This window comes from Oryx dammah, unplaced genomic scaffold (assembly GCF_014754425.2).
Source record: "Oryx dammah isolate SB20612 unplaced genomic scaffold, SCBI_Odam_1.1 HiC_scaffold_16, whole genome shotgun sequence".
Lineage (NCBI taxonomy): Eukaryota > Metazoa > Chordata > Mammalia > Artiodactyla > Bovidae > Oryx > Oryx dammah.
This window is the reverse complement of record NW_024070200.1, coordinates 34,666,450-34,780,148: the sequence shown is the minus strand read 5'-3', so window position 1 is coordinate 34,780,148 and position 113,699 is coordinate 34,666,450. Positions and strand designations below refer to the sequence as shown.

Genomic DNA, 113,699 nt, shown 5'->3' with positions numbered 1-113,699 from the left:
TTTTTTTTTTTTACTGTGGTCAAATATATATACAACCTAAAATTTCAACCATTTTAAAGTGTACAACTCAGTGACATAAGTTCATTCATACTTTCATGCAACTATCACCACTACCCATCTCCAGAAGTTTTTTCATAATCCTATAACGGAACACAGACTTTTTATAAGAACAAAAGCATGACATAGAAAACTTATGGAATCAAGGAAATCAAGTAAATTCAAGGAATTTACTCAAAAGCAAAATTTTTTCAGAAAAATAAGCCCAAGGAAAGTAGAAAAATTGGTAAAGATAAAAATCAGATGGCAACCCACTCCAGTATTCTTGCCTGGAGAATCCCACGGACAGAGGAGCCTGGTGGGCTACAGTCCACGGGGTCCCAAAGAGTTGGACACAACTGAGCGACTTAACTTAATTTTAATTAGCTTAAATTGAAGTAATCACATGTGGCTAGTAGCTACCATGGTAGACACCTTAACTTACACCATTGAAATAAAGACTAGTTTATACTAAAAAAAAAAAAAGTCAGAAAATAATGAATTAAAGAAAAAAAAATAGTAAAGTTGATTAACAAAAAAAAAGCTGTTTGCACTTTTTAAAAGTCCACAATTTGGGAATCAAGTAAAAAGAAGAGACATAAATAAACAACATTAGGAGCGATAATGAGGACTTGATCATGTGGATAAATAAATATAAGACTTGGCTATCAAAATAACATTAAAATATCTACCTATTAAATTCCAAGGAATCTTAAAAAAAGTTCTTAGTGAGCTCAACAGGGTTGCAGAGTATAAGGCTGACATACACAAATTAAAAATAATTTAAGTAATTAATTTATTTTTGTTGTGCTGGGTCTTTGTTGCACACACGGGCTTTCTCTACTGTGCAAGTGGAGACTGATCTCCAGCTGCAGTGCTCAGGCTTCTTACTGTGGCGGCTTCTCTTGCCGTGGAGCACGGGCTCTAGGGTGCATGGGCTTCAGCTGTTGTGGGGAATGGACTTATTTGCCCCTCAGCGTGTGGGATCCTTGAAGACCAGGGATCAAGTCTGTGTCTCCTGCCTTGGCAGGTCGATTCTTTGTCACTGGGCCACCAGCAAAGTCCTATCACATTTTTATATCCTGATAATGAACATGTGCAAGCCAAAATTAAAAACACAGCACCTTTAACAGAAACCCCAAAGAAAATGAAATACTTCTGTATACATTTATTAATGTATGTACAGAATCCCCAATCTGAAAATTACACAATGTTCATGAAAGAAATCAAACACAGCCTACACAAATGGAGAGACATATCATGTTCATGGATTCAAAGACTTGATATAGTAAAGATGTCCATAAGTTTAATACAATTCCTATAAAAATCTCAGAGAGGTTTTTGTTTTCTTTTAATAACATAGACAAGCATATTCTAAAAATTTCATGGAAAGGAACATTTCCTAGAATAACTAAAACAATCGTGACAAGGAAAAGTAAAATGGAAGGAATCATTCTACATGATATTCGGTCAATAATCCATACATTATGGTATCAGTTTGTGGAGGGATAGACACATAGATCAATGGAAGACAACAGAGAACCCAGAAATAGACCCATTCCAATACACCCAACTGATTTTTTAACAAATATGCAAAAGCAGTTTGCTGGAGGAAGGATACCTGTTTTAACTGATGGTGTTGGAGAAATTCACAGGCAATCTGCCTAAACCTCACACTTTATACAAAAATTAACTTAAAACAGATCATAGATATAAATATAAAACCTATAACTGTAAAACTTTGGAGAAAAATATGAAAGAAAATCTTCTTTTAGGTTTGGCAGGGTTCTTCAACTTGACAGCAAAATCACAATTCACAAAAGCAAAGATTGTTAAATTTGACCTCATCCGAATTAAAAATATTTGCTATATGAAAACTCTTAAGAGAACAATAAGAAAAACTACAGTGTGGGAGAAAATACTTGCAAACCACATATCCAACAGAGGACTAGTATCTGGAAAATACAAAGAACTTTCAAAATTCCATAGCAAAAAATTCCAATCTAATTAGGAAATCAGCAAAAGGTATGAACAGACATTTTGCTGAGAAGGATGTGTAGATGGCATGTAAACACATGAAAACATATTCAACATCATTCCCCACTGCTGCTGCTGCTGCTAAGTCACTTCAGTCGTGTCCAACTCTATGCAACCCCATAGACGGCAACCCACCAGGCTCCCTCGGTCCCTAGGATTCTCCAGGCAAGAACAGTGGAGTGGGTTGCCATTTCCTTCTCCAATGCCTGAAAGTGAAAAGTGAAAGTGAACACGATCAGTCGTGTCCGACTCTTCGCAACCCCATGGACTGCAGCCCACCAGGCTCCTCCGTCCATGGGATTTTCCAGGCAAGAGGACTGGAGTGGGGGGCCATTGCCCAGTAGGGAACTGCAAATTAAAACCACACAATGAGGTATCACCATACACATACCAGAATGACTAAAATAAAAAATAGTGAAAACACCAAATGTTTGTGAGGATGCAGAAAAACTGAATCACTCATTCCAGTAGGAAGAATAATGGACCTCCAAAGATACATTCATTGGAAGGACAGTTGCTGAAGCAGAAGCTCTGATACTTTGGCCACCTGATGCAAAGAGCTGACCCACTGGAAAAGACCCTGAAGCTGGGAAAGACATGAGTATGAGCAAACTCTGGGAGACGGTGAGCGATAGGGAAGCTTGGCGTGCTGCAGTTCATGGGGCTGCAAAGAGTTAGACATGACTTAGCTTCTGAATGACAACAAAGATGTGCATATCCTAATCCCTAGAGCCTCTGAGTATTTCAGGTTTGGTGGCAAAGGAGAATTAAGGTTGCACAAGGAATTAAAATAGCTAATCAGCTGATTTAAAATGAGGAGATTATCCTGGATTATCTGGGTGGACTCAACATGATCACAAAGATCCTTAAAAATAGAAGAAAGACATAGAAAAGAGACACAAAAAGAGATATGATGACCAAAGTAGTATCAGAGAGTCCAGGAAAAAAAAATGCACACATATATGGTCTCCTGCTGCTGCTAAGTCGCTTCAGTCGTGTCCGACTCTGTGCGACCCCAGAGATGGCAGCCCACCAGGCTCCCCCATCCCTGGGATTCTCCAGGCAAGAACACTGGAGTGGGTTGCCATTTCCTTCTCCAATGCCTGAAAGTGAAAAGTGAAAGTGAAGTCGCTCAGTCGTGTCCGACTCTTAGCGACCCCATGGACTGCAACCTACCAGGCTCCTCTGTCCATGGGATTTTCCAGGCGAGAGTACTGGAGTGGGGTTGCCATTACCTTCTCCGATATGGTCTCCTAACCAATGATAAAGGTGCCAAAGCCTTAAACTGGGAGCTGAGGGGGTGGGGGAAGAACATCTTTTCAATAAAAAATGTGCAATCACCTGGTTATCCACCTAGAAGAACATGAATCTTGACCTCACCTTACTCCATACACAAAAATAACTTCCAGATGGCTCGTAGATCTAAATGTAAAAGGCAAAAAAAAAAAAAAAAAAAAGCTTTTAGAAGAAAACATAAGAGAATATTTTACCTTGGGATAGGCAAAGAGTTCTTAAACTCCAAAAAAGTTCTAACCATAGAGAAAAAAATAAATAAACTGGAATACACTAAAATTAAGAATTGATAAAGAATTCACCTGCCAAGCAGGAAACGTGGGTTCAGTCCCTGGGTTGGGAAGATCACCTGGAGGAAGAAATGGTAAAATGGCAACCCATTCCAATATTCTTGCCTGGGAAATCCCATGGACAGAGGAGCCAGGCTACAGTACATGGGGTTGCAATAGAGTCAGACACAACTTAGCAACTAAATAAGAACAACAAAAATTAAGAACAACTTTTCATTAAAGCACAGACTCCCCCATCCATCCCCCCCAACACACAAAGAATGGAAATAGAAGACATAAACAGGGAGAGGACATTTTAAATACAGGGGAGTCCTACCCAGAATATATTAAAAACTCTAGGAATCAGAAAGAAAAGGCTGGACAACCCAATAGAAGAATGAGTAAAAGACATTTTACTTAAGAGGATATTCAGGACTTCCCTCGTAGTTCAGTGGCTAAGACTCCATGTTCCCAATACAGGGGACTCCACTTCTATCCATGGTCAGGGTATTATTAGATCCTATATGCTTCAACTAAGAGTTCATGTGCTGCAACTAAGACTCAGTGAAGCCAAATACATACATATATATATATCCAAATGGACAGTAAACAACAATGTTCATCTTATGAGCGAAATGCCAGTTATAACCACAGTGCAATGCTGTTACATACCTAAAAGAATGTCTAAAACCAAAGCAGACAGTGCTGAGTGCTGATGAAGACTCATTACTGGTGCAAGCGTGAATTGGTACATATTGAAAACCTGTTTGGAGGTATCTACCAATGCTGTGTATGCACACTGTATTGTCTTGCAATTCTGCTGTTGCTGCTGCTAAGTCGCTTCAGTCGTGTCCGACCCTGTGCGACCCCATAGACAGCAGTCCACCAGGCTCCGCCGTCCCTGGGATTCTCCAGGCAAGAACACTGGGGTGGGTTGCCATTTCCTTCTCCAGTGCATGAAAGTGAAAAGTGAAAGTGAAGTTGCTCAGTCGTGTCTGACTCTTAGCGACCCCATGGACTGCAGCCTACCAGGCTCCTCCATCCATGGGAAATTGCCTTCTCCGTCTTGCAATTCTACTCCTACAAAAATGTATCAATTCCCCAAAGACATATACAGGAATGTATATAACAGGATTATTTCTAATAGTCCCACACTGGAAACAGCATAAAAGTCCATCAGCAGTAGTATGAATAAATGAATTATGGTATATTTACATGCTGGAACACTATACAACAGTGAGAATGAATGAACTATATGCAATGACCTGGATGAATTGCTCTCAGAGACAGACTGTACATAGAGGCAAAACTAGTCTGTGATGTTACAAGTTCGGATAGTGGGGGCAGGGGAGTGACTGGAAGAGAGTACGGGGAGGCTGTGGATGCTGATAATTTTCTTTTTGTTGATGTGAATGATGGTATACATGATTTCTGTTTGTGAAAATATTTTTCTGTATGTATGTTATACTTTGATAAAAATCTAACTGAAAAAGAATGAATCTTATGACATTGCCTCAAAAATACACAATGCAAAATACAAAAAAAATGGATAAATCCACAATCATAGAAGGAGATTTTAATACATCTTTCTCAGAAATTAATAGAGCAAGCAGACCAAAAAATTGGTGAAGAAATAGAAGATGTAAATAATAAAATTAACAAATTGATCTAATGAACATATCATATAAACATGAACCCAACAATTCAATAATAAACATTGTTTTAAATATATATAAACATTTACCTGAATTTATTACATACTATTCTTCAGAGCAAGTTTTAATAATCAATTAACCAACATTGTACCGTCCTTATTCTTTGAATACAACTATTAGTATTAAACACAAAAGTGGCAGGGGAAAATGGATACATTTGGAAATTTAAAAGTATATGTCTAAATAATTCACTAGTCAAAGAACAAATCTCATGGAAATAAAATATTTAAAACTAAGTGACAATGCAAACACTTTATCAAAACTTGGGAGATGTTGTTAAAGTGTTACTTAGGGGGACATTAATAGCTATAGATGCATATATTAAAATCAAGAAAATTTAAAATTTAATGAATTAAGAACAGAACTCAAAAGGTAAACACCGAGAGTTGCATTGGTCTGAGTCAGAGGGAGGCTGTGCCACAATCCTTGCAGTGCAGCTCGGAAAGAAAATTATTATGTTGGTACTAATGCGATCCTGGGCAGCCTCACAAAAGAATTCCATGCTCCATCACAGTGTGAGAGTAGCAAAAGACCTTTGTGTGAGGCCCCGCAGTGGGAGCAGAGTCCTACCTGCAGACCTCCCAGGCTTTACCCTAGCAAGCACCACCATCAATCAGGCTGGCCTTGGGCCACAGGCTAGCTCTCCGTACAGTCAGTATGGAGTAACACTGCCTGATTTATCGCCAGCTCTTTGTACTGGGAGCATCCAATAGGAGAAGCACCTCTGGGCTGAGACCGTGCTTGGGCCCTTGTCTGACTTGCCCCGTGACATTTGTTTTTACGAAACCTCAGGATCACAGTAGCTCAAGAGGAAGGGGAGTGGAGCCCTTGACCCCTGGTGGGGTGTGGATGGTGGAGATAACATCCTTTACGTGCACTGGAAGAGACTGAACTGAACCAGGTGGAAGCTCCCTGAGCTGGGGTGGTGTTAATGACACTGCTTATATTTCCACACAGATACAAGCATGTGTGCCTGCTGCTTCAATTGTGTCTGACTCTTTGCGACCCCATGGACTATAGACCACAAGGCTCCTCTGACCATGGGGTTCTTCAGGCAAGAATACTGGAGTGGAGTGGGTTGCCATGCCTTCCTCCAGGGGATCTTCCTCACCCAGAGATGGAACCTGAGTCTCATGTCTCCTGCATTGGCAAGTGGGTTCGTTACCACTCGCGCCCATACAGATACATACATGTTTACAAGAGCATGCAAAAAAGGTGTGAAAAGCTACATGCTACCCCAATAAGAGTGATTATCACTGGAGAGAACGCTGGGATTGCAGCTAGTAGTCAAGGGGAGTTTCAATTAATCAGCATTGAATTATTTTAGGATGAGAATGCATTCATACATCACTCATGTAATTTCAAAAAGTTTCATGTAAGTTTCATAAAAACTTCTTTTAGAGCAAGCCTGAAAGGCATATAAAATGTTAACTATGGTTTTTGTTGGATGTGGTACTATGAATACTGTTATTTTTCTATATACTTTTAAAAAATATTTGTTTATTTGGCTGTCTCAGGTCTCCATTGCAGCACATGGGATCTTTCCCTTTGGTGAGGTGCGTGGGCTCAATAGTTGTGGTGCAGGGGCTTAGCTGCCCTGGGGTATGTGGGATCTTAGTTCTCTGACTAGGGATCAAACCTGCATCCCCTGAATTGCAAGGCTGATTCTTAACCACTAGATCACCAGGGAAGTTTCTATATATTTCAGCATTTTTCAGTTTTCTATTGAAACCCTACCAACAGAATTTTCCATGAGGATGGAAATGTTCTCTCTCTCTGCTAACCGATATACGGAAATCGCCAGGCAACTGTGGCTATTGGGCACTTGAAATGTGGTTAGGAACTATGAAATTCGATGGAGGACTGAATTTTCCATTTCATTTTAATTAATTAAAATTAAATCTAAATAACCACATGCGGCTAGTGGCTGCTGCATTGGTCAGGGCAGTTCTAACATAATGAGTACATATTATTTTGTTGCTTTGTTTCCAAGGGTTATTTTTCCATTTTTAAAAAGCAGAGTATAACAAATACAATAAAGTGCACAAATTTCAAGTTTATAGCTTGATGAATTTTGACATATGCACTGCTGCTGCTGCTGCTGCTAAGTCGCTTCAGTCGTGTCCGACTCTGTGCGACCCCATAGACGGCAGCCCACCAGGCTTCCCTGTCCCTGGGATTCTCCAGGCAAGAACACTGGAGTGGGTTGCCATTTCCTTCTCCAATGCATGAAAGTGAAAAGTGAAAGTGAACCCGCTCAGTCGTGTCCGACTTTTAGTGACCCCATGGACTGCAGCCCACCATGGGATTTTCCAGGCAAGAGGACTGGAGTGGGGGGCCATTGACATATGCTCAGACCCATGAAACTACCACCTATCTCCAGATATGAAGCCACCACCAGGGGAATTCCCTCACAGTCCAGTGATTAGGACTCCAGGCTCTCACTGCTGAGGGCCCAGGTTTGATCCCTGGTCAGGGAACTAAGATCCTACAAGCCTCACGGAGCGGCCAAAATAAAGAAAAAGAACACCACCGCCTGGATCCAGATGTGAAAGACTTTCTCACAATTCAGAATACTCCTTTGACCGCTTCCATTCCTAGTCAGTCCCTTTCAACACTATTCTGACTTCTTTCACCAAAAACTAGTTTGACCCATGTTTGAACTTCATGTAAATGAAATCACACATTACATATTGTTCTTTCACTCAACGTTATGACATCCATACTGTTGTGTTTAATTGTATCTTTGTTCTTTTTCGTGGTTGTGTGGTATCCCATTGTATGAATATACTGCAGTCCTGGCACCCCCCATTCTACTGTTGGTGAGCATTTGGGTTATTTCTAATTTGGGGCTATTACAAATAAAGCCAGTATGAACATCCTTGTGCTTGTGTCTATCAAAAGTCTCGCTTGCCTTTTGATGGACAGAAGTGTTCGTTTCTATCGGGGATTTGCCCGAGAGTGAAATCGCTGTATCATAAAGTCTTTGTATCTTTACCTTTAGAATACTGTCAAAGATTTGTCCCAGTGTGGCTATAACCATATGTATTAAATCATGCCTATCTTTAATTGTGGCGCGGGTTGGGGGGGGCGGCAATGCTAGTTTGAGAAATAAGAGAGACAGCAAGAGAAATCCTTTTTCTAGACAAATTCCATAATTAGAAGCAACTTTGGCAACACTATGTAAAATGCATTACCCTTTGCTTAAACTGATTTATATAGGTATTGGGAGGAGGTTTGGCTTGGTGTCTTAGAGTTCTGATGTTGGAGTCAGATAACCAAAGAACAAACCTCACTCAACTCTGCAAGTAACAGCTATGTGACCTTCAGCAAATGACTAACGCTCTCTGCACTTTGGTCTCTGTCTATAAATGGAAATAATATCATCTCACAGGATTATTGTAAGGATTAATACAATAAGGCTTACAAGTTCTATAGCATGTGCCTTAAATATGGTGGTTCCATAAACCTTAGCCAGTATTGGTATTATTAATATTTTTATTAACGTTTTCTGACCAGTAGCATCTCCAGCCAGTTTTAATACATGACAGTCCACTTTTATTACAAAGCATTGGGAATTAATTCTCCATTCCCATTCTTTTCTCCATTTCAACACTGATCAATTCTTATGACGTTTCTCTCTGATCTCTATGATTGTGGCAGTTTTTCTCACAAATGGTTGAATGCTTTGAATGGCTTTTAGACTCAATTTAAGGACCAGTTTGCTAGCGTGTTGCTAAGAGAAAATGCGTCTAATTTGCCAAAACCAAATTAACTCATAATACACAAGGGGAAATGTTTAAGCAGCAAACAGTTGATAAAAATATAAACACTTTCATTCTCCTTATTCCATGTGGACTTGAACTTAATTATTGAACTTACATTCACATGTCCAGACAAAGCATATGCAATTAGCACAATTTAAAAAATCATACCATCTCCAAATTACCTAAATTGCTTATTCAACCAACAGATGATACAAAATCTTTCCAACTAATTTAAACCAACAAGTCTACCCATCATGGGGTCTTTGGATGGCTTTTTTTTTTTAATCCATATCAAGTCTCATTAGGAACACTGGCCATATTTTGAAATAAATGCTAATATTGTAAGACATTTTATAATTCAATCTCTTTTGTATGCCAGTCACAGCAGATCTTTCATTTTCAATGTAATGTTATTTTCTACTGAGTCCTAAGGCAAAAGCTTGTCATTGAGCACATATGCGTGGGTGGGTGTGTTGTAAATACAATCAATTAATTGACACATTACAACTGAAGTGGCTTTGGTTGCTCCATCTTCAATTTTCCAGAATTGCTCTTGTCATTGTCTTTATGTTGGAGATTTACAAGGTAAAGGTATTTGTTAGGTCAAACCTGGCAATTTATGGCCTCTACCTGGGGCCTTTCTTATATCCTAGTATCTGAGCTTGCCTTTTCAGCAGAGAACACATATAATCCCTAGGACAAGGTCCCCCAGTTTCTTTTGCTCATGCTCTTGCAGTCATGGTTCTTTCTTTATAGATGATGCCTTCTTTTGTCAGACAGAAGGTCCCTCTTTCCCTGTGAAGTGCCCTGCAATGCAGGGGATGTGGGTTTGACTCCTGGGCAGGAACTAAGATCCCATGTGCCATGGAGCAACTAAGCCCCTCGTCATGACTAAGACCTGACAGTTAAATTAAAAAAAAAAGAAAAAATACTCCTTCAGAAAAATCCTCAAAAAGAAAAGTAGAGTTTAGAGAACTTATGTTAAAAAAAAAAAAAAATCTGGGGCAAGACAGCCATAGCAAGATGCCATCCATCCCCTTCCCTTTATGTACCAAAATGCATCACCCTGATACCCCAGAAGGAAATCCAAGGTTACCATCACCACCAGGGAATGGCAATTCAAACATTTACTGACTCAGGTAATCTTCAGAGATGTTAGCTTTAGTTGTGGATGTTATTCAGGTGTCATGGCAGTGGTGGGGGTTGCATTCCAGACAGGAGATCAGGACGTTGAGGACCCTGCATCAGCTGCTACTTCCTCAAAGAAGCCCTGCCTCCTTTTGTCCTTTTGTATTAATGGACTTTCTCTAATGATCTTCAAGATGGTTCTCATTCCAGCTGATCTTTAGGAGATGCTGGGCGGTGGGGAGGGGGGCACTCCTTTCAAATCACCTTTCTGCAGACAGTTTTCCGATCTGATTCAAGGCCACATCCTGGGCATCTGGTTTCTGTAGCTCAGAGAATTACTGCTCCTGATAAATTGTTCCGAGTTCCAAGGCTACTGCTGTCATCCTGCATTCTCTGACCATTTTCCAGGTCCCCTCATACACACTTTGATTCTCTCTCTCTGTCTGTCTCTTCAACCCATTACACACCACTCCCACCCAAACAAGCTTTATGACAAAATGCACTGGAGCTAGCTAGCTAGCACAGCACCCAAAGCATTCAGTAGAGGCTCACAAATGTGCTTTGCATGAGAAGCTATGGAGCCCTGAAGTGAGGGATGGAGGCAGGGCTCTCACCTCCACACATCTGTAGTTCTCACAGAGCACGTGTCAAAGCAGTGTCAGGCCTGGGGGCTGGAAATGTGGAGCACAGACATTTTAAACTGCTCAACACCGGTTCTTCAGCGAGAGGGAGTGAACAGTGAGTTCCCATATAGAGTGAGCACAACTACCTAATAGAGACAGTGTAGAAAAGAATCGGATCTCAGAGGGGGTAGTTGAATTAGTAAGTCTTCAGGGTCCCTTCCCATCCTGGGATTTTATGACATTCCTTGTGGAAGAAAAAGCGGAAAGGCAGGAAAAAAAAAAATCAGAAGAGAGAGGGGGAGAAAATGAAAGAATAAAATATAAAAAGAGACAGGAAGGAAGGCTGGAGGCTGGGGACCATTCTATGCATGGGCCAAATATTCGAATAGAAAGTTCGGAGTTCCTGAGAGGCTGGTGTCTCAATAGGCAGTGGGCAGAGTGTCACAGCACCCTTCAGCACCCACCCATTCCTGTCCTGTGGGCCAAGCCTTTGGGCCTGGCCCCACCAAGAGGGCATGAGGCCCACCTGAGCAGTGTGTGTTCATTAGGAAGCTTGGCCTGGGACAAAGAAGGGCAGAACTCTCAGCAACTCTGCACAGTCTCTTAGGGGCACACAGGATCTTAGGAGTTCTCCAGGAGGGTTCTCAGTCCTTAGAACAGAGGGGACATGAAGGAGCCCTTCTCCCTCCGAGCCTGCCCTCCCACAGTGAGAGGATTGTGTGGGATTGACATCGATAAGCACGCATCAGCCGGGCCTGTGTCCAAACGCAATCGTGTGGTTGGATTCATGAGCCATAGAAATCGGGCCAGTCCCTGCCCCCTGCTCAAAAGCAGCATTTGCAGGTAGAACAAAGCAGCCCGCTTCCTAAAAGATTATACTTCTGAGCTATGTCCCTGACAGTGGTGTGGACTACAGTGGCTGGGCTTAGGGTTGTGGCCCTCAGAGGGGAATCTTTCTCAGAGACAGCTTTGCTGGCCTGGGAAGGGAAACTGGGCTCTGGCCCTGGGAAGTGTCCCAGCTGGGACAGGATGCTGGATGTCTGGACCTGGGCCTGGTCTCCAGACCGGCCTGATCCAGTCAGGAAGACCTGATGATACCCACAGAGAGGGTGAGGGATGAGATAGACTGGAAGCGAGAAGCAGGGAGCGCAGGGATGGACTCTTCACCTGCCCCACTCTTTTCTATTCCTTTCCTCTTCCATCCCTCTTCCTGCCCTGCGATCCCCCACCCCACCACCACCTGAGGAGGTGGGAGGACATTCAGCTGAAACACACCAGCCCAATCCCAGCACTGTAAGCTGGACAGGAGTGTCACTTTTCATCCCTCTTCTCTCCTGTTTCCCACCCAAGAAGCCCTGTTTCTAGGACTAAAATCAGTATGCTTCCAATCCTGAGGGTACATACCTCAGCCCACACCAACATCACTTGCTCTCCAGGTGTGCATGCATCACTTCACTGAGCATCATCACTGCCACCACCAAAACACACACACACACACACAGAGACACACACACACACACACAGGGCTCCTGGGGCAAAGGTGCCAGCTTGTTCTTTGCAGTTTTCCCCCTTTGCTGCTCTCCATCATTTGCCCGCTCTGTCCTTTGCATGGCTTGTGCCAACTTTTGTGCACAAGTCTTGCCCCTCTACCTCCTCACACAACCTAAGCTGGTGCTGAGACACAGAAACTAGGCAGTCCTCACACACAAAGCCACAGCCCATCATAGTGACAGGGTCAAACCAGGGAGGACTCTGCACGATCTCATACTCACACACACACTCTGGAGCTCCCCAAGAGTTCAGTCTGCAGAAAACCAGCCCTCCCTCCCCGACAACCCTCCTCACTCACTTGCAGCCTCCCCCATCCCACTTGATCTCCCGGCTCCATCCCGGAGTTGGAGGCGCCCAGAGCAGGCACCGGGATGTAAACACCTAGAAAAAAATCACAAAGCAGTCAAACAAACAAACAAACAAAAATCACACAAAAGACCCCAAAGGGAGGATCCCAGGGGTTCCTTCCTTCTAAGGTTTCCTCTTGCATCCCCTCCCTCTGTCCCCCCCACCCCGCCCACCCCGACAAAGAGTCACCAAGCCAGTTCAAATCGATTGTTTTATTGACTGTTTACATCATACAGACGCCTTTAGAAAAGGGCGCGGGCTCCAGGGGGCTATTCCGCCCCGAGGCCTCACTTGTGCTGCGCTTCACCGACAGGTCTGGTCCCCGATGCCCCTAACCCCCCCACCCCAACCCCTAGGCTTTTCCGCAAGAAGAACGAAAAAAAAAAGACCACCGCCCCAGTTGCCGCGCCGCGTCCCCTCTCCCCGCCCTCCCTCCCGCCCGCCTCCCAACACTATACTTGACACACTTTTTTACGGGACACAGACTTTTCTCCTACAGAGCACGCTCGTCTAGGACTACAGCCGGGCAAACACTATTCTCGAAGAAGGAGGGGCGGGGCGGGGAGGCGCGAGCATCCGTGGCTTTTCTTCATCCGGACCTCGCCGCAGTCACGCGCAGGCTTTGTGCGAACTGGAGCACTAGTTCCTCACTGGAGACCTGATCCAGGAAGCCAGAGCAGGTTTCCTGGGCCCCCTGGCCCTTCTCGAGCTGAGGTCCAGGCCGCGAGCAGCAGCGGAAGCGGAGCTGTCGAGTCTCCGGAAACCCCAAGTCCCCCACAACGAAACTGGCCCGGGACCAAGGCCGCACCCTCCGCGCAAAAGGGGTGCGTGGTTCTCCGGCACTTTAAGTTAGGGGAGAAGGCGAAAGAAGACGGATTCCCCCCAACCCAAGACACACACACACACACACACACACACAGAGAGACACACACACACACGGTTTTCCCCAGAGGCAAAGCAGGGAGTGTTAGCACCAGACCCGGAGAGTCGCTGTCTTAGAACACAACGAAAATATGAAAATCGGAGTGCGGCGCTGAAATGCGTCCCAGGCACCCGGCTCGGCTCCAGCCGGTCCGAAGCTGAGAAGCGATGAAAGTACAGTAGAGTTTGGTTTCCAGTCAGGAGGGGGCTTTGAAACTAGAAACGGGATTGCCGCCGAATCCTGGCTGCTGGGATGCGCAGCCCCGGAAAGGGCAGAGTAGGGGGTTGAGGCGGGAGGCCATAGCGCTCCACGCCAGGGACGTCTGCTGGGGGTCCCGAGCTGACCGCGAGCCACAGCATGACCATCAGATATTTCCAACGTCTTCTTCCATTTCCTTCGGCTTCCGAGCCCACAGTGAAGTGGGCTCCAGGGCGGGATTGCGCAGATAATTGGAGTGGGAATGGAGAGGCTTGGAGTTCGCCTCACGGTCAGCGGATGGTGTTTCACACAGGGCGGGTGGAGACTGGGGGGGGCGGGAACTGTGCTTGCATGGAGGGGAACTCAGCCCACAGGGACAACGACCGTCGTGGGTGGGACTGGTGAAATCGTCCCACTCCCCACTGGACGCTCCCAGTAGTCAGGGTAAGGGGGTGGAGTAAGTGAAGGTTGGGGTTGGGGCATAAATCCTAACAGCCCTACGCCTCTGCTCCCAGATACCCGAGGTCGGGGACGGGGATGGGCTGCCAGGGAGGCTGGGGGTTCAGCCCGCCGTCTGCCTGTAGTTGCCGTTAATCTCCTGGGCGATGTCGACCGCTTCGGCACCCAGGGGCAGCCGGTCACTGTACTCGGAGCCTGCCTCGAACTCCTCTTGGTTGGCCTTGGACTGGGACTCCACCAGCGAGCAAGCCGCCAGGCTCTCCTCTCTCTGCAGGTCCCCACTGGGGTCCCCCTGCTCCGCGTCTTCATCCAGGCCCTCCCCGGGGGCCTCTTCCGGCTCCTCCCCGCCCGCCTCGCCGCCCGCTGGGTAGCTTTTCTCGGACTCGAGGTAGGAGGCGCGCGGGTCGAAGTCGGCGGCGATGCGCTTCTCCATGGGGTCGGGGGCCTGCGGCCTCAGGATAAGGCGGTAGGGCTTGCCCGGGTGTTTGGCCAGCAGGTGGCAGCAGGCGGCGCCCAGCAGGGGCACGGTGGCCAGCACCAGGAGGAACACGCTCACCGCCACGATCACCAGCAGCGAGGGCAGCTCTTTCTTGGTGGCGAACACCACTTGCACGTGGCAGGCCTCGCCTGCCAGCGCCAGGCACACGGAGTAGTTGGTGCCGGGCCGCAGGCCACGGAACCAGTAGGCGTTGACGCCCTCCTCGACACGCGACCACTGCACTGCTGCGCCGCCCCCCGCCGGGCACAGATAGAGCAGGCGCAGTGGCCGCCGCCCGGGTCGCCCTCCTCCCGCAGAGCCCCCGGGCCCCGGGCCCCAGCGAGCTGCCAGGGGCGTCAGCTGCACCCGCGCCTCCCGCTCCGCCACGTCCAGCGCGATGACGCCCAGCTCGAAAACGTGAGGCTTGAGCTCGGCGCTCTGGTTGAAGGCGTGGTTGGACACGTACCGCGAGAGGTCCCCGTGGCCACAGCGCTGCTCCTCCATTGGGTCGGCGGGGACCTGGGCTTCCACTTCTTCACCCTCACCTGCCTCCTCCGCCTCCTCTTGCTCCGGCCCCATCTCTGAATCCCCGAGTACGCTAACCCGGCCCATGCCTTGGCCTTTGATTTTGCCTTCGGGCTTGGACGTTAGGACGCTGTTGCCCCGGGTTTTAGCTGTGGACTTACGCTCAGAGGTTGGAGCCTGCCCATCAGGGTCCCCCCCTGCGCCAGAAGCGTGCTTTGGGGAGCCGGCAGCTGCCACTGCCACGCGTACCGACGTGGAGTTGGCACCCAGCTCGTTGTGGGCACGGCAGGTGTAGACGCCTGCCTCCTTGGCACTCAGGAAGGGCACCAACAGGGAGCCATTGGTGAGGGCCACGAAGCGCGGGGTGGCTGGGGGAGCCGGCCAGGCGTGTACTGGAGTCGGGGTTGGGGCCTCTGTCTGCGTTGGCCCGTCCCCATCTCCTTCTCCCTCCCCGTCTTCCGCCCCGTCCCCGCCGTCCTCCCCGCTCAGGACCAGCGGGGCTAGGATTACGGTGCCACCTGGGATCTGAAGTTGCCATTGCAGACGGGGCGTGGGGTGTCCTTCGGCGACGCAGTGTATCATGAGCGTCAGGCCGGAGGGCAGGGGGCTGCCCGGCGCGTCGGGCGGCGGCTCCATACTCAGATGCACACTGGGCGGTACACAGGACAGGGCGGGCAGGCGGTGCACCGGCACACCCTGCAGCGCAGGAGGCGAGGCGCACGCGATGGAGTCGGGCTCGGGTAAGGAGACCCGGGTGCTCGCGGCCCAGGCCTGCAGCCACACAAGACTGCAACTGCAGTGGAAGGGGTTGTGGTAGAGTTGCAGATGCGACAGCGCGCTTAGCGTGTCGAAGGTGCCAGGAGCCAGTGTGCGAAGCCGGTTGTTGTTGATGCGCAGGGAGCGCAGATCAGGCAGCGCACCGAGTGCGTCCCGGGGCAACGAGCCCAGGCGGTTGTGGTTCATCTTGAGCAGCTGTAGCGCGCTCAGGTTACGCAGGTCGCTCCATGGGAAGCTGGATATGAGGTTGTGGCTCAGGTCGAGGTTCTTGAGCTGGCTCAGCACGGCCAGCGAGCCGGGTTCCACCGTGCGCACCTCATTGTGCGCCAACCACAGAGAGGTGACCTGCGTGACATCGGCGAAAGCCCCGCGCCGCAGTACGGTGATCTTGTTCGCCGACAGACTGAGCGTGGTCACGTTGGCCGGCAGTCCTTCTGGCACCTCGCGCAGCTCCTTGTAGGCGCAGTCGGCGAACTGGTGCGCGTACTTGTCCACGCAGGCGCACGGCTCTGGGCACGCTGCGGCCGCTCCTAGCAGCGCCCAAGCCAGACACAGGGCCCTTAAGGGTACCATCGCTGATCCTGCAGGTGGAAACAGGGGGTGAGGGGGTGGTAGGCGTGGGGTGGGGGTAGAAGGATAGGCATGGGAGAGAGAGGGGGGAGGCGTGGGACCGGGAGGGGTAGGGGGATAATGTGACTCACCGAACTCCAGCTTCCCTCCCCGGCCAAGCTCTGCCTCCTGTAAACCTGTCTAGGGCAGATCCCAGGGCTCTGGTAACTTCCTGCTCTGGGCCCAGAGTCTCTCTTAGGCACGAGTTGGAGCTCAATAAGTCTCGGGATTCAATGCGTGCTCCCTCTCAGGACTTTCTTTTCTAGCAGCCTCCAACCTCGCTCTTTTCTCTCTTCCTACCCTGTCAGCCTCCACAGCTAGACCCTCCAAACCCTGGGCCGATACCCGGTCTGCCCTGAGCTTTGCATTGATCCCTGACTCTGTTTCTAACCCTAGGTTTAACTCAGTGAAAGGGATACATAGGCTATTTTTGTCCATGACCGTCTGTCCTCCCCTGAACTCTTTGTCGAACTGCACAGAACTCGCCCACACACGCCCATAGAGACGCTGGACAATACAACACAAGCCCAGGCACCTGCCATCAAACAGGGACTTCTGTTTAGGGGTTTAGGGGGTCCCAACACATTTCATAGACAGACAAACACAAAGACACCCAGACACAGGCACCATCTACTCTGGAGACCTCATTGTTCTCTGAACTGAACACAGCCTTTGTACAGCGTTCTCCAGCATCGGGCAAGGCACTTTCCTGTTCATTGTTGGAACTGACAGACATCAGGGCACAGGTCCTCACATGGGCGGGCCTACATGCCGGGACACAGGCGGGCACTTGCGTCTGTAGACAGCCCTCTGGGACTGAAATCCCAGCGGCTCAGCAAGAGGTGTGAACTTGCTGCAGGTGGCCGGAAGACTGGGGCTGGGACGGGGAATCAGGCTCCCCAGGCCCCTCTCGGGCTGCAGTCGAAGCTGCTTCCCCGGGGGCTGCAACTCCGGGGAGGGGAAACCATCAGGGCTGCCGGTCAACCTTCCTTTTCCAGGCTGGGACCAAGAGCAATGGAGGGATGTCGCTAAAGATTCTCACTCCCCCCTCGGGACCTCCCATGGGGTGAGGGGGTGTCCCTGGCCAGTGGGGTCAAGGCGCCTGTCACTAGCTAATCAAGTAGAAGGTTCAAGATTTGGCCTCTTTTCTGTAGCCCAGATGCCTGACAACGACCCCCCTCCCACCTGCAAAAAAAGATTCTTATCCCCGGTCACAACAAACGCACCTACAAACAGAATCCCGGCTTCCACTTAGGGCTCCAGACAGGTTGGCAGAGCCCCTCCCACACTCTGGTCTTTAGAACCGGCATCCCCACTCCTGGTTCCCGAGGGAAGGCCCCTCCCCTCTGCTCCCCGCTGTCTCCTGCTTGGACAAGCCAGCAGGGTCTGGCACCCTGGACGGACTCTATCCCTTCCAGGGTCAGGGTTGTGCAGTGGTCTCCGAGGCTTACCGGCTGCTCTCCAACTCTCCGTGCGCTGCCCTCGGGTTGCAACCCCCTCTCCAGACTGGATGTCGCGGAGCCAGGACGACAGCCCAAGGGCGCTCCCCACATCTGTTGCTGCGACTGTGGGGGAAGATGGTAGAGAGGCAGAGAAAGGGACAGGTAAGTTGTGGATTCCCCTGGCCCTGAGGTCCCGCTTCAGTTTTCTCTTTCGCATCTGTCTCCCTGCACCTCTCACCGGCTGCAGATTGAAGAGTCCTCCCGGGCTGCGGGGCTTTGCGCAGCCTCTCCCACCTCCCGCATCGTCTACATTTGTTAAAGGCGTAGAGATTCTTCCCCTGGTCACAAAGAGGCGCCCCCACGCCCACCGCCCTCGACTTGGCTCTTTCTAGTTCACCGCACTCCCCAAACCCACATTTCCCTACCTCTACACATCTGCAGACATGATCACTATTCTTAATTATGTAGCCTCCACCCCCAGTTCAAACATGTTGGCACAGACACAGACCCTCACACCGTCCACACAGTTGCTCTTCAATATTAGAATTACCGATCATCATGTAATAATCGCGCCAATGTGTTGAGCTCTCGCTACGTTCACGCACATTTTCACTCGCCGGTGAGTGTTCACACCCGGGACACTCACCATTCCCCTCCGCCTGCACGCACACACATTCATGCGCACTCACCCTCACGCCCGGGTCCCGCCAGGGCCCGTTAGCTTTGCTGCTAATTGAATGCGAGCCTCTTTTACGCCCCGCAACACGTGAGACAAATCATCTTTGAGGAATTGGGGGAAGGAAAGGCGCACTCCTGAAGTGGGGGAGGCGTGTCTTTGCCTTAAAACTCTTTCTGCAAAGGCAGGCGGTGGTGCCGACGGACCTTGCCCGGGACTGGCTGAGCTGCGCGCCGCCCGGCTCGCGCGGACCCTTCCTTCCCGCACCCTCGCTGCTAACCGCCTCCTCCCCGAAGCCACGTTCAACACGATGCATAATTGATAGTGTTAGCAGAGCGCCTCACCCTCCCTGCTATTTTTGCCTGGATCCGGGCAGCTACGCCCCTGTCTTCCCCGCCCCCTCCCCACCCCCAACAGCCCAACCCGTAGACTAGAACGCACCGCCCTACTGGGCGAGCGGAGAAGCGACGCTCCCCTCCCCAGCCCACCACCGCCCCATCCCAGCCTCCTCAGCTGGACTGCGTACGTCTTGTCTTTTGTGGCTAACCCAGCACTAGAAGCCCACCGCCCAGCGTATGGGACCGTGCGTATCGCCGAGTGGGGCAGGGCGCGTGGGTACCAGCCTGCGCTCCCACGAAGCCCTGGCACCCCAGCGCCTCGCCCTCTGGTCTTGCTAGTCTGGGGCTCCGAGGCTGCAGCAGACGGCGGGATGGAGAGGCATGGCTACAAAACGTCTGCTCCTTTTGAGCACTGTGGGTTGGGGATGTAAAGCTTGAGCATCTCTCTCCCTCCTCCGCCCCCACCAACGTCTTCACGGTCTAACCAGCAAACACACCATCAGCCACCCCACCACCCCCCGCACACACACTATCCCTGACAGCCTCCGCAGCCCCGATACCGCCCTACTGTCTCACACCCTCACACAACAGTCGGCCTCAGCAGACTCGAATATATGCTCTTCCTGTCTCTGGCGAAACTCCGACATTTCTTCTAGCGACAGGAAAGTGGAGGCTCAGGGATGTCCATGCATTTGTATAGAACTCGACTTCTGTGCCCCCAGTGCCCATGACAGCCCTGGAGACAGAGTTGCTGACCAGAATCGGAAAGGGGGTGAACATGCAGAGCCCCATTCCTCGGTTTTTCCGTAGACACTGAGCACTCTGGGGGCTCTTGGCCCCCGAGCCCTCACTCCGGCCAAGGCGGTCTCTGGAGGTGGGTCAGTTTGGGGCCTCTGAGATCAATCTTCTTATTTGAATTTGAGCATTTTAATGAGCTGAGTAGGTGGGGGAGAGCGTCGGGTGCTGCATCTAAAGAGACCACCCCACCAGGGGTTCCGAGGAGGCTTTGTAAATTAAATATGAACAGACTGCTCCATGCATACTCCGCATCCTTTCCTCTCGCCTATTCCTGCGGTCGCTACAGGCAGCCCTGATGGGACCAGCGCATCTCATCAACCCAGAATTCAGAACCCTGAACTTCACTCCACTTGCCAGTGTCTGTAATCCCTACAGACGCCTCCGGGGAAGGCGATGGGGGCACCCAGAGGGAGAAGGTGTCTTTGAGGAGGGAGGAGGGGTAAGGGGCAGCAGGAGCAGGTCCCTAGTTCAGGAGTGAGTTGGGGGGGGGGGGGGGGGCGGGCTTGGGGGGGGGAGGGGCCTGGCCAGGTGGGGGAATGGCGCCGGCCAGCAGGCCTGGCACAGCTTCTTTGTCTGCTCAGCAAGGGGGGTTTCCTGGATGTACAGTCTGAGCATCTTGGGAATCTTGAAGGGCAATTCCAGGAGCCTTGGTCGAATAAGAGGGATCTGGGGAGAGGGGGGCCCTGCAGCCAGGTTGGAGAACAGAGTCCTGGATGGGGGGTCCTGGAGACTTTCTTTGGCTGGGGGAGGGGTGCCTGGCTTAAAGGCAGTGACCTGGACTCAGGCTTGGAAGCATGTGACTTGTGGACCAGTTTTCACTCCCTCCCCCTGTTTTGGTTCTTTTTGCCTTAGGCTAGGAAGCTTAAGGGGAGGCAGGGATGGAGTAACTCGGAAGGGTTGAGGACTGGAAGATAGAAGCCGGGGAATGGAAGGAAAAATGACCTCTCTCTCTTTCCGCAGAACTTCCCTCGACCGCGGGGACTCACCCCACCTGGGGACCTCTGGGGCCCGCGAGCCAAGAAAGACCCCCTTCCTTGTTCTTTTGCCGGGGATGCAGAAGCCAGGGGAATTTGGCAGGGAGACAGGGCTCCAGGAGCCTGGAGGGGGGCTAAGGGCGCAGTAGCCACCCAGGAGAGGGAGTCAATTCCCGCGGACCCCCGCAGCTCCCACCCACTCTCCTGCAAGCGCTTTTGTTCCCCGAGCCTGCCTTCGGGGAAAAGACAACCCTTACCCCCGCCTTGAACCCTGAAGAGTTCAGTGCCCGCCCGGGCAGGGCTGGAGCCCGAGTCGCCCCGGGGCAGAGTCCGCCGAGGTCTCGGTTGGGAGCTACGATTCCAGAATCAGCCTCCGAGCTCCTCTTGGAGAAGGCTGTGCGTATCTCCACCGGCGCCGCCAGGCGCGCAGGAGCCAGCCTCTCTAATGTTGGTAATGTGGATGATGGTACAATTACTGAAGGGCTGGGGAACCGGGAGCGAAGATACCACCCCCACCTCCGCCTACGTCTTTTACGGTTAAAGAAACAGACACCTAATTAGGTACGTGGAAATAGGGGAGAGAAGCGGTACAAGTTTCTAAGACGCCAGCGTGGAGGGCCCGGGTTTGAAATCTGCAGAATATAGGCTAAGGTTTTTGGACCAGGCTGCGGTGCCGACCCTAGATACACCCAGAGAGGATAACTCGAGCTCTGGGCAGCTTTTTGTGGACTTTTAACTGTGACCTTGCCGACCCTCACGGTTCCGAGGGTAGGGAGAGTTGAGACCCCCTGGATCCCGGCACTAAGCTACCCGGATTCTGTCTATTCAAAGATCAGGCCCAGCCCTGGTTCGCGCGCGCCCCCTGCTGGAAACCGCCTGCCGGGCTCAGAGGCGCGGGGCAGCGGCTGGGGTACCTTGGGTCGGGAGGTTCTGAGGCTCAACCCAGGTCGGGACCGAAGCCTGCGCGGCTCCCGGTTCTGCATCCCGCGGTGCGACATTCCGAAGTGGGACATGCTAACCCAAGCACCAAAGCTTTCGTCCTCACGCCCACCACTCAGCAGACGTCCCAGGAATCCACAGCCTCTTCACCGCCCGCCCCCCTCCGCAAACAACACAGGCACAGTCCCCACTTTGCACCCCGTTGTGTTTCCCACGCCCACGGCACAATTGGCACCCTCTGGATACTCAGTGAGCAACGAAGAAGTTTAGTTCTCCTGGGACGAAGCCACCCTGTACTCCTCCCCTACCTTCCCTGTGCAGGCTAAGTGCTTTCTCTTTGAGTCCAGTACCCAGGCTTAGACCGGAGAAGAGAATGGCAACCCACTCCAGTACCCTTGCCTGGAAAAATCCCAAGGATGGAGGAGCCTGGTAGGCTACAGTCCATGGGTCGCAAAGAGTCGGACACGACTGAACAACTAACACACACACACACACACACACACACACGCACACACGCCTAGAAGGCCGACCTTAGGTCTTCTGATTTTGCCAGACCTATAAAATGACTGTATCTGAAAAACAAAATCTCTTTCAGGCTCTAAGAAGGAAATAGAAAACTGCAGAGTTGGAGGTAGTAGACGTTTGGTGAAATGTTTAGGACATATAACACTCTGCAGACCATTCCACTGCAACTGCACGCAGAGTTGTACATGCCCTTGTATTTATTTACTGCCTTCCTAAAGAAAAGCTCAATGCTTTTTAAAGGAAAAGAACAAAAACCCAAACTTCCATAATGGGCAGTGTCCAATCAAAACTTACTGCACATGTAAAGAAGGTGGATATAGGACCCATAACTAAGAGAAAAAAGTAAGTCAACAGAAATAGAAACCACAGAGATGATGGAATTAGCAGACAATGACTTGGAAATCATGCCCTTGTATTTAATGTGACAGGCAGGTGATTTAATGAAAGAACAAGGGTCTCGGAGAGTAAGAAAGACAGAACCCAGAAAGGCATCAAGTATCTTCAGCATAGCAGCCTATTCAGGAGACCCTTCCCACTTGCCCTCCAGCCAAAATCTCTTAAACACACAGCTTCCCACCTTTCAGCTTCTGTAGTCCTTGTTTATAAAACCACACCACCACCACCCCCAGCCTGTCCCCAACCTTGGCTCAGATGATAAAGAATCTGCTGGCAGTGCAGGAGACCTGGGTTTAATCTTCCTGACCTGGGTCAGGAAGATCCTCTGGAGAATGCATGGCAACCCACTCCAGTATTCTTGCCTGGAGAGTTCCATGGACAGAGAAGCCTGGTGGACTACAGTCCTTGGGGTCCAACAAAGAGTTGGACACAACTGAGCGACTAACACACTTCAGTCCCAACTTCCATCTCTCCTTCTCCTCATACACACTCTACATAGTGGTTAGGAGGGAAGGTGCTATCATCTGACTTCACCATGTATGTACTGTGTGACCTTGGCCAAGTTACTTAACCTCTCTGTGTGGAGTGGGGGGAGTGGAGTGGAGGGTATAAATAAAAATAACTTTTTTATTGGGTTGCTGTGAGGATTAAATGAGTCAATGCATGCAAAACACTGGCACTTAGGTGGTGCTCAGAAATGAGCTATTCCTCCCCTCCCAACAATAGCTAGAATTAACTATCATTATTATCTTATAGCACTGGGTACAGGGATGATGAGATGTTCCACTGAGCATGTTCCTATATGCTTGTGTACATCTCTCCAATAGGAAGAGGGCCTTGGCCCTCCCCCCAAAATCTCTCTTCACTCCTCCTGTACCTCCCACACACCATGGCATAGGTAAAAATCAGAATTGCTATTATTATTATTTGTAAAGTCTTCTAGTCTCAGATGCTTAAACCCAGGTTCTCATATTTGCAGCTGTCACCAGCGTGCCTGTTTGGGAAGAGAGACCTGCAGCTGCAGGCTTGGAGAAAGGTTTTTAATTAAAACCACAATCTGTTTAAGTATTTATTGGGCTCTGTGACTTTAATTATTTTCTAGGGAAAAACAGAAAAATCCACATTTGCATATGGGAAGACTGTTGATTTCAGAGGAAAGCAGCAACCTGTGGCAGTTTGCTGGAGGCAACTGGGAGGAATTTCCTAAATGGTTCAAATGAAACTCGACATTATTAATAAGCTGGAATCCAGTCCATGACCTTCCTCCCAGTGCTTTCATGAAATTAGCTTAACTTGCTGGCAAGGCATTTTATTGCCATCAAAATTAACGACAGCTTTTCCAGTGGCATCTGATGTAATTATCTGAGTCTGTGCTTGTCTCACCAAAGATAGGAAACTCCCACCTGGAAGACACAACACGCCTGCCTGGGCAACATGCTTAGCTATTCTACCTAGTCCAGGCATGACTGGAACCCCCAGAGCTGGAGTCCTGGGTAGCCAGTCTCTCCATGGCAGGGGGAAGCAGGGGCAGGGAGGCCAGGGAATCTTTTATGATGCTTCCATCTGCAGATAACAGAATGCCCATCTTCAGTTCAGTTCCGTTCAGTTCAGTCGCTCAGTCATGTCTGACTCTTTGTGACTCCATGAATTGCAGCATGCCAGGCCTCCCTGGCCATCACCATCTCCCGAAGTCCACTCAAACTCACTTCCATCGAGTCGGTGATGCCATCCAACCATCTCATCTTCTGTCGTCCCCTTCTCCTCCTGCCCCCAATCCCTCCCAGCATCAGAATCTTTTCCAATGAGTCAACCCTTCACATGAGGTGGCCAAAGTGCTGGAGTTTCAGCTTCAGCATCATTCCCTCCAAAGAACACCCAGAACTGATCTCCTTCAGAATGGACTGGTTGGATCTTCTTGCAGTCCAAGGGACTCTCAAGAGTCTTCTCCAACACCACAGTTCAAAAGCATCAATTCTTCGGCACTCAGCTTTCTTCACAGTCCAACTCTCACATCCATACGTGACTACTGGAAAAACCATAGCCTTGACTAGATGGACCTTTGTAGGCAAAGTAATGTCTCTGCTTTTGAATATGCTATCTAGGTTGGTCATAACTTTTCTTCCAAGGAGTAAGCATCTTTTAATTTCATGGCTGCAATCAATCACCATCTGCAGTGATTTTGGAGCCCCCAAAATAAAGTCTGACACTGTTTCCACTGTTTCCCCATCTATTTGCCATGGAGTGATGGGACCGCATGCCATGATCTTAGTTTTCTGAATGTTGAGCTTTAAGCCAACTTTTTCACTCTCCTCTCTCACTTTCATCAAGAGGCTCTTTAGTTCCTCTTCACTTTCTGCCATAAGTGTGGTGTCATCTGCATCTTAAAGTGTGTTAAACTATTAAGTGCATCATCTCACAAGCAGGAAGCAGGTCTGGCTTCAGGGCTGGCTGATTCAGTAGCTCAATGACCTTGGCAGGCTTGGGTTCTTCTGTCTCTTCTCCCATTCTCAACAGGGCTTCAACTTGAGCCTCATGTCCCTCAGCATCATTGGAGGGCTTTGGCAGCAGCTGGGGTAACATGCTTATCAGTAGCAGGCCCCGGAAGAGAGAGACTGGAGCTATTATTGCCTCTCCTTAGGTCTTATGAATACATATTTGCCTGGGGCCAGTGTGAGGAACTCCGCCCATGGCAAAGGTCATGAGGAAAGAGGCTTGGCATAAAAGGCGTGATCAAGCCTCAGGAAACCCCCTGTTCCTGAGCATCTACCCCAAAACCAGAGTCTGTTTTATGCTCTCCCCCATAACCGTTTCTCTCGGAGAAGGAGTTAACTTGCAGCTCCAAGGCAATAAAAGTTCCTGAGCGTGACAAGAGTGTTTCAGCTTAAGGACTCCTCTGAAGGTTATCTAGCCCGCCTGTATAGGTTCGTCCGGCCACATGTGATTGTTTACAGCCTCCCAACCTGAGAGGCATGAGATGTTTTAGACTTACTAAAGGCAAATTCTTTTGGGGAGTTGGAAATTATTAGTATAGTGGGTTGGTTAGGAATTATATTGGTGAAGGGTTTTTCATTTGTTGTGCCAATAATTGCTGCTAATTCCTTACCCTGGGTGTGACAAGGGTGTTTCAGGTCAAACCTCTCTGCTGACAGACTAGCTTGTGTGACAGGATTATCCATACTCCTGCCACTACCACATGATTGTTTACTACCTCTCAACCATAAACAGCACAGAGAGTTTTGGGGTATTTTGAGAGTCTTAATTAGCATAGGGCTTTTCTCATTGTTGAGTCAATGATTGACGCCAGGCCTCCATATCCTTAGGCATCTGGGAATATATTAATCAATGTATTTGGAATATAGAAAAGGAAATATAGTAGTTTTTGATGTTAGCAATACTAGACTTTTTGAATTAATGGATTTTCTCTTTTGTAATAGATCACTGTGCTTTGTTATAAATCACTGTGTCCTTGCTATGTAAAAATGTAACTTTATCACTATCTTAAGACTAAATAGATCTTAAGGGGAACATTGGTGAAAGGATTTTCATTTGTTGGGTTGATGTTTGCTGCTAAATCTCCATATTCCCTGCCCTTATAATGAATAACTAGCATATAGGAGAAATAAGCATTAACCTTTAAGTATATAGGAGAAATAAGTATTAACCTTTAAGATTAATCATGTTAACCTTGGGTTAGATAGATTCCTTTCTTGATTGTAACTCACTACACCCTCACCCTATAGGAATGTAACTTTATTTGGAGGGTGGTGCCTGGTTTAAGAAAAAACACCCTTGGAAAAAATAAGTTTTTTGGTTATCAGAAAGAAAGGATCATAAAATGTCAGCAGGTCTCACTCATGGCCAGAATATGATGTAATATCCCTAAAACCTTTTGTTATACATTTATGTGAAGCACCTGATTTTGATAAAGGTCAGGACTGCTGACCCCCGCGTGACTCTGTATTCATCCCTATGTGTAACAAAAGGTATATAAGCAAACCCCAAAATAAAGAAATCGGATCAGTTTCCGGAAAGACTGATTCCCCCATGTTGCTTCTTTCTTGCTCCCATTTCTCTGGCTGAATTCCCATCTGGATTCAGCTTCCTTTTCTCCACTACACTATCTCCTACTACACTATCCGTTTCTAATCTCTCTATATATCTGTAATTAAATATGTATTTTTCCAAAGACGCCAACGCTGTCCCCACCTTCGAATTCCCTGGATCCACCAGGGCTGGACCCCGGAACATATTGGCTTAGGACTCTCCATATTTGAGCCAGTCACTGGCAAAGGGGATAGGATTGATTGGCTTAGAGTAATCATCTAGTCCTGAAATAGATGTTGAGGAGTCAGTCCCAAGATTCACTACAAGCAAGAAATCTCCTTTCAATAGAAGTTGGGGAATTGCATGATCAGAGTAATCTAACATTGTGTTAAAATGAATTGAGGTTGACATAACTATGATGAACCAAAGTAGATACCTTTTATCTGGAAATAAGACCAGATTATGTCCACAGATTGTGACCAGGGTCAAGGCCCAACCTGTGACCAGGATCAGGGAGCTCTCTTGAGCAGGCATACAGACTAGAGGATTCTCTGCTTTCATAGAATTCTTGAAAGGATAAAAATCTGTTCTTGGAAATGCCAGCGCTGGATCCAAAGCTATTTTGGGAGCTGTGGAAGTTTCAGTCGTTAGTTGGGTATTTATGAACAGGAGATGTTTCTGAATTCAAAGACTGTTCCTATATGACTTCACATCCTGAACATGTCACTGGGTTCCATGGCAGGGGAGAGAGACATTTTACTGTCAAGGCGGAAAACAGGAGGAAGAATTCTACTGGTCTTGTGAAGAACGCGGAGGTGGCACAAAGGTGCCAGCTTCACAGATTTGCTGTGTGATCTCAAGCAGCTCCTCGGCCTCTCTCATTCTAAGCCTCTACCGTTGGGAAGGTAGAAGAATGGGCTAGAAGAGCTCGGAGGCCCTTCCAGGGCCACAGTCTGGGGTGCTGCAGCTTAAGAAGCAAGCTTGCAGGTTGAATTGAGGCCTCTAGGGGGCATCTGCCAGGGCTTCCTGCAGGAGAGGCTCTTCATAAGGTCTGGGGACCACCTCTTGCCCTCCTCCCTCATGCCCCCAGACAGGTTTTTTCTTCCCCTCCCACCACACTGCAGCCCACCTCATCTCTTGAGGCCATCAGCATCCCTGCGCCCAGGAGCTCACCCTTCCCCAGAGTGCTGTCCACAACTCTGTAGGCAGGGGGATTCCTGCTACAAAACACTTCCTGAAGGTCCTTCCCATGGTAGGAGTCTGGGGGCAGAGGGCGTGATGTGATTAGAGATTAAATCCAATCAATGAATATTTCAAGAGCATGGCAGGTAGGCTCAGGAAGAAAGGCCAAGGTTGCCAGGGACTCCCTGGCTGGTGGGGTGGGGTTGGGTGTTGAGATGCAGAAGGGATTCCAACTCTTCCAGCAGCTGAGGCCACTCCTCTCTGTTCCGGGGTCCTCAGCTCTCTCTTGCCTGGCGTCATCAGAGGACTTGGAGAGAAGATCACAATAAATATGTTGTCAGAGACTCTCTGCCCCCCAACCCAGTGTGGTCTCTGGCACAGCCCACAAGGGCAAGCGAGGCCCAGGGAACCTCCGCCACCTCCATCCTTCAGACTCAAAGCTCCTGGAGGGTCACCCAGGGTCTCTGCATCTGATGTCCCCATCAAAGCCCATGGGGGTCATGTGGTAGCATGGACTAAATTGAATTTCCTCCTGGGAATCTTAAGTCTCCTGTGGCCAGCAGGCTTTTCATTTGTTTCTGAATATGGTTTCCTAGAGAGCAGAATGGAGACAGGGATTCGCACCCCAGTGATCCATTAAGGAAATGCCTCAGCAGAAACCAGCAAGGGAGAGGGGAGGCAGGAGAGGAAAGGGAGGAAGCCAAGCCAGGGTGTGATTTCAGGCAGGCTTAGCCGGATCCCAGGAAGCTCTAGGCATAATCACACCTCAGAGTTTGCCCTGATTTAGGGAGAGGAGCTTGGCTTCCACAGACACAGATAGTCACAAAGGGCTGCCCCTGGGGTTGGAAGCTTCCAGGCATTTCCCTCTCTGTGCCTGTAGGCAATCAGTTTCAGCAGCTGAAGGGCAGGCCTTGGAAGAAAGTTGCAGGTGTGAGCTGTCAGAAGTAAAGCACACAGAAGCAGGGATTCTCCTGGTGGTTCCAGTGGTTAAGAATCTGCCTCCCAATGCAAGGGACGCAGGTTCAATTCCTGGTCTGGGAACCAAGATTCCATGTGCCAAGGAGCAACTAAGCCCATGCACCACAACTACCGAACCCATGGGCTCTGGAAAGAAGCCTGCACCACAACCAAGATCCCACCTCCACCTGCTGCAAAGACCCAACACCGACCGTGCCCCCTGCCAAATAAAAGCACACAGAAGCAGAGGGATGGCAAGCAGAGACGGGTTTGCTACATCATTCATTCCATAAATATTAATTGAGTCTCCCCACCCCTGGTAGCTCAGCCGGTAAAGAATTTGCCTGCAATGCCAGAGACGGGGTTCAGTCCCTGGATTGGGAGGATCCCCTGGAGAAGGGCAACCCACTCCAGTATTCTTCAACCCACTCCAGTATTCTTGTCTGGAGAATCCCTTTGGACAGAGATGCCTGGTGGGCTACAGTCCATGGGGTGGGGTGGGGTGGGGGGTGTCACAAAGAGCCAGACACAACTGAGTGACTATGGAGAGCCCCCCACCCTGTTACCAGGGGCCTTGCTTGGCCTGGGCAAGCTGTGAACCAGGCAGGTGCTATCTCTGCCCTAAGAGAGCTTATGGGCAGGTACCTCCCAGCATGATCAGATCTCCTGTGTGTATGAGCCAGCTTCCGGAAGGCAAGCATCCCTTGGACAGGCTCCAACAGGTCACCTGGGCCAAAGTCAGAAGGACTCTCTGAAGCCTGCACCTGTCTGATGAGAGGACAGATAGGGAGCTGTCTGGATTTGCAGAGCATCAGAGCTCAGGCCCTGGAGGTCCTCTCTCCCTACCTCTCCACTTTACAGGAGAGAAGACAGGTCAAGACGGAGGTCACAGAGCAGGCGGGCCTGGGAGATTCCCCCGGTAGGCAGCTTCTCTGAGATGCCCTCCCAGGGCAGTCTGGTCAAGGGCAGGCTGAGCTCAGTGGCCATCACTGACCTTGCTGGTTAGGAAGTCCTCCAGACTCTCAGTAGGTGTGGCCTCTCCGACGGCAGAGGGCAGGTGTTTCTGGAGTGGGACAGGTGCTCCGACTTCTTTCTTGCATTAGTCCCCGTTCATTCTCCTCTGGGCCCCGTGGTCATCAGCAGCAGAGCCGTGCCCACATCTGAGCCAGACTGAGGTTGTGCCCTGGATTGAAATAGCCCTGATTACAACCCTCATCCCGGCAGCCGGCTGGGCCAGAGGTTTGGAGAAAGGAGAGCTCTCCTCAGTGGGTCTTGGCCTGATGCAGAGGGGCCTCCAATCTGTAGCCAGGCAAGTCCAGTTCTAATGGCCACCCCTTGGTGACCACCAGGTAGAGCTCAGCATAAGGGGATCCAGAACAGGAGATCGGGGGTGGGGGGCTGTACCTGCTTTTCCGCCGACTTCCTCTGAGCCTTTTGTTAAAGCTTCTCTCTGTTCTTGGATTCAGTTTCCCCTCCTGAGCCTTGGGGCTAACCATCCCCTCCCCACCCACTGTCCCCAGCTGGAACAGTGGCTAGGATCCATCACATTCTTTTTTGTCAGGCCTGTCCCTACCAAATTCATCCCCAGAAGGGACAGCCCCTTCCCTGCCCTCCAGCCCCCACCCCGCAGTTCTCTGCGATGCCTTCTCTGAAGTTCCCCAAATAGGGTTTCCTGCTGCCAGCAAAACCAGGGTGGACAGGCTGGGAAGCATGAACCGATACAGCGATGCCTCAGCCTGTCTCCGGAGCCCTTATCTCCAGACCCAGCTGGGAACTTGATGTATTTATTAGCTTCTCCCAGGACCTCCTCTGTCCAACCCACATCTTTGTTGGTACTGCGTGAAAGTGACCTTCCTGCAGAGGGCTCTGTCTGGTAGCCAGGTAGGGGCCGGGGCAGGGGGAAGCTGTAGTAAATCCATCCAGCCTGCAGCCTGCAGGGTGACCCCCTCAGGGTAGAGGAGATGGTGGAGGAGGGCAAGGGAGAGGAGTGTTATAGACCAGTCGCTTTCTGGGAGTCAACCCAGTGTCTTCTCCTCTGTGGCACTGGATGTATAGTTATTTTTTACTGAGCATTGCTGCGTCTGACAGAGAAGGCAATGGCACCCCACTCCAGTCCTCTTGCCTGGAAAATCTCGTGGATGGAGGAGCCTGGTGGGCTGCAGTCCTTGGGGTCGCTAAGAGTCAGACACGACTGAGCGACTTCACTTTCACTTTTCACTTTCATGCACTGGAGAAGGAAATGGCAACCCACTCCAGTGTTCTTGCCTGGAGAATCCCAGGGACAGGGGAGCCGGCTGGGCTACAGTCCATGGGATTGCAAGAGTCGGACATGACTGAGTGACTAACACTTTCACTTTTCAATTCACAAAGTTAATGCTCTATGTATTTCATCTGATCCCCACACTTTTCTAAGTATGTATTATCACCTCCAATTTGCATCTGAGACCTCAGAGGCTAAGTTGTTTGTTCAAGGTCACCCAGCAGAGCTGAGGTTTGAACCAGGTCTCTCCAAAGCCCACGTCCTAACTACTACTCATCATCTCCCGTGCAACCCCCCCAAGCAGACTTGACCAGGGTACCACCACCCTGGGCCCAGGGCCACCCATCTCCTGCCTTCTCCTTGGTTGGTCTGCTTTACTCTACAATCAGTCCACTGTGGTGTCGGCCAGGCCTTCACGGATGGAGAACTCCAGGAGAAAGTCAGTCCTCGGATAAACCCTACCCCCAGGCCCTCTGCATTTTGTCTGCTCAAAGAATGCAATTTTAGACAATCAGACACGCGACACTGGATTTTGCAAAATTTCTGGTCACAATTGTTTGGCTGGATAGCTTTGTGGAAATTTTCTGTGGTTTGCTAGCTAGCTTTTGTAATCTGCTTAGCTATCAGCTTTGGGATATTTATAATATTTATCAATTGACTTCAGCATAGTCCAGGCAGCTGGTCTTTAAAGAATTCTTTTGAGCTGAGTATAAGGAAGTTCCTTGAGCCAAGAATGAAGGAATTTTTTCCCTCTGTTGGCAGCAAATGCATTCTGTAGGAGTGGGTAGAGATTTTCAAACTTTGGGTTTTGTTTTTTGAGAGGGGGAGTCAGTTGAAATTCTAGATCTATCTCTGCTTTATTCAGGTCCGAAAGCTTTGGAGCTGACACCTGGATTCCAAGACAAAATAAATAATGTTGCGGCCCCATCCCTCCTAGCCACAGGCTCAGCCTGGATCTGGGCCTGAGTCCAGGGCTAAGGCCACCCCAGGGAAACGTATCCTCAGAGACCTCTGCCCACAATCCCTCCCATCTCCCTGTAGCCTAGACTCACCTCATCCCCACTGTGAACCAAGCCACGTGGAGGGGCTGACACCAATCATGACTTCTTGACTTGCATTATAGCTAGAGATAGGGGCCTTACCCTAAATCATGCATTCTCAACAGGGGCCATATTGCCCCAGAGAGGATGAAAATTGGTTCGAGGTAGAGCGAGCACTAACACTTTAGACATTCCAATGGTTTCTGACCTTCCAAAGGACCACAGAACATACACAGATATATAGGACATCTGTGTAAGGAAGAAGTAAAATGATCTCTATTTGCAGATGACATAATATTGTATATAGAAAATCCTAAGGAATCAAGTATTAAAATTTCATGGGAGAGAGTCTCAACTAGCAAAAAACATTGTCTAAAAAGGCTCCTTGGGGGTGGGGGGTGTCAGGCAATAATGGGGAAAGAAATTGGAGAAACAGGGTCCTTAAAGAAAAAAATAGAATGAGGATAAGTTCAAATTCTGGGGCCCTGGGACCAGGAGGTTTTGGTGTGAGTTTTCTGGGCCCTGCATTTTGCATCGTGTGACATCAAACAGCCCAGGAGGGCACCGGAAGGAGAGGGTGGAAACCCCACCTGAATGCATGGCAAGGCACCTGGCAGTGTGGGCTGCAGAAGGTGCCAGTGTAGACACAGCCTCCCTGTGGGGCAAAGCCCAACTCTGCCACATTCAAGTTCAAAGACCTGGAGCAAGGTGCTCAGCCTTCCTGCCTCAGCCCCTATCCCAGGTCCAGAATAGAATGGGGACAATAATACAAACTGCATAGGGTGTCTGGGGAGACTAGATACGGCTCGCTCTGCTGAGTGAGAAAAGAGTGTCCAGCATGTAGTCACCTTTCAGTCATGTTAGTTGGGAGCTTTATTCACCTGATTGTCCCAGGCACTCACACACTGGATGGTCATTGTGTCCTCCCCAGGGTTCAGTGAGCTCAGGTGGAATCCCTGCTGGATCCTTCTAGAAGAGGATGACTACACTTAGCCACCGAACACGGATACGACTTAGCAACTGAGCAACAGCAAACCCAGTATTTCCCCAGATTAAGTCTTCCACTTCCACTGCCATAAGTTTTGCTGTTCCTATGTTCCTTCTGAGCTTGTAGTTACTTCATGCTGCTGCTGCTGCTGCTAAGTCGCTCCAGTCGTGTCCGATTCTGTGCAACCCCATAGACGGCAGCCCACCAGTCTCCCCCGTCCCTGGGATTCTCCAGGCAAGAACACTGGAGTGGGTTGCCATTTCCTTCTCCAATGCATGAAAGTGAAAAGTGAAAGTGAACCCGCTCAGTTGTGTCAGATTCTTCGCGACCCCATGGACTGCAGCCCACCAGGGTACTCCGTCCACAGGATTTTCCAGGCAAGAGTACTGGAGTGGGGTGCCATTGCCTTCTCCGAGTTACTTCATAGTTGTCCTTAAATCAGACCTTTAAAGAATTCTCTTTTAGCATCATTCTGAGCAGCCAGATTCCAGAAATCAGGGCATTGATGGGCTGGTTATATATTTTCTGATAGATGTTAAAATAAATATAAAGTTATCAACACGTTAAAAATGTTTCTCCATGCACCATCTACTTAAAGATACCTGCCACGCCACAGGCGGTACGCGTGGCGCTTTGGAAAAGATGCTGCCATCCCGAGCTTGAACCCACAACCTGCTCCTCCCGGTCCGCGAGGAGCCGCAGCCTCAGCACGGGGTTCAGTGGGGCTGCGGCGCCCTCTGCTGGCCAATATGGGAGCCGCTCCGGCTCGACTCCCCTTCCGCCTGGGCTGGAGCCACAAGGGGGGACTCTCTGTCACTAGCGATGTGGTTTTCCTTCGTTGTGAGGGGTGAAGAGAAGTGAGGAAGGACCCCTTGCTCCAGGTGTAGGGGCTGGGGCACTTGGGGTGCAAGGTGGAGACCCGCCTGAGGTCGCAGGTTGTGAGTACAGGGCGGGGGCTGGGCTTCGGGCAGCTGCGGGGTGAAGGGTCAACTCTGAGTTGCGGAGGATTGTCAAGGATGGGACTTATGGATTGGAGTGAGTCTAGGATAGATGTTAAGGGCGGGGCCGGCCAGGGCTGGATGAGAGGAGGGTGCAGCTCAGGGGAACAGCAGCGCCTGGGGTGAAGAAGTGGCTTGGGAGTTGGGCAGGTAAAAGGCAGGGCAAGGTTGAGGTGAAAGTGGTGAGACTTGCAGGTGACCTTCCTGGGGGTGTCAGTGAGCTCCTGGGCCTCAGAAGGAGGCCCTAGAGTTGGGGAGGGTTGGGCAGGGCTCAGCTGGCTGTCATGGGAAGGCTGTTTTCAGCTCCAGGTCTGTGTGGTTGAAACCTTCCATCTGGGTGTTTAGGGGGCACAAAGCCACCCACTGCTCAACCACTCCAAGGCAGACTCCCTGGCTCTCCTTCCTGGGACCCAGGACCAGCACACCCCACCCCAACCCCACTCCTTAGTTGTCTGCTCCATCCCAGGGCTTGTTCTTCATCCCCCTGAAGACAAGCCTAAGTCCTTTGTTTACTAAGATCCAGTATCTGTTTATTTTTCCATTGTTTATAAAGCAATAACACTATCATCTTGTTTGTCGCTAAGATAAGATCTTACATTTGTGCAATTCTTCATAACACTAAGAGGCTATTTTCACAAATGTCTCCTTACTGGTTCACACAAGATCCTATGAGGTAAAAAAAACAACCCATCTGATACCATTTTACAGACTCAGAGCCCGAACTTCAGTGAGCTTGATGCATCAGACCAGAGTCAGGGGCTACTGAGTGAGGACTGAAACTCTGTGCCCTGGCTTCTAGCCCAGCAAGCTTGTGGTTCATTGACATAGGTAAAGCTGAGATCGATTCAGAGATTCAAAGCACAGGAGAAGTATCTGGATTTGCCATTAGAGACTTGGGCTTCCCAGGTGGCATTGCTGGTAAAGAACCTGCCTGCCCGTGCAGGAGATACAAGAGACATGGGTTCGATCTCTAGGCCGGGAAGATCGCCTGGAGAAGGAAATGGCAACCCGCTCCAGTGTTCTTGCCTGGAACATTCTATGGTCAGAGAAGCCTGGTGGGTTACAGCCTATGGGGCCACAAAAAGTCGGACATGACTAAGTGAGACAGGTAGGTGAGGCTAAGGATGGGGGTACTGATCAAATCACATTACCTGGGTCCTCACCCAGGCCAGGGGGACACTAATTCCTACAGCGCCTGTGCCAAGGGAACCCCTGCAGGCACCAATGAGAACTCTGCCAGGGTACAAAGTTACTCAGCAGGAGGCAGACGTAAAGTCCCTGGTCTCTCTGGTCCCTGACTCCCCCTAGGGGGTGATTCTTGAAACTGGTGCTTCTTTCCCTCCACGTGGTTAACCCCCTTGGAGATGATCCCAGACAGGTCCGCCCTCGTCTCCCCACTTAGAACGGTGGCTCATATCCTTGAGACCCTCAGCACTGAGCAACGAGGGGTTCTCAGCTCTGTTGAGTCCTGAGAGATGCCCTCACAAAGAACAGCTATGCCAGCAAGCTCCCCCTTCACCAAGCAAGAGACTGCTCAGGACTCCTGGGGTGGTTTGGGCAGAGTCTGTGATTGGCGCACCAGGCTTTGAAGATTCACGTCTTTATTAAAGTCTATGACAGTGGCGAGAGGGCTGAACAGTCCTTCACTATAACAAATGTGATCAACTCCATCTAAAGGAAGAAAGCCTTCTGGGGCTGGGCTTGGAGCTGGAAATCAGCAGGTTCAGTCTTGGGGTGGGGCTGGGGGGAAGATACGGTGAGGAGGGGCCCAAGCCCTGCCCTGCTGCCACCAAGATGGTCATCACAGGCAGACTGAGGCTCCAGCCCCCTCCTCCCCTCAGCCAGCCACCAGTTTTACTGAGCTTCGGAGCCAGAGCCTGCTTTTAAGTCGGAATCTGATTTGAAATGCATCAGAGTTCACTGTCAGAGCCAGCACTCTCACATGGCAACCAGTTCCTATGTGACCCTCTGTGGGCCTTCAGGGTCCCCAGTGGATGGGGGCGGGGGTGTGGGCACACAGCCTTCAGCCGTGTGAAAGCTGAGGCCATGGGGGTATCCCCAGGACCAGGGCATCAAGGAAGAGGGATGGCAGAGGGGATGAGGGGAAGGGGCAGTGGTTCCACTAGTCAGATGAGACCACGGCCTGTGTTCCGCTCAAGTTTGAGGGACTTAGTTAGCTTAGGGTTGGGGCCAAGGGCTCAAGAATGAAAATCTCCTTCACCACTGCCCCAGAGGCCTGCTGCTCATTCCTAAAACCCCAGAATGGCAGGGCTAGATGGGAGCTCTGGGACCATGCAGACTAACCAGCCCATTTTATAGGTGGGGACATGGGGGCTCAGGAAGGGGCCCTTTCCTGGGTCCCACTCAGCACACAGTCAGGGCCAGGACTTTCTCTGCTGCTCCACACTGCTTCTCCTGGGAGGGCAGTCTATCAGAGCAATGGCGCTGAAACTTGGTGGCCCTCAGAATCATCTGGAGAACCTGCTAAAGCAGCCTGCTGGGCCCCACCCTAGAGATTCCCATACTGCAGTTCCCTGGACTCCACTGAGAGCAGTGCTGGGTTGGAGGTCACACCTTGGGAGGGCTCGGGGCAGGTGGTGGCATTGCAGAGAGTGAGAAGGGCCCAGTGTGGTCAGCAGGAGGGAAGCAGGCTTGGAAGGTCATGTCTGGAAGCAGGGAGCAGCAGGGAGTGGCAGGCCCCGTCTCCGCTGAGAGGAGGCCCTTGGGGGGTGAAAGTGCCCCAGAGTGGATGGGAACTGGGCTGGCCTCCGGGTAGGCAAAGGCTGGAAGAACCCAAACCCCCAGGGAAGGTTTGGTTTGAAAGGCACTTTGGTACCCGTGGGGCCCCTGGTGGTGTAGGCAGTGTCTGTGGGTGCTGTCAGCAGGGCCCCTGGGGCCATGCCAGGGCTCAGGGAGGAGCAGAAAGGGACCCTCCGGAAGCTGGACTCAGTTGGCTGGGGCAATATGGGGGCTGCTTTGAGAGCCCAGCAGCCAGGCCTTCTTCACCAGGGACCCCGCCCTGCCCCCGGTTCTGGCTCCTGGAGTGGGAGGCCCAGGGGGTCTTCGAGCTAACTCACAGTGCTCCCAAGGCCGCCCGGGGATCTTGTGGCCCCCGTCGGGTGGTTGCTTGGCCTCGGAACCTTCTCTGTGGAATTTTTAGAGAGGTGGAATTTGGTCCTGGAGAAGAACTGATTCTGGGCCAAATGACAAGGGAAATAACTGGGGACCAGGGCCTGGGGATGCTGTGGTGGGTAGGGGCTGGCTCAGGGACCCCATCTCTCTCTGTCCCCAGAGTCTAAGCCAGTCAGCCCCTCCCCTCAGGTCTGCTGCGTAGCCCTTTCTGCCAAGCTGTGGCCAGCCGGAGGGGCAGCGACGCCTCCTGCCCCTGCCGAGGCCGGCGCCCCCAGCAGGCCTTCGAAGTAGGTGCCCAGAGACTGCAGGTCGAATGCAGGCTGGGACGACGTGGGAGTCTGGAGGCTCAGGAAGCGGTTGTACTTCTTGAGGCCGCCCTGAGGGTCATGGTGGTGTGCGGTCAGCAGCTCTATGAAGGTGACCTTGTGGAGGGCCAGCAAGCGGGCCTCGGCCCGGGGCAGGATGGCCGCCCGCACCAGGGGCTGCAGGGATGAGAAGCACTGCAGGCTGCTGAAGGGGTGGATGTGTGGGGCCAGCTGGGGGCCGGGGGACACCTCGAGGAGTCGGCACAGGTCGCGCATGGCCAGCACAGCCGCGAGGGCGCTGCGTTCGCTCATGTTTCTTGCCAGGTAGGTCTTGGCCAGGCTCTTGAGTTTGAAGCTGCTGGCCCCCGGCACGCACTGCCGGATGAGGGGCAGCGTGGCCAGGAAGCCCGAGATGGACTTCTGGAACGTCCCCAGCATGTTCATCTCCTCCAGAGCCTGGAAGAAGCTGGGGAGACTGGGCCCCCACAGCTTATAGCAGGCCAGGATGGGCTGGTGCATGCTCACCAGGAACTGCAGGAAGTGCTGCAGTCCCGCCTCTAGGGAGACGGCCTTGGAGTACACGTTGAGCGCCTCGGGCTGGATGAGCGCGCGGAACTGGCTTTCCTGGTTCACGGCTGCCAGCTGGCTAATCTTCTGGGCTGGGCAGGAGAGAACGGCAGCGTGAGGCCTCAAGGGCATGGCAGGGGGCACCAACCTCACCATCCAGAGACCCCACCTTGGGGCCTGATGGCAGGAATCAAGCATCAGCCTCAAACATAGCTCTGACCCTGGCTCTGATAGGGATGGGGGTCAGAAGGGGAGGTGGGGCTTTCCTCCAGGCCCCCTTCCTCCTCTGCCGGGAGTCCTGCTCTCCCCTGCCCTGCCACCTTCTGGAGTTCACCAAACCCTTTCACTCTGGGTCCCTCCAGTCTGTCTTCTGCCAGCCTCCACCCACCTACCCTAGGGATCCCTCACTTCTTCAGCCTAGCCCTCCACTCCCTTTCCCTCCGACCTCCAACCCCATCAGTCACATAGCTAAGGCCCCCAGCCATCAGAGCGCTGGGTCAGACAGCACACTTGCCCAATCCACTCCATTCAGAGCATGGCCCCGAATCTTCCAGTGAGGTCTGCAAATGGCTTCTCTGTCCTGTGCAATACCCGCTGTTGTGTCTCCCTGGGCTGACCCCACGCTGAGCCCAGGCAACTGGATGGGACCTAGCCTCCCGCAGGGCTAGGGTAAGCACCGCGGAGTTGAGGGAGAAGGGGCCACATCTCTCTGTGACCTTGGCTCTGTTGGCCGCCCCTTGCAGCAACCTTGGAAAGAATGGGCTCTGTACTCAGCCTAAGGCTGTGTTTGGATTGCTGGTGTCACCTCGGCAACTTTAAGGTTGCGTTTCTGTTTACAAGTGTGTTCCCAAGGCTCCCTAATGGAAGCACCAGTCAGGAAGGGACTCATGGAGGTGCTTGCCTCATGCCTTCAGGCCCTGGTCAAAGCAGACGTCCTTATTCAGAGAACCAAGTTCAAACACCCGAGAGGCCCCGGGAGGTGCGGTGCTCTGACCACCCTCTGGCTGCAACCACTGGCCACAGCTCAGGGCTCTCCCGAGCTCACAGATGGCTCTGCCTGCACTTATCCTGGGGACTTAGGGACTGAGCAAGAACGGGTTGGGGGGTGGCCACGGGAGAACCCACTTTCATTGTCAATCTTGAGGTCAAAGAAAACCAGGGGCTTGTCTTCCACCAGGGAGTTGGAGAGGCTGTCATCCAGGACTCCGAGGGAGCTGGGGCCCTCCAGCTGGAGGTCACTGGACTCGCTGCTGTTGTCGGCCAGCTCTCGGGAGTCCTGCAACACAGAAGAAATCAACAGATCAGGGGCTGTGGGGGCCGAGAGGGGGCAGTGGCCATTTGAGCCGAGTCCCTGGGAACAGGCGTGCATGCTGGCCTGTGCGTGAGCGTGGGGTAGAGGGCGATGAGAGTGTGTGGGTATGTGGGGGAGGGGTCTGTGTATGCCTCAGGGAGGGCCTGTTACTGGAAAAGGGAGGGGGCGTTTCCAAGCGAGTGCCTGAACGGATGTGAACGTGCATATGCACGTGTGAGGGTCATGCGTGTGAACCAGGGCACGTGTGTCAGTGCGTGAGTAGGATGGGATCATGGGGGGAAGTGTGAGTGTGAAAAAGTGTGGGAATGAATGCAAATATTGTGTGTGTGTGTATGGGGGGTGTGGGTTTGCGGGCCTGTGTTGACACAGGTGCGTGTGCAAGTGTGATACTGTGTGGCTGAGTGTGCACATGGGTGAGCAGGGCTGGGGGGGGTAGGCTCTGGGAAGGCGTTGGGGCCAAGGTGGGGTGGGCAGGCCCCATGTGTCTGCTCCTTGCTTCAACTCCTTGAGCCAACTCAGAACAAACATCGTGAACTGGGGGGCGGTGGGGGAAGGAGTCCCATCTCGAACCTCAGGTGTTTCTCTGGAAGGGGCAGGACGCCTGGCTTTTCTTGTCCCCCAGGTGAGCTGAGGTCCCGGCACCCTGCACAGAGGAGAGGGGAGGGCCGCCCGGCCCCTGGGATGCCGCCTCTACGGGGCACACGGCGCCCGGCTGTGAGAGCAGTGGACAGAAGCAGGCTCAGACCCAGGAGCCCTCTGTCTGCCATTTGGGGTCCAGAAGACAGCTGCTTAGGCAAGCAGGCTGGGCTTCGCCAGGCTGGGCACCTGAGGCTCTGTTCTCTGCAGCACCAAGGTGTGAACACTGTTGAAAGGCCCTGGGAGTGGGAGGGGCTCTAGCTGTAAGCGTTTAACCCCCAGGGGCTGGGGCGAAGGAGGGAGATAGAGCCTTTCGTAATACAGAGTTAATTGCTTATCATCTGCACACCTGGCAAAGCTAGGCTTCGGGGGCCAGCTCAGAACTTCCCGTGTCACCTGTGGGTATTAAGCAGACACCAGGGGGAAGGGGTGTGGCCATTGACACAGGGCCTGCTGAGGGCACTGCTGGGACAGAGTCCAGAGCAGGCCCCAACCTTCCCCTCCGACAGACTGCCCCTGGTGGCTGATGGAGTTGGCCTCACCCAGGGCCATCCAAGGCCTCTCTGAACTCTGACCTCTGGCTGTCATCCCTGGCCTGGGGCAGAACTAGCCTTCTGTCTTCCACCCTTCCACTCTCCAGCCAAGTGCAAAGTCTTTGCTAACCACAATTAAAATGTGCTAGGATTTTCCTGCGAGTGGCTGATTTCGGCTCTATTTGCATTTCATAGCCCTCTCCAACTTCCTCCTCAGTTCAGTTCAGTTCAGTTCAGTCGCTCAGTCGTGTCCGACTCTTTGCGACCCCATGAATTGCAGCACGCCAGGCCTCCCTGTTCATCACCATCTCCCGGAGTTTACTCAGACTCACGTCCATCGAGTCAGTGATGCCATCCAGCCATCTCATCCTCTGTCGTCCCCTTCTCCTCCTGCCCCCAATCCCTCCCAGCATCAGAGTCTTTTCCAATGAGTCAATTCTTCTCATGAGGTGGCCAAAGTACTGGAGTTTCAGCTTTAGCATCATTCCTTCCAAAGAAATCCCAGGGTTGATCTCCTTCAGAATGGACTGGCTGGATCTCCCTGCAATCCAAGGGACTCTCAAGAGTCTTCTCCAACACCACAGTTCAAAAGCATCAATTCTTCGGTGCTCAGCCTTCTTCACAGTTCAACTCTCATATCCATACATGACCACAGGAAAAACCATAGCCTTAACTAGACGGACCTTAGTCGGCAAAGTAATATCTCTGCTTTTGAATATGCTATCTAGGTTGGTCATAACTTTTCTTCCAAGGAGTAAGCGTCTTTTAATTTCATGGCTGCAATCACCATCTGCGGTGATTCTGGAGCCCCCCAAAATAAAGTCTGACACTGTTTCCACTGTTTCCCCATCTATTTCCCATGAAGTGATGGGACCGGATGCCATGATCTTAGTTTTCTGAATGTTGAGCTTTAAGCCAACTTTTTTGCTCTCCTTTCAATTTCATCAAGAGGCTTTTTAGCTCCTCTTCACTTTCTGCTCTAAGGGTGGTGTCATCTGCATATCTGAGGTTATTGATATTTCTCCCGGCAATCTTGATTCCAGCTTGTGTTTCTTCCTCCTAGGCACTGATAAAAACAGACACTCCCTGAGTCCATATAGCGCTGGTTTGGCTTAAAGCAGCCTGTGAGTTTTCTGGGACTTTATACCTGAGGCCCTACTTGGACAAAATATAGGCCTTGTGGATCAGTATCCTCGAGTTGGCCACGCATCCAAGGCTGGTTTGGCACGTCCTGCTGAGTCTCTGTCATGCTGTCAAGGCTCCCTTGCCTCCCTGGAGCGAGCCTTCTCCAGGAGTCTTCTTTGAAGTTGCTAGAGCACCGGCAGGAGACACCACATTTTTCCGCCGTGGGAGAATCTAGTTGTTTCCTATCGCCAAGCTTCCAGTGCCTGTTCCGATCACAAGGCAGGGGTGCTCTCACACTTGGGCTGGTGGAAACAGCTGGACTCCCCTTGCTGTGGCCTCCCCTGGGCTTCAGGTGAAGTGCCGTCCCCTTGGCCGAGTCTTCTCTGCCACCCACCGACATGGCCTTCCCCTCTTCCTTCTTCTCTTTGCTCCAAACTGCCAAAGCCCTCGCAGTGGCCCTGAGTGCTTCCATCTGTCTTCCGGCACTGTCTCTTCAGGCTGGAAAGCCAGTGTCTTCTCTTCAGATAGTCCTTTCCAAGACTTGATCTCCCTGGAGAGCAGCATCTTTGAGCTAACTCCCCCATCTTTATACCAGGGTCACTTATGATAACCACGAGACCCTCACTTTTTAAGAGCCTCCCATGGTCTTGGGGTCATTCTCTCTTTTATAGCCAAGGAAATATCCTTTGTCCTGAACTTACTGAAGACCCTTCTGGCCCCCTTAATAAAGGAACACCCCTTTCCATCAAGTTGTCAAGGGAGGGAAGGCTGAATCTTCTAGCCCTGACTCCTTCCGCCCAGATTTCTCTTGCCCTTGGGGACGACCATAAAGTATGGCTACTCCACCGGGCTGGTCTCACAGGAATGCCTTCCACTGAACTCCAGCTAGCACTGCAAGCAGTTCCCCATCCCTGCCTTAAATCCCAGCAGTACAGCTGGGAAGTACTGACATTTAAAAAAGACTTTCCTAAAGACCCAGGGTCAACAGAATCAGCACAGCTGATTATCTATCCAGCTGATATCCAGCTCCGATGCTGGATATCTTTCTGTCCCTCTTCCATGCCCCGCCGCTGCCACTCCTCGACCTCATTCCACAATCAGGATTAAGTCGGGGGTGGGGGGTGGTGGTGGAGCATGGAGCATAGAGGGGGAGAGTAGCAGAGATCTGAACCCAAGAATCCAGGAGAGGGCCTTTTGTTGGAAAAAGCTTGAGATTTCCTTGGAAGAGAAAGGAATGGCAGCAGAAAGAACCAGAGGAGGGAAAAGATCAGAGCCCTCATGTGAGGACTGGAAAGTGAAAGGTGAGAAAAGGCTTTGAGGGAGCAGTGAGTAGGAGATGATGGTGGTGAGTATGACGGGATGAAGGATTTAAGGAGTGTTGCTGTGAGTTATGAGTTGTATTCTCTGTAACAGTCTTTGAAAGATGACTGGTTAATGGACTGTGTTTCTTTGACTGCAAAACTGAGCCATGTGGGATCTGGGATATTTCTCAGGATACACAGGCAATCAGGATACATGTGCAATCGGGTTGAAGAGCTCAATTTCACTTATTTTCATCACAGTCAACTTAGCAGATTAACCACATCTCAACACAGCAGGTGTAATGGCCATACTGAGGTGCTCCTAGGAAGCCACTAGCTTATCACCTTCCAAAAAACCTCTAGAAGGTTTATCTGGAAAGACCCAGCATCTCCCCTTCCCAACCTGGGTCATATCCCAGCATGTACACGTCACCTCTGTTCAAGGCTGATATGTACACAAATGAGCAGCATTTCTTTCACACAGATATGCAATCGAATCCCTCAAGAGGAGAAGGGGGCGACAGAGGATGAGGTGGTTGAATGGCATCAACAACTCAATGGACATGAGTTTGAGCAAGCTCTGGGAGATAGCGAAGGACAGGGAAGCCTGGTGTGCTGCAGTCCCTGGGGTCGCAGAGTTAGACGTGACTTAGCGACTGAACAACACAACCTCCTTGGTTGTGCATAAGCAGTTTAAAAAAATCCTGATGTCCAGGCTGAGCCCCAGACCAATATAGTTAGACTCCCTGGGGGTGGGACTCAGGAATCTGTCCTTGGTAAAACCCCCAAGTGATAGCAGTGCGCAGCCAGGATTGGGAACAACTGTCCTAATTACGGATTCATTCCACGTTTGGGCATCAGCAAATCAGAAGCCAAGCTCTCTGCTATTCAACATTCTCACCTGAAGTATCTAGTATTGACATTAATGCTAATCTAGAGGTCCTTGGCTCCTGAGGAACTTTCTCAGCACTTGAGCTTACAGTTGGGATCAGAATGGCCAGACACATGCATGCCTGTATTTTGCAGGCAGAAAACCCTAGCTCTTGCAAAGCCTGAAGGCCCCAGAGATACCGCACATGTTATCTGTTAACCCAGATGATCCCATTAGCCAGCCTGTGGTCCCTACAGCCCTCTGCCTCCTGCTCTGGCCCCTCTGCAGCTCCAGGGGCCACGGCTCCCATCTTCTCAGCTGAGCACCTGTGTCTTTTTCTGATGTGCACACTCACCAGCATCATGGTCCCTCCCCTGGGTCAGTCGCTTCCCTGGGCCTCCCTTCCACTGCCGGTCACCATGCACTTCTTCTGGGGGCTGCCCCCTCGGCAAGGCCACCTCCTGCTTCCACTTGGTCCTGTTGTTACTGGGAACTGGGGCATCTTCTATTGCAAGAGTGCGTGATGACATCTACCTTTTTCTCCTTTGGCTCTGTTGACACAGAGCCCGCAGTGGAGGTGTGGCTAACCCACCTCATTTTTAAGCACAGTCCTCACCCTAGGTCTCCAGCATCAGACCTGGGACTCCCTCTCCACCCCAAGACTACAGCCCCACTGCCTCTCCCAGCAGGGGCGAGGTCTCCGACAGAACACCTGTGCTGCTCGAGCAGGCTCTCCCCAGCCCTGCCCACCACACCAGATCAGTGCCAGAGCCCCGACATGTCTGGATTCCAGCCATTGACACAGCTGCAGCCCAAGCTGGGGGCTTGCTTGCCCTGGTACACTTGGAAAACACAGTCTCTTAGCAGGCCACTATTCCACAGCTCAGCAGGCGACATTCAAGAGATGAGTTCAACCCCTGGGTGGGGAACAGCCCCTGGAAAAAGAAATGGCAACCCACTCCAGTATTCTTGCCTGGAGAATCCCATGGACAGAGGAGCCTGGTTAACTACAGTCCATGGGGTCACAAAGAGGTGGACACAACTGAAGCGACTAAGCAGGCATTCCGAAGCTCTCACACAGGGGCAGGATGGATAAAGGCCACAGGGAGGGGAGGACGTGGGAGCCAGGAGCATCCTGCAGACATCGCCCTGCCCCCTCCTGCTAAGGAACTCTGGGAGCACCAGGGGTCTGGAAGGGGGCATGGCAGGTGGGTGAGAGATGCACCTACTTAGGAGGACCTAATTTGTTTGCTTCTAAAAATTTTTTTTTCCAATAAGTTTCAGACTCCCGTAATGGTTAATTTTAAAAACGCATCTGAAGAACGCCCACACAAAAGCAGTGACCCTCTGGTTCTCTTGCCTCCAGACCTGGTCTCCAAACATGAGCAGCTGCTTCTAATCATTTAATTCTTTGTAACCTGAAATGCACTTCTTCTTCCTGAGTTGATCAACCTCAGATAGCACCTAGTGGCTCCTTGCTACTGACAGCTAAGTGCTAGTCTGACCCCCCCATCCCCATGCCACCAAAATATTGCTGGTTTCAGTGCTTCCACCTGACTCTCACGAAGCCTGGCCATATTAACAGCATTCGAATTCTTTTCTTGCTCTTTCTTTCTCAGGCTTCTACTTCCATCCAGGGTTAACCTTGTTTTCATGTTATCAAGATTATGGGATAGAAAGAAGTAACCAGCTTTCTGAGGAATTTAGAACATGGTAAGATTCACAAAGTGACTGGCTCTGAGGGATAGTGAAAAGGGTGGGGGCACTCCTGGGCAGCTCTGGGGTCCCAGCTTCTGCAACTATGCAGATGTGTGCAATTTACAGAGAGAATAAGAAGTGAGGTGAGTTTGAGGTTTCTGTGGGGCATCTGACTGGAGACACTGGGCTCTACTGGTCTGGCAGGCAGGAGCCCATATGCAGCCATGCACATGGTTGAGATCATGGGGAGAGTGTACAGATTCTAGAAGGAGATGAGATCCCAGAACCTAGGCTGGGAGAACAACATTTAGAAAAACAAAGAGACCTGAACAGGGAGTGAGGAGGACCAGCAGAGCTGCAGGAGGAAACTTCCTGAACCCAAGGGAAGCAGAGTGTGGGGGCGTTAGGACTGAAGATGACCACTGGACTGAGAGGCACGGAGGTTACCCTGGAGATGGTGGCAGGGCTCACGGGACTGGGGCAAGGAAGGAGCACCGAGGGGGTGAAGGTTGAAGGGTAAATGGTATGTGTGTTGGGGGGTGGTGCATGCAAAGATGGGACTTTCTCCAGGGTGCTTAGTTATAGCCCACAGGAAGTGTTTGAAGATGCAAATGAGGATGGAGATGGAGGGAGGTTGCCAAGGGGGCAGGAGGGCATGGCCAGGGAGAGGAGGAGTGAGTCCTAGAGGGGGGTCCTCTAGTCCTAACAGAAGGGATGGGGACGGATGTGATGGGGTCGGGTCAATCAGTCATCAGAGAGCAAGATAAGGGCCGCTGCTGCACCACCTGTCCTGCGGTCCTCCTGGGGCAGAAGGTGCAGAGCGGCCAAGAGCGAGGGTGGGGAAGAGGGAGCAGAGCTAGGGAAGCAGGGGTGCAGCGAGGTGCCCTGGAGAGCAGGGGACGGGGCATGCCTAGGCAGGAGGCTAAGGAGTCCAGGAGACAAATCATTTGTAGCTTTCCTCCCTTCGACTTTTCTCCAACAAGAGTTGGCCTCCAGGTGGCAGTGCAGAGCAGGGGACACAATTGCATCCTTCCAGGGCTGTCTTTGGAGGGCAGGCTACCAGGAGGGGGGCGGTGGGGAGACAGGGCACCAAGATCCTGGTGGAAGACTGGCTGAAGCGGTGGACCTTGCTGGCTGGTGGGTGGGAGGTAATGGCAGAAGGAACTGGGAGGCAAACAGCCCAAGTCCTGGAAGTAACTGATGGAGAGCTCAAGGAAAAGGAAGCTATGGTCAGTCTGGGCCAGTCTAGAGAGGGAAAGTTCTCAGTGATGGAGTGGTCTGGGGGGAGAAGGTAAGGGGGATGGGGCTGGCAGCTGCAGGGGAATGGGGCAAAGATCCCTGAAAGGTCAAGGAGAGGAGAGGCCAGGGTGGTGGATGTTGAAGTCATCTAGGAAGAAGGCGGGACCCGGGTCGGGAGAGGAAACCTAGGAGGCAGTCTTCCAGTATAGTGGGGAGCAGAAGAAAGTCTAAGATGAGCTGGGGAAAGCGGGGTTCATCTGGAGAGCCTGAACCTCAAGGGCATGGAGGATGCTGCCAGATAGCAGAACCAAAGCAGTCCAGGAGGCACAGAGGGCCTGGACCCCACCTCCCACCTCTGCTGCTCACACAGGGTGTGGAGGAAAGAGGGTCACAGCAGTCCCACAGGTGAACCAAGAGTCCGTGCAGAGGAGACAAAGACCACCAGCCGGGAGGAGAGGCCCAGCAGGGAATCTGATGGTCATGGAAGAAGGGTTTGCGAGGGTAATTGTTCAATAAGTGTTTATTGAGCAGCTGCACCTGCCAGGGCCTGGGAGCCACACAGTCCCTGCCCTCGTGGGCTTACATCCTGGCAGAGGCCCAGTGGGAAGGCTTGGGGTGGGAGAATGGGGCAGTGGGAGTTGCAAAGGGTGAGAGAAGCTTCCTTGTCTTGGGCAAAGAGACTTGAGGATGTGAGGAACGAGAATATTCTGACTGGGGAGGCCTTAAGCCTCTTTGTTCAGAGGTCCATGGAGTCATGCATTCCCTGCTTCATTCTGTGACAAGACGTTCGGGATGCCAACCTGCCAATCTCCAGGGCTGCAGAGAAGGGAGGCGCTTGGGACACTCAGAGGCTTGTCTGCGGGGTGTCTGTGCCGGTGGGTGGCCTCTCCAGAGGGTGGGGTGGTAGGAATGCACTTGGAGAGGCCTCCGGGGGGACCTGGGCTAGGGGATTTTCCATGGGGGCCCTGCCAGAATCCCCAGGGGCAACCCCTGCTCCAGGAATTTGGGATGCTCTGCCTCCCCCCATTATTCTCCTATAAAAGGTGTTACGCTGGGAGATCCCAGGGGAGTGAGGAAGGGGAAAGATGTTGAGCCACTGGGACACAGAAGGGAAGGGGTCAAGGGGTCGTGCAGCCAGTTGCACCAGGCGGGGTTGGCCGCTGGCCCTTTGGGGGCAGGTGGGATCCTCCTGGGGATTGGCAGGTTGGCTGGGAGGCCCAGTGGTGGCCGGGGCGGTGGCTTGACCCATGGAGGCAGGCCAAGTCCACCTGTGGGCACGATACGTTTTGAGGGGCAGGTGAAAGGTGCTGCGAGGGCGCAGGGCTCTTTGCACCCCACGTGACAGGAAGCTGATCCCACGGTGGACGGCGGCTTGCTCCTGGTGACCGGCAGGCTGGCTGGGACTCTCAGCGTCGGGGATGGCAGCTTGCTCGGCAGGATGGTGGGGAGGCCAAGCCGAGGGGCGGCATGTGCCATGGGACAGACGAGAGGCCCGGAGGGAGTGGGACGCTCGGCGAGCTCTCAGCGGGGGTTGGACGGACGAGGAAGGAGGCAGGATGGTGGTCTCAGTGGGCTCCGCACGCTTTCCAACACAGAACCTCAGACTGAAGGCTGGCAGGGACCTCAGGGACCACCCAGTCCAGCCTTCCACTCTAATTCTGATCCCTTTCACCCCTGGGCAGGTGACAGCCCGGCCTCTATGAACCTCTATGAACAAACCTCCGGGGACAGGAGGGTCACAACCCGTGCGGCCACTTGTCCCACTGTGGGATGGCTTTAAAGAAAGTTCTGCTTACGTGGAGTCACAATGTACTAGTCTGGGCCCTGCGTGGTGCTGCCCTGCGCCCTCATACCCCCATGTGGCCCTGCATCACTGCCGTTAACCGGGGAACGGGTGCAGGTCCGCCCCGCTCACTGAGACTTAGGAGGGCAGAAAACGCATAAGGAAGCTGCAGACACAGGCATTGGCTAGTCCAGAAAAGACATAGGGCTCTGAAGGGAAGCCCTGTCCAGGTCTTCAGAAAGAGTACATGTGATTACTGACAGCTCCTACCCTGGTATGATGGGAGGGCTGAGGCAATCCAGGCCACAGCTGGCAATTGGAGACTATCCTCCGGACAGCTCAGGACTCACTGCCTCACTGATAAATCCCCTGGGCGCGAGGTGAGTCTGAGAGTCACCTGCTGGGGCTGTGCCCCTGGGGACCTGGAATGGGGGGAGGCAGTGTCCTGGGCCAGACTTCTGAGCAACTCACCGGGTTTTCAGCATCTGAGTCTTCCGAGCTGCTGATCACCACGACGCGCTCCTCTGAAACAGAGCAGGGGAGACGGGCTTAGGCCCTGCCAGGGCTGCTCGTGGACGGAGCCCAGGGTGTTCTCCTGTGGGAATCCTTGCAGGCCAGTGGGCTGGGTGGGTGACATGTGCCCTGCAAGGGGGCTGTCAACATTCAGTGTGTGTGGCAGCGTGGATCTGCCTGTTTAGTTGCTCAGTTATGTCCGACTCTTTGCAACCCTGTGGACTGTAGCCCGCCAGGTCTCTCTGCCAGTGGAATTCTCCAGGCAAGAATACTGGAGTGGGTTGCTGTGCCTCCCTTCAGGGGACCCCCAATGCAGGGATTGAACCCGCCTCTCTGATGTCTAGCTGTGTTGGCAGGCGGGTTCTTTACCACTGGGCCACCTGGGAAGCCAGGATCTGCCGGTACGGAGTGGTTACTCAAGGTGGCTTTCCATCACTGCCTGCTATGCCTTGTCTGTGACGACTTAATTCAGCTACTGGCCCTGGAATGATTCAGAACTGACTACCTGAGGAGGGGTGTGACAAGCACCACCTGGTTTGGAACCTTTGGCCATCCTAAAGCAGCACACTGGTTGTTCCAATTCTCAGCTCTGTGAGCCGAGATGTTTGAGTTAAAAGATACTTTAGGTTTACAAAACCTTCTGATTACCAATAGCATTTGTGAGCAAGGATTCTCCATTGGGGCTGAGTGTATGGCCAGGGTCAGGGTTCAGTGTGACCAGGGACAGGGGTCAGTGTGGGACCTAGAATGAAAACAAAGCTGGATACTGGGTGAAACAGCTCCAGGAAGAACTGTCTTGAACATTCCAGGATTCTGGGGGTTGACCTCCACTCACATGAAAGGACTCCCTGTCTGGCAGTGGCCATAAAAGATACCTTGAGCAAGCGAGATACTTTAGGTGGATGGCCTTCGTAAAAAAAATTTGGGAACCGATGGGTGTGGACTTTACCCAAGTCTTCTCTGAGCATGTGCTAGACACCCACCAACAAACATTGTTTGGGGAGACCCATCCTGTGCAGAGGCATGGTACTGGGTTTGAAAAGGGTGTGTCAGGGGGAAGGAGCTAAGGAAATGTGTTCCCCAGGCTATCATGCTCCCTACACGGGCATCCCAGCAAAGCATGGGCTAAACCATCCGCGCCAGCCCCCCCCCGACAAACCCTGGGCTTGCCCTTCCCCATTTGGTGGCAGCTGAGGACAAGACACACAGGGAATGCTGCTTGCCTTGGGCTTCCTGGGAAGGGCGTCAGGATGCAGAGGAGGGGTCCCACCCAGCCCCTGGAAGACAGCATGCAGGCCTCAGCCCATCCTGCCCATCCCCACTCCCTACCTGTCTCTGCAGGGTCGCCGGTTTGATGGTTGCTCTCAGGCAGGGAGAGCTCATCTCTTATGATGGGGCTCTTGGGGCTGGAGGGCCCATCCAGGTGGGGTGGCGAGACTGCCCTGGAGGTGCTGGGCCTGGGCTGCTCAGGGGAGCTCTGAGCCAACCTAGACTCTTCCCCCTCCTCAGACTCCATCTTGATGACCTTCCGGGGGCACTCGGTCTGGCAGGCCTTCCTCTTCTGCGGTGTGGCCGTGTGGGTGCCCTCCTGTGCAGTGGGGTGTCACAGGGCAGGGTCAGGAGCCTCCAGGGGACTGGGGTCGTGGGCAGAGACCCAGACCTGGGTGGCAGGAATCTGTTCCCCGCCCCATGCCCTTCTTTGCTCCTGCTGTCCCCTTTGCTATCTGCCATGCGGATCACACCTCTCTACACAGAGGGCCTCCCAAGTCAGCAGGCACACTGGCCCTGCTGGTGACCACTGACCACCAATCTCTGCTGGCTTCTGACTGCCCTGGGAGGGGCTCCTGCTTGGAGGGGAGCTTCCTAACCCGGCAACCAAGGGTCAGTGCCTATTGAGGTCTGGGTTCTCACTTCCATTCCACTTCTTACCACCTAGTGGGATCTGGGCCCTGGGAAAGGGAGGCGAGGGCTGGGGAATATCTTACTTCTCTGTGGGAGGGGTCTTGGATGGAGAAGGCGTACACTGGCACAGGGTGTGCCCCTGGCACCGGCTGTACCACGGCCAATCCCGCAGCTTGCACCTGGTCCCTCGGCACCTCCTCTGGCTGCAAAGTTGGGAAACAAAAGTAGTCAGAAATGACCAGGCAGGGGACTTCCCTGGTGGGCCAGTGGGCAAGTCCCTGTACTCCCAATGCAGGGGGCTCAGGTTTGACCCCTGGTCGGGGAACTAGATCTCACATGCTGAAACTAAAGAGCGCGTGTGCCTCAACTAAGACCCAGTACGGCCAAATAAACAAATATAAAAACCAAAAATGACCAGGCAGTAGGACCACCCAGGTCCCCTGGTGTGGGGTCAGCTCAGTCTCCAAGGCCTCACCCAGATATAAGAGCTGGCTCCTGGTCCAATACCCAGAGCCTACTGGGGACCAGAAGTCTTCCTTGCAGCCTCCACGACTTCACCTTCTGGCAACCCTGAGGTGCTGGCACCCCGGGGATTACGTCAATGCCTGTGCATCCTAATGGTGCCAGAAGATGACCTCAGGGATCACACTGCCAACAACTCAAGGCTCGCTTGACAAGTAGACCCAGCCTAGACAACTCCAGGGCTGGTGGCTCAGATGGTAAAGAATCCACCTGTAATGTGGGAGACCTGGGTTCAGTCCTTGGGTTGGGATGATCCCTTGGAGGAGGGCATAGCAACCCACTCCAGTATTCTTGCCTGGAAAATCCTCATGGACAGAGGAGCCTGGCAGGCTGTGGTCCATGGCGTTGCAGTCAGACATGACTGAGCGACTAAGCAGAGACCAGCACAGACAACTCTAGGGACAAAGTGGTGGTGGTGGTCCCTACTAATGGTAGTAGCTCCTCTCTAGCTGCAAATTCATCATAGAGGGGGACCCTTCCAGAGCTGACATTGCCCCCTGCCCCATCACCTGTTCACAATAGCCCAAAGGTGGAAGCAGCCCAAATGTCAACTGATGAAGAGATAAAATGTAGGGTAGCCATTCCGGAGAATGCTATTCAGCCAGAGAAAGGAATGAGTTCTGACCACACAAGGTGGAGGAACCTTGAACGCATCATGCTAAGTGGACAGCTTGCAACAAAAGAATGTATATTGTATGATTCCATTTATATGAAATATCCAGAAGTGCCAACTGCACAGAGACAGCAGACTGGGGGTCGCCAAGGGTTGGGGGAGGCAAAGTGAGGACTGACTGCTCCATGGATACAGGCCTGCCTTTTGGGGAAATGAAAGTACAGGAACTATAGCCTGGGACAGTTATACCAGACTGTGAGTGCAGTAAATGTCACTGAATGGTATACTTTAAAATAGTGAATTTTACAATGAAATTACAGTTAAAAAAAAAAAAAAAAAAGGAGGTGGTACTATATTATGATTATTGCCCATCTACAGAGAAGGAAACCAAGGCACAGAGAGGTTAAGTGATTTCCTAAGGTCAGATACCTAATAAGGGCCTGGACCAGGGGCCTGAAACTAGTGTTCTTTTTAATTTTTTAAAAATTTATTTTTGGCTGCACTGGATCTTCGTTGCTTTGTGTAGGCTTTCTCTAGTTGTGGCGAGAGGAGGTTACTCTCCAGCTGCGGTGTGCGGGCTTCTCTTTCTTAGAGCACAGGCTCTAGGCGTGTGGGCGCCGTAGTCGTGGAGCATGCTCTGCGGCATGTGCAATCTTCCTGGAGCAGGGATTGAACCCACGTCCCCTGCACTGGTAGGCAGATTGTTATCCACTGCGCCACCAGGGAAGTCCGAATCCAGTGCTTTTGAAATGCAAGTTCCCTTTCTGCGCCTGAGGATGCTCCCTTTTCTTCACTCACTGTCTCCTTTATGTCCCTCTGCACCATCTTTCCCTATCATGGGAAACTCAAGAGTAAGCTGGAGCTTTTGCTGAAACGGTGTTTGTGATGTGGCGAGCATCCCTCTGCAGTGAGAGGCCCAGATTCCGAGGCTCGGTCTGGGGGCCCCGGCCTGCCCCTCCTGCCTCCAATCCTGACTCCTTGGCGCCTCACACTCCCTGTGCACTCGGCGGATGAGGGTCCATCCGGAGCCCGAGGTCTATCCACACAGCTGGAGGGGGCTCTTGGCTAGGCTGAGTTGCATCAGAAAACCCAGGCACTGGGCTGTAAGAGGGTGAGGTCAGAAATGTGCTTTCCTCATGGGGACAGGCTCTGTCCGCTCCCGAGCAGTGGGGCACGGGGTCAGGCCCACCCTCACAGGGTTGAACGGCAGGGCTTACCTGGCCAGGCCCGGGCAGGGGCAGTCCGGGAAGCCCGGCACGACCGGCCATGTGCTGGGGACCAGGACCCTGCAGTGGGCCTTTTCTGGATGTCAAGTGCCTTCACGTCAAACGTGGGTTCCCAAATCATGGACTATCATGGGCTGATTTCTTCCCCTCCTTCCTGGGTTTCTTTTTCTCAACAGCTTCACAAAAAGAGAGGAGAGCTGTCTCTCTGAATCAGAGTGGACCTGTTTGGGGTGGGGGTGGGGGGGACGGGTTGTGTGGGAGGAGGGGATAATCTGGCAGGTCATTTTCTCCCAGGCCTCTTGGAAAAATATACAATCTCCAGGGTACTCTCTGTGCCAGTGTTTTACAAATTACAGTTGTGACCCATGAGTAGATCATGGCAGCAAAGTCATGACTAGCGTTTTTTGTATTACATAGAATACTATAGAACAGAAAAGTCTTAAGAGTACATTCAGCATTTATAAGTGTAATTTATTGCACAAAACTTCTGTTTTAGCTATAGGTATGTGCATGGGTATACACCAGTAGGTTAGATGTAAAATATATCTTTTACAGTGGGTGGTGGTCAGAAAGTTTAAACCACTCCACAGTCATTAAGATGGCCACTACTTAAAAAAAGAGTGCGAATGAGAATGTGGAGAAACTGGAACTGTTGTGGACTATTGGTGCACCAATAACGGTGCAGCCACTATGGAAAATTTTATGGTGATTCCTCAAAAATTAAAGACAGAATTATTATACGATTCAGCAGTTCCACTTCCAGGCAAATTTATGTTATATATATTTGATCACCATTGAAAATGAAAGAGTGGGGACTTTACTCATGGTCCAGTGGTTAAGAATCTGCCTTCTAATGCAGGGGACCTGGGTTCAGTCTCTGGTCCAGGAAGATCCCATAGGCTGAGCGGCGACTAAGTTTGTGCGCCACAACTACTGAGCTTGTGTTCTAATAGTCTGTGGTCTGCAACAAGAGCAGCTACCACAATGAGAAGCATGCACACTGCAACTAGAGAGGAGCCCTTACTTGCTGCAACTAGAAAAAGCTCGAGTGAGCAATGAAGACCCAGTGCAGCCAGAAAATAAATAATTTTTTTTTTTAAATGAAGAGTTTGAAAGGTCTTGGTCTGCCTCTCTGTGTGTCTCTGAAAACTGCTGACATGTAAGAGAACCTCGTTCCACGTGGGCTGTGAACTCCCCAAAGGCAGGGCTGGGCTCCTCTCAGCCTCTGCCCCATCCTTCCTGACACCACCTACCCATGTTAATGAAGCAGGGACACACATGAGAGCTCAGTAAAGAAAAAAAAAATCATCATGACTGATTCATAGTTATTTTACAGTTTTAAAACAATTTATTTTTAAGTATTGTGACATCATTACAAAAAGAACCAAGGGAGAGAGAGGAAGAACAATGTCCAAGGTGCCATCCTACCCAAGCGCTCCTAGTTAATTACACCAGTTGGTATTTATCATCCTCTCCACCTAGGCACGGGGCTTCCCTGGTGGCTCAGAGGTTAAAGCGTCTGCCTCAATGCAGGAGACCAGGTTCGATCCCTGGGTCGCGAAGATCCCCTGGAGAAGGAAATGACAACCCACTCCAGTATTCTTGCCTGGAGAATCTCATGGACAGAGGAGCCTGGTAGGCTACAGTCCATGGGGTCGCAAAGAGTCGGACACGACTGAGCGACTTCACTTTCACTTTTCACTTTCCTCCTAGGCATGGGGTGGGGATTAAAATAAACCAGCAGTTTCAAGAGGGATGCGTGTTGGCACTGGAAGCTCAGTTCCTGCCTCCTAAGGCAGGAATCTGGGTCCAAGCGGTGCTTCTCTCCTAGCACAGCCAGACCACGCCTGCCCGCCTCAAGCAGCTGCACCTGTCCTTTGCACTCATGGTGTATGACCCACTTCCATTCCCCAGCTCCATCCATCCCCACCCCCAAGCCTATTACCAAAGTGAAAGCAAGAAGAGTCTGCACAGAGCATTCTTCTGATGCTCCAAGTTCAACCTGCTTAGAAACTGGCAATGAGAGGGCACAAGACGAGACCTAGAAAAATGCCTAGACCTTTTTCACCCAAGACAACATAGGCTCTCTTGCTGTTGTTCATTAACTAATGACTGGCACCTGGAAGCCAGAGCAGTCTGTGGCCCTGGGGAACTTTTCACCACCATTCATGGCTTCTTTGAAGACTATTTTTCATTCTAGCATTGTCTATCATATCAAAATAACCTAAAAGCCAAGGAACTGGCTAAATAAATCACACTACACCTATTGTAGCACGGACCACTATGCAGATGTAAAAAGGCATCAGGAAGCTCCCTGCCTACTGATGAGATAAGAATTCCCCAATAGTATTGTGCCCCAGGCATAATATATATGCGGCACGGTGCTACTTCTGTCCAAAAAAAGAAAGCAAGTATATAGTCGTATTTGCTTGCAACTACATAAAGAAATTCTGGAAGGATATATGAGAAATAAGGGTGGCTCAGTGGTAAAGAATCAGCCTCTCAATGCAGGAGATGCAGGCTTGATCCCTGGGTTGGGAAGATTCCCTGGAGAAGGAAATGACAATCCACTAGTATTCTTGCCTGGGAAATCTCATGGACAGAGGAGCCTGGCAGGCTACAGTTTATGGGGTTGCAAGAGCTGGACACAATTCAGTGACTAAACAACAACAATATGGGTGTAAACACTGGTCAGATGGGGGACAAGGTGGGAGGAAGACATTATCACTTTCTATGTTTTTATTATAATTTCTGACCATGTGATTGCATTACTTGTCCTAAATATCCAGAATTAAATGTCCTTTTAAAATTTTATATGTGTGTATATGGGAATGCAGTACCCAAGATAGTTGGGAACAGGCTTTAAGTCCTGCCCTTAGCATTAGCATGCTGTGTGGCCTTGGGTTAAGTCACACCCTCTCTTGGGGTCTTAGCTTCATCCTCTATACAGGAGCAGGTCAGACTCCAAGATTTCTCCTAACTCTAAAGCTCTCAGATCCTAAGTTCTGCTTCCTACAGGAAGCCTCTTCTGATTGCCTCAACCTACAGCAATCTCTGTCTCCTATGGGCCACGCCATGGCAGAGCTAGAAAGGCTGACTGCCCTCACCAGAAGACCTGCTTTCCAAGGAGGACCAGTCAATCCTGGGCCCAGCTCCTTGACAGGCACACACACCTGGATGACCAGGATGGGGAGCAGACCAGGTGCCCGATCCAGGGAGGAACTGAAAAAGCTTATCCTGGGAGAGAGGAGAAATGCGTGCAAGCAGCCAAGAGGACGGGTAACAGGATGCCACTGCATTTGCACCCAGGGATGCACTCTAAGAGCACTGCAGAGATGGGAGTGGCTCAAGCCTCAAGAATGAGCAAGCTTCCTGTCCCTGGAGGTGTGTGCATGGTGGCTGACAGTCACAGGTCAGCGGTGCTGCAGAGGGAATGACCGCATGAGAGGGAGTGCAGGCGCTTTCCAACCCTCAATAGTATGGCCCTTAGGACTGTGATGGCCCTGAAATCACATCGTCGGAACCCAGGCTGCTGTGATCACTGTCTGACTCCACTCCTCTGCAGAACCCTACGTGGGGGAAGGGCCACATATCTGGAGTGGGGCACACAGAGGGGAGGGTCATCTAAAATGTCCATCAAGGGCCTGCCTGCCAGGGACCACTGCTTTATCTCCTGTCCATCCCTGGGCCTAACACCTCGTGGAGACCTACTATGACATCAAGACCTACTATGGCACATAGGAGCCCAGAGCCAGCCAGCCCTTCCTCTGTCCCCTCCCACTGAAGCTGCAGTCCAGGCCCCTGCTGTCATTCTCTCAGGTGCTCTCTCTCCTCTGTTGCCTGCAGACACGGGGACAGCAAGACTCAGCTTCCTTCCCAACAGAGGGGAACTCCCAACCCACCCGGCCTGCAGGATGGACCACCTCCCCTTCAAACCTCAAGTCCATCTCACCGGGTCAGTGCCACAAGTGTCTCTGGGAGTGCTGGCAGCTTCTGGGCTGGCTCTCCTGGATAGAGCTGCATCTGGAGAACACAGAGAAGGTCATAGGCAGGTCAGGGACATCCCTGGTGAGAGGCATCCTGTCTTAGGACAGTGACAAAGGAAACATTCCTGTTGCTTTTCCTGGAGAGCCCTTTTCCAGGGCCTCTGGCAGCTCCATGGAGTGGCTGTAGTTGGAAAGAAAGCTCCCCGATTGCAGTGGGCATGAACTCATCTAGAAGGAAGAGAGGGGTGGCATGGGAGAGTGCTTGCCTTTGGCTCCAGACCCCAAGCACAGCTCTCTCCAACTTGGGGCCGCCACCAAGGCAAAGCACGGACAATTCTAACAGCGTTACTGCTCACTGATTTCTCTGCAAAGTGAGAGCTCCATGATACTCTTCTGACCTGTGGCCTGTTTTTTTAAAAATCTAAATCTCATGCTGGAAGATAAAATAACTCCTTTCTCTGCCACCACCGAGGCTAGCTGTTTATATAGAGGTCATTTCCTGTACATGCGGTAATAGTTACCACCTAGGTGGAGAAGGTGCATGTCCACGCTAGGACTGCATTTTGATGAATTCATATCCACTAGCTCCGAGGCCAGGAGTGAGCAGGTCTCCATCACTGCCATCTGCCCAAGAACCTTCAGATTCTGAGGCTTCCCTCCCCTTTCTCAGTGAAAGGGCATCCTCACACCAGAACCAGAGATTTTGTCAAAGAGCCATTTCAGCCTCCCCACCCTGGAGGCCCTCCTGTGCAGCCCCTGTGTTTCCTGGAAGCCTCCTTGCTGCCTCCAGTGCCTAGAAAGCTGCTGTAACTCCTGGATTTGGGCTACAGAGCCAAGCACTGTCTCATTCTCCAGCCACACGATGTGCCCCAACCTTGTCTCCCAGTTGGACTGGACAACTCCAGGTCAGAAACTGGTCCTGTATCTCCCCACTTCTCCAGTGCCCAATACCAGGCAGGGCCCACAAAGGTAGGCAGCTAGTCCAGATGGCAGGCCATCCAAGGGGCAAAAGATCCCCTCCACTGAGCCTGGTTTTGGGTAAGCACCCCACCAGGGGATGGGCGTGGGGGTCAGGAGCAGTGGTGGTGGTAGTGGTCGGCCCCTCTGGGGCTAAAATGATACAGGGTATGGTTCTCAGCTTTATAGTTTCTTAAGTCCCTTGAGGGGCTTCCCACAGTGGCTCAAGCGGTAAAGAATCTGCCTGCAATGCAGGATACCGGGGTTCAATCCCTGGGTCGGGAAGATTCCCTGGAGAAGGAATTGGCAGCCTGTTCCAGTCCCTCTTGCCTGGAGAATTCCACAGACAGAGGAGCCTGACAGGCTGCAGTTCATGGGATCACAGAGTTGGACACAACTGAGTGACTTTCTCTTTCAACTTCCTTGAGAGTCACGAGATCACAACTAATACTTAGGGTCTTGTAAATCTGTCAGACGTGACCCTACTGGGTGGCTGCAGGATTCCGCTCCCCCAGACTTATCCTGCGCACTGTAACCTACGATGTGATCAAACCCAAGAGACTTAATAAAAACCCCATAGTTTCCTCTTATGTCACATGGGGCTGATCTTTTCCACCTGCCTTTCCCGAGGGGCAGCAGCAGGCCCAAGCCCTCACAGGGTAAACAGGCCAGCCATGAGGTGATGGTGGCTTACCTGTACCCCGGGTGATGCAAGAGACGAGGTCCTGCAGGCGCACCCTGAATTCGTTGAAGCTGTCTGTGTGCACGGTGGCTCGCAGGCTCTGGGGCTCCTCTTGGCGCAGCTGGTGGAGTGCCTTGCGCAGGAAGTCATGCATGTCCAGCACCTCCTGATCCGAGGCGTACAGTTTCATCCTCTGCACCAGCACGCTGCCCATACGGATCCGCTGCAGTACGGCATCCAGCCGGCCCAGCTGGCCCGCTATCTCTTCGTAGTCACGCTGGTACCGCGCACCCACGCCTTCCAGCAGCTCACGCTCCTGCTCTAGCACGTGCGCTACCACCTCGCGCACGCGCTCACGGATGAACTCCTCAGTGTCGGCGCGTACGCGGCCCAGCTGGCTGATGGCAGAGCGCATCTGCGCCTGCGCTGCCCCGAAGGTGCGGTCCTGCTCCTGCAGGTCCTGGGTCATGGTGTCCAGCTCATCCTGCCGCTGCTGGATCTCCAGGCTGATGTCGCACTTGAGCTCGCCGTGGTCCCTATCCAGGAGAGCGCACGAGCAGCACAAGGGCTTGGAGCAGCCCCGGCAGTAGATGCTGCGGACACAGAAGGTGGGCCTGATTTAGGGCATTCCTGCTTTCTTTTTCTCTTTAAATATTCTTTATTAAATGCCTCTTCAAAACAGTTACAAAACTTTGAATCCTGGTATGTTTCTACATTTGTGCTTTTCTCAGTTCAGTGTTTCTGGTTATGGTGATAGTATCCAAACTACCAATAAAACTTATTGGAACATAAAAAAGTTACTAAAGTAGTAATAGCTAGCCTCCATCCATAAAATACTGTATATTAACACATATATGTAATTTAGAAAGACAGTAACAAAGATCCTACATGCAGGGCAGCAAAAGAGGCACAGCTGTAAAGAACAGACTTTTGGAATCTATGGGAGAAGGCGAGGGTGGGATGATTTGAGAGAATACCATTGAAATATGTACATTCCCATCTGTAAAATAGATGACCAGTGCAAGTTTGATGCGTGAAGCAGGGTACCCAAAGCTAGTGCTCTGGGACAACCCAGAGGGATAGGGTGGGGAGGGAGGTGGGAGGGGGTTTCAGGATGGGGTGACACATGTATACCCATGGCTGATTCACGTCTATGTATGGCAAAAAATCATCACAATATTGTAAAGAAATTATCCTCCGATTAAATAAAAAAATTTTTTTAAAAGCAGAGTTAATCATCCTCAGAAGCACCCAGCACTTCTGAATTTCTTTTCTCCACCTCGGAGGCAACCAGGAGAGCATCCTGGGTGCATCCTTCACGCCTCTGGCTCTTCAAACCACTTCACATAAATGGTCACACTCTTCTGCTGCTAGCAGAATTCTAAGGACTTGATACATTTCATCCCACTTAATCCTCCGTACAGTTTCTTAAGAGAATTATTATTATCCTCACTTCACAGATAGAAGAAATCAAGATGTTCAGAGGTTAAATAACTGACTCATACCTACAACAATTTTGGGCAGGTTGATGTTTATTAAAAAAATCAGATCATGCTAAACGATTATTTTGTAACTTCCTCCTCTAACTTTTGTTTAGGACACTCCTCATCTAGGTCTACAAGCATAATCTTCAGTTCAGTTCAGTCACTCAGTCGTGTCCGACTCTTTGCGACCCCATGAACTGCAGCACGCCAGGCCTCCCTGTCCATCACCAACTCCCAGAGTCCACCCAAACCCATGTCCATTGAGTTGGTGATGCCATCCAACCATCTCATCCTCTGTCGTCGCTTTCTCCTCCTGCCCCCAATCCCTCCCAGCATCAGAGTCTTTTCCAATGAGTCAGCTCTTTGCATGAGGTGGCCAAAGTATTGGAGTTTCAGCTTTAACAACAGTCCTACCAATGAACACCCAGGACTGATCTCCTTTAGGATGGACTAATGTATTCTTTAATAGCTCCATTACATTCCAGATGGACCACACTGACTCAGTCATTCTATTAATAATGCATTGGACCACTTTAGTGGAAGACAATTTTTCCACGGGGTGGGTGGGAGGAGTGTGTGCAGGGGAGGGGGGATGAGTTGGGGAATGGGTGGCAAGGGGTGGTTCAGGCAGTAATGAGAGTAATGTGAAGCAGCAGATGAAGCCTCCTTTGCTCCTCGCCAGTTCCTAACAGGTTTCTGACCAGGATGGGTCTGCAGCCCAGGGTGTTGCAGAACTGTGTGTTAACGGGCATTCCAGTGATTTTCTGTTTGTGCATTTCCCCCCAATATGGACAATGCTTGATGTAGCCTAACGCATAGACCCTTTTGTTTCTATGAAATATATTACAAAATAATAGAATTGCTAAGAGAGTGTATATTTTTATTTAATATATTTTAGCGAGCAGACACTTCCATAGTACTTACTATGTGTCAAGACACTTATAAACATTTCACAAATATCAACTCACTTAATCCTTATAACAATCCTATGGAGTGGGAATTATCATTGTTCCCATTCTAAGGATGGAGAAACTAAGCATGAGGTGCAATAACTTGTTCAAGGTCACACAATTAGAAACTGACAGAGTCCAGAAGCAAACTGTAGTAGGCAGAGTAATGGTGTGCATTCAAGTACTAATTCCTGGAACCTGAACAGGACACCTCACATGGCAAGAAGGGCTTCCCTGATAGCTCAGTTGGTAAAGAATCCGCCTGCAACACAGGAGACCCCAGTTCAATTTCTGGGTTGGGAAGATCCCCTGGAGAAGGGATAGGCTACCCATTCCAGTATTCTTGGGCTTCCCTTGTGGCTCATTTGGTAAAGAATCCACCTGCAATGCGGGAGACCTGGGTTTGATCCCTGAGCTGGGAAGATCCCCTGGAGAAGGGAAAGGCTACCCACTCCAGTATTCTAACCTGCAGAATTCCATGGACTGTAGAGGCCATGGGGTCGCAAAGAGTTGGACTCGACTGAGCGACTTTCACTTCACTTCATTTCACACGGCAAAAAGGACTTGATAGGTGTGATTACATTAAGGATCTTGAGATGGGAAGATTATCTTGGATTATCTGGGTGGACCCAGTGTAATCACAGGAGACCTCATAGGGGAAAGAGGACAGAGGCAGGAGAGTGAGAGAGGCAGAGGAAGCGGAGGTCACAGTGATACTGTCCTGGTGGCTTTGAAGGTGACAGGGGATCATGAAATACAGAATGGAGGCAGGGACTTCCCTGGAGGTCTAGTGGCTAAGACTCTGCTTTCCAAATGTAGGGTCCAGGGTTCGATCCCTGGTCAGGGAACTAGATCCAACATGCCAAAACTAAACATTCCATGTGCTGCAACTAAGACTGGGAGCACTCAAATAAACAAACAAACAATATTTTTTAAAGAAAGAAAAGAATGCAGGCAGCCTCTAGAAGCTGGAAAAGGCAAGAAAATGGACTCTCCTCAAGAGCCTCCATAAGGAACACTGTTCTACAGACACCTCGATTGTAGCTCAATGAGACCTACTGCAGACTTCTTACCTCCAGAGGTAAATAACCATCTGTCTGTAATGGTTCAAGCCCCTAAATTTGTGGTACATTGTTACAGCAACAATAGGAAACTAACTAAAACCCAAGTAGCCTGGCTCAGAGTCCACGCTCTGAAACATTGCATTAAATATTACTCTTCAAATAGCACCAGGAGGACTTCCCTGGGATCTGGTGGTTAAGAATCTGCCTGCCAAGGCAGAGAACATGGGTTTGACCCCTGGTTCAGAAAGATCCCACACGCAGGGAGGTGACTAAGCCTGGGCACCACAGCTCCTGAAGCCCGTGTGCCCTGCAGCCCGTGCTCTGCCAACAGGAGAAGCCAGTGGAATGAGAAGGCGGAGCACCACAGCGAGAGAACAGACTCGGTTCACCGCAACTAGAGAAAGCCTGTAGTGCAGCAGCGACGGCCCAGCGTAGCCAGAAGTTCATTAATTGATAAATTTAAAAAGTATTACCAGGGAAAATATTAGTTACTTCCCTAGAAATACTGCTGTAACTTACTCTCACCAGCAATGAGAATAACAAGTAAGCCCATCTAAGGCCAGGAGAAAGGATTTTAGCTGGGGCCACTTTGGTCTCAATTATTGAGATCAACTTGTCCCAGAAATGCCAACAGAGAGCCTGCTGGCCAACCCAGTTCCAAAGTCTTGGCACCAGGTACCAGGTACGAGTCCTCAGCTTTGCCAGCTCTCAACCTTCCCAAGTTACGCAAGGTGGTAAGTCCCAGGGCTTGAGCCTCTTGATCAAACAGAGGAGACTTATTTCACACTAGCAAAGCTTCTCTGGAGACAGAAAAATGTGTGGAAAGGGGAATGGGGGTCACTACTGGGTCATGAGCCTTCAACGCCTCCAGCCTCAGCACACTGGATCTAAGTAACAGACTCATCTAGCCTGTGAGGCAGGGCCAGTGACTGAGGTAAGTGGTAGGGGGAACAGAGAAAAAAGCTGGGCAGATGCGGATATGACCTCAGCTCTGTGTCTTTCCTTGGCAGGTCTTGTAACCTCTCTGGACCTCGGTTTTCCTATCTGTAAAATATGGGTAATTCCCACCTCATATGAGAGTGCTTGAGGAGATCAAGTAAGTCCTTCATGAATGTTTTTAACAAAGACTATAATTATGATTGACTGAAATATTAGTGTTCTCTAATGATACTATAAGAAATGCTAAGGATTATGAAAACAATGAATAACTCTAGAGAGGGAAATTTGGCAATATTCATCACAATTACAAATGTATTTATCCTTTGACCCAGCAACACCCCCTTCTAGATTTCTTTTCTACAGCTCTACCTCCAGGCATAAAAGGTAACATCTGTACAATGTAACACAGTCCATAATAGCAAAGAATAGAAACAAGTGCCCATCACTACTCAAAGAGTTACATAAATTAAGATGCACCTGTGCAAGAGAGTACTATGCAGCTGGAAAAAACAGAGGAGGTTCATTAGAGGCAAAAATCCCCCTGGCAAAATAAGGATAATAACAGGAGTATTAGAAGGATTAGATGTGTTACATATATATAAGGTTAGAACAGTGACCAGCATATACTGTATTCAATTATGACGATGTATATTTTAAATAAATCAAGATGTGGAAGTGTATATATAGGATGCTACCCTTTATATATGAATGGAGAAAAATAAGAATATATTCATATCTGATTGCATTTGAATAAAGAAACCTTGGAAGGTTACAAATTATTAGTTATGGGATGGCGCAGGGCAGAGGTAGAGTAAGACATTTCACTGTACACCTTTGAGTTTGCTCTCCTGGTTGAACTGTGTGAATGTATTACCTATGTTTTTAATTAAAGAACAGAATTCTATTAGATGTGGGCAATGCTGCTGCTGCTGCTAAGTTGCTTCAGTCGTGTCCGACTCTGTGCGACCCCATAGACGGCAGCTCACCAGGCTCCCCAGTCCCTGGGATTCTCCAGGCAAGAACACTGGAATGGGTTGCCATTTCCTTCTCCAATGCATGAAAGTGAAAAGTGAAAGTGAAGTCGCTCAGTCATTTCCGACTCTTCACGACCCCATGGACTGCAGCCTACCAATCTCCTCAGCCCATAGGATTTTCCAGGCAAGAGTACTGGAGTAGGGTGCCATCGCCTTCACCATGTGGACGATTAGATAGGCTATAGACATAAAGGGAGAACTAGAACCAGCTGTCATTTTCTCAGCTTTGGGTCCATGGGAGAGGGGTTGAGTCTGTGTTGAGTGTCCCTTTCTCAGAAAAGGTGCTCCATAGGGATTTCCCTGGTGGTCCAGTGGTTAAGACTTCACCTTCCAATGCAGGGGGTATATGTTCCATCCCTGGTCTGGGAGCTAAGATCCCACATGCCTCAGTGGCCAAAAAACCAAAACATAAAACAGAAACAATATTGCAACAAATTCAATGAAGACTTTAAAAAATAGTCCACATTAAAAAAAACACAAAACAAACTTAGAAAAAAAGAACAGTGCTCCAGGCTGGGAAGGGGACCCCTAGAGTGGCCTGGCTGGAGGGAGGGCAAGACTTGCTGGGTGGACTACAGTCTCTGCTGGGTCCTCTTCTTTGGCCCCTTCTGCCCCAAGTGCGGTCTCCCAAGGGAAACCAGCCACCACTCCCCCTCTGCAGTCAATACTCTACCCCTGAGTGATACCCCCACCACTCCCCATCTGTAGTCAATACTCTACCCCTGAGTGATACCCCCACCACTTCCCCTCTGTAGTCAATACTCTACCCCTGAGTGATACCCCCACCACTCCCCATCTGGATGGAAGGAGACAATTAGCTTCAGGTCGCTCTCTGTTTGGGGCCTTACAACAGACACCCTGGGGCCCAAAGCCCCCAACTTTCTGCTAAAACTGAGGTGCAGGCTCTAAATCAGAATGACCCCTCATGGGGCTGCCACCCAAGACCATGAATGACTTCCTTGGCTTAGTTCTTCATTCAAAAGACACCGAGCACTTCCTGTGTGCTTGGCATTTTTAGGAGTGACAGAGGTGAGGTGGGCACCTGCCCATAGGAGCTCCATGATAAGGATCTGGACTTAATGCAGAGAGGTGTAGCTCTGGAGAGCAAAAGGGCACTCATTTACTCCTGGAATACTCAAAAGAAAGAACTAAAACGCCACAGAATCAATACGCCAGAATTAAAATAGCTTAATTCTATTCCAGCAAAGCAAACGAAAAGAAAATATGGTAAATATTTTCCAGTCCCCATTCACAATGGTAATTTTTAAAATGCTAAAAAAAAAAAAAAATCATAATACCTAGACATAATCCTAACAAGAAACATGTAGAACTTATATAGACTAAACAACAAAAAACCCACTAAGAGAGAAAGTCTAAAAAAAAGAAAGAGTGTATCAAGGTCCCAACTACAGAGACTATTGAAAGGTTGTTGTTGAATCACGATGCCGGGATTCTTGGCCCCCGAAAGAGAAGAATTCAATCCGGGGCCAGAGAGGAGGCTTGATTGCTCAGAGCTTTTGTGTAATAAAGTTTTATTAAAGTATAAAGGAGATAGAGAAAGCTTGTGACATAGGCATCAGAAGGGGGCAGAAAGAGTACCCCCCTGCTTGTCTTCAGCTGGATGTTATATAGTCACAAGCAGCCTGTTAATGAAAGAAAGGAATGTCTCAAAACTCAGAATGGCACCAGGCCCTTCACCCATAAGATGTATTTTGGGATAATCTTGGCACCAAATTTATCTTGGGCCATAAAATGATTAACTTGAATCTTGAAGAAGGGCAGATCACCATACAAATAGTTTCATTTACATAGATTAGGGGAACAATATCTAAGTATAACATACTGGTTTATCAAGCAGGTTCTGAGCCAAAAGGCAGGACTTGAAGACAGAGTTTGGGGTAAATGCATAGTATATTAGCATAGCTTGAGATAAACATTTCCATAAGAAAAAGGCATTGGTTAACTTCAGGTGAAACCAGGTGTCACTATGGCAACACAGAATTTTAAGAGAAACTTCATTTTAAATTTGTATAGATAAGGAAAAATATTGCTAGTTTGTTTCCTCCTGCCTCTTAAGAGAGATAAAAATGTCTGACACTTGCAGGCTATTTCCTCTGTTCGGAGACCCCTGGCCTTCCTGCCTGTTACCCTCTCACTATTATTATATTCATTTTTCTGAAGTTAATATAAAGGTTTGAAGCAATTTTAGGCTACGAATGAGACTTTAAAGCAATTAAAAAATTTTTTAATTATTATTATTTTTGGCTGCGCTGGGTCTTCGTTGTGGTGTATGGGCTTTCTTCAGTTGCAGAGTCGGGGGTTTCTCCAGTTTCAGAGCATGGGCTCTAACACACGTGGGCTCTCTAGCTGTGGCACGTGGGTTTAGTTGCCACTCAGTATGTGGAATCTTAGTTTTCCGACCAGGGATCGAACCTGCATCCCCTGCACTGGAAGGCAGATTCTTAACCACTGGACAACACGGGAAGTCCCAAGAATGAGATTTTAAAACAACCAATTGATTCTAGATTTCACATGAAGGAGTAAACATCAAATAGCTAAGAAAATTTTTGAAAAATCCGTGTAAGGATAAGGATTTTTAGTGCCACTGACAACATTACAGAACTACCACTATTAATGTACTGGTCTAATAGCTAAGAGAAAGATCAGCACAACAGAAAGCCCTGAAGGAGACCCTGTCATCTATCAGAATACAGCATTTTTCATAATGAAAAAGAGCATCCCAAACTAATGGACATTAAAGGGGTTTTCAACAATTTTATAAGGAAAACTGGTTATGGGAGGGGGCAGATAAATCAAGTTACAGCTTTGCCTCATACACTACAACAAGATATATTTTTGATGAATCAGAGTTAAATATGAAAAATAACACCATGGGGATAATAGTTGCCTATTTACTCTCATGATCGTAAAGACCTTATAACCAAGGAAGAAATGGAAGAAATTATACAATAACAGATGGAGTTGCCTGAAAATTCAAAATGGTCTATTTTTTGAAAAGACATGCACGAGCTCCTATTTTAAGGAAATTACGCTTTGTGACACTCAGGGATGTTCATTCTGTTTTAGATAATTATAGAGACAGCAGGAAGGAAAGGAAAAATTCTATACCAATAGTAGTTACCTCTTTCTCTTCCTCCCTCCCCCTTTTTATGTACTGAGATTTTCCAAAAGTTTCCATAATCAATTCTAAACAAAGGCATTTGGACTTTAAATAGGAAGCAATGGGGAACCAACAGAGAACCCATTCCAACTGGGAATTACAACAACAAAGCTCTATCTCTTCTGTTTTGTGACACGTTGTTCGGTTTACTCCGTTGTGACTGTGCAGTGAATTGACTGCACTATGACTATTTAAACAGAAGCTCCAGTAACTTCCCGGGGTTCTCACTCTTCCCATTCCTAAGCTGCCTGTGTCTAAACGTCCACGCCAGAGGCCACTCGACAGTGGACAAGGCATCTGGAGCTCTTCCATGATTCCTATCTATGAGACCATGAGTGAATTACGTTCTCTCTCTGAGTCTTAATTTCCCCATCTATACAATAGGGACAAAGATTCTGTCTCACAGTTACAAAGATGAGGGGCTGGTGTATGGGAAGCAAGCAGCACAGTGCCAGTTATACACTGGACATTCTGAAGTTGTGGAAGACAGGGCATTAAGCACATAGCGGGGCTGTGTGTGCGGGGAGCGGGGCTATCCCTGCTGCTGGTGGGTGAGCCTCTCAACCTCAGGCAGTAAGGAAATATAAGCACTGAGTGTGCTCTCCGGACTGCTCCCTTCCCAGTATGGACATGCCACCCTAAACCAGCCTCACCTTCCACGAGGACCACAGTGGCATGCCACTTTCGCTGTCCTAGGAATCCTGCATCCTCAGAATGCGAGAAGCAAAAATCCTATGAAATCAGGACCCGTGGAGGAGAGCTGGCCCCGGAGCAAAATTCCAGGGCAGGGCCTGGCTTGGTGAATGGTGACAGAAAAACTGTCCACGTCACACCCCCATCTCAACAAGGTGACTGGAATCTTTCATTTCTGTGGAGTAGCGAAAGGAAAGCCCTCCTTTGGAAATTCAAATAATTAGCTAGAGGGGAATTAAAGGGCTCCGTTAGTCATTTGCATGACTAATGCAGTATGAATGCATTTAACGGGACTGGTTTCCTGCTATCTCCAGGGTGACACAGTTGAGGAAATAAGATTTCTGAAGCCAGGAGAGGAGATGCATAGCTGGAGATGCCAAGACGCTCAAAGAGACTGAAAGCATTATCCATTAACTAGCCATTGGCTGAGGAGGTGGTGGCAGAGATGGGGAAACCTGAGGTCTTAGGAATATAAAGAGAAGTTAGGAAAAGAGGGGAGAAGGAAGCCTTGTCTATTTCCCACTGTCTCCTTATACTGGCCCCACAACCAAGAAAGAGGAAGAGAAAATTTGTACTTTTCCTCCCCCACTCTTTTCTGTGTAGGTCTCTGCTTTCAGGACGAGGTGGTCAGTGTTCTGTTGGGCCACGTCACTCATTCAGCAGGAGCACTGCTGCATGGGATCCCTGCCTCCTCTTCCCTCTTTAGGGCAGTGAAGGGAACTAACATCCAAAGGCCACTCAAGCCAAAGATCAAGGGGAATTCCAGACTCCTCCCCTCCTAGACTGCTTCAACAATTACTCATCGTTAAGTCTTATTAAATTCTATCTTCCTTTACTTAAATATAATTACTGAATACCAACTATGTTGCAGCTATGGGGCTAGAATGTAGAGATGATTAAGGCAGAATTCTAGTTCCTAGATCTGTCATACCAATTCCCAATACTGCCTTTGTTCTTGCCCCAGTTATGTCTTTGATGCCTTTAAGACTGTCCCTTTGTAGGCCTCCTTGGTCTCTCCAGTCAACCCTTCCTCCACATCGTATTTCTAATATGTGATTACCATCATTAGCTTAAGTGATTGCAATGATGCCCCTTGGAAGTACTGCCAGAATAGTTATCAAGTGCAGGAAATATAAGTGACGTGTGAAAGTGAAGTTGCTCAGTCGTGTCCGACTCTTTGTGACCCCATGGACTGTAGCCTCCCAGGTTCCACTGTCCATGGGATTTTCCAGGCAAGAATATTGGAGTGGGTTGCCATATGTTAATGAAGGAGATTCAAGTTTGAGCAAACTTAGATCACTTGGGCAAATTCATTGAGCTGTATAATAATACACTATAATTATATAGTATTGAATACTAGTCAACATGAACATGATTTCGATTTACATGTCAGTAAATCTTGCAAGACAACAAGACAAAGTTTATCACATAGATAATAATTATCAAGCTATTTTAATTTCTGCTTTATTGACTATGCCAAAGCCTTTGACTGTGTGGATCACAATAAACCCTGGAAAATTCTGAAAGAGATGGAAATACCAGACCACCTGACCTGCCTCTTGAGAAACCTATATGCAGGTCAGGAAGCAACAGTTAGAACTGGACATGGAACAACAGACTGGTTCCAAAGAGGAAAAGGAGTATGTCAAGGCTGTATATTGTCACCCTGCTTATTTAACTTATATGCAGAGTACATCATGAGAAACACTGGACTGGAAGAAACACAAGCTGGAATCAAGATTGCCAGGAAAAATATCAATAACTTCAGATATGCAGATGACACCACCCTTAGAGCAGAAAGTGAAGAAGAACTAAAGAGCCTCTTGATGAAAGTGAAAGAGGAGAGTGAAAAAGTTGGCTTACAGCTCAACATTCAGAAAACGAAGATCATGGCATCTGGTCCCATCACTTCATGGGAAATAGATGGGGAAACAGTGGAAACAGTGTCAGACTTTATTTTTGGGGGGCTCCAAAATCACTGCAGATGGTGATTGCAGCCATGAAATTAAAAGATGCTTACTCCTTGGAAGGAAAGCTATAACCAACCTAGATAGCATATTGAAAAGCAGAGACATTACTTTGCCGACTAAGGTCCGTCTAGTCAAGGCTATGGTTTTTCCTGTGGTCATGTATGGATGTGAGAGTTGGACTGTGAAGAAAGCTGAGCGCCGAAGAATTTATGCTTTTGAACTGTGGTGTTGGAGAAGACTCTTGAGAGTCCCTTGGACTGCAAGGAGATCCAACCAGTCCATCCTAAAGGAGACCAGTCCTGGGTGTTCATTGGAAGGACTGATGCTGAGGCTGAAACTCCAATACTTTGGCCACCTGATGCAAAGAGCTGACTCATTTGAAAAGACCCTGATGCTGGGAAAGATTGAGGGCAGGAGGAGAAGGGGACGACAGAGGATGAGATGGCTGGATGGCATCACCTACTCGATGCACATGAGTTTGGGTGGACTCCGGGAGTTGGTGATGGACAGGGAGGCCTGGCGTGCTGCAGTTCATGGGGTCGCAAAGAACTGGACACAACTGAGCAACTGAACTGAACTGAACTGAATTTCAATAAATAAAACGACAATTTCGCCTGCAACGCAGGAGACCTGGGTTTGGTCCCTGGGTTGGGAAGATCCCCTGGAGAAGAGAAAATCTACCCACTCCAGTATTGTGGCCTGGATAATTCCATGGAGTCCATGGGGTCGCAAAGAGTCAGACACGGCTGATCAACTTTCACTTTCACTTTATGGGGGCTTCCCAGGTGGCGCTAGTGGGTAAAGAAGTCTCGGGGCAGTGCCGGAGCTTCAGGGGACTCAGGCTCAGTCCCTGGGTCTGGAAGATCCCCTGGGGAAGGAAATGGGAACCCACTCAAGTATTCTTGCCAGGATAATCCTATGGACAGAGGAACCTGGCAGACTACAGTCCATGGGGTCGCAGACTCGGACACAACCGAGTGTGCATGCAGGTATGTAACTTAATACTTTATTAGTTAAGGAACATATGATATAAAGAGGCAGCTCTTCTATTTAGTTGTACCAATCTCAAAATACCTCTCCAACTCTAACAGCTTTGACAGAACAAATCCAAAGCAGGTATTTGTTACGCAGTTCAATGACTATAAAGTTAATCATTAAATGTAAATAGAATCTGGGGACATAGAAAACAAGTAGTAATTCCTTATGTGACAAACAATTTTGACATTCTCAAGTTCTTTTATAAAAATGTGTATAAAATGATTTTATGTAGTTTTGATGTCTACTGTGGTTCTGATCTTTGTTATTCATTCAACACTCATTAAACATATACAACCAACTCCAGTATTCCTGCCTAGGAAATCCCATGGACGGAGGAGCCTAGCAGATTACAGTCCATGGGGTTGAAAAGAGTCGGACATAATTTAGCAACAGAAGTACCACCACAATTACTTTTATAAAAAAGATAATAAAATGAGTTTATGTAGCTTTGAGGGTCTACTGTGGTTCTGATCTTTGCTTTTCATTCAATACTCATTAAACATACACGTTTCCCCCAAACTGTAGTAATACTGTTAAGATTATTAATCTGAAAACAATAAAATCATAAATTAAAAACTGTAATACTAAAGGTAACAGAGCAAGAAGAAAATAAGTAAGAGGAAGAAAGAGGAGGAGGGGTAACATAAGAAAATTTCTCTGAAATAGAACTTTTAGACTAAAGGAGCAAGTCAGGGTCTAGAATAATTTGATACAAAATGCTCAACATTGAGACAGCTTGGTTAAATTAATAAATCTCAGGAACAAAAAGTATCTTTAGGCATCAAGACAGAAAAAGCAAATGAATGTGTCCTCAGGACTCTCCTGGTGAACATTTGATGCTGAACAATAATTCAGCAAAGTCTATAAAGCTCTAAAGAAATGACATCTGGACATCACCAGATGGTCAATACTGAAATCAGATTGATTATATTCTTTGCAGTTGAAGATGAAGAAGCTCTATACAGTTAGAAAAACAAGACTAGGAGCTGACTGTGGCTCAGACCATGAACTCAATATTGCAAAATTCAGACTTAAATTGAAGAAAGTAGGGAAAACTATTAGGCCATTAAGCCAGGACCTAAATCAAATCCCTTATGACTATACAGTGGACGTGACAAATAGATTCAAGGTATTAGATCTAAAAGATAGAGTGCTTGAAGAACTATGGACAGAGGTTCACGGCATTGTACAGGAGGCATGATCAAGACCATCCCCAAGAAAAAGAAATGCAAAAAAGGCTAAATGACTGTCTGAGGAGGCCTTACAAATAGCTGAGAAAAGAAGAGAAGTAAAAGGCAAAGGAGAAAAGGAAAGATATATCCATCTTAATGCAGAGTTCCAAAGAAAAGCAAGAAGAGATAAGAAAGCCTTCCTAAATGAACAATGAAAACAAATAGATGAAAACAATACAACGGGGAAGACTAGGCGTCTTTTCAAGAAAACTAGAGATACTGAGGGAACATTTCATACAAAGATGGGCACAAGAAAGGACAGAAATGTTATGGACCTAACAGAAGCAGAAGATATCAAGAGGTAGCAAGAATACACAGAACAATACTAAAAAGATTTTAATGACCCAGATAATCACGATGGTGTAATCACTCACCTAGAGCCAGACATTCTGGAGTGCAAAGCCAAGCGGGCCTTAGGAAGCATCACTACAAACAAAGCTAGTGGAGGTGATGGAATTCCAGTTGAACTATTTCAAATCCTAAAAGATGATGCTGTTAAAGTGCTGCACTCAATATGCCAGTAAATATGGAAAACTCAGCAGTGGCCACAGGACTGGAAAAAAAATCAGTTTTCATTCCAATCCCAAAGAAGGGCAATGCCACAGAATGTTCAAAGTATCGCACAACTGCACTCATTTCACATGTTAGCAAAGTAATGCTCTAAATTCTCCAAGCCAAGCTTCAATAGTACATGAACTGAGAACTTCCAGATGTTCAAGCTGGATTTAGAAAAGGCAAAGGAACCAGAAATCAAACTGCCAATGTCTTCTGGATCATAGAAAAAAATAGACAATTCCAGAAAAACATCTACTTTTGCTTCACTGACTATGCTAAAGCCTTTGACTGTGTGGATCACAACAAACTGTGGAAAATCCTTAAAGAGATGGGAATACCAGACCACCTTACCTGCCTCCAGCAAAACCTGTGTGCAGGTCAAGAAGCAACAGTTAGAACTGGACATGAAATAATAGACTGGTTCAAAATTGGGAAAGGAGTACAGTAAGGCTGTATATTGTCACCTTGCCTATTTAACTTACATGCAGAGTAATCATGTAAAATGCTGGGCTAAATGAAGCACAAGCTGGAGTCAAGGTTGCTGGGAGAAATGTCAATAACCTCAGACATACAGATGACATCACCATTATGGCAGAAAGTGAAGAAGAACTAAAGAGCCTCTTTTGAAGGTGAAAGAGGAGTGTGAAAAAGCTGGCCTAAAATTCAACATTGAAAAAATGAAGATCCTGGCATCCAGCCCCATCACTTCAAGGCAAATAGATGGGGAAACAAGGGAAATAGTGAGAAACTTTATTTTCTTGGGCTCCCAAGTCACTGCAGATGGTGACTGCAGCCATGAAATTAAGACACTTGTTCCTTGGAAGAAAAGCTATGACAAACCTAGACAGTGTATTAAAAAGCAGAGACATCACTTTACCAACAAAGGTCCATATAGTCAAAGCTATGGTTTTTCCAGCAGTCATGTACGGATGTGAGAGCTGGACCATAAAGAAGGCTGAACCCTGAAGAACTGCTGCTTTTGAACTGTGGTGTTGGAGAAGACTCAGGAGAGTCCCTTGGACAGCAAGGAGATCAAACCAGTCAATCCTAAAGGAAATCAACCCTGAATACTCATTGGAAGGACTGTTGCTGAAGTTGAAGCTCCAATACTTTGGCCTCCTGATGCAAAGAGCCGACTCACTGGAAAAGACTCTCGAGGCTGGGAAAGATTGAAGGCAAAAGGAGAAGTGGGCAGCAGAGGATGAGAAGGTTAGGTAATATTACTGACATGAATCTGAGCAAAGTTCGGGAGACAGTGGAGGACAGAGCCAGGAACACTGCAGTCAGACATGACTTAGCGACTGAACAACAGGTCTAATTTTACTTCAATATCTTTTTCTTTTCGTCAAAGTCAAGGAAAATTAAACGTAACATTGCTTAAATAGCAAGCTTCCTTTGAATAATTTAATTCTAAGGGAAAATACAGTCTCAGCTCTAAACAAGCAACTTGCAGAATTCTTTTTTTGCAGCTGGGCCTGGTTGTTAGTTGAAGACTGCCTGCAAGTGGAGGCTGGGAGTGCCAGGACAGGCTCTGTGCAGACAGAGTCTGCAGTCACGAAATCCTGTGTCCTGGCCTGGTCCTCACTCAGATAAGGCCTCTTACTTGGGAATGAGCTCCCTTTCATGTCCTGGCCTCTTGCAACAATTCTTTCTTTCTCAATAGTCTTATAGGAGGGTGTGGAACAGAACTACCCTATGACCCAGCAATCCCACTCCTGGGCATATACCCAGGAAAACCATAATTCAAAAAGCTACATGCATCCCAATGTTGAATGCAGCACTATTTATAATAGCCAAGACATGGAAGCAACCTATATGTCTACTGACAGAGGAATGGATAAAGAAGATGTGGTACAGATACACAATGGAATATTATTCAGCCAGAAAAAGGAATGAAACCATGCCATTTGTGGAACTGTGGATGGACCTAGAAACTGTCATACAGAAAGAAGTAAGTCAGAGAGAGATAAACAAATATCATATAACATCGCTTATATGTGGAATCTAGAAAAATAGTATAGATAATCTTATTTGCAAAGGAGAAATAGACACAGATGTAGAGAACAGAAGTATGGTTACCAAGGGGGTAAGAAAGGGTGGGATGAATTGGGAGATTGCGACTGGCAAATATATACACTACTATGTATAAAATAGATAACTAATGATAACCTGTTGTACAGCACAGGGAACTCTACTCATAGCTATGTGATGACCTAAATGGGAAGGAAATCCAAAAAAGAGGGATATATGTATATGCATAGGAAAAGGCAACTCACTTCAGTATTCTTGCCTGAAAAATCCCATGGACAGAGGAGCCCTGCAGTCACAAAGTGTTGGACACAACTGAGTGACTGAGCATGTATATGTCCAGCTGATTTACTTTGTGTTCAGGAGAAACTAACACACCACTGAATAGCAAATATACTCCAACAGAAATTAATTATAAAAAGAAGAGGGCAGATCCAACCAGAAGAGCCCATTCTCCAACCATACTGGAAAAGGCAAAGTTTCTTACTTGAAAAGCACTGCTCCGGTTACCAAGGAGTCAAAGAGCTCCACTCAAGGCTGGCTTCATACCTGTCCCCTGCACTCTGCTTTCTGCGGCCAATGCACGCTGTTACCTCTGCCCCGAACACTTCCCTGGACCGTCCAGGGTGCCTCTCCCTGGACCTGCTGCAAATCATCCCAACTTCTGGTCTTGGGAATGCTTTTCCCAGTTTATCATCTCATCATACTTCTCAAACTTGATTACTTTTTGTTTGTTCAGTCACTCTGTCGTGTCCAACTCTCTGCGATCCCATGGACTGCTGTTTCTAAGATCCAAGCGAGAGGGAGCCCAAGGCGGGGCACCCTCCGCTATTCAAGTGGGCGCCTGTGGCCTTATGTAGACGGTGTAAGCCCCTTGTCTCGGGACTTTATTTGGCTTTCTATGTAAACCAAGGAATACAGCCTCTTTTTCTCCTCTATTTTCTTAACTGCAAACTCTTTCCTTATCTCTCTCTAAATTTATATATCTCTCTCACCACGGCGTCCCCGCTTTGAATTACCCTGGATCCACCGGGGCTGGACCCCAGCACTAGAATGCACAGGCTTCAGTAGTTGTGGCGTGCGGGCTCAGCAGATGGAATCCCCCAGCTCTGGAGCATAGGCTTAAAAGCTGTAGCGCACAGGCTCAGTTGCTCTGAGGTACGTGGGATCTTCCCAGACCAGGGATTGAACCCATGTCTCCAGCATTGGCAGGCAGATTCTTATTCACTGAGCCACCAGGGAAGCCCTCTCCCCCATGTTTGAGCCTACTCACCCTTCTAGCCCCTGCCATCCTGCCCAGCCTTTACCTGGAGTTCCTAAAATGCAGCAGACATGCTGGAGCCTCTCCGTTTGCACACGCTCCCTCCCCTTTCTGCTTCCTTACCTATCAGCCTAAGTATGACACCCCCTTGGAAGCTGTAGTCCCCAACCAGCAGCCAATCCAGGCTGGGCAGGTGGCCTTTCTTGAGCTCACTTGCCCAGTGTTCCTTCTTCCTCCTGTCCTTAAATAAATGCCTGGACACACATGGGACGTTGGCCCTCTGGCAAGGGAAAACATGAGGGAGAGGACAGCTGTCCTAAGGGCAACTATGGGCACAGACTGACCCAGGTGAGCAGGCTTCCTCAAAGCCCTTTGCAGCCTTGATTGTTAACTGCAGATCTGGTTCCTTCACCAGACTATGACCTCAGAGGTCGAGGGCAGTATCTGTTTATATTTATATCCTAGCACGTAGCAGAGGGCCTGATATGTAGTAGGAATATGGGCTGAAACAATGGACTCCAGAGGCATGGTGACCAAATGCCGAGGGCCCCAGGGAGGACCCTCCCAGGCTGGATTTAAAACTTTAAAGCCATTTCTGATGCTGCCTCCTAGTGTGAACCGTAAGTGAGCTCAATGTCAAAGGATGGAAAGGTTTATTATTGACTTGTAAACTGAAGGAAGTTGTGGGTTATGTATGACACTGAGGTTTTGTGCAGAAGAAACATGTTGAGCTTTTCTAATAATCGCTGGTAAAATGTGAAACAATGTGAACTGTGGCTGTGTATGTATGATTTTTAAGTAACATGGTCCGCTTTTTGAAGCCATTTACCATGCTCAAGGGAAAAGAATCCTGTCCTCTTTCTGGAAGGACCTCTTTGCCCATTGTACCAGGGGAGAAATCCATCCCCACCCCCACACTAAAGGTGAAGCACTCCATAAGCTACCACCATCCTGGGGCTCTGGCAGAGGTCCTGTCCTTATTGCAGGGTGGGAGACACAAACTGTGGTTCATACAACTGCTGCCTATCAGCTACTAAAACTGTGCAATCTAGATGCTTACATTTACATGTGAGCAGACAACACAGAACCACAGGATCTATAAAGAGAATTAGCAGCCAAAATGGGGGCCAAACTGCTTTCTGGCTCACACTGAAAAAAGGGTAATATAGGAAACATAAAACTTCCAAAACTTCTAAGCTTGTTAGGGAGATTTAAGAATATACATTGAGAAAGTAAGAACAGGCTGACAAGAAAAAGCATCCTAAGAACATTGACCTTATTTGGCAATTAAAAAAAAAAAAGATTGCTAGGGGAAAAAACCTAAAAAAAAAAAAAAAAAAACCTCAACATAAGTAGTAAATAGTAGAAAGTAGTCTCAAAAAAAAAAAAAAAGCTGGTGGATTAGAAAATCAATTCAAGTACCTATGAGAATCTGGAAGAAAAAAGGCAAAGTAACGGAATTAATGGAATTCCTGGTGGGCTACAGGCCATGGGGTCACAACTGGACATGACTGAGTATACAGAGTGCCATACCAAGTGACGTTAAGTCAGACAGAGAAACAAATAGCATATGATATCGCTCATATGTGGATTCCAAAAAATGATACAAATGAACTTATTTACAGAACAGAAACAGAGGTTCAGGTGTAAAAAACAAACTTATGGTTACCAGGGGGAACATGGGTGAGGGATAAATTGGGAGATTGGGATTGACATAAACACACTACTACATATAAAATAGATAACAAATAAGAACCTCCAGTTTAGAACAGAGAACTCTACTCACTACTCTGTAATGACCTACTTGGGAAAAGAATTTAAAACAGACTGGATATATGTGCGTGTATAATTGAGTCATTCTGTTATACAGCAAAAACTAATATCACATTGTAAATTAACTATACTCCAATAAAAAATTAATTTTAAAAAAGCCACACACACACAAATACTTGTAAAAAGAAAAACATAAGCAAATGAACAGAGATCAATACATTAAAAAAAGTAGAAGACAATTTGTTTGAGCTGAAGAAAGACTTGACTTTCCAGTTCAACAATGTCAGAGAGGATTATTGAAAAAAGACAAGACCTATAGCTTGAAGAATCATTTTCAAGAATAAAGAAAAATTACATAAAAGTCATTAGCAGGGGCTTCCCTGGTGGTCAAGTAGTTAAGAATCCACTTGCCAATGCAGGGGACACAGGTTAGATTCCTGGTCTGGGAAGATTCCACATGCCTCGGGGGGCAATGAAGCCTATGTGCCCAAACTACTAATGCCTGCACGCTGGGAGCCTGTGCTGCACAAGGAGAAACCACTGTAATGAGACGCCCTCGCACTGAGAGTAGCCCCTCTCTTTGCAACTAGAAAAAGGCTGCATGCAGCAACAAAGAAAAATAAAATAAAATAAAAATCTTTTTAACAATCCTTAGCAAAAAAAAAAAAAATTACCCAGAGTGGAAAAATAGACAATAATTGACTTTCTCACCTGCAACACTGAAGGCCACAAATTTACAAAGTAATGTTTATATATTCCAAGATGAAAGATTTGTGACTGTGACCTCAGAATTTTACAACGAGCTAAACTTTCCTTTAAATGTGACTCCATGGTCTCACTGCCTAAGGCCTGGGTTTGATTCCTAGTCAGGGAATTAAAATCCCACAAGCTGCATGGCACAACCAAAAAACATTACACATACATAAATGTGACAGCAAAAGAACATGCAAGTTAAGATACTCAAGGTTCCGGAAAGTAAGCTCCAAAAATCAACCAGAAAATTTACTTGAAGTATTCCAGTCAACTGGGAAATGAATAACATTAAATAATTGAAGAAAGAGGAAGATATTATAGAAAAAAAATTTGTGGGCAACAACACCAATTAGAATCTAAGATTATAAATAACAAGTGGGTTATAATGTGATAATTAACTGCCAATAAAGGAGGCTTAGAATAGAAAAGACATAGAAGATTTGGTAATAATCTAGAGATAAAGTTTCATGTTAATCCAACTATATCTGAAAGTGGGAATGAAAGGAGAGAAGAAAAAGTACGCTAAAACTTTTATCCTATCTGGAAGAGCAGCTGTAATTTGATTGTGTGGATCACAATAAACTGTGGAAAATTCTGAAAGAGATGGGAATACCAGACCACTTGACCTGCCTCTTGAGAAACCTGTATGCAGGTCAGGAAGCAACAGTTAGAACTGGACATGGAACAGACTGGTTCCAAAGAGGAAAAGGAGTACAAGACTGTATATTGTCACCCTGCTTATTTAATTTATATGCAGAGTACATCATGAGAAACGCTGGGCTGGAGGAAGCACAAGCTGGAATCAAGATTGCCGGGAGAAATATCAATAACCTCAGATATGCAGATGACACTACCCTTAGAGCAGAAAGTGAAGAAATAAAGAGCCTCTTGATGAAAGTGAAAGAGGAGAGTGAAAAAGTTGGCTTAAAGCTCAACATTCAGAAAAATAAGATCATGGCATCTGGTCCCACACTTCATGGCATATAGATGGGCAAACAGTAGAAACAGTAGCTGACTTTATTTTTCTGGGCTCCAAAATCACTGCAGATGGTGATTGCAGCCATGAAATTAAAAGATGCTTACTCCTTGGAAGGAAAGTTATGACCAACCTAGACAGCATATTAAAAAGCAGAGACATTACTTTGCCAACAAAGGTCTGTCTAGTCAAGGCTATGGTTTTTCCAGTGGTCATGTATGGATGTGAGAGTTGGACTATAAAGAAAACTGATTGCCAAAGAATTGATGCTTTTGAACTGTGGCGTTGGAGAAGATTCTTGAGAGTCCCTTGGACTGCAAGGAGATCCAACCAGTCCATCCTGAAAGATCAGTCCTGGGTGTTCATTGGAAGGACTGATGTTGAAGCTGAAACTCTAATACTTTGGCCATCTGATGCGAAGAGCTGACTCATTGGAAAAGACTCTGATGCTGGGAAAGATTGAGGGCAGGAGGAGAAGGGGACGACAGAGGATGAGATGGCTGGATGGCATCACCGACTCGATGGACATGGGTTTGGGTGGACTCCGGGAGTTGGTGATGGACAGGAGGGCCTGGGGTGCTGCGGTTCATGGGGTCGCAAAGAGTTGGACATGACTGAGCGACTGAACTGAACTAAATCTACTGAATCTACTCTTGACAGTTCAGTAGGAAAAGAATCTGCCTGCAATGCAGGAGACCTGGATTCGACCCCTGGGTTGGGAAGATCCCCTGGAGAAGGGAATGTCAACCTAGTATTCTTGCCTGGAGAATTCCATTGACAGAGGAGTCTGGGGGTCTACAGTCCATAACATCGCAAAGAATCAGACACAGCTGAGCAACTAACAACACACACACACTCACTCTTGATGATGAGAGAGAGATACACATACACACATATGTCCTAATATGTTTGTTAAAAATGTAAACAAGTAGAAAGAGGAGCTATAGATACATCTCTACAAAGAATATACATTAAAAGAAATCTGAGGAATATGTTAGTGAAAGGAATATGGTAGGCCCCAAAGAAAACCTCAACATAGTCATAGATACAACTCTTAAATACTAGTAGACCATACTGTAGAAATTAACATCAAATATTTAAATCAAACAACACAAGCCACTTGAAACTTTAGACAACGTTCTTCCCCAAACAAACTCTTTTATCAGAGAGAAAATGTTTAAAAAGAGAAAAGACTGAAATTAGAGATATTTGAGAAATGATTGACTATGATTACACTACTTGTCAAAGTTATGAAAGGCAGGCAATGGTATACTCAGAGAAGAATGCAATAAACAATGAGGATAGCAAGTAAATGAATTAAATGTTCAGTTCAGTTAGATGAATAATGAGAGAAGAGTACAACGAAGAAAATGATGCTAAAAATAAAATGATTAATTAGAAAAAAGGAAACAATTAATATCAGCAAGCAATAAAAAGACCAAAAAAAAAAAAAAGCTAGTGCTTTGAAAAGATCACTAAAATAAGCACAAATATACAACATTAGGAGGCTTCCCTGGTGGTTCCTGCCTGCAGTGCAGGAGACTCGGGTTTGATCCCTGGGTCAGGAAGATCCCCTGGGAGAAGGGAATGGCAACCCACACCAGTATTCTTGCCTAGAGAATCCCATGGACAGAGGAGTCTGGTGGGCTACAGTCTATGGGATTGCAAAGAGTCGGACGTGACTAACACTTTAACTTTCATACAACCTTAGAAATAAGAAAGGGGACACAATTACAGGTATAGAGGAGATATTTAAATTGTAAGATAACTTAAGATGAATTAGAAAACATTCCAGAAAATCTGATTCATGACCCTCCACAAAAAGGGAAAAAAATCTACTCTCCAAAAAAGGCATCTGTCTCAGATAGCTTTTCAAGAAACTTCTATAAGCTTGGATTGCTTATGTCCTTTATTCTACAACAGAGAAATTATAAGAATAGTATTTTAACATTTATTATTTAATGTGTGCCAGGCACTATGCTAAGCAATTTATATATATCATCATGTTCAAAAAAGCTTACAAACTCATTGAAAGAGATTAGTATCAAATGGATATGAAAACTTGACAAGGAAACTTGACATATCATATATGATATGATGTATATCATATATATGCATAAAACTGATCACATTTATAAATATAGATAATAGCCTAGATAAAATAGTACTAAATGGAATCAACCTAGAAATTAAAATAATAGTATGTGATGACCAAATAGTTTTTCCTCCTGGGAATTAAAATAATGGTGCAATGTAAAGAAACCTAGTGATATCATTCATTATACTAAACAGTGAAAGGACACCTTCAGAGTCCAAAGAACACCCATCCCCAAGTTAAAACAACAGCAACAACAAAACTCTTAGTAAACTAGAAGCACAAGGCAACTTTCTTAATGTGATTTTTAAAAGTCACCTAAGGAAATCAACAATAAACATCATACCTGAGGCTATGGTTTTTCCTGTGGTCATGTATGGATGTGAGAGTTGGACTGTGAAGAAGGCTGAGCACCGAAGAATTGATGCTTTCGAACTGTGGTGTTGGAGAAGACTCTTGAGAGTCCCTTGGACTGCAGGGAGATCCAGCCAGTCCATTCTGAAGGAGATCAGCCCTGGGATTTCTTTGGAAGGAATGATGCTAAAGCTGAAGCTCCAGTACTTTGGCCACCTCATGCAAAGAGTTGACTCATTGGAAAAGATTCTGATGCTGGGAGGGATTGGGGGCAGGAGGAGAAGGGGACGACCGAGGATGAGATGGCTGGATGGCATCACTGACTCGATGGACATGAGTCTGAGTGAACTCCAGGAGTTGGTGATGACAAGGAGGCCTGGTGTGCTGTGATTCATGGGGTTGCAGAGAGTTGGACATGACTGAGCAACTGAACTGAACTGAACAAGAAAACATAAGAAACTTTTTCATGAAAGATAGGTACAAAGCAAAGTTGCCTTTTCTAACCACTTCACATTATACAATGTTGCCCTGGCAGTTCTGGCCAATTCAGTGAAACAAAGCTACAAAAAGGCAATATGTATGAATAATGGAAGGAAAAAAGTTTTTATTATTTCTAGGTGATATGACTATTTACCTAGAAAATCTTTAAAAAAAAATCAATGGAAAACTTACAAGAATAAAAGAGCCCAATAGGATGGCTAGATATAGTGTGTGTGTGTGTGTGTGTGTGTGTGATACAGCATATGTGTGTGTGTGTGTGTGATACAGCATATGTGTGTGTGTGTATTAGTCGCTCAGGTGTGTCCAACTCTTGGTGACCCCATGGACTGCAGCCGGCTAGGTTCCTCTGTCCATAGGATTTTTCAGGCAAGAATACTGGAGCGGGTTGCCATTTCCTTCTCCAATAGATATATACACATACATATTAGTGAATGTTAATGATAATCAGTTAAAAACTATAATGGAAAAGATTCCATTCATAATATTATTACATACTGTCTCATAGGCAGTGCGTGTTCAGTCGTGACCAACTCTTTGAAACCTCATAGACAGTAGCCTGCCACACTCTTTCTGTCCATGGGATCTCCCAGGCAAGAATAATGGAGTGAAAAAAAAAAAGAATAATGGAGTGGGTTGCCATTTCCAGATCTTCCTAACCCAGGGATCTAACCCATATCTCCTGAGTCTCCTGCACTGCAGGCAGATTCTTTACTGCTGAGCCACCAGGGACCTTCACTACATATTGTAAATTTAACTATAATTTAAAAGTTCAAGATATTTGTGAAAGTGTTAAAAGTTCACACAGGTATGCTATCTTTTTGCTAAAAAAGGGAAAAATAAGTCCTATAAGACTATATATACTTATATCTCTGTGTACATGTTCATGAACTCTGAAAACTTTTAAAGCTGGTGAAAGTGAAAGTTGCTCAATCATGATTGACTCTCTGTGACCCCCATGGACTATGCAGTCCATGGAATTCTCTTTCAAACCCAAAAGATGTAACCAAAGATGAGGTCAATTTGTCCAGGATTTAATTCCATCTCAATCAAAATCCCAAAGAACATGTGAATTCTGAAGCTGCCTGAAGTGTAAGAGCAAAAGAAGCTGCACAAATTGTAAAAGCAAAATTATTTCTGAAGAGTGGGAATTCACCCTACCAAATATAAAGCTACTGAATTCCTTATAGCAGTAAGGATTAGCATAGGAGTTGGTTCTGCACTCTGTTGGTGCAGAACAGAGATTTACAAATATATTCATGACTACATGGACATGTAGTACAAGATTAAAAGGGCATTTCAGATCAAAGCCAAGAGCAGATTATTCATAAGCTAGAGGGATATATTGTACAACATGTGGCAATATAGCCAATGTTTTATAATAACTGTAAGTGAAGTATAACCTTTAAAATTGTGAATCACTATCCTGTACACCTGTAACTTATAGAATACTGTACATCAACTATGCTTCAATCTAAAAAAACGGGAAAAATCAAATAAAGAGTGGATTATTCAGTGAAAGTTGTTGAGAGAACTGGCTATCTGGAGAGAAATGAGAAGCGAGTGTTCCTATCTCACATCACACAAAGATAAGTTCCATGGGAATTAAAGATTTAATAAAAATAAACTATTAAAATAGAGTATAAGTAAATATTTTCAATATTGGCATAGGCAAAATCTTTCCTAGGATGACCAAAGCCAGATACCATAAAGGAAGAGATTGATGGATTAGACTATATGGAACTAAAAACTTGAACACAACACCTCATATTAAATGAATGATAAAGGTCAACACAGGAAAAATGTTGGCACTATAACAAGCTCTTATAATTAAAGAGTAATTCCTAAGAATAAACAAATAAACAAGCAAAGGACCTCAGTAAGCAATTCACAAATGAAGAATCTCAATGACCAATAAACACATGAAAAGCCACTGGACAATGTCAATAATAAATAAAGAAATCCAAACTCAAACAATAATATCAGCCCTTGTGGAATCTGGTAGTACAGGTGGTAAACCTCTTAGCAGGAAGCAAGCAAGTTATAGTTTAGCCAGAATGGAGCTCTGTCTGAGTGCCCCTTATAGGCAAGGAATACCTTCACTTTGTAAGCTGATCCCCAAGAATCTTACAGCTATCTACTGTAGCTGCATGAGAAGAGAGCGTTAAAAGTTCACACGGGTATGCTATCTTTTTGCTAAAAAAGGGAACAATAAGTCCTATAAGACTATATACTTATATCTGTGTGTATATTCATAAACTCTGGAAAGTTTTAAAGCTGGTGAAAGTTAAAGTCGCTCAGTCATGACTGATTCTTTGTGACCCCATGGACTATGCAGTCCATGGAATTCTCTAGGCCAGAATATTGGCGTGGGTAGCCTTCCCTTCTCCAGGGGATCTTCCCAATCCAGGGACCCAGGTTTCCCACATTGCAGGTGGATTCTTTACCAGCTGAGCCACAAGGGAAGCCCTTTAAAGCTGGTAACAATGGTTAACCTTGAATTGGGAAGGGAGAAGGGATGGGTATTAGGCAGATGTGGGACAAAATGGAACAGAGATTTTGTTCTCTCTATAAATTTTGTTAGCAATTTTTTGAACCATATTAATGTATTTTATCTGTCTAAAAAAACCTGAATTTAAATTCCTGTGCTGCGTGGTAAAAATAATTAAAATGGGACTTGACTTTCTTCATACAGATCCTCTCAGGAAGCTTGGGAGTGCTTTTGAGCCAGGAACTAACTACCCACATCTCATTTTACAGTCTAGCTATAGGGAGACTGAGTGGCAGTGCTTATGGAAAATTTCACTCTTAAAGAGTTTTTAAAGGGCAGTTTGGTAACATGTATCGAAATATAAAACTTTCATATCCCTTCACCGAGTCACAGTATTTTTAAATATTTATCCTGAAGAAATGACTGGATATGGGTGAAAAGATGCTTCTGCAGCATTATTTTCTTGTGAGGGGAAACTGGGAACTATTACTATCCATCCATTCGCACAGGAGAGCGTAAACTGTGGTCATCGCTACTGATGCTGCTGGTGTGTGGACCACATTGTGAGTTGCAAGGCCTCAGAAGCTCCTTGACCCACGCCCCAGCTATGAGGCTCTGGATCTCTCCTCCCCGAACCCTCTACCTGGCTCTTAGATGCACCATCCCACCCTCGGCCGGCCTGCTCACCTGGTCAGCATAGGGCTGCGGTGGTTGGGGTTGGAGCAGAAGATGTTGTTGGACTTGCGGGTGCCGTCCAGAAACTCCTGTACCGACTGGCTGCGGAGCTCCGCCAGCGGCCGGGCCTCGTGCTTGAGGAACCACTGGTGCGCCTCGAAGCACTTGGCGCAGATGAGCTGCTCACACTCGAAGCACCAGTAGTGGGCTAGCTCTTTGCAGCGGGTGCAAAACGCCTGCTCGCGTGCGATCTGCTGGTACACCGACAGCCGCCGCTGCAGGCTCTCGAAGAAGACGTTGTCCAGGGCCTGCGTGCCGGCACCTGAGGGCCAGGGAGCCCGGCAGACGGGGCACTGCATGCCGGACTCCTCCAGGCATCCTGAGCACAGCGTGTGCAGACAAGGCAGCAGCTTAGGGCACTTAGCTTCTGCCCGGCAACCCTGGCAGTGCAAGAACTGGAACTCTTCCTCCGTGGCTTGCTGGGGAATCAGAGAGGGAGATGAACCCTGAAGTCCCAGGAGGCCCCACCCAACCGGACACCCACCCTGTGGCTGCACGCTGAGAGTGGCACTTCCTGTTTCATACCAAGCTGTCATTGGATGACACAAAAACCCTGGCTTATCAGTATCCCAGTCCTCCATTGACTTAGGCCTTCTCACGCTCACTCCATGATTTACTGAGCATCCGCTTCTCATAAGACACAGTACCAGGCCCCAAGATACACGGATGTATAGCAGCAGTCCCCAACCCTTTGGGGACTAGGTTACCGTTTCCTGAAAGACAGTTTTTCTATGGGTGGGGTGATGTAGGGATGATTTAAACGCATTACATTTACTGTGCACTTTATTTCTGTTTCCACTGTGATAATTCGGTAGTGCAAGTGATGAGAGCGGCTGTAAATACAGATAAAGTTTTGCTCTCTTGTTGGCTGCTTGCCACTGTGAGCCCGGTTCCTAATAGGCCAGGGCAAGTGACAGTCCGTGGCCTGGAACTTGGGGACCCCTGATTCCAGGACAAACCCCTGCCTTCAAGGGACTTTAAAAAAATTGAGATTCATTAAATGTGTGTCATATAACCTCACACAAAATGCTTACTGCACTTTGATGGTTCCTCAAAAACTTAAACATAGAACTACCATAGGACCCAGCAATTCTACACCTAGCTATATACCCAAAAGAACAGAAAACAAGGATCCAGATGCTTGTACACCCATTATTCTGTACACAGCGTTACTCACAGTAGCCAAGGGGTGGAAACAACTCAAGTGTCCATCAACAAATGAATGGATAAACAAAATGTAGTATATACATACAATGGAATGTTATTTGGCCTTAAAAAGGACATTCTGATACATGCTACAACATGAAAATACCTTGAAGACATCATGTTAAGTAAAACCAGCCAAACACAGAGACAAATACTGTAGCATTCCACTTATATAAAATATCTAGACTAGGCAAATGCAGAGACAGAAAGTAGATTAGAGGTTGCCAGCAGCTAGGGGGAAGAGGGAGAAGGCAATGGCACCCCACCCCAGTACTCTTGCCTGGAAAATCCCGTAGCCGGAGGAGCCTGGTAGGCTGCAGTCCATGGGGCCACTAAGAGTAGGACACGACTGAGGGACTTCACTTTCACTTTTCTCTTTCATGCATCGGAGAAGGAAATGGCAACCCACTCCAGTATTCTTGCCTGGAGAATCCCAGGGACGGGGGAGCCTGGTGGGCTGCTGTCTATGGGGTCGCAGAGTCGGACGCGACTGAAGCGACTTAGCAGCAGCAGCAGGGGGAAGAGGAGAATGAGGAGCTTAAAGGGTAAAGATTTTTGTTTCAATGAAAAAATTCTGAAAATTGACTGTGGTGATGGTTACATTGTGGAATGCATTTAATGCCACTGAATTGTACACCTAGAAACAGATAAAACATACGTAACATAATACAGTACCTGGCACGTGGAAAATAAACATGTTAACTAGTATTGTAAATATTATTTCTAGGTGTTATAATGCAACTAATAAAAGTTAATGCAATATGGTATTATTTGTACTTTCATGAAGGAGAGTAAAAAGGGGCTGGAAGAAAACAGAGCAAGTGATCTAAGCACTTCCTTTGGGGGTGGGGAGTTTGTGCAGGAAAAGACCAGTAAACCCCTAAAAAACTCCTCCGGATGGGGGTTGAGGGAGCACGGTGCTGCAGGAAAAGGATCCAAGTAGCTTCCTAGAGGAGAAACCACAGGAACCCTGGGCCTTAGCCAAGACACCCCTCTCCCACTTTCTGATCTGAGGACAAGGATTCTGGCTTGTCCACACCTGGAGCTTGTCCGGGGCTGCCAGGCGGGTGCGATAAGACTACTACCTCCATTTTCCTTAACAGGTGGTCCTTCATCTGAGGTAGGGGATAAGAGGCATGTCGCCAGCTTGGGCGGAAGAGGCTTGGGCGGAAGAGTCTGGTACGGAGTGCCACTCACCCTCAGCATCACCCTGCTGCTCGTGGAGAATCGCAAGCCAGAGAGACCTCTCCCCTCAAACTCATTCTGGCCCCCTTTTCTACTTTCCACGACCCCTAACCCAGCCGAGAAGGTCAGGACCCTCGCACCTGGTCTCCCTTCTTTACATCATTTTTCAAGGTACTTGGTCAAGTTCCCCAGTCCCTCCATTCCACCGACCATACCTAATTAACAAAGCCCCAACCCCATCTCCCCAAACGCAGTAGTACCTCTGTGGGGCTGTCGCTGTGCCTGGACTGGTGGCCTTCGGAGAGTGACTCCGGGGGAGGCATGCTGGAGGAGTGGGGCAATGCGGGGTCCTGCTGGGGCCCTGGAGATCCCGCAGGTTCCGGATCCTGCTGCATGGAATCCAGCGCAGTTTCGATTCTGAGTTTCGCTCTTCGAGAGCGGAGAAACTGAACCGGAGGCAGGCGCCAGAACACTGAGCTCTGGAGCAGCCCTAAAGGGGAGGTGCCAGCTCAGGGCCCGCCTCCCAGAGGAAGTGAGACACTAGCTACCGGCGGTTCTAGGGTCGGAGAGGCTGGCCCAGGGTCCTGAAGACACGCCCAGAGCGGCGAGGAGGGAGAGAAGAGTAGTCACACGCAGGACAGTGGCAGAACTGATGTTTGTGCAGAATGGAGGCCGTCCCTGCCCTCGGCTTGGAATCTTTCATTCAGCTCACACTGGCACAGCTTCGTGCCAGCCCTCAGCTGGGAGCAAGAGCCACACAGCTGGGCCACGCGTGGCTCCTACTTTGAAAAAAAAAAAGGGAAAGTGTTAGTCTTCTAGTCGTGTCCGACTCTTTGGGACCCCATGGACTGTCGTCTTCTAGGCTCCTCTGTCCATGGGATTCTCCAGGCAAGAATACTGGAGTGGGTAGCCATTCCCTTCCGAAGGGGATCTTCCCTACCCAGGGATGGAACCCAGGTCTCCTGCACTGCAGGCAGATTCTTTAGCGTCTGAACCACCCCAGATCTAATGCAGAAGCAGGCCCCCAAAGGGAGATTTTCACAGTGTTGAGACTGGCTGGACAGGAGATCACTCAGCTGGGATTTGAAGTGGTGGTGGGAATTTGCCAGGGATTCAGAGGCTGGGGATGGGTGGGCGACCCTTAAAACCGAGAGAACAGCATATGCAAAGCCATGGAGGTTTGAAACAGAAGCTGTTTCGAAACTAGTTTTGAAAAAAGCAACTCATTTTGGTTATTTTCATATTCAAGAGGGGACCCATGCATGATGTCAGACCAAGATGGGCTGGGCAAGATGAGAGCTAAGGAGATGGACCAGGGCTATAGACCACAGAGAACTGGTGAAGGGTTTGAAAACAAGAAACCATGTCCATTGTGTATATTGGGACAGTCTCTCTGACAACCTAGGGCCAGGTGGTCTGGGACAGTGGCTGTGGTGAGAGGAGGGACCCGAGTCAGACACTGGGAGGACGCTGAGTGGAGATGACGGCATCAGGATGATGCCTCGTGTGACAGCAGGAAAGCCTGGTGGATCTGAGGCAGTAGGGAATGGGGAGAGCTGGTGGGCAGGTATGAGAAAAATGAGGAGACATCAAGTTAGCAATGGGTCAAAGGAGAAGCCCCAGCTCTCAGCTGGTGAGGGGAGAAGGCACAGCTGCAGGTGGCATCACTGGGCCAGTGCCCCTGTCTTCAAACCTCAATGCATTCCAATCATTGTGATGACTCCCATGGACCCATTTTGTGTTCAGTTCCAGCTTGGGACAGATTAGAAGGGTGCTGACAGGACCTTGCTCTTGTAAAACTTTAATAGTTGGGGGTGGGGTGAACTTATAGTTTAGGGTTGGGGTGGGAGGATAGGGGAGAACTAACTTCCTAGGGACAGTGCAAAAACCTCAAGAGCCTACTGCATGCACCCTGCTGCTTGATTAGTGTCCCCAGGGCTTTAGAACCAGGCTATGAAGCTAGGAAAAGCCAAAGATGGTAAGGAGCCATTTGCAGAAGGGATCTGGAAGTGGGCTATGGCTGAGGGGCCTTAGGAGGCAGGACCTGCATGTGTGGAACAAGAAAAGCTTTATTAATTTCTTTGCCCACTTTGGAACACAGCCTGCCTTGTTGGAAATTAAAATTTGTTGGTATACAGAGTAAATTCACCTTTTGCATTTGGTTTTCTCCAGCCAGGGAGAAGCAAGTTACCTCTGGGTACCTGGATTGTGGGGTGTGCTATTTCAGCATCTGTAAGACTGAGGATCTGTGATGCTCGGGAGGGCTGCCCTGGGATAGCACTATGCAATCCCCTTCTTTACTCTGCCATGTTCCCTGAGATCTGCACACAGAATTTCTTTCTTTTTGTGCCAAAGCTCAGGTCCTCTTGCCCCAGGTTGACCCACAATGACCTGGTTACCCCTTCATTCAACAGATAAGCACTGACATCCTCTCTGTGCCAGGCCCTGCTTGCTGCGCTTTGTTGTTGTTCAGTCGCTCAGTCATGTCCGACTCTCTGCAACCCCATGGACTGCAGCACGCTAGGCTTCCCTGTCCTTCACCATCTCCCAGAGTCTCCTGGAGGTTGCTCCAACTCAGGTCCATTGAGTTGGTGATGCCATCCAACCATCTCATCCTCTGTCGTCCCCTTCTCCTACTACCTTCAATCTTTCCCAGCAACAGGATCTTTTCTAATGAGTCGGCTCTTCGCATCAGGTGACCAAACTAATGGAGCTTCAGGGATACAAACAGGAATAATTTGCTGATCATGCCTTGGAGAACCCCTAAAGGCAACCTTCCTCAAATCCGTCCAGAGTTTGTTAGTTTGTGCTGAGAAGGCTGGTAGCATTTCTTTGCTTCTGGAGAAGATTCAGCTCCTGAAAACTCCCTTACAAAGCTCAGCTTCTCTTCTTGCTCCTTTTCTAAGACCTAGTGGGAAAAGGTTTAGGAGGAGCGGACCGCTGCGGGTCTCCAGGAACACTTGACTACCTTTCCTCCCAGCTCCGCGATCGCAGTTCGGTCCTCCCAGCGTAGGGGGCGCTATGCAACGGTGCGAGCCGGGCGCGGTCGACCTCCTCCTGCACTCGGGCCGCCCCCACCCCTCCCTCCGCAGCACAGGCGAAACCGGAAGCAGCGGCCGACGGGGGCGGGGCAGTGTAGCGGCTGGCTGGTCAAGCCCGGTACTGCCCTGGGGCGCGGGGCGTGCCCTCTGTTGGGAACCATGCTTGGCAGGTCTGGGTATCGGGCGCTGCCTTTGGGGGACTTTGACCGTTTCCAGCAGTCGAACTTCGGCTTCCTGGGCTCTCAGAAGGGCTGCTTGTCCCCGGAGCCGGGCGGCGTGGGGCCGGGGGCCGGTGAGTGGCCGCCCAGCGCAGCGGATCCGAGGGAGATCAGCAGGCACCCCCGAACTCTCTGCCTCTCGGGAGTCGGCGTGTCTTGCGTCCTCGCAGCCTAAGAGGAGGGACCGAGAGGGGTTTTCCACGATGTGGAGAAGGGCTTGGATCAGGCGCTGGGACACTACCGCCCATCCGCCTTTCTTAGAGCTACTGGGCGGCAGCACTGGAGCTCTCTCATCTTTCAAGAAGCCTCGCCCCACCTCGTTTCTTGTTGGCATTTATCACCCCAAAGGTTTCAGGTTTCCGTTTTGCCCAGAAAGAAACTAAGGTCAAGGCCTAGGAGGTCGCCAGCACCCCAAGAGCACTTGGTCGCCGAGAAATGGCAGAATCTTCACCTCAGGGGACACCTCTAGATTCCTCAAGCTTGAGTATCTCCCGGTTTCCTGGTGGAGATGCGCCGGCCAAAAAGGGCAGGCTCTTAGATGCCTGTCATGTCTTCCCAGGCCCTGTTTTTCTCCAAAGCCTTGGGTAATTCCCTTGACCCAGAGGTCAGATCCCACATGCCTCAGCCTGACAACCAAACCCCAGAGGATTCGGCCCTTCTGTGACCCCCACCTGTAATGAGAGCTGCCCCTATCCAAGAGTTCTTTTCCTGCTGGGGCCACATGGGTCAGAAAGAAGCAGGAGATTTAGTATTCCAGTGCTCAGAGAGCCCAAAGGGTGTGGTGTTCCTGGAAGGGTGGAGCAGAGGATTCTGTCTGCTTCCAGTTCAGGGTTGGGAGAGGATTCCCAAGATCCTGGGATTTCCTCAGCTTTCAGTCCCATCCTGGGGTTCTCATTCACCAGGAGCAGGGACCTGTGCTTCAGCCAAGTCTTTTCTTCCTAGTCCCCCTCCCCCACCTCTCTTCTGAAGCTGCTTCAAGTGAAGCGTGCATTTTGATGGTCATTAGGACATTAAAGTGTGGTGAAGAATTGTGAGCTAAGAAAGAACATCTTAGCCCTCATCTGTGTCATCTGTTGAAGAGCCATTGATGCTTTATCTCTTTTGGTTAACGCCTTACCTCCAAATTGAAAGCACACTTCCGGCCAATAGTGGAGGACGTGTTATGCCAAAAGCCTTCAGTTCAGCCCAGCATGTGTTTACAGCTGCTGAGTTCTTCCTGGCTTTACCAGAAGTGGGAGGCGGTTTAAATCAGACAAAAGGATTGACTCCTGCTCAGCCCAGTGAGGAGAGCTGAGCTGTCCTGTGATTAACTTCTCAGTTCCAATGACTGCTGCCTAGCAGAGAATGGTCCTTGTGAGGTTGGGACTTGGAACAAATTGATTCTGATATGTGGGAGGAAGGAACAGTCCTTAACTAGCTCCTGCCCACAGATACGGAGTTAGTATTAGGCAAGGCAAGTATTTGATGGTCTTTAGGGCACTCCAGTAAAATGAAACACTGTGAGTTAGGAAAGAATATCTTAGCTCTGAGAAGGAAGGAGCCACTGAAAGGGTAGGTGGGCAAAAGGTGCACTTGACTGAGTTCACTCAGCCTGCAGCTGTCATGCCAGACGCAGTTGGCATTTTTTGACTGTCTCTGCTCTTTTGTCCCTAGATGCACCTCAGAGCTGGCCCTCCTGCTTCTGCCATGGCCTTATCAGTTTCTTGGGGTTCTTGCTGCTGCTGATCACCTTCCCCATTTCTGGTTGGTTTGCCCTGAAGGTAAGGCTGGCTGGGTCAGTCCCCAGAGTGGCTGGGCCACACTGAGAGCTTTAACATTGGTGCATGAATTTCCCATCCTCTGCCCACTTCCTCTAAGTATTATCACATCTCTGTGAAATGGGCGCAGATGGTAAAGAATCTGCCTGCAGTGCAGGAGTCCTGGGTTCAATTCTTAGGTTGGGAAAATCTCCTGGAGAAGGGAATGGCAGTCCACTCCAGTATTCTTGCCTGGAAAATTCCATAGACAGAGGATCTCGGTGGGGTCTCAAAGAGTCAGACATGACTGAGCAGCTAACGCTGTGAAATGGGCTGGACAAGAATTGTTCATTCTCAGCTTTCAGATGAGGAAACTGAGGCTCAACTTTACTGGGAGCCAGTAAGTGGCAGAAACAAGTCTTCCCAAATGCCCAAGTTTAGGGGTCTGAACACTGGTGTTAAGGTGCACAGGAATATCTTCTTCCCTTGGGGTTAGGCTAAGTTAGAAATGAAAAACACTCAACCTGGCCCAGCAAGTGATGAGTAAAAGGAATTTCAGCCTCGTTTTCAACAAGGGATGGGGCAGAAGGGAAAGGATGAGCTAGAGTAGATGTTCGTACCTGGGAGCTGCAGTGGAGGTGGAAGCTGACCCTCACGCAGCCCCAGACAACAGTCACTATCTCTGGAAAGTTTATGGTTTGGGGTGGTCTGGAAGGGAGTCCTTCCTTAGGCCCTAAATCCTAATCCTAAAACTGCCACTGAAACAATATCTTGTAACCTTGGGCAAGTCACTGCCTCTCTGAGCCTTCATTTCTCAATTTGGATATATTTCCTTCCTTGAGGACTTCAGGAACCTGAAGCTGGCAAAGCCCTTCCCTCAGGGTTGCTATTAGAGCAGCCCAGCTTATGCCTTGACTAAGACAAGGGCAGACAGTTTCCTGGTTTGAGTCATGTTTAGCTTTAGACCATACAGGTTAAAGGTTTCACAGACAATCAAGTCAGTACAGTATCGTAGTTGAGAGCATGGCTTTTGGAGTTACTCAAACTGCCTTCAAATCTTGCCTGTTTCACCTGGGGGCTTTGTGGTTTTTGAGCGAGTCGGTTAACCTCTCAGAGCTTGGTTTTTTTCGTCTGGAAACAGAGCTAAGGATCCCTGACCCTGAACCTGAGGGAGAGAGGTGGGGGAAAAGACCTGGGCAGACATAATTGTCAGCATCAGCTCAGTGCTTTTGACCCTTTCCCTTGCTATTACGAGCAGATCGTGCCCACCTATGAGCGCATGATCGTGTTTCGACTGGGCCGGATCCGCACCCCTCAAGGACCCGGTGTGGTTCTGCTCCTGCCCTTCATCGACTCTTTTCAGAGGGTAGATCTGAGGACACGAGCCTTCAATGTTCCTCCCTGCAAGGTGAGGGGTTTCTCGGCTCCCCTGGACAGAGGGCGTGGGGAGCTTGTGCTGGGTGTGTTGTGGATGTCACTACTTTGGCCTGCGAGTAGCCATCAGGGCTGAGGGGTGGAGAAGACACCAGAAAAAGGAGGAGGGAGGCTGGGAGCACATCCTTGCTCTATATATCGAACCCCTTGCACTTGGGGTTACCATTTTGTTCTCGAGGAGCCAGTGGCCAGGCAAGTGGGTCAGGTTAGGTGGTCTCAGTGGGCCTGGCCTCCCTGCAGCCCCTGCCCCTCTTTCCTGGCCTCTCCTAACAGTTGGCCTCTAAGGATGGGGCTGTGCTGTCCGTGGGGGCCGACGTCCAGTTCCGCATCTGGGACCCGGTACTGTCGGTGATGACGGTGAAGGACCTGAACACAGCCACACGCATGACAGCCCAGAATGCCATGACCAAGGCCCTGCTCAAGAGGCCCCTGCGAGAGATCCAGATGGAGAAGCTCAAGATCAGCGACCAGCTCCTGGTAGGCAGCTCTGCACCGGATGGAGTCCCGTGGCTGGCACGTGGGCCCGGCTCTGCCTGCTGGGGCACTTTAGCATAGCACCAGATCACTCTGGGCCTCAGTTTACCTTGTGTCCTAAGAGTGTAATAACTTGTGAAGAGTCAGTGGTCTTGGTGAGACTGTGAGCTGAGGAATGGAAGATGGGCACAGACCATAGGGATCTTGGGCAAACTGGGCCTGAGAGGTGAAGGGGCTGGGCCAGGGGAGTGGCCTTGAGTCTTGCCTGAGGTTTCACTCTTCACTGCCCTGGAGGCATTGCCATGACAACGCTGGGCCTCAGGGGCACTGAGCGGCCTCCTGGGCGGGCAGGTGGGTGAAAGGAGCAGGGGCCTTCCTGGCCCAGTCACCTTCTGGGGAATTCCATGCTCCCCAAGGCAGCATGTGCGTTTTTGTGGTTTTGTGTCTTTGTTCTGGGCCTTTTTCCTGCCTCTTGTCTGAGTGTGAGCAGTTACACTGGAATTCACCTCAGATCCCTCCTGTGACAAGAGGGGTTGAAATAAATTCACGTGTGAGGGCATGTCGCCTGCTCCTCATGCTCACCTCAGGCTTTCTCCCATGTCCTGGCAGGGGACCATGGGTGAAGTTTCTCCTCGTTCCCCTAGGCTCTGCCTTCCCCAGGGTTAGAGGACAGGGAAGGGAGTGGGTAATGCCATTCCTGGAGGTTCCAGTCCCTTCAGGAAATAAATCAACTGGCTGAAATTCCCAAGAAAATTCTATTTTTGATAGTAACAATACTTCTCACACGCATAGCATTTTGTCTGCCTCAGTGTACCTCAGCTTTGCATTTTGCTGCACAAAGGCTAGTATCACTCTTTTATTTTGGAGGAAGGAAATTAAGGCTCAGAAGTTATTTGACTTGCCCCTAAGAGCCGTGATCAAGGGCAGAGCTGGGCCAGAGCCAGATTACCTGCCCCTGCCCTCCAGTCCACTGCTTGCTGCTGCTGCTGCTGCTGCCAAAGTTGCTCCAGTCGTGTCTGACTCTGTGCGACCCCATAGACGGCAGCCCACCAGGCTCCCCCGTCCCTGGGATTCTCCAGGCAAGAACACTGGGGTGGGTTAGTCCACTGCTTAGTCTTACACAGTCAGATTTTGTTCTTGGCCTTTGTTTTTGGCCTTGCTGCACATTACTTTGGTGCAACAAAGCCACGAGAGGCCATTTGGGGGTGTGAGTCCCATACCAGGGCATTAGAGTCCTTTAGGGCCATTACCCAGACTGACTTAGCTCCTGGCAAAGTGGATTCAGTACCTGAATAAAATGAAACTTCAGGAAATCCACCACCTTCAGCAAAGCCTGGTTCAGACATCCGTCTCTCATTTTCACTCCTCCATTTGCCTGTTTTGCACCTGGAGAGACTGCACACTTCCCACCTCTCCCTTGCTGGGCCCTCTTAGCCACTTACCCACTTGTGCCTGCTACTTTACCCCTCCCGGCCCGGCCCAGCCTCCCCTACTGCCGGCCATCCCCCGCCCCCGCCGCCACCCATCCCTCTACAGCAGGCCTTGGCTCTTGATCCTCAGGAGAAAGCTCTCTAGGGTGAGAACTCCTCCAGCGTCACCCCTTGAAGCTCATCTACCTCTGTGCTGTTTTCCTGCTTCCCTGGAAGCATCTGGTTCCTCTGCACTGCCCAGTGCTCAGGGCCCAGGACTTGGCTCCCTCCCTCCGCTCATCCTCTTCTTGCCTTTCTGCACACTCTCCCTTTGTCCCACACTGCTTCTAGCTCTTCACCCCTCTCTTCCCTTTCCTTCCTCCCTTCCTCCTGTTACTCTAGGCTCCTAAGACTGACATCACTGCCGACCCCACAGTGACCCCACTTCTCAGTCCTTCCCTCTCGTCACCTGGAGGCGGCCTTGGACTCCACGGGCACGTCCTTCTCTTATTATTGGATCCTCTGTTTCCTCTGAATTCCGTTATTCCACACTCCTGGTTACTCCTTGTCCTCCTGTTTCTGGGGTTCCCTCAGTGGTCTCTTTTCACCTGTGATCCCCCTGGGGCTGTTTGTTACTTCTGGACACTAATTATTCACAACACTCTGATCCAGTCCCATTCTGTCCTACTTCCTGGACCTACTTACCCAGTTGTGGTTGGCTGTCCCATAGACACCTCAAGCTTAATGTATTTAAAAATACCTTATTCCTTCCCTAAAGGAATACTCATCATTCCTTCCCTGCCTACCCCCACATCTTCCTCTGTGTGTGCTTTCTGGGAGAATGCCCATACTCATGATCTATGCAAGGACCCACATCAGAAACCTGTCTCCCCCGGCTCCTCACCATCCTTCCTCTTTTCGCACACTCAGGCAGCCGAGAAGCCCAGTGGTGCTGCTTCTCTAGTGTCCTTCTGTGGCTTAGAGTCTAAGAGTTGTGCCCCTCCACCATGAGTCTCGGCTCAAAGCCACCTCTGCCTGACACTGTGTCTGCGTAACTTTTGCCTGCTGTTTGAAACAGCATCCTACCTGCTCTCTCTCCATCTTCAACCCCTCCGGTCCAGCGTCCACATAGCAGCCAAGAGAATCTTTGCAGCTAGGAAGATGGCTCTGTCACTTTGCTGCTAAACTCCTCTCGGGGGCCCCTTGTGCCTCAGAATAAGTCCAAATGAGAGAGAGCAGCCACCCTTGGCTGTCTCCAGCGTCCCAGCCCGAACTTGAGGGTCCAGCTACGTGGAGCTGTGGTTACTTGCAGTTCCGCAAACGTTCGAGGTGCTCCTCTCTGGGCTTTGTCACATGCTGTTCCTGTTGTCTGGAAGGGTCCTCCTTTACGGCCTTCACCTGGATAACTCCTCCTCCTCCTAGCATCACCCCTTCCTCCCTGCCCCACACCCTCCCCTGGTGCACACTACAGCTTCCCACGGCTGCGTTGTAATTGCCCGCTGCCTCCGTCCAGGCTGGGCACTTCTCAAGGGCTGGCCTGGCACCTCATGGGTCACCGTGGCCATAGCAGCCTGCCTAAAGCAGGTGCTCTGGATGGGACCTTTGTGGAATGAGTGCCATTTCTCCCCACACTTCTCCAGCTGGAGATCAACGATGTGACCAGGGCCTGGGGGCTGGAGGTGGACCGCGTGGAGCTGGCAGTGGAAGCCGTGCTCCAGCCGCCCCAGGACAGCCCAGCGGGGCCAGGCCTGGACAGCACCCTGCAGCAGCTGGCCCTCCACTTCCTGGGAGGCAGTGTGCCTTCAGTGGCAGGAGGCGCCCCGCGCCCTGGACCAGGTGAGGAGCCTCAGGGAAAGGGTGGTTTCCCCCGCCGGGTGTTCAGCTTCGTGCCCCGCACAGACTGAGCTTCGCCTCTTGTTCCTTTAACCAAGCACCTTGTGCAGTGCACACCCTGCCCGGCTGTTCCAGCTGCCCCGATTCTAGAGCTGACCAGAACTAAGGTAATGAGAAGAGTCTGAGTGTGCGGAGGCCTTTGGGAGCCTCCATGGGAGGAAGCAACAGCATCCGGAAGAGAGTTTAAGACTCAAGGCTGGAGTGATTTAGAAATGGGGGTTGAGGTTATGGCTAGAAACTCAAGGGCAGCCTCTTAGCAGAGGAAGAAACTGAATGCAGGCCTGCAGTGGGTGTAAGAGAGAGCGCTGTGAAAGCATGGGGGCCACCGTCATCCCGACCTTGGCAGTGCACTGACTTCCTTCTCTCTGCCTCCCTCCCCCATCCTGTTGGCCACCACCAGCAGATACCTTGGAGATGGTGAGCGAGGTTGAGCCGTCTGCACCTCACAGGGGTGCTGGGTCCAGCCCCAAGCGGCCTGTGGCCGAGGGGCTGCTGACAGCTCTGAAGCCCATCCTGTCAGAGGCCCTGGTCAGCCAGGTCGGGGCCTGCTACCAGTTCAACGTCATCCTGCCCAGCGGCCCCCAGAGCATCTATTTCCTGGATCTCACTGCAGGTGCTGCTGCCCTCCCTGCCCTCTCCTTCCCTGCTAGGGTTGCTCATAGCCCCACCACCTGTGGTCCTTTTCAGACCAGGCCCTACTCCTGCCAGCAGTTTAGGGCAAACCCATAGCTATCAGGAGCTCAGATGCCATTTGCAGGCAGTGACTGCCCAGGCCTTGGGCTCCCTGTCCCATCCCCATGAGCAGGACTGCCTGGATGGCCCAGCTGCCTGGACCAAGAGCCCTGCACATGTTGCAGGCCTGTTTGTGCCAGGCTCTGTCTGAGCGTGTTTTGTACATCATGTCACCTGCTTCTCATCATAAACCCGTGACTTAGTGAATATTATCATCCTCATCTCACCAGTTTGGAAACTGAGGCTCTGAGTGGTCACACAGTCAGTAGGACTTGAATCCTGGGTATTAGTACCTGAGCTCTTAGCCACTCTTTCTACCCTTCCCAGTGGGACATGCTGACCTCTTCTACCCCCTGTAGCACAGCTTTCCCCTCACTGATTCTCAGTTTTCTTTCTCCCCACAGGGCAAGGGAGGGTGGGACGCGGAGTGCCTGATGTCATCCCCGACGTGGTGGTGGAGCTGGCCGAGGAGGACCTGCAGGCCCTGTTGTGCAGGGAGCTGCGGCCCCTGGGGGCCTACATGAGTGGGCGGTTGAAGGTGAAGGGCGACCTGGCTGTGGCCATGAAGCTGGAGGCTGTCCTCAGGGCCTTGAAGTAGCAGGTTTGGCTGCCTGTCAGTAGCCCGGCTCCCTGAGCCGGGCACCAAGCCAGGGAGACATCTTGGAGGCAGAGGCTCTGGCACTGCACCTTGGATTGTTGAAGCCCTGAGGAGTGTCAGACCCAGCGGGAGACAGTGAGTGGAGGCTGGGAGACACTGGAGCTAGCAGAGGCTGAGTCGGGCAGCCCTGCCATTCTCACCCACAGCGGTTCTCTCAGCAAGCGTTTGCTGATCCTGGTCCCCTGCCGAGTGCCCTACCTGAACTGGGTACCAGGCAATGACAGGAGAGCCAGGCCTGCTCTGCTCCTCTGGCGACCTGGCTGGAGAGGAGGGGCTGACGGAAACAGCCCAACAGCAGCTGGTTTGGTCCTGCTGTGAGGGAGCTCTGCATGTGACTCAGGCTCCAGGTTCCAGGAGAGGGGGTCAGAGAGGGGGGTCAGAGCAGCTCGGGGAGGGAGAGAGAACGGACCAAGCAGAGGTGCCTGCATTGGGAGGGATCTGAGATTGGGCTGGGTCTGCCTTGCTGATTGCAATCCAGGCCCAGACTGGGGGTGGGGGAGGGGGGGAGACGGGGGGGGGGGGGCAGGGCGGTGTCTCCCTGGCCCTGCTCCTGAGGGTGTCTTGACTCATCTCCCAGCCTCAGTCTTGCATGCCTGACGGGCTGGGGCCAGGGCAGCATGACGGAGAGCCCTGCTGTTCCTGTGCTTCTTACCAGAGGTTTGAAAACCTCAAATAAACGTGCTGTTTACAATGTATCTGGAGAGCAACAGGGGTCATGGGGGTGGGGAAGAGGGCTCCGAGGTGATGTCGGAGCTGCCAGCCCGGGACCCAGGCCCTGAAGGGTGGCCCGAGCCCCAACAGTGATCTGGAATCACCCACAGTTCCCCTTCCTGACAAGGGCCTTGAAAGCAGGCAGGAGCAGGTACTCTGTTCCTCTTTATAGTCTGGGGAGAGCTTTGCAGGAAGGATGTGGGTGTCACAGCGCTGGTCGGGCAAACTGTTCATCCAGCAAAGGGCAGGGGCTCCTCACACTCGAGGGGAGACCGAGCTGCCATCTCCTGCCCCTCCTCCTGTACCCCTGGTCGCTGTTTCCCCATTGGTCCGGCCCAAACCCCAGGGACCCCAGAGAAGGAGGGCCTTAGACATCTTGAGTTCTAAGGAATGAATCTCACATCCCAGAGAGGCTGAAAAAAAACCCGCAGAAATTCAAGCCGCCTCTTTGAGGAACAGCCTCTGGCTTGTCCTCTGGCACCAAGCCTTCCCCGACAGGGCCCTGTCCAACTGCCTTGGCACCAGGCTCCATCCAGTTTACCCTTTGGTTCCTGCCAGTGCCCGCCTTGGCCCTCCTCTTGTAGGTCCTCCTGGAGTAGACCAAACTGCCACTGGGTTCAGGTTTCAGCCCCAGGGCCCCTCCCTGAAGGGCCAGAGCCCCAGGCTGCAGACCGCCCCCTGTCCCTCCATCGCTCTGGAGGCCGCCCAGCGGGGGCTGCCTGTTCAAAAGCCTTCCCTCCAATCCCCACCGCCCATGAGCCCCAGTGGGGCCTGGGCTCCCCCACTGCTTCGGGGCTGTGCCCATTCCCCACTGTTTCTGTTACTGTTCTCGTGTGAGTGTCCGCCCTCCCTGCGGGACCTTGAGCTTCGTGCCTGAGCTGTTCATCATTGTTCCTCCCGCTGCTGCTGCACACAGCGCCCCACAGGGTGAGAGGGGAAGCCCCAGGCGCCTTCCTCGTGAGAGCTTAAGGGAAACCGAAACTCAGATTTTCTTTGTGGGTGTCAGAGGAGCAGCATCTCCAGGGGAAACTGAAACTTTTATAGATGTCTGTGTGGGTGGAGAGCAGAATCTGCTGCCAGCCGTTAATGCCCTCATCCCATCGAGGGGAACTCATTCCTTGGCAAGGCCAGCACTCCAGGACAGAGGGCCCACAGGCTCAAGGCCTCTGGGCTTCGGAGGACCCAGCAGACTCTGCAGTGTCTGGCGGTGGGGGTGCAACGACCGGCACCTAACAGGGCCAGGGTGTGAGGGGGGAGGGGAGGAAAGGGTGTCCATCAGAGAAAGCTTTCTGAGGAGCTGATGCCCGAGACACAGTTTACATGGAGATGAGAGAAGAAAGGAAATGGGGGAGACACTCGGCAGAGGGGAAAGTCCCTGTGAGGCCACAGGAAAGGTTCGCAGGCACCTCCTATTTGGGGAACTGGAACCTAAAGTCTGAGGGGGGACGTGTGCAGGGATTTTGTAGTAGTAACTGATACTGCGTGCCAGCTATGCCCTTCTGCTGCATTAGACGCTTCCTGTATTTGTTTCCCCAGGTAACCTGATGAAGGATGATAACTCAAACAGTTACGTGATGCTTTTTCTATATATAATGTATTATTCTGATATTATTTTTAATAAGTATTTAATTTTGAATAGAGAAGTTTAAAAAGGCAAGCTGTGAAAATTGTTCCTCATACTCTTGACTCCATCCACATAGTTTCAAACAGATATCCTCTGGTGTTAGTTTCCAAGTTATTCTTCCAGAAGTTGGGCTTTGGGGATTTCCCTGGTGGCCCAGTGGTTAAGACTCTGTGCTTCCACTGCAGAGGGTGCAGGTTCAGTCCCTGGCCAGGGTGCTAAGATCCCACATGCTGTGCTGCACAGCCAAAAAAAATGAAGTTGGAGTTAAAAAAAAATACATTTACAAGAAAATCCACATATATTATTCTCTGGGATTTTTTTTTTTTTTTTACAGAAATGGCAGCATAGCAAATACAATGTTAATTTGTTCACTTAACATTGTGCTTGAGAGTCTTTCCATATTTGCATACCTAGACTTTCCCTATTCAGTTTTATATTAACAGTTACATAGGATTCAGTTGTATGGGTGTATCATAGTTTATTTTACCTGGTTTGGATTGATAGACATTCAGATTATTTTTTTATGTTTTGCTATTTCAAACAACCATGCAGTAATAACCTTTCACATATGCTATTGTGGTTGAAGTTCATCTGTGGGATAAAGTCCTAGAAAGGAAATTGCTAGGTCAAAGCATTTATAATTTAATATTCCCCAAATGCCTTGTTTAGGGATTATTCTAATTTACATTCCCATTATCAGTAAGTGAGAGTCTGTTTTCCCTCACAGCCATGCCAACACAATGTGTTATTAAACTCTGGAATTTTTTGATAGTCCAGTAAATGAAAAAGCTCATCTCAGTGAAAAAGTAAATAAAAAAGTTCAACTTTTAAAAAAGTCGTTCAATTGTTTCTTGCTTTTTAAGATTTGGATTTTCCATCCCAGCGAAAGCACAGGGTTTCTTTTCAGTCCCAGGTAAAAAGCACAGAACTTACCTTTTTAACAGATAATAGGATAAAATGCGTTCATTTTTTAATAGTAAAAGATGTTTATCATTTTTCACACTAAGTAGCCAGATAAATGATAATTATAATTGCAAGCCATATGGAAACATGATTAACCTAAGAATATGAAATAATTACATACAGTTTGGGGGGTATACATACAATATGTTTTCATCCACCTGGCCAGTCTGTGTCTTTTGGTTGGTGCATAAAATGCACCCATTTTAAATATACTTTGACACGTGGAACACCATGTAACCACTACCCACCAGAATCAAGATATAGACCGTTTCCATCAACTCATGTGGTTCCCTGTATCCCTTCCCGTTCAGTCTTCAGTCTTCCCACCCCCACCCCCAGGCCCAGGTCACCACTGATCGATCTGCTTTCTAATAACTATCGATTAACTTTCACATTTCTAGAATTTCATACAAGTGAAACCATGCCATGTATATCCTTTTGTGTCTAGCTTCTTTCTGTAGTGTTTTTGAATCATCTGTGTTATTATGTGTACCTATAGTTTGTTCTTTTTTTTATTGTTAGTGATACTCTGTTGTATGGATAGAGGTACAGTTTACATATTCACCTGTTGATGGACATTTGAGTAGTTTTCAGTTTTGATTATCAAAGCTTTTCTGGACATCTGTCTGTGTATGAGTCTTTGTATGGGTATATGTTTTCATTTGGGTAAATACTAAGGAATAAAATTTCTGGCTCTAGAAACTGCCAAACCAATTCCGGGATGGCTGTGCCAACACTTGGTGGTGTCAGTCATTTCCAGTGGGTCTGCCTGATGACTTTGAGCCCCTTTTTGGGTGCTCATTGGGTATATGTCTTTTTTGGTGAAGTATCTGTCAAGTTTTTTTTTCGCTTTAAAATCTGCCTTTATCTTATTGGTATAATATTCATATTAGTTCTAAGAGTTCTTAGTAAATCCTGGATACGTGTCTTTTAGCAGGTATTTGAAATATTTTCTCCCAGACTGTAGCTCGGCTTTCTAACTTCCTAATGATTAATTTTTTAAAGCAATAGATTTTAATTTTGATGAAGTTAGTCTATACTTTTTAAAGTATTTATATATGTGTATGTTTGTGTCGGGTCTATAGTTAGGACATGCGGATGGGGTCCTCATTGTCATGAGGGGTCCTTGCAGCGCACAGACTCCTTAGTTGTGGCGCTCAGGCTCGTGGTTGTGGTGTGTAGGCTCCGAGGTAGGCTAGCTTCAGTAATTGCTGCCCATGGTCTTAGTTGCTCCATGGCGTGTGGGGTCTTAGTTCCCGTCCAGGGATCAAACCTGCATCACACGGTGAATTCTTAACCACTGGACCACCAGGGAAATCCCTATAACTTTTTCATGGTGAGAGGTTTTGTGTCCTTTCCTGGAAGTCTTTGCTCATCTTTGCTGAAGATTTTGAAGATTTTCCCCTGTGTTTTCTAGTACTTTTAACCACAATGCCTTAAAGTACTAGCTGAACCTATAAACTTTTGGAAGTGCTTTTTTTTTTTTTTTTTTAGTACTTTTAGGTCTGATCCACTTTGAGTTACTTTTTTGTATATGGTATGAGATAAAAGGCTGAGATGTTTCCCCCGGCCCCCAGCCCTCCCATGTGGGTATCCAGCACATCTTCTTGAAAAGGTATATTTTCCCCATTGAATTACCTCAAAACTTGAAATTTATCATGTCTCTTATTTTGTGTGAAGTTGAAATTTTGTAATATGTTTAAGAGCTATTGTGTTTCTTTTTCTGTGAAATGTTATTTCATGTATTTTTTTTGTGTTGTTTTTTTTTATTTTTGTTTTGACATCTGGAACTCCTTATAATAGAGAGATTAGTTCTTTTTGATATAAGTTGTAAAAATGTTTAACCCAATTTGTTGTTTGTAGTTTGACTTTGCTTATGATATTTTTTCATGAAATTTGACAGATGTATTTGAAATGATATATATTTTACTTTATGGCTTTTAGGTTTTAAGTCATAAGAAAAACTTCCATTCTAAGATCATAAAGGAATTCCATGTACTTCCATTATTTTATTTTTTACATGTAATTGTTTGACAAGCCCCCTGGGATTTAAATGAGCATAAAATATATAGAATCACATCTTTTTCAGTGCTATGTATTTCTGTTTGCCTTGGGATCTATCTCTGGGTTTTCTGTTCTGTTCCATTTGTCTGTTCACTAAGACCACGTGGTTTTAATTACTGAGGTTTCATAAAATGTTGAATATCTATAAGATTAATTCTTTTTAATGCTTCTTAAGGCATTCTTCCTGGGAGTTTCCTGGCAGTCAGTGTTTAACCACTCAGCACTTTCACTGCCGAGGATGTGGGTTGACTCCCTGGTCTGAGAACTAAGATCCTAGAAGCCACGCAGCGTAGCCAAATTAAAAAAAAAAAAAGACAGAAATTCTTCCTGCCTATTCTTGTTGCTGTTTTAAAATAAACTTTAGAATTACCCTAGTAACTGTTTAGGGGACTTTTGTTGGTGGTCCAGTGGTTAAGACTCTGCTCCCAACAAAAGGAACTTGGGTTCCATTTATGATTGGGGAATTAAGATCCTGCCTACCAGTGGAGTGGTCAAAAAATTGTTTATATCTTTATGGAGACCATATTAAATGTGTGAAGTAACTCAAATAATTGCAGTCTTTATGGTACTGAGTCTTCTTGTCCATGAACCGGCATGTTTTTATGTGTTTTTTTTTCCCTCTTAGTGTTCTTCAGAAGTTTTACAGTGTTCATACAGTCTTGAACATTTTTTTAAAGTTTATTCCTAGGTACTGTATCTTTTCTGATACTACTGTAAACAGGATCTTTCCTTTCATTATATTATCCAATCAGTGTGCAATTTACTTCTCTGTAGTTCTGTATCTTACTAACTTAATTCTTACCTTACTAACTGTATTTTTATTCATAGTACTTCAAAGTACTTCATCTTCATTACACAGTCAGATGTTGACAACGTCACCTCCTCATATCAGTGCTTTAAAATGCTTTCCCTTTTATAATTGCATTGGCTAGTGTGGAGGTGGGTATTTGTAAGGTGAAAGAGAGGATATTATGGGGAAAAATCCAGTAGAGAGAGAGGCAGAGGGAGACTGTAGAGGAAGAGAAGGGAATGGGCTCCTGAGCCCTGATGGGATTAGCTCTGGACAAAGACTGACCCCTCACCCTGGAGAAAGAAGGGAGGAAGTAAGGCTGGGGGCAGGATTCCGGCACTGCTGTGCGCATGGGGGCGGGCTGGGGTAGGCAGCAGCTCCGGGGTGTTTATTAACCGAACAGTTTGCAAGGAAGAGGAGTGCCAGAGGTAAATCACGGTCACTGTGTCTCTCACACGGGCCTCACTGGGTTAGCCCTTTGGTGGGGCCTCCAAGCCAAAAACCATGAAATTGAGAGTGATGAGGTGGTGGGGACTTGGGGAGGTTTGTGTATTGCAGGGGTGGAAGCTGGGAGGAGAAATTTTCTGGTTCCTCCTGGTGGGTGGTTCTTGATTCCCATCCTAGGCCAAGTGGAGTCCAGCACCCCCAACCAGGGCAGCAAGATATGGTTGGTCCACAGATGGGATGACCGAGCACCAGCAGGCCCCCAGAGGGCCTTCCCAGAGGGATTTGTGGCAGGACTGGGCCCAGAACCTGTGTCTCATGGCTCCAGCCCATGACTTCCTCTTCCATCAGTGGGGACTGTGGGGCAGTGGGATTGGCTTGGAATAAAGAGGGTCTTGAGATGCTGGCTTTGTGTTGCTCCATTTAGCCTGGCTCCACTATGTGGGAATGGGCGTGGACTGTGTGGGAGTGGGCAGAGGGGGCCATATCCCCCATCTGCTGCCCGAGGTCCTCTGCCACTCAGCCAGGAGAGAGGCTGGAGAGAGAGAGAGGAGAGGTGTGAGACGGGAGAGAAGGAGAGGGAGGAGACTGAGGACCAAAGGGACTCGCCCACCACAGTCCTCGGCCTGGAGCTTCTTCCCCTGGACTGGGACTCCAGTGTGTTTCCACTGACTTTCCAGAGATTGGCAGTGTCCACCATAGAACAGGCACCAGCAACTGGTTTTTAAAATGGACTTGTTGCAAGACTTCCCTGGTGGTCCAGTGGCTAAGACTCCAAGCTCCCTATGCAAGGGGTGAGAGTTCAATCCCTAGTTAGGAAACTAGATCCCGCATGCCACAACCAAGAGTTAGCGTGCTTCAACTAAAACCCAGCGCAGCCAAATAAATAAACACACATTAAATTTTTTTTAATGGACTTATTGTGTAAGATGAAGCAGCATTAGATTTGCTGAGGAAGATGAAGACAGACAGTGCACAGGTGAAGAGAGGAAGAAAGGAGAGACGGAGGGAGAGACAGGCAGATGGAGAGGGATGCTGGAAGATGAACAAAGAGAGACAAGCAACAGGGAGACGGACAGCAGGAGGAGGTAGGAGCCAAACATGGTACCTGCCACAGGGGCGAAAACAGGGCCCTGAGGATCACCCTGGAGGGGCCAGAGTCACACCTGAGGGTCACCCTGGAGGGGCCAGAGTCACACCTGAGGGGAACAGAAGATGCTTGGGGTGGGGGGTGCCCAGCTGTCTCTTGGGACACTTTGTCCTATTCTATGTTTTTTCTCCTTGAAGGAGCTGGCAGAAGCCCAGTTGTGAGTTTGTGGCACCATCTTGTGGCAGTTTGGAGGATAGCTGGTTTTCCCCTGGAAGTGCTTTCAAAAGCTGGGAAGGATCTTGGGGGCAAAGGAGCTGCTGCTGTGGAGAGAAAGTGAAGAGTAGAACCAGACGCTGGGAGATGCTCACCTTGCCCAACTGTTCCCATACATGCTCACACACCCATCCCTGTGTACACCCAGGCCCAAGGTTGGCGAAGCAGTGATGAGGGGTCAGGAGGGATGTGGGAGGCCAGATAAAGTGAGGGTTTGGCCAGGAGAACTGGGGGAGATTGACCAGAGAGAGGAACAAGGAAACTGCAGATTATGGAGCTAAATTTGCAAAATGAAGCCAATTATATCAAAGGGCATTTTAAGACCTTTCTAGGATGAAGTGTCTCCCCCAAATCAATTATTGAAATGCACAGAATTGTCAAATATAACATATTACCATAAAATAACACAAAGTGATTTTTATAAGTTTGCCTTGGAAATTATTTGACTAAGAGTAATTCATTCACGGTGTAATTATCTGCATGTTCTCAGCACTCCGTGGGGTTCTCTGCACTCCGTGGACATTCATTTACATTCTGGAAGTACTTGTGGAGTTAAAAAAAAAATCTACAAATTATTTCCAAATCGAATGACGTTCTTAATGAGTACTACATATTTAATAATTAAAGAGGTTGACACAGAAATTAATGATATAAGTTAACAGTTGATGACATTTTTTAGACATTGGATTAAACACTTATTAATGTGGGCTGTTCTGTAGTTTTTGCATTTTAGAGCCAGACTTCCAGGCTTTAAACATTTAATGTTGGTTCTTGAGAAGTTCTGGGACTCTGGTCGCTGTGTCCCCTGGGATTACCTTACCTGAACAGTAAGTGGCTCTGGTAATGCTGAGTTGGGAAAAAGTTCATTCAAGTATTTGTATATGGTCTCATGGAAAAACGCAAATGAACTTTTTGGCCAACCCAATACCCTATCAAACAGCTATGAAGAGTAAGAATGGGGGTAATATACGAAAGCATTTAGCACAGTGTCCAGTAAACCCCAAGCACCCAATAAGCAGGAGATGTCATTAAATATACCTGCATACACACATAATCCCATATTCATTCTGAAAAATTGTTTTGGGCACTCACTTTACATTAGGTGCCAGAATAGTTGCTAGGTTGCATCCCACTCTTTGCGATGCTGTGGACTGCAGCACACCAGGCTCCCCTGTCCTTCACTATCTCCTGGAGTTTGCTCAGATTCATGTCCATTGAGTATCTGCTGGAGTTTGCTCAGACTCATGTCCATTGAGTTGGTGATGCCCTCCAACCATCTCATTCTCTGTGGCTCTCTTCTCCTTTTGCCTTCCTTTCCCAGCATCAGGGTCTTTTCCAGTTAGCTGGGTTATCAAATCAGGTGGCCAAAGTACTGGAGCTTCAGCATCAGCATCAGTCCTCCCAATGAATATTCAGGGTTGATTTAGGATTGAATGATTTGGTCTCCTTACAGTCCAAGGGACTCTCAAGAGTCTTCCATAGCACCGCAATTCGAAAGCATCAGTTCTTCAGCTCCAGCACCACAGTTTGAAAGCTGGAGACTACCAGTAGCCTTAATCAGTGCACACTTGAAGCTTTCCTTCCATTTTTCACTATAGAGCTTTCCAGTCCTCTGCCTGTCTTTGAGTCTCTGCCAGGACAAAGCGATAGTGGCTGACTCCCTTGCTCTATAACAAGCTCTGAAAAAAGAACCTTTCCTTTTCCCATTTGGCTGGTCTTCATTTATTTCCACAAATGACAAAAACTGCCTAACAGTATAAAAGCTGCTCTCTTGAGAATAAGCCGTATGCAAAAGTATGGAGACCCATTAGGAGGCCATTGTAATAATCCAGGCAAGAGATAATAGTGGCTTGGACCATGCCAATAACAGGGTAGGCGATTAGAAGAAATTAGATTATAGTTATGTGTATTTTATTATTTTATTTTGAAAGTATAGATTCACTGGCAGCTGCAAAGAAATGCACAGAGAAGTCCCATGTCTGCCTCCCTGAGCCACCCCAGCATCTCATATAACCACCAAACTGTGTCAAAAACAAGGAATTGACATTGGGATAATCAGTCAGATTTATTCAGATTTCACTGGCTATATGTGTGCTTATCTCTGTGTGTGTGTGTGTGTGTATAGCTCTACACAGTTGAATCACATGTAGGCTATACATGAGTAACCACCACAGCAATCAGGATGCTCTGTGGTCCTGTCCTTGGCATCACCCCTTTATAGTCAAACCCCTCCTTCCTGTTGCTCACTCTGACAGCCACTAATCTATACTCTTGTCTCCGTGATTATGTTACTCAGGGTTGCCAGATAAATGGGATCCTGCAGTACGTGTCCTTTTGAGGCTGGCTTTTTCACTCAGCTTCACTCCCTAGAGAAGACGCTCCCTAGGCTTCACGTGTGTTAGCGGCTCACCCTCTTTCTTGCTGACTGTTACACTGTGGTGTGGATGCAGCGCAGTTGGTTTCACACTTCCCCCTCTGAAGGGCATCTGAGTAGTTTCCAGGCTTGGGCTGTGACAAGTAAAGCTGCTATGAACTTTTGTGTACAAATTCTTCTGTGAATGTATGTCTTCGTTTCTCTGGGATAAATACAATGGCTGGGCCGTTGTTAGGTCTGTTTTTAGTTTTGAACTGGTTGTGTTGATATTTTTCAGTCTGTCTGCCCTCTGATGGAGAAGGGTAAGAGGCTGATGGAAGAGACTGCCTGAGGGGGAAGTTGGGTCTTGCTCTGATGGGCAGGGCCATGTTCAGTAAAACTTTAAGCCAATTTTCTGTTGATGGGCGGGGTTGTGTTCCTTTCCTGTTATTTGACCTGAGGCCAAACTGTGGTGGAAGTGATGAAGATAATGGTTCAGTTCAGTTTAGTCGTTCAGTTCAGTTTAGTCGCTCAGTCCTGTCTGACTCTTTGCGACCCCATGAATCACAGCACGCTAGGCGTCCGTGTCCATCACCAACTCCCGGAGTTCACCCAGACTCGCGTCCATCAAGTCAGTGATGTCATCCAGCCATCTCATCCTCAGTCGTCCCCTACTTCTCCTGGGCCCAATCCCTCCCAGCATCTAAGTCTTTTCCAATGAGTCAATTCTTCACATGAGGTGGCCAAAGTACTGGAGTTTCAGCTTTAGCATCATTCCTTCCAAAGAAATCCCAGGGTTGATCTCCTTCAGAATGGACTGGTTGGATCTCCTTGCAGTCCAAGGGACTCTCAAGAGTCTTCTCCAACACCACAGTTCAAAAGCATCAATTCTTTGGTGCTCAGCCTTCTTCACAGTCCAACTCTCACATCCATACATGACCACAGGATAAACCATAGCCTTGACTAGATGGACCTTTGTTGGCAAAGTAATGTCTCTGCTTTTGAATATACTATCTAGGTTGGTCATAACTTTTCTTCCAAGGAGTAAGTGTCTTTTAATTTCATGGCTGCAATCACCATCTGCAGTGATTTTGGAGCCCCCAAAAATAAAGTCTGACACTGTTTCCACTGTTTCCCCATCTATTTCCCATGAAGTGATGGGACCAGATGCCATGATCTTCATTTTCTGAATGTTGAGCTTTAAGCCAACTTCTTCACTCTCCTCTTTTACTTTCATCAAGAGGCTTTTTAGTTCCTCTTCCCTTTCTGCCATAAGGGTGGTGTCATCTGCATATCTGAGGTTATTGATATTTCTCCCGGCAATCTTGATTCCAGCTTGTGCTTCTTCCAACGCAGCGTTTCTCATGATATACTCTGCATAGACGTTAAATAAGCAGGGTGACAATATACAGCCTTGACGTCCTCCTTTTCCTATTTGGAACCAGTCTGTTGTTCCATGTCCAGTTCTAACTTGCTTCCTGGCCTGCATACACATTTCTCAAGAGGCAGGTTAGGTGGTCTGGCATTCCCATCTCTTTCAGAATTTTCCACGGTTTATTGTGATCCACACAGTCAAAGGCTTTGGCATAGTCAATAAAGCAGAAATAGATGTTTTTCTGGAACTCTCTTGCTTTTTCCATGATCCAGCGGATGTTGGCAATTTGATCTCTGGTTCCTCTGCCTTTTCTAAAAGCAGCTTGAACATCAGGAAGTTCACGGTTCACGTATTGCTGAAGCCTAGCTTGGAGAATTTTGAGCATTACTTTACTAGCATGTGAGATGAGTGCAATTGTGAGTTCATTCTTTGGCATTGCCTTTCTTTGGGTTTGGAATGAAAACTGACCTTTTCCAGTCCTGTGGCCACTGCTGAGTTTTCCAAATTTGCTGGCATATTGAGTGCAGCACTTTCACAGTATCACCTTTCAGGATTTGAAATAGCTCAACTGGAATTCCATCACCTCCACTAGCTTTGTTTGTAGTGATGCTTTCTAAGGCCCACTTGACTTCACTTTCCAAGATGTCTGGCTCTAGATGAGTGATTACACCATCGTGATTATCCGGGTTGTGAAGATCTTTTTTGTACAGTTCTTCTGTGTATTCTTGCCACCTCTTCTTAATATCTTCTGCTTCTGTTAGGTCCATGCCATTTCTGTCCTTTATCGAGCCCATCTTTGCATGAAATGTTCCCTTGGTATCTCTATTTTTCTTGACGAGATCTCTAGTCTTTCCCATTCTGTTGTTTTCCTCTATTTCTTTGCATTGATTGCTGAAGAAGGCTTTTTTTTTAAATCTCTTCTTGCTATTCTTTGGAGCTCTGCATTCAGATGCTTATATCTTTCCTTTTCTCCTTGGCTTATGGGTGACCTCCTTCAAAAGGTCGCTCGCGTGCACTGCTACATTCAGTGCCCCCAACCCTGCAGCAGGCCACCGCCAGCCCACACCTCCACCGGAGACTCCTGGACACTTACTGGATGAAGCACAAGCTGGAATCAAGATTGCCGGGAGAAATATTAATAACCTCAGATATGCAGATGACACCACCCTTATGGCAGAAAACAAAGAACTAAGGGGCCTCTTGATAAAAGTGAAAGCGGGCAGTGATAAAGTTGGCTTAAAACTCAACATTCTGAAAACTAAGATCATGGCATCTGGTCCTATCACTTCATGACAAATAGATGGGGAAACAATGGAAACAGTGACAGACTTATTTTGGGGGGCTCCAAAATCACTGCAGATGGTGAGTGCAGTCATGAAATTAAAAGATGCTTGCTCCCTGGAAGAAAACCTATGACCAACCTAGACAGCATATTAAAAAGCAGAGACATCACTAACAAAGGTCTATCTAGTCAAAGCTATGGTTTTTCCAGTAGTCATGTATAGATGTGAGAGTTGGACTGTGAAGAAAGCTGAGCGCCGAAGAATTGATGCTTTTGAACCGTGGTGTTGGAGAAGACTCTTGAGAGTCCCCTGGACTGCAAGATCCAACCAGTCAATCCTAAAGGAAATCAGTCCTGAATATTCATTGGAAGGATTGATGCTGAAGCTGAAACTCCAATACTTTGGCCACCTGATGCGAAGAGCTGACTCAGTGGAAAAGACCGT

The 113,699-nt window shown here is 48.8% G+C and overlaps 3 protein-coding genes across 9 annotated transcripts; 1 reads left to right on the top strand and 2 right to left on the bottom strand.

Moving 5' to 3' along the window:
* Positions 1 to 12,960: 12,960 nt before the first annotated feature.
* Positions 12,961 to 21,417, bottom strand: ISLR2 (immunoglobulin superfamily containing leucine rich repeat 2). 2 transcript variants are annotated; one of them, XM_040257219.1, is made up of 3 exons: positions 21,221 to 21,417; positions 18,187 to 18,300; positions 12,961 to 16,707 (listed from the first exon to the last, which is right to left on the bottom strand). In XM_040257219.1, exon 3 carries the CDS (start codon positions 16,697 to 16,699, stop codon positions 14,450 to 14,452), a length of 2,250 nt encoding a protein of 749 aa, XP_040113153.1. In that variant the 5' UTR covers positions 16,700 to 16,707; positions 18,187 to 18,300; positions 21,221 to 21,417; the 3' UTR covers positions 12,961 to 14,449. The 2 variants fall into 2 exon arrangements, with proteins under 2 accessions (XP_040113153.1, XP_040113154.1); XM_040257220.1 differs by lacking the exon at positions 21,221 to 21,417 and adding an exon at positions 18,867 to 18,975.
* A 14,800-nt stretch (positions 21,418 to 36,217) lies between these two features.
* Positions 36,218 to 89,202, bottom strand: PML (PML nuclear body scaffold). Of its 5 annotated transcripts, none has more exons than XM_040257213.1 (9): positions 88,951 to 89,202; positions 86,252 to 86,718; positions 59,208 to 59,788; positions 57,523 to 57,593; positions 51,293 to 51,412; positions 50,637 to 50,895; positions 49,266 to 49,318; positions 39,422 to 39,572; positions 36,218 to 38,388 (listed from the first exon to the last, which is right to left on the bottom strand). In XM_040257213.1, the coding sequence occupies exons 1-9, from the start codon at positions 89,083 to 89,085 to the stop codon at positions 37,610 to 37,612; spliced, it is 2,616 nt and encodes an 871-aa protein (XP_040113147.1). In that variant the 5' UTR covers positions 89,086 to 89,202; the 3' UTR covers positions 36,218 to 37,609. The 5 variants fall into 5 exon arrangements, with proteins under 5 accessions (XP_040113147.1, XP_040113150.1, XP_040113148.1 ...); XM_040257216.1 differs by having other exon boundaries at positions 38,291 to 38,383; XM_040257214.1 differs by lacking the exons at positions 36,218 to 38,388; positions 39,422 to 39,572 and adding an exon at positions 47,514 to 48,593.
* Positions 89,203 to 91,817: 2,615 nt separating this feature from the next.
* On the top strand, positions 91,818 to 102,972 carry STOML1 (stomatin like 1). Of its 2 annotated transcripts, none has more exons than XM_040257212.1 (7): positions 91,818 to 92,023; positions 93,603 to 93,709; positions 94,944 to 95,093; positions 95,393 to 95,596; positions 98,643 to 98,838; positions 99,299 to 99,508; positions 100,032 to 102,972. In XM_040257212.1, the coding sequence occupies exons 1-7, from the start codon at positions 91,891 to 91,893 to the stop codon at positions 100,223 to 100,225; spliced, it is 1,194 nt and encodes a 397-aa protein (XP_040113146.1). In that variant the 5' UTR covers positions 91,818 to 91,890; the 3' UTR covers positions 100,226 to 102,972. The 2 variants fall into 2 exon arrangements, with proteins under 2 accessions (XP_040113146.1, XP_040113145.1); XM_040257211.1 differs by having other exon boundaries at positions 99,296 to 99,508.
* The last annotated feature ends 10,727 nt before the right edge of the window (positions 102,973 to 113,699 follow it).

Bases quoted from the DNA above. Each gene is read 5' to 3' on its own strand.
- STOML1 (XM_040257211.1), top strand. From the start codon at position 91,891: ATGCTTGGCAGGTCTGGGTATCGGGCGCTGCCTTTGGGGGACTTTGAC. The intron at 92,024-93,602 runs GTGAGTGGCCGC...TTTTGTCCCTAG, and splicing joins CGGCGTGGGGCCGGGGGCCG to ATGCACCTCAGAGCTGGCCC. The intron at 95,094-95,392 runs GTGAGGGGTTTC...CTCTCCTAACAG, and splicing joins TCAATGTTCCTCCCTGCAAG to TTGGCCTCTAAGGATGGGGC.
- PML (XM_040257213.1), bottom strand. From the start codon at position 89,085: ATGCAGCAGGATCCGGAACCTGCGGGATCTCCAGGGCCCCAGCAGGAC. The intron at 51,413-57,522 runs GTGAGATGGACT...CCAACTTTGCAG, and splicing joins ACACTTGTGGCACTGACCCG to CCAGAGGAGGTGCCGAGGGA. The intron at 49,319-50,636 runs GTAGGGAGTGGG...GCTCTGTTTCAG, and splicing joins CGGCGACCCTGCAGAGACAG to AGGAGCGCGTCGTGGTGATC.
- ISLR2 (XM_040257219.1), bottom strand. From the start codon at position 16,699: ATGGTACCCTTAAGGGCCCTGTGTCTGGCTTGGGCGCTGCTAGGAGCG.